The sequence below is a fragment of the Poeciliopsis prolifica genome, unplaced genomic scaffold, assembly GCF_027474105.1.
Source record: "Poeciliopsis prolifica strain line A6 unplaced genomic scaffold, Auburn_PproV2 SCAFFOLD011, whole genome shotgun sequence".
NCBI classification, from domain to species: Eukaryota; Metazoa; Chordata; class Actinopteri; order Cyprinodontiformes; family Poeciliidae; genus Poeciliopsis; species Poeciliopsis prolifica.
The window spans coordinates 4,559,634-4,678,343 of NW_026562386.1; the positions used below are offsets into that span (position 1 = coordinate 4,559,634).

The 118,710-nt window shown below is 39.5% G+C and overlaps 3 protein-coding genes across 16 annotated transcripts in view; 2 read left to right on the top strand and 1 right to left on the bottom strand.

Annotated features, from left to right (window-relative positions):
* Positions 1 to 11,586, top strand: part of pax6b (paired box 6b) — a 21,360-nt gene extending 9,774 nt beyond the window's left edge. For 4 of the 10 annotated variants that reach the window (XM_055037056.1, XM_055037057.1, XM_055037051.1 and 1 more), the window contains 11 exons: positions 46 to 69; positions 2,378 to 2,508; positions 2,880 to 2,915; positions 3,000 to 3,215; positions 3,584 to 3,749; positions 7,126 to 7,284; positions 7,470 to 7,552; positions 7,684 to 7,834; positions 8,730 to 8,842; positions 9,099 to 9,240; positions 9,964 to 11,586. In XM_055037056.1, coding sequence (XP_054893031.1) covers positions 46 to 69; positions 2,378 to 2,508; positions 2,880 to 2,915; positions 3,000 to 3,215; positions 3,584 to 3,749; positions 7,126 to 7,284; positions 7,470 to 7,552; positions 7,684 to 7,834; positions 8,730 to 8,842; positions 9,099 to 9,240; positions 9,964 to 10,049 — 1,307 coding nt within the window. In that variant the 3' untranslated portion in view covers positions 10,050 to 11,586. The remainder of the gene's footprint in view (positions 1 to 45; positions 70 to 2,377; positions 2,509 to 2,879; positions 2,916 to 2,999; positions 3,216 to 3,583; positions 3,750 to 7,125; positions 7,285 to 7,469; positions 7,553 to 7,683; positions 7,835 to 8,729; positions 8,843 to 9,098; positions 9,241 to 9,963) is intronic. The other 6 variants (XM_055037059.1, XM_055037060.1, XM_055037053.1 and 3 more) reach the window with 4 other exon arrangements.
* Positions 11,587 to 14,354: 2,768 nt separating this feature from the next.
* elp4 (elongator acetyltransferase complex subunit 4) lies at positions 14,355 to 68,179 on the bottom strand. Its single transcript, XM_055037065.1, has 10 exons — positions 68,002 to 68,179; positions 67,574 to 67,609; positions 61,788 to 61,909; positions 60,476 to 60,610; positions 58,985 to 59,121; positions 56,185 to 56,263; positions 53,303 to 53,491; positions 49,166 to 49,274; positions 46,846 to 46,952; positions 14,355 to 15,328 (listed from the first exon to the last, which is right to left on the bottom strand). The coding sequence occupies exons 1-10, from the start codon at positions 68,177 to 68,179 to the stop codon at positions 15,209 to 15,211; spliced, it is 1,212 nt and encodes a 403-aa protein (XP_054893040.1). The 3' UTR covers positions 14,355 to 15,208.
* A 96-nt stretch (positions 68,180 to 68,275) lies between these two features.
* Positions 68,276 to 83,483, top strand: immp1l (inner mitochondrial membrane peptidase subunit 1). 5 transcript variants are annotated; one of them, XM_055037069.1, is made up of 9 exons: positions 68,297 to 68,358; positions 69,378 to 69,475; positions 69,583 to 69,622; positions 69,720 to 69,841; positions 75,956 to 76,066; positions 76,165 to 76,253; positions 77,485 to 77,611; positions 82,680 to 82,790; positions 83,328 to 83,483. In XM_055037069.1, exons 5-9 carry the CDS (start codon positions 75,962 to 75,964, stop codon positions 83,412 to 83,414), a joined length of 519 nt encoding a protein of 172 aa, XP_054893044.1. In that variant the 5' UTR covers positions 68,297 to 68,358; positions 69,378 to 69,475; positions 69,583 to 69,622; positions 69,720 to 69,841; positions 75,956 to 75,961; the 3' UTR covers positions 83,415 to 83,483. The 5 variants fall into 5 exon arrangements, with proteins under 5 accessions (XP_054893043.1, XP_054893044.1, XP_054893042.1 ...); XM_055037067.1 differs by having other exon boundaries at positions 69,583 to 69,841; XM_055037070.1 differs by lacking the exons at positions 69,583 to 69,622; positions 69,720 to 69,841.
* The last annotated feature ends 35,227 nt before the right edge of the window (positions 83,484 to 118,710 follow it).

Genomic DNA, 118,710 nt, shown 5'->3' on the forward strand with positions numbered 1-118,710 from the left:
AAGAAGGATAAACATGAAACATTTTCTCTCTTGCTGCTGGACAAGAGGTGTATGACATCTGTGATGAAGGTGTGTGGAATAATTTTATTACATTATTCTCCATATACCTCGATGTCTGTGCTGTAATCTGTGCGCATTTTAATCCAAAGATATTGGATAGCCGAAGTGGTGGGATTTGTTTATTATTATTATGATTTATTATTTTTCTATTTTTATTGTATTTTTTTTCTTGCTTGTCACTTACAAGAGATGATTGGGGGAGGGGAGGGGGGGCATTATCAACGCTGTGTACAAACACCCCTGCGCTCCTGCTTTGCTGCGGATTGATGTTAATGGGATGCTCCCCTGGCTTGGCGTGTGATGTCTGCTGCGAATTGCCGAGGAGATATCACTCGGCCCGGCCCTTTGGGTTGTCTAAAGGTCGCGGCGGCCTCGCCGGCTTTTGTGCTAATAACTCCTGGGTGTATATGGTGGGGAGCGTCCAAATTGACACCATATGTTTTCCTATTAGTCGACTCGCAATAGAATACAAGGGCGCGTAATCAGCGCCAGCGGGCGAGATCGACTGCGGCCACTTGAGGGAATTGCCGCCATGATTAAGACTTAACCTCGGACGCACGGAGAGAGTTTGATTTTTATGCGACGTCCTTATCTGACGGTTTTATTGATCCGGAGGATTTATATGATAGGCATAAATCAGAGGTGATGGAGCGGCGGAGGAGACGCGGCGCAGCTTAATGTTGGAATGGGCCAATTTCATCGTAAGAAGTCTATTAATTCCACTTAATCCTGGAATTACCAAAAGAGCAAGAGGGATGATAATGGATTTACCATCAATCAGATCCACGCTGGGAGATTATTACACGTTGCGGCCAAAAGGGAGATGTTGCTCAGTTAAACAGGTTTGCATCCAGTCAAGTATGAAAGGGATATATGTATTTTTTTTCCTTCTCATAGCATAAATAAAGTCTGCACTCATAGTCGAGTGGATGTTGCACAGCGCAGAGTAAAGACACCCACCGACTGCACACAACAGGACTGCAGTGGCTATGAGCATTTGTTGTCAAATACAAACAAGGGGGAGGAAAAAAAAAACTGCATGTCACTTTTAATATGTTAAGAATCCAGGCGCGCCCTCGTTTGTGTGACCGCGCGTAGCCCCCGGCCACCTTAAAACGAAGTCTCCCTCGGAGGGTAAACGAGTAGCGTCCAATTTTGTCTGAGTGATATCCAAATGCAGACAGAAAGGGTCGTTTTATCATGCTACTATTTGTCGTGACGATGCGATTTTCAAAAGCGGAGCGGTGTCATAAAGTGACATGCCTGCCACAAGTGCTCCAACTGATCTTTTCAATTAGCCTCCCATGCATGATCCGAGGCGACTTCCGCCCATTTCCAGAAATTAAGCTCAAACTTGACGTGCAGCTAGCTTTATTTTAAAGACAAATGTCAGGCAGGCTCATCATATTTTCCCCCTCTTCTATATTTGGAGCTTATTTATTGCTAAGGAGCCTCTGCTCCCGGAGTCAATGCACCGGGCGGCAGCGCAGGGGAAGGGAGCGGAGAATCAGAGCGCAGCGCAGGCACTCCGGGGAGTCAGCTTTCCCATTTGGCTTCAGGTTTGCGGGTTTATTCTTTGCTTTACAGCAGTGCAATAAAATAAGTTTAAGGAAATGTATTTATTTATTTATTTATTTAAATAACCTATTGGTTTTTAAGACATTACAACAAACAACAACAACAACAAATATCATTTTGGAGTTTACATTTAAATGCTTGTCATATTTACGCGTCTTTTTGCAGCAAAGATTTCGGATTTATGGCCTCTCGTTTTAAAACCAAATGCTGCGTTTTAACTGAATTCAGCCATTCCGTCACTTTTATACAACATTGTGAGGGATGTCGATGGACATTTAGAAGCTTGCTGTTGGGTGAAGTGCTGGTCTTTGTGGCAGGATGGAGAAGTTTTGCCGGTTTGATGAAAGGTTGGCTGCATCTTCTGCAGGCAGCTGATCGTGCAAATATGATTCCTGTCACCCAATTAAGATGTTTCGGCTTGGTTTGTGTGACGCTGCTGTCCTGTTCTGCATGTGTCAGCCTCGGTTTGCTATCAGAGGAGAGCAGCTCTTGGAAGCACCTCTGGAGAGGAAAGGTTTTCTTTCGGTTTGACCGTGACGCTGCCTTTATGTTGCATCTTTACCTCGGTTCTCCTGAACGCTTTAAGTCACCCTGCTCACCATTACATGAAAATCACTGTGCTTTATCACACAGTCCTTTTTTTGTTGTTGTTTTGTTTTGCTTTTGTTTCTCCCCTCCTTGCTTCTGTTGCCACGCTGCGCTGTGATGTGATGACTCCGACGCTTTTGTCTCCATGTAGGTCACAGTGGCGTAAACCAGCTTGGTGGTGTGTTTGTTAATGGCAGACCGCTGCCGGATTCCACCAGGCAGAAAATAGTTGAACTTGCTCATAGTGGCGCTCGACCCTGCGACATCTCCAGGATACTGCAGGTGAGATTTTAGTTTTTCTTGTGTTGATGTATCTTTTTTATTTTTTATTTTGTTTTAAATTTTTTTTCATGATTATTTTAATTTTGTAAGTGAAAACAAATGTATCAAATCTTTATGGAGACTGCGTCCGCAGTCTGAAAATGATCTCTTGGAGCAGAATGGAAATGACGCAACTCCTAAAAGATCATTTCAAAACGCGGTTTTCTGTCCCTTTCAAGGCAATCAAATTCTATAATTTGCTCACTGCAAATGTAATTAGACCGCGAGCAGCGACGACAACAGCAACAACCACACAAAGAAAAGTACTCTGCCTGCTATTATATAGAAAAATGCCTAATGTACAATTGAAGGCATATTTTCTGTGTTTGTAGACCCATGATGAAGTCCAAGTGCTGGACAGTGAAAAGGTGAAAATTATTTGAGCCATCATAGACATTCCATTAATAGTCATAAATAATGTATGTGAATTGTGTCTTTTGTTCCCCGTCCAGGTGTCCAACGGCTGCGTGAGCAAGATCCTGGGCAGATATTATGAAACTGGCTCCATAAGACCGAGAGCGATAGGCGGCAGCAAGCCCCGTGTCGCCACTCCGGAGGTGGTTGCCAAAATCGCGCAGTACAAGCGGGAGTGTCCGTCGATCTTTGCCTGGGAGATCCGCGACCGGCTGCTGTCGGAGGGGATCTGCACCAACGACAACATACCCAGCGTAAGTGCATTGACTGGAAGTTGCGTGCATGATTTAATTTGCCACATGAAGTGACTTTTTTTCCCATGCAGTGGAGGAAAAAGAGATGGGGCATCCAACCATTCAGTCTTATTAAATACACCGCGTTTCAAAGTGGAGGGGCAGTACAGTATCACCCCCCCCCCCCCCAACCCCTCCTGTCACGCGCCAACCGAGCATGAACCATTTGTGCGCATTTGAAACACCCCAAATTTTAAGATTGTACATCTTTCACGCTCTAGTGTGGTGAAACACAGTGAACATCTTCATATTTTATTTATTTATTTATTTATTTTGCAGTTCCTCCTCTGACTCGGACTCAGTTTGATCATATGTAATTTGTCATTCAGGTGTCATCAATAAACAGAGTCCTCCGCAACCTGGCGAGTGAAAAGCAACAGATGGGCGCAGATGGCATGTATGACAAGCTGAGAATGCTCAACGGTCAGACAGGAACTTGGGGGACCCGGCCAGGCTGGTACCCCGGAACATCAGTGCCAGGGCAGCCCAACCAAGGTGAGCCTCATTATCGCGCAGCGGCGATAGAGACACCTTGACGCACGCGGCTTCCGCATCTCCATCTGATTATTGCAGTGATAAAGGCCGGGCTCTCCAGCTCTTATTGACGCGGTCAGTCGCTGATATATTTTATTTGCAGCTAAAATTTTGAAAGAGCTGCCGTGCCAGTCTGTCTGCAGGCAGGTGCTGTCGGCCTGCACCTTCCCCAACAAGTCCATCAATTAAGATTGTTTTATTAGAGGAAGCTGAAGGCCATACATGCAGCCTGAATGCCTCCACTGTCCCAGACATGGATGTGCGTGACAACGGCTTGTCCTTTCAGCCGAGGTGTCCATCCAACAGCCCTGAACTTCCTCCCCTTTTCCACTGATGAAGAGGCGGAGGCAGAGCCGCGGAGCGTTGTGCGCGGATATCAGTACAAAGGAATGTTTTCCTTCACACGCAATGATTGGTTATGGGAACGGCCCGCACTATGTGTAATTGCTCATTAGAGGGGGGCTTTGTGTCTCATTATGGCAACACGCGGGAGCGTGGAGATGGATGGTGGGGCTGCTGTGGAAACGTTCCACTTCAGAGGGCTTCGGTGCTGTTGGGCCTGCGCATTACAGGCCTAACTTTGTGCAGAAAAGATCAGACGTAACAAATTTTGTCTGTTAAAAAAAAAAAAAAAACGAATAAATTAAACAAGGAAGTATTATATTTTGTGTATGATTTACATCAACCACAAGGCGGAAATGCAAGTGTGCATTTGAGAATGTGCAGAGGAAATTAGAATTTATGGAATGACAGTTTCAATATGTGGAGTGGTCACCACGCAGTACAACAAATTATTAAACATTATTATTATTATTATTATTATTATTATTATTATTATTATTATTATTATTATTATTATTAAGTAGTATGAATAATAATTTTATTTATTATATTATTATATCATATTGAAAATGGCTGTATTTACCAAACGTATAAGTATGTATTATGTACTTATAAATTGCACATTATCATAGAATTACGAGCATTATATACCCAGCAATGTTACAATAATAATAATAATAATAATAATAATAATAATAATAATAATAATAATAATAATAATAATAATAATAATAATTAAAGTGCTATTGCTTTATTTTTATTGCTTTATTATTATAACATGACATATGGCAGTATCATAATTAACCTAAATAATAATAATAATAATAATAATAATAATAATAATAATAATAATAATAATAATAATAATTAAAGTGCTATTGCTTTATTTTTATTGCTTTATTATTATAACATGACATATGGCAGTATCATAATTAACCTAAATAATAATAATAATAATAATAATAATAATAATAATAATAATAATAATAATAATAATAATAATAATAATAATAATAATCTTTGTTGTTAATGTTAACGGTTTAAAGTGTTTGTCTCAGGGGATCTAAAATATGTTTTCCATCAGTCAAGCGGACTGAACACACAGAAAGGTTACATGGAGAGTGACAGGGGCCCCAAACAGAAGACAGCTCTATATCCCAAAGACTGACGAATAAAAACCTCGGTGCCGATCTCCCTCTTTCATCCCTTTCTCCTTCTCCTCCGCTGCCTATATGGCTCCAAATCCCGTCTATAGGATTTAGTCTCTCACTTTCTCTTTCAGTTTTAAGCGGTTTCTCAAGAGTGTTTTGATCCAGCCTCAGCAGCTGAAAGGTGCCGCAATTGGTTCGGTGTCTCCCTTCTTTTTTTTTATTCTTCTTCTGCTGCTGCTGCTTTTCCGCCTGACTGGTTGAGACACCGCGATGCTAAAGAATGAGTTTATTTCCCAGCGCTTTTTATAAAGAAAACAAAATCCCATCCGAGCGTCAGTGAGTCTGGCAGACGGATAATAGCCGCACATTCGCTCCTTTTTTTTGTGGATTATCCGGAGCGAAGAAACAAATAGCGCGGACACAAACTGTCGGTCTATAGATGAATACCTTGTCCATTATGCAGCAGGGGAAATTGTCAAGTAACATCAGATGTCCTCCTCTGACTCGCATATTGAAACATTTGCTATATATCTCGGCCCAAGTGAACACGTCGATAGTTGCTCGTAGATTATCTCAAATCTACCATCAAGTGGACACGTTTTATTTGACGTGGCTTGTGGCGCGTAGGGATGGACCCACACTTGTTCCAAAACGAAACCCAAAAAAAAAAAAAAAAAAAAAAGACGCTGGCCTTGACGCCAGGGATGCGCATCGCTGAGATATTACATAAACCTCCCTCCAATGGCTCACCCGCTGCTTAATTTCGCATTAACTTCTCGGTGTGATAATGATGTCCAACAACAAGACAGACATTAGTCGATAAGCCTCGCCCTGCATCTGAAGGGGGCCTTTTGGGCCCACCGCGGACAAGCAGGGGCAGTGAATAGATTGGCCCTATTTCGGGTTGTTCAGGGGGTTGCATGCTCTCTCCTCACTCATTTGTTTCCAATTGAAGACAGAAATCCTGACTGGCGTGTAGCTGGCCGGGGGACGTGATTAATGATGGTAGTGGATAAGGGTTAACACACTGGACTCAAAGCTCTGTTGACTAGGATCCTCGTACGCACAATGCCGGAGCACTATAGCCTGCGCGCCTCCACAGAGAGAGGATCCTTTTGTCACCCCCCTCCACCCCTGACACCACCATCCTCCTCCCATATATTACACCCACCGAGGGCTCGCTGGTCGTCCCTGGCTGTGTCCATAGTTTAATGGTTCCCCTTACTCCTGGAGGCATTGTATCATTCTGAAAAGCGTCTTCTCCTATTCAAAAGTTGGTGGTCACCTCAATGGCTCTACCAACGCCCATATGGGAGCGACCATTGAAGCGCTGCTCTGTCCTAGAAAACAGAGGGGACGGGTTGGGGAGGTGGGGGTGGGGTGGGGGGAAGAGAGGCGCAGAGTTTTGGGGTTTTAATACATTTCATAGGCTCTGAAAAGAGGCTCGCCACTTCTTGACACATTTCTCTTAACCTTTTGAGAACACACACCATTGTTGGGAGACGAGAAGTGCGCAGGGCCATCCTGTTTTTCCCACAATATTTTCTAAACACATTAAAAACAGTTTTTTTTTTGTTTTTGTTTTTTACACTAGCCTCTTTCACGCAGGCACTCGTCAGTAATCTGGCAACACTAGGAAGAAATTGCAATAATTCCTCCGATTTTGAATTAAATTAACCATGATGGAGAAAAAGGGGGAGGGGAGGGGCTTAATTAATGATGTAGCACAGCGCTCTGTACAATTAGCTGTAGGCTCATGCAACAAGATAATTAATTATTCAATTAGATTAAATGAATGTATATTTCCATTAACGATTTCCCCCCCTTCCCTGCTCTGCTCTCAGATGGCTGCCAACAGCAGGACGGCGCAGGAGAAAACACGAACTCCATCAGCTCGAACGGAGAAGACTCGGAGGAGACGCAGATGCGTCTGCAGCTCAAGAGGAAGCTGCAGAGGAACCGCACGTCTTTTACGCAGGAGCAAATCGAGGCGCTGGAAAAAGGTCCAGAAATCAGTCAATTATTTAGTCCATAGTCGTGTCAATGTTCCCGGTGACCATGTGAATTTATTCTGAGGTGAAAGAGAGAGAGAGAAAAATGACCCAAGCCGTTTTTATGAACCAACATCCACGCACCTTTGTAGTTATTGACTCGTGTTTCTTTGTTTGATTGATTTGTTCATTTGCAGAATTTGAGAGAACGCACTATCCAGATGTTTTCGCACGGGAAAGACTAGCGGCGAAAATCGACCTGCCCGAAGCAAGAATACAAGTACGGCTCACATCTTGTTTTTGTTTGCAGACCAGACTCTTTCTTTGGGGTTTCTGTTCTTTGGGAAGAAAAAAAAATTGTATATAGTAATTTATGTATTTACTTTTTTAAAAAAAATTTTATTATCAAAGGTATGGTTCTCAAACAGAAGAGCGAAGTGGAGGCGAGAGGAGAAGCTGCGGAACCAGCGTCGACAGGCCAATAACTCCTCCAGTCACATTCCCATCAGCAGCAGCTTCAGCACCAGCGTCTACCAAGCCATCCCTCAGCCCACCACACCGGGTAGGCCCACCACTCACAACCTCTTTCATTTTATAAATATTTTAATATTTGGAGTGTCCCTTTAAAAAAAAAAAAAAAAAAAAAAAAACTTATACCTGGTATTTTGGGCTGTGGTTAAAATTCGGGGATCACCTTACCACAATTTTTTTTTTTTCTGAAGATCCACTTTTTGAAACTGCTGCAAAAACAAGTCTGTCGGCCCTGAAGGAATCTATACAGGAAAGGCTAAATTTACATTTTTAAAGACATATGGTAGCTGTTTCACCATGCAAAATTGCACCATGAAGCTAGTTTTTGATTGAAAATAGACTATAAAAATAGGGGACAAGAAAAAATTTGCATACATGTCCAAACTGACTAACTATCTCTGTAAGCTAAAGTGAGATTGTAGTTTTCCAAAAAGTTCACGTAGAACTGACAAGATCACTCCAAAATGTTGGCTCTACTTCCAAAACACATACACACGTATCAAATAAATGTCAGAAACGTTTACAGTGACACATTCTATCATTTACTGGTACAAATCATGCAAGATCTGCCTGAAATATCACTAAACAGTAACCAAGTCATAGTCTGAGTGGGCTGATACAGTAAAGGGGGGTTGTACACTGGAAGAAAAGCTGTGCTTCTCTTTTAATGGATGACTGAGTAAAAGTTCACAGCTGACTGTCCGTGTAATTGCAGAATCAGGCAGGAGAGCACACCAGCAGAGCTTGAGCTCATGCTCAAAAGTCAGTCGCCTGAGAAGTATTGTACAGTATCTCTCTGGGCCCATCAGCATGTTGAATGAGACCATGAATGAGATGAGCTCTGTTGATCAAAGGACTCCTTGTGTGTATATGAGCACAGTTTCTGTTGTTTTTGACGTTTGTTTTCCCTCTCCATCTCCTTACAGTGTCTTTCACCTCAGGGTCAATGCTTGGCAGGCCTGACTCTGCACTAACAAACACCTACAGTGCGCTGCCCCCCATGCCCAGCTTCACCATGGCCAACAATCTACCTATGCAAGTAAGTGCATAGGGCCTTTCAGTTCCTGATGTAGGTTTACTGTCAGTCTGAAAACAAACACACCTGAAGTAAGTCCAAACAGACACCCTAAAAGTCTTCCTAAGAAAGAAAAAGAATAAAAAAAAAGACAAGAGCAAGAAATAATGGCTTTTATGACAGGGATATATAACAAACTGCAGCATAAAAGCTATTACAGACTGCTGAGCTGAAAATATGGTTGGCTAAGCTAATGAATAATTTTCTCCTCGTTTTATAGCCCAGCCAGACCTCCTCTTACTCCTGCATGCTGCCTACCAGTCCGCCTGTGAACGGGCGGAGCTACGACACATACACGCCCCCTCATATGCAGGCACATATGAACAGCCAATCAATGACCACTTCTGGTACCACCTCAACAGGTAGGCAGAAAGTTTACTGTTTACCAACAACATCTGTATGGGAGCTAATCGCAGCACTGTGAAATATCTGCCACCTCTCCTGTAATTAGGGGGTACTTCATAGTCATCTCTGATTCATGATCTGTCGCTGCAGCTTTACCTTCCCATCCCGTCTGTTTGAGAGACTTCCATCCTTTAAATGTCCCGGGGTCAATATCAAATCATTTTCTCTCCTGCAGCAGTGTGAGCCCTGTTCATTTCATTGCCACTCTAGGCCATCATGTCAGCCCCACGACTCCAGCACATAGTTTAGTTCCACCCCATTAGGGTGCTGTTTCAGAGGGCCATACATACCGGTTATAGTCATGAAGAGTTAATCATGCATAACCACATTTCCTCTGTGCTAAATTGCTAATTAATTTGATTCATTTGCTGTTGTACTCTCTCTGTTTAAATGCCATCGCTGTGGCCTCAATTTATCGAGCTTGCAAGCGTTTCAGAGAGCGGCCGTGTGCAGAGCATTGTGACTCACCGCAGCCCCCCCACCCCGCCCCAAAGCTTGTCCGCTCATTTTTACAAGCTTTTAAAGTACAACACTCTGTCCCGGTGTCACCTCTAACTGCACACAGTGCATCCACTCAGCTACATACGACCTTTAAAGATACTTCTCCTCTTTGCTGATGGATTTCTGAATGATGTTTTTTCATTTCTTTTTTTTTTTTCCCTTTGTGTTTGTCTTTGCAGGACTCATCTCTCCTGGAGTGTCTGTCCCTGTCCAAGTCCCAGGGAGCGAGCCTGACATGTCTCAGTACTGGTCAAGACTACAGTAGAGAGAAGAGCTACTTCACCCTGTAAGCACCCACTCCACCATCGCCCTCCGGCAGTGCTCCTCACAAATAAACGGCACAGGAAAGAAAGGGGGGAAAAATGGCACGAGAGGGTTGAGGAAGAGGCAACAGCCAGGAGAGGAAAGAACGAAAGGGACTCTGGGAGAGCCTTGGGACGTCTGGGTTTTGTTTCCCCCCGCTGGGACAGTGTGCTGTTGTGTAGCTCTAGGCACATTCAAACGAGGACTTGGAAGAGAGAGACCAACAGTGGAGAGAGACAGAAAAAAACATATGGACCTCTGTAAAGTGCCCGGTGTTACATTTTTATGGAACAAAAACTTATCCGTTCTTTTTCTATTTCCAACTTCAGTCATTGTTTCCCTTTTTTTCTCTGATGTGTTTGTAAATGGCCATTTGTATGTTAATATGAAAAAAAGAAAAAACAAGATCAAGTACTGATAGACGGACTGCTAGAAAACCATGTTGGTTTTTTCTTTCTTTCTTTTTTTTTTTTTTTTTGCTAAAGGAGAAGTTGAGAGAATCTGCCATGACTATCTTTTAATCTGCTTATATCGAGACTTTCTACCAGCCTTTTGCATGGTCTCTGGACGCATATCATTAAAGACGAAAAAAGCTGGAGGGAAGATTCTTACTGTGACAGGAAAAAAAAAAGAATAAGAAAAAACTATTTATTGGTCCTATTTGTTTGCGAATGGATATTCGGTGGAGGAAAACTCCAAGTCGATCCACCCACTGAGGCCGCGGCGGTCTCGGCCTCTGATGCAAGGCCCTGCATTTATTAGATTGGGAATCCTATCAACAGCTCCAAGCGTGCAAAAGACGGCACAGCTTGCAACACAAGTTGGACCTCCTGCTTCTGTGGTTGGATTGATTCTTTAGATTACCACCGAGAACATTACGCGTGGAAAACAGGTGCAGCAAGACCCCCCTTCCGCCCCCCTCCACGCCGCCCTTCCCCCCAAACACCTGTATTCTGTAAATGGTTGACTGCGTCTTCGATATAATCCAGTTTGTTAATGTCCAAATGTAAAGTACTTGTCTTCCCTTTTTTTCGGAAATCTTCCAGAAAGATTTCTCCAATAAAAGTCAATTTCAGTTTTACATTCCCAAGAATATTCTATAAATGTTCCATGCATCATGAAATACATTTCTTTAGGGTCAGGTACAATTTGTCTCTTAGGTATAGTTGTAATATAGTGTCCTATGGTCATAAAAAAAAAATGTGCAACTAGAAATATTTAATTCCTATAATTATGATTAAACATTGCTTGACAGAGTTTTAAACTTAAGTGTTTGGCAGTTGTTTACAAGTACATATCAGATCTAATCATTGTTGATTGTAAAACAGACCAAAGCCTTTGTATTTCATCTAGAACACAATGTTTCTTTCTTTTTTTTTTTTAAAGATATTAGTTTTGTGTTGCAAAATTTTGTAAGCACATTTTGTTCAACTACATTGGCTTCGAAGACTGCAGTCGAACAGTCCTTATTTATAATTAAAGACCATGGGATGGGTTTTATTTTTTTTTTGTTTTCTTTTCTAGCATCATCTGTCACCATGCTCTTTTTTGAGTTTTGCATTTTTGTTTCAGTGTGTACGTAGAACATGGACACATACCGGGGTTTAAGTCTGAGCTTTGCTTCTGAGATAAAACACGCTGTCTCTTAAATATTTCAATTTAATTTTATTTAAAATGGAGCTTTCTAAATGTATTTTGTGAAAACTATAAAACATTTTGTACAGTAAAAAAAAAAGTGTCTTAAAGAAAGCCTTTTTTTAAAAAGAAATTATTTTTGGCGTCCATTTTGAAGCATGAATCATTCCTGCATTTATAAATAATTCCTAGCGAGGCAGCTTGTTATACACACTGCAACATTTCAAACTCTCACCAAAGCAAAGGTGTCCAGAATAACAAACCTCTCCTGATGTATGGGGGCTGAGCAGAGTCGACACAGACCACACAACAAAACACCACCACACAATGAGAAAGGTCAAGCAATTCACCAACCCTGGCTCTTGTTTTAGTGGAGTTACGGTGGTATGGCAAAAATACAGAGAAGGAGGCAGAGGGGAGAGACAGACAGAGAGACAGAGAAAGAGAGAGAGGGGTGCGGGGGGAGGGGAAAAAAAAGTTGGGAAATAAAGCAGTCAGAGCCTAGAGCGAGGAATAGGAGCGATTGTGTGGCAGAGTGAGTTATTTTGCTTCACTTGCTGCCTCAGCAGGGGGGGTTATGTGTGTGTATGTGTGGAGAGTCCATCTCTATAAGGCAAAGATACTCAGGAGAGGAGCGAGGTCAGGTAACACACAGCAATCTGGAGCGCCAAATGTCCCACTAAAGCGATTCTTTGAATTTACACGTCTCGCCCAGTATTTAATAGTCCAATCAGAAGTTGGAGGATTGGAGGTTAATCAGATTTTCTAGATGATTCCCTCCTCTGCCCCACCCTCAGAATGCTATTTCTTTATTCATTAAATGCACTTTATCTCAAAAATGGAGGAGCGGTTTGTTCAAGGTGGAGAGAGTGAGAGAGAAGAAAAGGCAGAGCAGAATAGCAGGAACATTAATAATTACAGAGAAAGAAATGGAAAATGGATTCAAAATGCAAGGTCTGCAATTAGTGGAAATCTAAATAATACACATCTTTGGGATGAAATGGTTTAAATGTAATTCTCACTCATTGTGAAGTCAGTGAGTTTCTTTTTAAAAAAAAAAAAACTTCTTGGGCTCTTTGTGCTTTCAGATCCATTCTTTATTGAGGTGGGTTCATTTCGAGAGATCTTAATTTGAGTTCAAACCGCAGAGAACAGAAGGCGGCACTTAAATTCCCTGCGGTCTGTGGGAGCGAGCGCAACAGCCAGAGTATATGTAATAACGTGTTCTTGTTAAATATTACATAGGTTGAAGCAAAAACCTGGACCGATACATGTGGTGCATCAAAGCAAAGTTTTCAGAAAAACTTAGTTTGGTTTAGAAATGTTGGACTACACTTAGTCCTATTTTACCTGTTTGAAACTTTTGTTGCAGTTGCATTTCAAAAGGTATCTTCTTATAGAAGTGAACAATTCTACAACTCAAATGTAATTTGTGTAATTATTTTTCTTCACGAAGCTTAAATCCCAATCACAGCTGAGCCCAAGATGGATCACACTTCAAGAAGACTTAGTTTCTAAATTGTTTTCACTCACTCAACCAGGACGTTTGTTGTTGAATAGAAATCAGACAAGCGTCAAGTCAAAAGAAAAATGTCTGCAAAAGGAGAAGGTTATTTAGATGTATAACTGGACGTAAAATTCTTTGTGATTATTGATAACAGAAAATATGTGTTACAAACAAAAGGCTACATGTGGTGATCTTGTTTAAGCCACTGCTGAGCCCTGGAAGAACCAATCAGGAAAACCTTGAAGCTTTACCCGAAAAAAATTGAAATCAACTTTACCCTTTATCATGAATACTGTGGCCATAAATGCAACGCCGTATAATTGAAAGCATGACTTCGTTTAAAAACACATTTAGACAGTGAATGTGGAAACAAGCAAACTCAATCTGAGAGGAATGTACACAAACTGAATGCCACATTTATTCATCGAAGAGTGAATTGGACTTTGAATAGCTGGTTGAAAATTGAGGCAATGTCGCTGTGAAACTGGAGTGCAAACTGCCATAAACTAATTCATAAAAAGTTCAAATTAGCCAATGGCTCGCTTAAGGTTGGGGGAAAATGCAAAAGAAAAAAGGAATCAAGACAAATTAAACATTATGACGACTTTGTCAGTGAAGTTTAGTTGAAACCACTTAAACGTGATGCCAAATCTTCATCATACTAGATGGTTTATACTTTTTTTCTATTCATGGATAAAACCCAAATGATGTTTGTTGATAATCTGAAAATCAAAGAACAGCAAACCAGCACAGAATGTTTCCAGGTCAAACATAAAAACATTATAAAAATATTAATTAATCAATTATTCTCCTGAAATTAACTTTTAATGTGTATCCATTATATGTTCATCCATCCATTCATTATCTTACACGCTTATTCCTGGTGGGGGTCTCCAGGGTTCACCAGGCGTGAGGTGGGGTACGTTCTGGACAGGTCGCCAGTCCATCCCAGTTCTTCATGTGTAATTACCAAAATATTAAGAAGTTCCATAAAAGTGACCTGTGTGTCCCACAAGCTGCTCTGAACACATGTTGCAAACTGTCACCCATCCTACCAAGTTTCAACAGGTAAAAAGATTCAAAGTGGTATCAGCTTCCAACAAAAGAAAACAAACATAAAACATAGAATTTTTCATGTTTAATAGATTTTTTTTTAAATTGTATGTAACAGTTTGACCTAATTTGATCTTCAAAGCAGCTCATCCATCAAACACAGCACACTAGGTGTGAAGCCTGCGCCCCCTCTGCCCACATTCCTATTGTTTCAGCTCTGCTGAGTGGAGGTAGATGCCGCTCACCAGCAATGTCTCTGTGGATTAAACTGGAGCATTTCTATATAAAGCTGAAACCAGTCAGGCAGACCAGAGCGCTGCCATTCAGGACGCTCCTCAGAGTTGAACCAAGATTCAACAGAGAGACCGTGTTGGGTTTTGTACGCTTGTTCTCTTCTTTAATTAATTTCACAAGAGCACATTGCACTATCCCAGAACATAGGTTGTATCTGCAGACTGATTTAAATGGTGGAACAGCACAGCAGATGCCTCTTGTTTGTAAAGAAAGCCAAGAACAAAGATACATTATTCAATGTTTCCCAAGAAGGAGAATCTGTAAAGGCTGTAAAATATTTCATGATTACACTGGCGGCAGAGACAAGCTTTTGTGTGAAACAAAAGTAAAAAGAAACAAACTTTGTCTTGTACTGGAATTTTTTATGACATTCTAGATGATTACTATTTAACGTGCGGACAAAATCATGACAACTTAATACATTTGCGTAAAAAGATTAAATGCAAACAATAAATGTGTTCGCTATGAGCAGAGGTGTTGTGGACGTTCAGATCTTCACCTCTGACTGGCCTGGTTGGCATGTGGTAACGGCTGGCTGCTTCATCGCAGTTGACATCACCTGAATGAGGCAACACCCTGGTTGCTGCAGCAAAGAGGGCAACGGCAACAGTGATTCAGTCTCTGGTTTCCTGTCAGAAATCCAGGTTTTTGGTGCCGGAAGCGCCGGAGCCACAGGCAGAAGCCACTCCGACAGGCTCCCCCCTGCTGACACGACTCACCGTCTCGGACAAGTCCGGAGGCAAATGCAGTCGCTGGGAGAGAGATGCAGGGAGAAACGGAGCGTTAGAGCAAAAACAGTAGCAGTACAGTAGATCAGCATACAGTAGGTGGTACACTCCAGTGGTGCTTATTCACAGAGAGCCATGTTGGGTTGAAATTGCATTAGATGCTTCAGCACTTCCTTTAACACTGGCAGCATTGAGGAAATCTGCTACCTTGCTGCTAAATGCTTCAGAGAGCTTTAGGTCTGTTACACCTCACAGCCATAAAACTGGATGTGTACCAGTGTGTCAGATTTTATAGAACAAAAAAAGATAAACAGTAAAAAACAGGAGAGACAGGAGAAATGTGTAATCTGGCATTAAAGGACTCATCTGATAAAAACCCAGATGGCTTTTTTGTGCTGGTAATGTTTGCTTTGTATTTAAAACGGATAATTCTGTTGAGATCATGCCAAAGTTACAATCAGGCAACAGGTTTTCTTTAGTTAATAACATCAGGGGGTTGAGGAGGTACACTTATTTAAAGCATACAGTGGAAGGGCCACACGTCCAAGCTCTCACCAGAATGAAGTAGAAAGGCTGTCAACGGACCACAGCGAACAGAGTCCTGAAGGGCCCTTGAATGCCTGAAAGGAGGTGAAGTATCTTCCAAGTCAAGTGTGCCCCTCTCGTACCCGCCCCTCCCCCGACAATGGTGTTGAGTAGCACGTTGCTCGAGTGTCTGTCAAGGAAGTTAAATCAGAACGCTGCCATTCTTTGGGACAAGAGAGGTTAAACCCTGTAATTTGCCCTGAAAGAATCTGCTATGACATCTGAAACCCTCTGGTCAAAGCCTGCGCTCTCTCCCACCCAATCCCAATCAGCTAAAGCTTCCCTGCCCGCCACATCCGCATCCCCTCCAGACATCCAGCTTTACAGGAGAGCCCTTCCACTCCCAAAGACTCTTATCTTTATTCTAAACGACTAGGTGTTTGGGTACAGGGTGTAGAAGAGTTTTACTAAGAGATAAATCACAACCACGTAATGTTCTTCACCCCTTTAGGGTATGCAACTTCCACCCACTATTCAGTTTTGCTTTTGGAAACACCTGAGTTTGTTGTACTATCACTGATGCTGTTGTCTGATAAGAAGGCCTGAGTTCCTAGTGATGACATTAAACAATTTAGAGATGCTCAAATGTTGCTTTTCTTAAACTACAGCATGTTTTGGGGAAAAAAAAAAGACAAGCTGTCATCTTTGTGTGATTCGGTGTGAACTTAACTTCTGTAATGCCTCTGAGTTGTCCAGAAAGGTAGTTGAACTCCTAAAAGGTAATTTTATATAAAGGGTAACAATCCTTTCAGCTTGAGGATCTGATGAAGCTATGACAGATGGATGAAGAAAAAAATACACTGAGCAATAGGCAGCTTGGATTAAAGTATACAAAGACCAAACACTTGGAGTTCACCCATATATACTCTGACACATCGCTTCCATACTCAAATTTTTACACATTTTTCTTTAACTTTTATAAGTTTTCTGGAGATTTGAGTAAAATATAATTATTATGATTTTGTTTGCATCTTATTATTACCACAAATAATTATACAATGCTGAAATTAGCCTTAATTATTTTAAGAGTGGAGTTATTTATTTATTTGCTTTTGTGGCATCAGGGACAAATTTGGATCAGGTCTCCATGAAAAACCTCGAACTCGTGAAACTAAAATTGAGTTTCTTAGAATAAATGCAAATTCCTCAAGACATAATGTATGTTTACATTATATACAAATTTACCAAAAATATTATTTACTTTTCTGTTTAATAACGAAAGTTCATTTGGACTTGAAATTAAAACTCTCTAGAGACCAGCGCTCTGCATTGAGCCCACTAAAAACCTCCTGGTTATTCAACCAAATATTGATTTCTGAACTCTTCCTGAGTTGAAACATTAGTGTTGTTGTCTGTAAATTAATATAAATTTGTCTTCTTTTCATTATTTGAGGTCTGAAAGCACTGCATCTTTCTTTATTTTGACAATTTCTCATTTTCTGCACAAAAATAAAAAAAATTCTTTGAATTTTGGATATTTTTGTCAGTAGTTCATTGAATAAATTGTGAACTACTGAGTGAAATGTTCATTTAACTCAAACATATAGCTATAAAAAGTAAAATAAGATACACTGATTATTTTAAGTGATCTCTTATTTTGTTCCAGAGCTGTATAAGCAAAGAGAGGGGTTTAATTTGGGTTTTGTTTTTTTTGAGAAATGTTTTGTAGGGTTAGCAGATGGAATAAGATAATGTATATTTTTTGCCAAAGTAGCTCAGAGATTTGGAGACAACCTGTAATTTATCTCAAGGAAAAGGCAACAAGTGTAAGCCAAAAAATATGAAGATCTTACAAAGACAAAGTTTGACTATGATCTTCCCATCAACTTCATTCCAAATGCGCACAAACGTCTATGGAGTCATCTGGAAGCCCTGCTTTGCTTCTATCCCTGCCAACCCTCACCTGGGTAACCTTTCGTGTCTTCAGCTCACTCGAGTGTGATTGAAAAAGAAAAACAATGCATTGATCAAGCCTGGACTCAGTCCTGCTTAGTGCACTGCAGCAGAAACATGGCACAGAGAGGAATGGGGGGAAAAAAAAAAAATCAATCACATATACATCACCCTCACTGGGTGAGTTAAAAAATAAATAAAGAAAAAAAACACTGCTGTCTCTCTGCCACGGGCCTGCCTCTCTTTGGCTCTGGGCTTTGAGAACCCACTGAGCATGTGCAGAGGGAAGGTCAAACCAATCCAGAAGTGAAGCTCCGCTCCTCTAACCTTTGAGTTCAGGGGCAGAGGGGAACAATCAATGGCAACATCAAAGTTGGAGGGAGGAGCAGACAAAACCAATCGATCGGTTTGGCACACTGAGGGAACAGGGAGCCTTGCTACAGTCAAAAACCATCACATACATCACTGGCAGCCGATGTTATTATTATCAGAGATATGAGAACTTATTTTACACTCCCTTCCAATCCAGGTGCATGAATTTCAACACCAGGGAACATGAACAAATTAGCATCATCGTGTTAAGATGTTAATACCAAAACCTGGAAGCATTTCTAACAGAACTCCACATTCCAAAAGATATAGATCCAAAAGACATAGATGAATGGGGTTCAGCAAAAGGCTCAGAAAGACTTTGGTTAGAGACTCTAAGTCGGCTTTCCTGTGACTTGCACGCTCCATGATGTAAACAAGGACATCCGGAAAACCCTCAGAGGCATAGCGGGGTGGATGTTTGTGTGAGATCTTTTCTCTGCTGCCTGGCAACCTTAGTGAGGGTGGAGAAAGAAGGGAGAGAAAAAATGAGTTGGGGGTGGTGGCGGGGCGATGGTGGGTGTCAGATGGGAGTGGACGGCGGGAATAAGGACCACTGGTTGTGCTGCATTGATTGAAAGCATGGGTGGGGTGGGGGAAGAGAATGTGAAAATGGATGTGTGCCACAATCTTAGTGTGATTGTGTATGTGATGTCACTGCTGCCTCACCGGCGGTGGTCAGGGGTATTTCAGCTCTGCTCCCGGCCAGAGGGGTTCGAGCCATGCTGGCAACAGGGCGAGGGGCGACAAAGCTCCAAACGAGCGCTAAGCACTTCATATGAGCCTCGAGGGCCGGCCCACAGACTAGCTTAGCCTAAGAGGGTTACTGATATCTACAACATGCAATACTTTAAGAGCATCAAGCATAATCATTTGGTACATACAACAAATCATTATGCTGGTTTTTGATATAGCTTTGTTTTTAATTATGCACGACTTATGGGGCAACGAAGGTATAATATTCAGCTATTTTTCCAACATGGAGCTTCAAAGGAGAATAAAACTCAACACCATCAAAGGCATTCCTCTGATGCTAACTGGCTGCTAATGAATGGAGTATTAGGTGCTAATTTAACGAGTCATTTCTTCCATGGAGTTTTGGCCACACTTTCAAATGGCCTGTGTCACTGTACAGCTTAGAAGTATGGGAAACCCAACACCTTGTTGGAACACATGACCACCGCCGTGGCTGTTCCAATCAGATTAGCCGTGGGTGGAACATGCACATGGAAGTGACACATTTACCTTCAATGCCACTAACACAATCCCTGCTGAGATGCATACACTATTTCCATAAGCTCCACTGAGTGAGTGACAAAAGAGTTGGTAGATTTACACTAGAAATCGTGGGTAAGCAGTTTGGCTCTAAGGTGCGATAAATAAAAAGAGAAACGCCTGATGCTGCCCTGATGTAGAGCGACACAAAGTACAGAATCCTAAGCAGCTTGATTTTGCCATTTCTGCTTCCCTGAGTGGCACAGCTGCAGCGCAGCTACTGTAAACTAATATGTCTGACCCTGACATTGGGCCAGCGTCCTCTATTTCAAGCCCCATTTCTACAACCAGCTAAGGGTCAAAACAGCAGCAGAACGTTTCATGGCTAAAAACTGGGTAGATATTTCCCAGACTTGCCTCTCTGTTCATCCGCTAAACCAGCTAAATCACCTCCACAGAACCATAATCTCCTCACACCTCTAAAGTTACACTGCATTGTGTGGGAAATCATTTGCTGAATCTATAGAGACCCACATCGGCGTCTCATCCACTGTGACACACAACATAATGAGGTAATGTGATTGTTTATTTAAGACACAAACTATCATTGAATTTATGCTGGCAAATTCAGAAGATACTTCTGCTACCCTGGTTGAAAAAAAACCCCCAAAACTTTGGACAAATCCCATCACTTCTCTGTAGTAATTCTAACCCACCTGCACTGAACAAAGACTCAGAAAAACTCTTTGTGGCAACAAAGAGTGAAACACGACCCTCAGCTGCAGCCAGAGAAAAAACCTGTTTATTCGAAAGGTCTTTCTAATTCACACTTCAGTTTAAACGTTCTTTCTGCAATTCACCTCTCATCATTTATTTAAGCGTTTTTCGTTAAGTTATTTCTAACATTTTCCCAGGAGAGCTGTTTGTATTGTATGCTTCAAATACAGTGGAAGCACTTTAAATGTTTTGCTGTTTGAGTTGAAGGAAGAATTGCACGAAACTGCGCTGCAGCTCTTCTAATATTTGTCTTTGGTAATGTGGTGATAGTCACCTGCCCACCAGGTCACCTGCCGCCTGATCCAGGATAATCTGAGAGGCAGGGCACACAGACAGTCAGGCGGACTGACAGATAGACAGATACAGACACAGGCTCCTCATCTCTTCCGCTTCACGGCCTAATGAATCTGACAGAGTAGGCAGCAGGCAGGCAGAGGGATGAGTAAGCATTTTGGGTGTAATTATATTCCCAAACAGAGAATGAAGGGGAAGGGACTAATAAGTGGCTGAATTTCATTAGAAGGGAGCATGTCCAAACAGGAAATTGATTAGCTGACAATATTTCAAAGTTTTTTTTAATACCTAATGGAATGTCTGTTCGTGTTGCCTTTATTAGGTAGCTCCTCACTTACCCTTCACGCTCCACAGGCTGATAAAATGCAGCATTTGATATTATCTGTCACGTTACTAAACATGACACGCATGGGAATAGGCAAGATCTGGGTTGTTTCTGAATAACAAATGGACAAACGAGGGCCAAAGTGTAACTGCACTGTAATACAACAACTTGACTTGTTATCTCAGCCATCAGTGTCTTCAACAAAACCCTCCTCTGGGGTCCTCGGCTTGGTCCTGTCAAGCGCCTTGACAGGAAACTGCAGCGTGGGGCCATTTTGTCTCTTTTCAGTTCTGTTTTGTTTCTTTTTGCAGGGCGGTGTTGGTACAGACCGTGGGCGTTGAAGGGTGGGGGGCACGCTGACCCTCATAGGAGGGCGGTTAGTTGGCATTCTGGATGTGGGCACAGCCATGGAGTGCTGGTTTGCCCCCCTGGGGTGACATGGCGCCTAGGGAGAAAAGGGAGTGGGGTAGAGGGCGTAGAGTACAAACATATCTAAGTGCTGCCTTCACTAGAGATAGGCCCATAGCAAAGAGCACGGCCGCACGGGTTATGACAGCATGTCTGGGGGACCTTTTGTGCCCTCCACCCCTCAAACACATTTCGCCCCTCAGACCATGACTCTGTTACAAACGTCCTCAGGTTAAGGCACCGCTGACACTTTGTAAAAGGTTTTTTACAGTTTTGCAGATGCTGTGCTACAAAAATCACACTTATAGCTGATCTACAGCCTGAGGGTCATTTATGAAATAAATAAACTGATTTGCTGCTTTGCAGGGTTAATTGCAATTTTGCTCGGTTTCATATTTAAACCTAGAGTTGCTAGCTTAGGTTTTGGTGATATTTTACTTTGCCAATTTGTAATGCCCTTTTATTGCCATGCATTGGTTCATCCATTGCTCCATTCTGTAGCCTTAAACTGTCTGGCACCAATATACCTAGCAATTATATGTTTTCCTCTTTTCATATACAAGCATTTAATAAAAAATCTTAAATCTCATACACATATTAATCTATTTGTATTATTTTTTAAAGTTTTTAATATTTCCATTTCTTGTTATTCTTATTCTCATACAGATGAGAATATTCCAGCAAAATATGACAAATTATGATCTCTGATTATACCACAACTACAGAGTAGCCTGCAGACAGATTTATCTTCATTTAGTGGATTTCTCTATATAGATTGCAGAAAACATCTTCACATTATGGTTTGTTAATAATTGTCTCCGAAGTGACTATGAAACTGCTGCCTTCTCAGTGTGAAGAATTACTTGGAAGACAGCCATCTTTCAAACCTAAAAAGATGGGTACGACATGGCAAAATAATTACTTTTCTAATATGTAATGCACATTATACACCAAAAGCATAGCAATACATGCTGCGGTTTCAGAGTGCATTATTTTCTGAACTGTTACCCTAAAAGTTAAAATATTCCTTTGAGATACCTTCTGCTGACGTGTTCTGCCACTATTACGGTCACAAAAAAGCAAGAACATAACCAAGAATACCTTTTTCATGCATTATTCAACTTTTCTTCTGTATTCAGTCTACAGCGCACACACTCTTGTAAACCCCCCCACACCAAAAAAAAAAAAAAAAAAACAGACGCACACCCATTGCCACTCTCCTATGCGTGTGTCACACAGCGGTATTTACAACATGAGTGCACAATGCCGTCTTGTATGTTGAGGATTTCCTAAACCCAGCCTTAGCTCCAGTAGAAAGTCCCATTTTTCACCCATCATTTGTCCTGTGATAGAGTTCACACAGTTTACAGGCATAACATTTGGCAAAGCGAAAGGTCGTCTGGAGGTTATTGTGTCGGGCTGGGTAAGTGGCTGACCGCTTGGGAAGGGTGGGAGGATGGAGCGACTCTCACAGAGGAAGTCTGTTGTGCAAGTAGGAGACCAGCACAGAATGAGATGAGGCAGGAATAAGACGGCAGCACAACGTGCGCTGTGTAAAAGGCTCCCAGTGTCCTCAATGACAATTTTAAAACTGTCACCACAAATATGTTTCAAATAATACCTTTTTAACTTCCATCTTGCACAGGGTAGTACTGCACCGCAAGTAACAAGAAAAACACGACTGCATTCCAGATTGTCCCCATGCCGAAAATGAAAACCAACGTTCTTCTTCATATGTTTGACAACATGAAATGTACGTAGATTAAGATGAGAAAAGCAATTATTTACATGAGTTAGGAATGCATCGGTATTGGCTCAAATGTAGTAAAAGCTTTATACAAAAGAGATGGCAAAAATAAAAAAAATATATAAATAGAAGGAATCAGGTACATTTCTAAGCAGATATCCAAATTTACATAAAATGGCAATAAAACATTTCAAGGTAGGTGCGGTTATAAATTCATAAGACTTGCATCTTCCTCGCTAAAATTTAACTGATGTCGCAATAGTTTTGCTGTCACAGAAGGTGTGCGTCTACTTTTGTGCATCAGTGTCTCTAAGTCTGCAAGGATGAATAAAGGGGGTTGGGAATAATCCATCACTAGTTGATAGTCTTCACAAAAAAAGAAGCCCTTTTGCTAAAGGGAAGGCCCTTGTGCGGACAAAGACCACCATACTTGGGACTTCATAGGACCCAGCTGAAAAGGTGTTGCCCAGAGTAACCTCATTCACATTAACAGGCATGCTGGCCAAAGCCAGTCATTACTGCTGACTTGGACCAGCCGGGCCACACATAGGCCAGCCTACAGCCTCAAAGGCCATTCACTTCTCATCAGCCCACAGGCAAACGGCCTGAAGTCTGCCACTGAGGCGCATCAAGAATTGTTACTGACCTATACGGGTGTCTGTCCGCGAGACATGTATCTTAGAGATTTCAATATTTGCAGTCTTCATGGGAATATACATATTTATTATGTTTAAATAGTTAAATTGGGTATGTATGTATGTATGGAAGGACAGATGGGTAGACTTCTGTGCCGTCTTTTGTATTCTCCTTGGGTACCTGGTTTTGTTTTTCCATTGCAACTGAAGTCATTTTTGTTGCTTTAGCTAAAACTAAAATGCAATAATGCCTTATGTAGATTTTTCATAAACTAGATGAAAAATCTACATAATCTAGTTTAATTTTAAAAATACCTTAAATAAGCACATTTCAGCAAAAACATGATGGTGACCCTTAAATTAACCAATGACAGTTTATAAATTGATTTTTATTTGACCTTCAAAATAAATTCAATATGTCATTTCTTGAACAGAGGTTTAGATGGAATATTGTCAAGATACCAATATAATAACTTTGTGTCCTTTTCAGTTATTGCCAAAAAATATTTCAAAATTCATTTGGTTAAACAAAAAAATTTATAATAATAATAATAATAATAATAATAATAATAATAATAATAATAATAATAATAATATCACCAAATAACTAAAAGCATAGTGGAATTAAAAAAAGTATAAGTTTTCAGGTTTTGTGCTAAACTTAATGAGGTACTTTCCACTCAAATGTAGTATTAATGCAAGCATGTGTGCGTCTACGTTTGTGTATGGGAGCACAGAAAACACGAGAAACCTTCCAAAATGAGATTCAACATTTTAACGTTGCAAAGTGACATTTGAAAAGGTATTTAAAAAAATTAGCATTACAAGAAAAATAAATGGCACATTATGATGCCATTGTATGTGATTATGGAGGAAATGTGCAAACAGAAAAAAAAAACTGTATTGTAAAGCAAAAATAAACCGATATGCACTAAACTTTTCCTGTAAAAGTCGAGCACTAGTTTTGCATTCTGTACACAAATAGCAAAGAGCATTCAAAGTCACCCTGTAAATATATTTCTCTCTCTCCACCACATTTACCCTCCCTTCCCTCTCCACCACCTCCACCTCTGTGTTGCTCTCCAGTACAATCCCTGTGGGCAGGTGGTTGTGTAAATTTAGCCACAGCTAGGTGAGGTGCTTCCTGGGCAGACTGTTGGCAAAGCCACCTTTAGGGTGTTCGATGTCAGAGGGAATGAGACATCACCTCGGCTGCCCTGTCAAAAAATTCACCACCTTCCATTTCCTGCATAACCCCTAGGTCCTCGGAGCAATCGGGGGTGATGGGGAATTCTTTGTGTTTTCTAATTTAGCCTGAAACACACCAGCCATTACCTAACACAGAGCGCTGGCTGAGTGTTAATTGTGAAGCATTACGAAAGCTATTAAAACAGTGAGCCAGGGCCTGGGGAGAATGAACGCTAATGTCAAAAATCAGAGAGCCTGCACTAAATGCATAGTGTACCTTGATTGTGACCCTTTTAAGAGGTAAAACTGTGGAGAATGTTTAAATAAACTGGAATCACACAAACATAGCAATAATTCACCTTTAAACAGCACAAGCCTAATGTGAATAGCAAAGAGATTTCCCATAACAGGAAGTTTTCATTTGCGAATGTGGGAAAAAAAAAATTATAAAACAATTCTAAACATTTAATCGACTTACAAATTTATAAAAATCAAGATTGAGCCAGACTTTTTATGATTTTCACAGTCTGTGTGTTTCAAACTGGCTTCTGTCTCATCAATGTTGGGTGAGACATTGTAAACTGATTTGATGCACAGAAATGTTTCGTCATTTTAATATAAAGACTGAAGGTTCTGAATTAGAGAGATATTTTCTATTAAAAATCTTCTAGAGTTGGCAAAAGTTTTTAATGTGAAAACAATGTTAATTGAAGAAATTATAAAACGTAACCTCTAGTCATTGCTTTATTTTGTTGCAGGGATTTGGCAAATATTTGTATTTGTAATGCAATTTGCAACACATTTCCAATGTGTAGAACTAATTAAAAATGCAACATATTGAATGAACAGATGATTAAATGAATGAGAAAAACTATATTTTCTATATTTAGTGCTTAATTGTAAAGTGGAGGAGTAAAAGAAATTGTAAGGACAAAGATGGATACAGAACATTGATGACATGTACAGAATAACAAAACGAGAAAGCAGTTCAAATGTTACCATCAGCTTCTTCCTTCAAGTTGGGCATTTTGCTGGGAAATGGGCGGCCTGCCAGATTGGGGCCAAGTCAGAGTTGTCAGGGGATTACAGTTCTGCCTTGCTCACTGCAGGGGGTTCGGAGTGGGCCTCAATTACCCTGCAGCGGCGTGTTTGATTTGGCCCGGCACATTTGGGGACAGACCAAAAGCTGAATAATGCACCATTAGCAACTCCAAATCCTGGCCCAAAATGAGTCCACTTATGCATCACATACAGTAATTGTGTGTCTATCAAAGGCTGGCAGGTCCACACCAATTACCCCTGATAATAACAACAAGACAATGTACGCGTCATATTATCTACAGAACACCTGTAGTCAACCACACACATGCGAGTCTTCCTGTTTAAAACTTTTACGCTTCATTCAAAGACTGGCATAAAGAAGTGGCAACTGAGCGTTCAAAGAACCAAATGACACAGTCTGAAAATATGAGAAATGAAGAAGTGAGGGAGAAAGAGCCATGGAGTTCCCCCTTCTTTGGCTACAGCAGAGCTGTGCAATTGAATTTCACAGGGTATAAGGCAGCAAATGGCATGTGAAGGCTGAAGCATCAGACGGTTCCTGCCACACACACGCAGACGGATAAGGGAGGTGTAAGTGACATCATTAGGTAACACTGCAGGATATCGGCGGCAGTCTAGGGCTGGCAGGAGGCTATGGGAACCAAAGGTCCTCCTTGAGTTCCTTTGAACAGCCACTGGGTCTGATATACATGCACTCACAAACACGCAGGGAGAATCACTTCTGCAAACACTGGCTGCAAGACAAACAAGGACTCGAGGTAGAGACAAGAAAACGACTGAGCACTGTTTTCACTCCCCGCCCACAAACACAAGCACATCAGCACACGCAGACGTGCACGCATGTACACAGCACTTCAAACCGCAGACGCCTCATTGAGGTATCAGCCCCAGCGATTGTGTTTGTCCACCTGAGTATGAAAGAGCCATTCTGGCTGGCATTGAGGAGGCAGTAGTGTGGTACCTCTCAAGCCGGAGCCCAGCAAGGCTACTTCTGTCTCAGGCCTCTCAGGGAAGGGAGCAGCCAAGTGTGGATGCACCTCATTACCTCACTCATCCACACACCAATTACCCCTAAATAAATACACCCAGCCCACAGGCAGCAACAATGACATCTAGCCTGAAAGGGAAGAAAGGATGCTGTTCAGAAAGCATTTGTACGCACAGAAAAGTGCTGCTGGATAACGATGAAGAAAAGAAGTAGAGAGAAAGGAAGCAAAAGGAAGAACATGCAGGGGGGCTCTGAGTCTTTTGAAGAGCTCAAAGACGAAAAGGAGAAGGAGAAAGAATGAAACAAACACAGAGCAAGCAGAGTGAAGTGATTCAGAAAATGATAATTTCTTGCTAAATTTCACCCAACACATCCGCAAATTATTGTTGTGGCGGGGGAGGAGCAAAGTTGAATTGTTTTAATGCACACAGCCATGAGATAGCTCTGCTGCAGACGAAAATGGTGATCGCTCTTACAACATATTTACACATATTTACATGCAAGACGGACCGCTTGGGGTTATGGAAAGTGTGATTTGTCCGAATAACCCAGGTTAAAAAGAATGCAAATTCTTTTGGCCTCCTAAACGGAGGCTATTTAGAAGGCCATGGCAGGTGCTATGAAACAAAAATGCAAACAATTGCAAACTGAATAAGAAAACTTTATGTTGTAAATGGGGAGAGATTTTTAGCGACAGAGTGCGAAGGTGATGTTCCTGTAAAGGTTTGTGGCAGAGAAAGGAAGACAGATGTGTTTTCTAGGAAGGGAGGTACAAATGAGGAGAGGAAGCCAAGAGATCCTTCATAGCCCCTGCACTTCCCTCCATGTGGGTTCCTTCTGCATGAGTGACTCAGTCATACCTGGGGGACAAAATGGTCTCTCTCTCTTTCTCTGCTTGTCTCCATCTCTGCCCCAGTTCTACCCTTCCTCTCCCCCATCAGTGCTCTGACTTTTGTAAGCAAAGCCTGGTTTTTACATCTGCCGCCATGTGGAAAACAAGCCAGAGACAGTACTTTAAGATGTTCTTTGTACAAAATTTGTTAAAAATATACAAAAATAAAAAGCTTCCACAAAGTTGAGCTTTACTGGATTCCACCAAAGCTGCACTTCCTGGGTGCCTTCCTTTCCCAAGGGATATCTGGATTTCCCTGTGGGAGCTGTTACCAATAGATCTGACTGCTTAATAAGCATAAGAGGATAGAAGAATGGATGGATAGATGAACGGAGGATTGGTGGAGTCTGGTAAATATATGAAAAACTTCTTCATAAAACACCTGAAAAATCACGTGATGGGTGGGACTGTATGAATCTGGTCTGATGTGTTGGGTGCGTGCCTTGGTTTGTACTTGCAGATTATTTCCCCTCAGCAGAGTGCCAGAGCACATCCTCAACTTGAACATAACCCACATGACCAAAGTAAGACTGGTTTACCAGACCAGAGGCAGATTCCTGATTAACTGAAACAACGGCTGGGAACGTGTCAGTTTTCCACCCTGTTGATTCGATGTGATGATCAGAACTTGACGGATTGAATGGAAGTGAAGGGAGCAGGTTTATTAGGATTCCTTCCTGTTGGAAGGCTAATTGATAGAGAACTCTGCACAGGTCGGGTGCCACAGGTGGGTGGAGTAGCACTGACATGCCGTGGCAGCATAGTCAGGATTCCTCAGCCCTTCACTTGAAGCAAACTGCATGGGAAACTTAGGTTCTGTCACACACAACAAAACAGGTAAGGCCTGTGAAGACTTTGTACAAATTACTTTGTCTTTTGTATATATACTTTTTTCCTCTGTTCCTGGGATTAATACAACACAGGTCACTGTATTTTTCAGTTTGCTGAACCATACAACAACACACACTAAACCATGCAACAAATATTTTCTATGGGGATTTTGTATTCTACTATTTGTGTTTGTGTACTTTAATATGTGATACTTTTTTGTGGTGCAAATTTTCAGGTGATTCCCTTATTAAAACTCAAAGATAAAGCTTGCTAGATTTCACACACTTTGTCTGAGGAATGCAACAACACATCCACTAATACTTCCCAGTCTGTACCAATTAAAAACATAATGCTACATAAGGCATCATTTAGCTTTTGTTTGTAATTACTAAAACATGCTAAGTGTGCAGGATTTACAACTCCAGGTAGAATCTTCCTAAAACTTTATGGGAAGAAATCATGGAAACTCTCCAACTCCTGTGCTTTAAAAGTAATCAGAGAAATTTAGAGGAAGAGTGAAGGTTAATAATGGGAACATGATTTCCTGTTTGGCCACTGTACAATTGTAAAGGCAGATAGTAATAATGCCAATCATCATAAAAACCAGATTATAACCCAATAGAAAATGTTTTATTTATTTAACAACTTGATTGCAATGTTTTCCAAGTCTGGGACATCTTAAACAAAATAAGATTTTGATTTCTTGCCATTTTGTTTTGCAAAAAGCAATGCATAAAAAAGTTTAATTTACATCCTTGCATGTGACAGGTATAATAGTTTGCCTTTTTTTGAACATTTCGGAGAACGGGCTATTCAGATTATTGTTCTAAGAGGGTAGTTAGCATTCTAAAAAGCTAAATGTCAGCCCAGAAATACATCAAACAGCCTAGATATTTGTACACAAATAAAAATGTTTTATATTTATGTTTGAGTGGAAAAGCACAAGTTCATAGCTTTTATATAGAAGTCATGCAAACAGAAATGCAACTTACAAATGTTGCAACGGTTAATTTATTCACTGAATACATTGTTCTCTACAATTATTGGCAATCCCTTATAAAGATTTGCACAAACCCAAAAAATATACTATTGCTAGGAAGTTAGTGATGCCTCCCTTTCATGCAGGTTTTACAATGGTTAACTTGAGTTTTTTTTTTAGTTACTAACAATCAATGAGACAAAGATAAATGTGGGTCCTTGTCCAATCGTGTTTGTCATAATTTTAGATGTTTTAAATGTATAAATCTTTGCTAGGGCTGGAGCAGATGGATTCTTTCCTACATTTCTTGACTCATATTAATATTAGCATATGTTACCTGAATTGTATAATTAGAAAATTACAATGCTTACAACAACTTGCTTTGGTGAGAGGACAATATACAAAAGCGGAAAATGTTTTAAACCATCGGTTTTTCAATTTTTTGCTTCTAAGAAGCCACTCTGGTTAATTTCATTAACATTCTGCAAAGGTTTATCAAACATTTTTTGACTGCTCTATTTAAACACATTTTTGAATATTTTGAACAGTGTTACATATTAAAACGGCATCACATAATAGCACTATCTTCAATAAGCAACAGTAAGACTTTCGTATTCCATTTTTTATTGGCAGGGGATCCATTGGCGAACACACTTACTTCATTGGCCAAATCCCTAAATTAACACCTTTTTCAGTAAGAAGGCTCAATTTGGAACACATCACACCAACACCACAGCTGGCATTCAAGGGTAAAATTAATTACTTCAGATACATGTGCTTCCTCTCAAAGTGGCAGACTTATTTGCATTGAGGAACATTCAGCAGAAGTAATCGATGCACACACAAAATACGGCCACCCAAATGACCCCGGCCCCATCTCAAAGTCTCCTCCCCATCCCCAAAGCCCTGACGGCTCAGCCATGCGTGCAGGAACAAACACAGGTAGCGCGAGCAAGTCTGACTGCAACAAAACACAAAAACATGAATGGGAAGCACTACAATGACAGGCTGGATGCAGGACAATGGGCCCAGCATTAAACAAACGGCAAATCCCACGACAGGCTGCGGGAGTATGATACAGATTACAGGCACCTAGTCCCCGATGGGGAGCAAGGGAGAGCAAGAAAAAAGGAACAATATTGCAATCTGACAGCTGACGTCTTCATATAAATGTATGAATTTACATTCCAATTAGAGGAAATTTACATCTTAATCACAGCGAGCAGTGTGTTGGTCCCCCGGTTAGTGTGCTGCTACGGTAATGAGGTGGGATGCTGCTGTGCTCTCTCATCCAGACAGCGATCTGTCAGCAGACGACACCTCCCTGTTATGAGGAAGCTGTACTCTTAAATGCAAGCGCCACCACAGTATGGTAATATTCATTGAAATCTGTCTTAAATTCCAACAAGGTGTGGGACGCCACCCGAGGATAATGTGCCAAATATGGAGTTTGAAAAACATCAAACATATCTTAAATACAGCGCACTGAACCAGGAGTGTCTTTAACTGTCACTCAAGTGACAAGCTTTCAGTATTCTATGGTATTACATTTCTCATTTCCATACTAATAATGGGTATATTATCTTTAATGGCTTGACTTTGTTTTATGGCATTTGAAATGGATCATGAAGGAGTGTGCAGAATAACTTAAACATATCATGTAACAAGATCAGATGCTGCTAGCAAAGACAATCTGAATGTGTGATGTAGTGCAGTCAAACACGTTAGATTTGACTTGCCACCTAATTTGAATGTGTTTTTTTTTTTTTGGTACCTCTAAAGTGTCCGTACTAGACCTTTAGATGTAGCCAAAATAACCGGTGAACTAAGACGCTGATGGGTTGGAGCCAGGAGTGATTACGTGGCAAGATTTGATCACACTAAATATTTTAATTTGCATCATACACTTTGTGACTTTTATGTAAAGTTTCTACAAGATTTTATTCGGTTTTTCATTCACACTATACACTTGTGCTCAGGATCACTTTGTAATAACCTTTAACAGTGTCACCTTGTTTCACTTCCAGATAGAGGAGATTTCAAACATCCAAAAAGCCAGTGTCAAATGAAACCAGGATAACCTGCCTGTGTCAGAGTGACACAAGGAAGACAGAGCTCCTGTTGGAGCTTATGCAGAATATTTCTCCAGCCAAGAAAGAAAAATAAGTAACTTAGCTGCCTGAACAGAAATGCAATTTTTTTTTGTTGGCATTACTTCAGCCTGATTTCAGACTTAAGTAATGCACTCTTACGAGTTTGCCTCCCTGTTCAAAGATGACTGAAATACATAAAAACCTCTTTGCTTCTTATATTAGTAACAAAAAAACTGCTAAATAGCTATTTAAATTAATTTATCCTTCAGATTGATCCTGAAGCAATGTGACTGGTCAATATTGGATTGGTTGTTAAATCTATTGGTTTATGAACCAGCATTTAATGAAGCCTAATTCTACGGCGAGATGATTGGATTGAGCATGTGACAGTATCAACAATGTACAATTTTTAATAACACAAATGCTAAAGCCCAGCTCAAAAAGGAAGAACGCAGTGACTCAATATACAGCGTGTGTGAACTTGTGGGGAAACAAGGAAAGTAGGCCAGCAGGAATGGTTGAAAACAAAAAGTAAAACCTACTGAAAGAAGGTCTTAAAGTCTGTTTGTTGACACTTTGTGTTTTTTTTTTTTTTTCCTCAATTAGCAGACAAAAGAGGCTGGTTTGAGGTTTGGAAATCAAAACCATACAAAAAAGCCTAAGGTCAGGAAGGATAATCTTTTTTAAACACTCACAAGAGAAAGAAAAAAATAATAAAATACCCCACTGACTGTAATTGAAACAAGCCACAAAGAGAGCCCCTTAAATTTTAACGCTAGTTTTAAAACTTGCTTGAAATAACTTCAATCGAGTCAAATCAGTTACTCAAATGGAAGCACTGATTGCTGACAATGCAATCAGGAAGAGCAGATTAGCTGCAAACCAAACAGAAGAGCGCATAAATCATTTTAACACAGTCCTTCGCCATCTTCATGCTTCACTTTAATACAGAGATATGTGAACAAAAATATTGGAGGGAAATGAGGCATGGCTTCTTTATCAGCTACCTCAAAGCCAATCAGACCCCTCTTGCCAGAGACACCGCTCTAATGGCCGATATCTACGGGAACAGCCTATTACTGGATACTGCCTGTAATTAAGACAAGTCAGATTACACCAGGGCAAAGCATCTTCTTTGATATGTAGGCAGCCATTAAGTCCTGAAGAGGTAAAACACTTGAATGCTGCAGTGAGAAAAAAAAAAAAAAAAAATCATGTGCAGGGTAAGCAGTGAATGTGTCCCCAAACATTCCATGGGGTCATTTGCAGGGCGGGGCACAGATTCCACTTTCGGCCGCAGGGTTTTTCAGAAAGGATGTCAGAAAGCTAAACACAGTCCCTCTGGCCCTCGTCTTGCATATTCCGACATTTCAGATTAATTCCCAAACCATCTATCGAGCACTTCCATCTGAACAATCGAACAGGCTGCCCACCTTTTTGTTTGCTCACAGCACAGGATGTGTGTGCTGCTCTAATGTTCACCACGATTACAAATTCTTAAAACACGGAGCAGCCTATAAGGTGCCGGGGTGAATTTGCGTCCGCAGGCAAAGGAGGTAGAAGTGGAGGAGCACATTTTAGTTGAATTCCTGAATGTTGAAAGAGCAGTACTTCCAAAAAGATAAATGTAATTAAAAAGAGGAATGGAGGGAAGAAAGCAACAGTGAATGAAAGAAAGACAAAGGTAAGAGGTGAGATGGGACCATGCTCACAAAGTAATGTTTATGGGACTCACTGCTGCACAGTTTATTTTGAAATACTTGATATAAATACATATTTATTGCTTGTAAAGTACAATGCATCTAATGTAGTTATTTGCATTAAGCTGACTGTGTAGGTCTCTGCAGAACTTCAATTGATGCCACATAAAGGATAAGTAGTGACTGCTGGACCTTAGGAAAAAAAACATAATCGTAATAAACTCTTTCAGGAACAATGAGCGGAAGAACCAACATCTCTTAGACTTTTCTGTCAACAGACTAAAAAATAATGTACTATACAAAATTCTGCCACTTTGTATCACAGACAAATATTTTCATTCTATTTTAAAAATTAATAATACATCAAATATAGCTTGAAAACTGATTATGTAATATATACTTCATTTAAAGTACACAAGCAAAATTGATCTCCAACACCCAACAGATGTATAAAAAAACCTTTTAAAATTGATTAATCGTTTACTCCAAAAAATCCTTCTTTTAATTTAGTTTGATTTATTCAGTGGGAAAATATTCTTAGAAACAGAAAAAATTGTTTCCCATACATGTTTTTTACAACAATAGCTTGTCTAGTTTTGCTTATTAGTATCTAGAAATACTTGCTTATGGCAATTATTGATAAAATTAGTAACTGAGATTAAAAGTAGTCAGGACACCACTCAATTATCAAGAAAATAACTAAATAGTTCACTCTCAATTATTGTTTATGAATGCATATCTGATACATGCTTCAGTTTTGAAATAATAGATTATGACTTACATCCAGCATTGTTGTTATTTATGCTACAGATGTATAAGATGAACACAAAGAATCCAGTGTTTTGCTGTTTAAACAAAAAAATATTATTTGAAATCATCAGCGGTTCACTGCGACTGACAACACCAGCATGAACTAGCTGTGTTTGTAGTTCTTCAGCATTCGTGTAACTTAGAGGCATGAAAGAGAAAGAAAATACCAATTACAAAGATAAGCTCAACCTTACAAGACTTTTGGTGTTAAAACCTAATTTTCCCTGAAATGAGACTTCAACAGTCCTGAAGCTATAATTAGCTTTAGCTGCAGCATGCATGGCCTGCTTTGTTTGGATTACTTATAAGTTCTAAGCCATCAAGTAATATAATACTCTTTGTCTCAAAATGGCGACAAAGAAAAAGCAAAGTAATTCTTTCTAACACAAAGTAAGGGAAGTGAAAAAAAAATCTCCAAAGCGAAGGGTGGATTTTTGTGATTTGCAAGTCCTCATAACAATCAGAGGGTATTGAATAGTTGTCTGAAATTAGAAAAAAGTTTTTTCTACAAATATAGCGCTGTAGCTTGGTACACACTACCAAGATTTTAACTGGCACTGCAAGCTTTGGTCAAATGGGGCTGACTATTTCAGCACCAAATACACAAGTAGGCTCTGGATGTGGAAGAATATCTCACCTCTATCATTAAGTATGGTAGAGGTTTGGTTATGCTCTGGGTTTTTTCAACTTACCAAAGGCCATGGGTCCCTCATTAAAGTGTCTGACATCATAAGTCAATTGAAATACCAGCACATTTTAAATGAAATCTGAGGATTCTACTAAAAATACTGAGCCGGTCCCAGAGTTGGTTTTCATCGGGAAATAATCCAAAAACACTGCCAAACCAACACAGCAGTGCTTCACTAAAATCCTTCCTCTGTCGCCAGGCCTAAGCCTTTTAGAAAAGAAATCAGCTGAAGGGGAGAATCTAAATATTGCAGTATGAAATTATTCAACCTCATTAAAACATGAATATATTTTGATGGTGTTTGCAAGCCTTTTCCAGAAGAGCCAGTAACTGTGAAAGTGGTTGTAGAAACAAAACTGCCAGGTATAAAACCACCATGAATGCATGGGTTTAATTTGAGGATATTGAAATCCTAAATGCAAGTACAGGAGCATACAAAAGCAGACACCCTGATGCACATTCACAGAGGGCGATGAAGCAGGCATACATGACATCCCCATTCAAACAGTCTGTGTAAGTGAGCGTACAACATCAGGCTATCATATCACTTCCCTCTCCAAACACGAAGCCTTTAATAGATGTGAAACTGCAGGCCCTGAATCTTTTCACACCAGTGGGTCACAACCCACACAGATAAACAGGAAAAAAATGGTGACAGTGCAAAAAAAAAGACAGTAAAATGAATTCAACAGAAAGAGTAAATATATTCATAATGATCAAGAAGATATACATTATATTTTGATTTTGTTTCATTCAGACAATCCCTTCAGAGTTGACAGAGGCTACAGTCATCTGAATAAAAAAATATAAAATAAAATAAAACAGACTCATAAGAATCCTCAGACTAACATATGGAGTAACCTTTGTGGCCTTCCGGGACTTAGGGGTGGTTCGACAATTTTGCGGGGGGAGTCTAACGCTCCAAGGACAGTAGGCACGCTAGGGAGAGGTGAGCTGTCACCCCCCATTACGATCACCGCCAGATTTCAGAAAAGGGGGAAGGGGTAGAAGAGCTGGCAACAAAAAAATTCCAAATAAAAACAGAAAAATGCTGGTTCCTGACTAACTGCCATCTAGATCCATCTCCAGGCCACAAAACCCTCTACGACTGCCCCAGGGACCAGGCAACCCCTAGTAGGACATATGTGTGAAGGGGTAGAAGGAGGGTGTTGATGCCCTAACTTTGGGTGTGTGACCATAATGTATGGGTTTGGGTAACAAAGGGAGAACGGTACATACTCTGGTTGATTCAGTATTAGCTGGAAAGCTGATATTTAAGCAGCAATTCAAAAGCAATTCAGACAAATCAATATTTAAGGAAGCTTTCTTTGTTTAACCAGGGAAAACTCCACTGAGATCAAGATCTCATTAGCAAAAAAACACAGCTGCTGTTATTAAGGTTCTAAATTGGGAAGGTTCAGGAACAGGTGTTTTTAGACAATAAATTATGAATTAAAAAAAATACCCTCATGATACCCTGAACCCAAAGACAAACAAAATATTGTAGTATATTATGTGATAAGTTTCAGAGTGAAATAGCGTTTGCTGGAGGATAAGAAGCTGCCTCAGATTTGACCTTTTGCTGGCTTTTGTGTAAATCTGGGTGAGCACTGCTTAGGCACATTCTGTTCAACAGATCCCACCGCTAACACCCCTGTCACTCATCATCACTCGTCATTGTTAGGGACAAAAGCAAAGTTTGGTTAAGCTACACAGTGAAGAATTCTCCCACCCTGGTCACCCCCATGGCCACTACCCTCTACCTTCACACATTTCCGTACGGACAGTGCAGACATGCATTATAAAACCTGTTCCATCTTTGCTGCATAAACACAAACCGATGAGTCAGACATGCTCCTTAACTCAGAGACGGGGTCACAAACTTTCCATCACCTTGCCCTCTAACTTTCTTTTTGAAGTGCAAGCTTGGCCTTTGAATGGCCCTTAGGCTCATCAACTGTGTGTAATTAAAGCCTATTGAGAGCTCTGTATGTGTCCTCGCTATCCTCCATCATCATCTGGCCGGGTCTTTCAATAGCCACCTGTGAACTGTGAAGGGAAGGGACACATACTCCCCTACCCCCATAAAATTCATGACCACCACATCAAGCTAACTTCCTTCAATGGCCAACTCCGCTTTAAACAACTGCGTGTTAACAGTTCGGTGAATCCTTAAATGCAGCCATGTAGGCTGATGTCAGGTTTCAATAGCTCAACTAATTACATAAAACAAGTGTCTTTACATTGCGAGAGGAATGAAAAAAACAATCTGCATTCCTTGCTGGGAGAAAGGAGGAATGGAAAGTATTTGCAGAAGATGGACAGATGATACAACAAACACATCTAATAAGTATAAAAATGGGCAGGGAAGAAAGTATGGAAATAAAAAATAATGATGCTGCACCTTGGATTTTTATTCAATACTTATCCAAAACTGGAAAATACCTAAATCAATACTTGTCAAGGAGCCCTATTTGAAAACGTAAATGTTTAAATGTTAATATTTACAGACAGATTAATGAGGAGCCATCTTTCTGCTTTTACGATTCTCGCGTTTTAGAGAGTCCTGTCAATGACAGGCTGCAGTGACTTTATTCAGGAACACTGCTCTGTATGAAGAATACAGATGAAAGATGGGGCAATGTTGCTGAGTCTTTGAACAAGCAGCTGAGGTAACGCGGTCAAATCACCAAGTCTGCAAGAGAGGGCTGAATGTCACAATGAGAATCTGAGAAAAAAATTTATAATTTTTCCCCAATAAAAGCAGCAATTATCTAAAGATTAGTTTTGCAATGGGAACCTAAACCTCAGGTAAATTAACTAAATCTTTGTAGCTGGAATGAAAATGCATATTCACAACAATAATACAACATATTGGAACAATGGAAAACAAGACCAAAAACACAAACACATACTCCTCTTCCTGACCCCCCCTTAGGACACTGAGCAGAGAGAGTGTGGGAAAGTTATTTTTAGGAACCATGCAGAGAGCCTTCCCGAGTTGGATGCTCCTGTTCGGGATCAACATTCCACCTTTGAACCGCTCCAACCGCGGGGCTCTTTGTGCCTAGGATGGCAATTTTTACTTTTGTTGTGAATCAACAGCAATAACAAAATTGTTACACTGTTGACGTTTATTGTAGATAAGAGTGGAACATTTAAAATTTTTGCTAAAACGTCAAACATAACAAAACATATTTGCACAAATTGTTCTTTAAAATTTATAACTGTGGTGATATTTTTAAGACCCTATTTCACAGGGTTTTTCACAATAGCTTGCTGGAATTTTTGCCCATTCCTCCTGACATAACTTGCATGGAGTCAGGTGTGTGTGGGTGCACATCTTTTAGCTCTGCTAACAGTTTTTCAATGCACAAAAATCATGGCCTCCCTAAATGGAATCCAATAAAGTTTATACTCCAATAATATTGTTTAAAAATATGAATATAAAACATTCAGGAATCTGGAAATTATACATAAGGATGAAGCCAGGTTGTGGACATCCACAAATCTCTGATTTTCCCATGATGTCACACAATGACTACTGTGTTTGGTGTGTGCTGTAACATCCACATGAGTGAATCATCACCCAGGCTTTAGCAAATTGCTTAAAGCCACAGTTATCTTAGTGCATGTAAACTTTTGACTCTACAGAAAGTACAGTCAAAAGTCAAATGACTTTCTCTTACAAGTTGAATCTTCTGGTACTCCTGACTGCAGAAAAAAAACAGACATGCTTAAAGTGGTTCTGTCTGTGTATACTGTGAATATAAATATCTGTTTTCAATTGTATATTTCAACCTCCAAGCAAAAGAAGTTCTGCCCAAGGTTTACAGTGTCACTCACAGTTTGTAACACATGAACAGAGACTGCTTAAACCTAAGGCAAAATTATACACAACTTTTACAAAAATCCAGCAAATATCAAGAGAAATACATCTGTGGCACAATTTATAAGTACCAGGGGACCTATGGTTCTCCAGTCACTATCAATATGCTAATAGACGCCTTATCTGAGCCGAATTACACATACTCTTTAGTGCCACAAGACCCCACAGATGTAGGATGGCTTGCACGTTATAGCCTCTTTTCTTTTCCCTAATGGGAGCTGAAGACAACTGGGGCTACTTTAATCAGGTCTGAGTCCAATGTGGCCAGTCCAGTCTGATGGGAGCTGAGTGGTGCATGGACTGCGTTAAGGGTTCACTGCTCACTGATGAAACAGTTTCACTTTCAGGGTGAGTTCAGGCAAACCATGCTCTTACACAGTCTGGCAGGAGGAGCAAATATGCCCTGTTTTGTTTAGCTTTAGGACTATGTGCTTGAAACAAACGTTTGGGCGTTTTGTTCATATAGCGCGGACGGCAGTGCATTTGGTTGCCACAAATATTCTTTTGCCCAACATTGACTCAACTACCACAAACAAAACCACAACTGCTTTTCCATCCAGAATATTAGTATGGAAATGGACATTCTTAAAATTGTGGTCAATGTTTACGTCAATTTTTAAAAACTGACTTCATTATATAATGAACATTATCTTGAACCAGCCAACATTGAGCCTAAATTAGCAAGTTGTGCCTTCACAGAGGGTTACGGTTGCATTTTCTGTTGTGGATATCCTGTATCTGCTTTTGGGAGATTAAGAATAATTTAAAACTTGCATTTCTGCCTTTGACCTGAATCACTTAAGGATCTTGCAAGTACCCCAGCACATGCAAACATCCTCCAACATGTTCAGGAGTCAGCAGCAAAGCATGCACGCTCGTCTTAAAAATACACATGCGCATTTCCAGAGTAGATAAAATGCATGTTCAATAATGGATGCAAACCTGATATATGTAGAGAATTGTTTAGCTGAAGAGTTTGATAGCGTGCCACGGACTGGCCTGAACAGACCTCTCTCTCTTTTGCCATGCACACACAAACCATATGCACACCTGAACACCAAATGAAACCAAGGTTGATGCGCACCAAGGGAGGAAGCATAAATTATTTAATTAGAATATTATGCCAAAAGGTCCATTCCCAACTGATTGTGACTTTCTTGGCAAAGTATAAATCAAAATTAGGTGTCTGGATGAACGGCTAGATGACTTCCTAGATTCAGAACAGTCAAACAAAGGCATAATCTTAAATGTATTTCATTTCCCAGAAAATAGTTGCCATTATCTCTAAATGAATTCAAATAGTCAGCAACTTTCTTCAAATGAGTTCTTTTCAGCATTGGCCTCTCCCTCATCTTCTGTGCCAAACATCATTGGATGAAGAGAGAAAAAGAGAGAAACAGGCATGTAAAGCAAACAAACATTAAAACAAATGCAAAAAAACAAGCCCTTAGGAGTCGGTCCCTGTCTGACTCGTTCTGCATTTTGCAACTCCTCCTTCCTCCCCTTTTCATTTCTCTCTCAATAAGACGGTTTGGTGCCTCTGAGGAGAAGCCCTCATTTTAATTAGACCTGACCTGAGAATCACTTAACTGCTCCTTTCTGCTTATGCCTCCCCCTCCTGCCTCTCCAAGCCTCTCGCTCTGTTCCTCACATAGGTCCATTAACACCCTTCCCTTGGCACCCACAGGCTTCAACAGGGGGCAGACACAGGCGTTGTCTTAAAGACGTTTTGAGGACATGCCAAGAAACATTAAACTACTCTATACACCTCCTTTGGACTCTTTCAGTTAGTTTCCTCTTTCTCTTGAGTCCTTTTCTCCTCAGCATCTGTATTTGTGTTTCATATTTGTTTCACCTTTACTCACTTTACTACTCAACTAGTCACGTAGAAGTGAGGAACAACTTGAGATGTTGTAGGAGTGAAAATCTGGTTGTTGGATCTGAAACACCAACATGTAGGTGTATTTTCTTTAAAATCACACTTACACACATTAGAATGATACTGTTTAAGAACCATTTATAGGTGATCACCCAGACCAAAAATACTGCACTGAAACACTCAACCATTGTTCTGTTTCAAAAATTCAGCTCAATGCACCAAATCCTCATATTTAACTAAAACTTCAATGTTTACATTTGTTCACAATCGTTCCAGATAATCTTCAGAGTAAGCATTATGCCAATAGAATCCAGTTTAATATGAAGTTCAACTACTCGAGCAATACTCAAATGACACGTTTTGCTACATGCATGTTTTGCACATGACTGAAGATAATGTTTGTTGTAGTTTTCAAAAAACACTTTCGTAAAGCACGCATTAGTACACCATTAGGGTATGCACTTTTCATCAGTATCAGTATGGTTGCCCCACCCCCATTTGTTGCTGCACGCTGTTAGTCAGCTAAATGCTAAGGGAGAGGAAGACAACACTTCAGATGACACATCTGAATATCATTTATTTTAAAATAGCACTTTTCTATGAGACAGTACAGTTGCCAAGCTGAGAGAAGCATGTTAATGAAACATCCAACTGTAGACTGACTAATCAAGCCAATAACCACACGAGTTAACCAGCTAATATCATCTTGTTATAACTGTGTAGTTTATTTAAGGTAGAATGTCAAAATAGAGAGAATAATCTGTTCACGAAGAATTGAAAAAAACTATATGACTACACTGAATGTTTATTTAATGTTATTGCTTGAGCATGATATGTATCAAAATACAAATAAAGTATAATAAGTATGTTAATTTCTCAGCTGATATTACAACATAGTTATCAATTGATATTTCAAATTTCCTGTCAAAAGTAAACATTTTTAAACTCAAAAACATGATGGGCCGATGGATGAACAACTGTACTAGTACCCAACCACTGGGCTTAGCAAGATTACTGGGGGAAACCTTGCCCATGCCTGTTTTAGAACTGAATAGAAGAATAGAAATAACCTTTATTGTTTGTCAACGGGGAAATTCAGGTGTTCAGCAGCAAAGTGACAGGCAAGTCAAAGCAAGTAGGTTCATTCAAATATAAAGATATGAAAGGAGCAAGAATAACAGATTAAGTATGGGCAAATTTGCTTCAGAAGAAAAAAAAAGTGCTGTTCAGTAATAAAAAATAGCTTCAGGAGATTCCAGAAATATACATCTGAGAAAGGACCTTTTTAAAAATTTACAAATTGTGCATAAAAATAACAACAGACAATTTACCATAAGAGAAAGTAAAACTGTGCAAATAACAGGGATGTAATAATACCAGCAGGACGAATGATAATTCTCCTTTGTGCACTTGGTGCAGCTGCATGACACTGAAGGAGCTCCCCAATTCAGTAACACTGGGAATAAAACAAGTAAATATTGGCTTAATAATTACTCAGGTTTGCGGTTTGGTCTGCAGCTGGAAATTTTGTCTTTGTTGTAGGCAAAACGTCTTTCAGCCAGCTTAATACTGTGTGCAGGTCTCTAGCACTTTCATCAGCATCTCTTAATAAAAGGGAATGGATTAATTGCAAAGGTTTTGAAACCATAAAAAATTTAAAAGTTGGTATACCTCGACACTGGGACCAGCCTATAGCTACAGGGAGCTGAACAATTCCTGTGTGCAGCATACACAGCTTCAATGACACATCCTACATGTCCAACTAAAAACACCTCCAAATAGGTTCTCTATTAGAGGACTAATTTGACACAAATCCCTTTCTTACACTGTAGTTGACCTTTTGACCTGCTTCTATCACCCTGGTACCCCAAAGGCACATTGCCTGTCAGTTTAAAGGGTCAAGCAAAGGTAAGGAGAACGTAATTGCGTACCATCTGTACCATCTGCATTCTTCAGAGCTTCATCCTCAAGCATCTTGCTTTGTGAAACGTGTGGCAAGAGCTTGGGCGGCGCAAAATGAGTTACTAGAACGACTGTCACGCACAGAGTGTGTCACACAGAATTGTTTTCACGTAAGCAATTTGGATGTGTTATCGCATCAATGTCAATATATTGATGTGTGGAAGCAAGAAATGTTTGCATATATGAATGAGTGTGTGTTAATCCTGTCCAAACACCTAACACTCCCCTACCTGCTCAGACAGGGCCATGGGTTAATTCTGGCCTCAGGCACCATGCCTAATAACTGCTCATCAACCGTAGCTTGAACTCTCAGTAAGTCAAGTATTGCTGGGGCAACCTCAACACCAAGAAAGTAAAGAATTGATGAGCCAAGTGTGGGATTGTAGAAGTCCGAATAACTTTTTAAAAAATAGATAGGATTTGTTTGATTTAAATAAAACTATGTTCTGTCTCTTCATTCCTGAAGTGCCTGACAATCGAAGGATGAGTCAAGCAGCAGTTAAGATATTAGTTACTAGCACAAATCCTCACGTAGCTGGGATGGCATGCAGCTGCCTGAACCAGCTGGTGAGAAGCTGTTCCTGTCAATCAGCTGTCATTCAGCACCACCACCACCCACATGTTATTCCTCATAGAACAAATTTTGAGAGCTCTCTGGTTTGCTGATATTAAAAGAGGAAAAACATCTACTAAAAGTTGATGTGTGGAAGCAACTTTTAGTAGCTTCATGTCCATCACAGCAGGACATGAAGCACAGTGGAGGGAATGCTGTCTCTTGTGGCTTCAGGGCAAAAGAGTCTTATTGCCCGGGTAAATGAGATGATGACCACTGCAGTGGCTTGTCAAATAAATTCAACTGTCATCTCATATGTCAATCAGCTGTCCACAGAGTCAGATGACCAGCACTACGGCTGTTAACCCAACGGCAGTCCAGTCTGTGAGCTGGACTGCACATATGTCTCTGTAACCGTTTTAATGTTCACTTCCCAGTAGATGCACAAATCAATAACACCAACCAACACGGAAGCACATGATAGGGTATCACAATGATAAACCTATGTTATAGCGTGACTATGGATACAACACTCTGTGGGAAATTCCCAGACAGGTAAGAATGTGTCATAGCCAGCGATCATGATTGACAGGTTTGATTAAGTGTGGAGTGCAGAGTCAACAATGACAACTATTTTTGGGTTGTTATCTCATGTTGGTACAACAAATTTTCTCTGTCAAAGCAGAGCCAGGATTCTTACTTTGTCAATAAACATGTCCTTAGAGAATGATCAAATATTTTTGTTAGTAATGGTCCGAATGCTGAGATGTACGAGGTATGACCATTTGAACAGTCGTCAGGATTTAGACACTCTTGGTATAAAGTACTACATCTGTACAAACGGATGGAAACAATATGAATTGAAGTTTAAGTGCTGGTGGATATTGGAGCTCTACAGGCTCCAGGACTGACTTAAAAAATGTATACCACAGAAATATAATAAAAAAATCCAATACACGTGAAATATGTTGTAAATTATGAACATTGAGTGGCATGCTGCCATATAGCTCTAATGCTAAGGCCCTCAAACAACATTTTATTCATTTATTCTTATTTTTGTGATATTAATTTTAGCATATTTTCAGTACTTGTGCTTTGTAAGACTTTTGTGGCTACTGATAATCAGTAACATAATCACATTTCTTTAGTCTTAAACCAATATCACTTTTGTTAGCTGAAAAATTATTTTTATTTTCCATGTGCAGCCTGACTTTCCTCATAGGATTTTTATTTATTTTGCTCTCCTACTTTTTTAATCTTATATATATGACTTTGTGTTATCAAAAGGGCTTTATGTTTAAAGATTAATGAACCAACTGATTGATTCATTGGCAATAATATGAAAATTACATTAGACTTACCAAACTTGTTAAGATATAAATATCATATTTCAATGTAATTCTAGAAAAAGGAAAACTCAAAAACTTTATTATCATTACTGATCTTGATAATCCAACTCTGAGCCTCGGATAATTTTTCTTGAGAAATCTTGAGAAAAGGAATGTAAAGTGAAGTCCAATCTTTCAGTATTGGATAAAATATTTAACATATATATATGTAATTGGCTTCCTAAACACTGTTTGCATAATGTCCTTAATGCTAATAATATTTAAATGTATCCACCCATTTAAGATTTCACCATTCATGAACATTAAAACTTTATGCTGATTTTGTATTTTGTATTATTCATTGCACAGAGGACAGTCGATTAATTGTTCCTTAAAAATTCGGCTGTGTAATAATAGGAATTGACAAAGCATTCAGAAAAGGTTTTCTTGCAACATGCAGATTTCTGCCCACTCTGAAAATGTTGTCCCTTGATCTTTCAAGCATACCCCTCAGTAACTCTGTCTCATCCAAAGTACACACAAATATTAGCTCTGGTCTAAAACTAATGAAATAAGCAAAATTATTGACTTTTACAGACCTCATAATCTGTGTAATAGAAGCACATTAGGGGATTCAATGAAATGAAGAGAGAGGGTTAATTAAGACAGAAGAAAGGATTAGAAATATCATCAAAGGTTGGCACAAAATGAGAAGACGGTGACCGTGGAAATTTGGGGGTAGGGATGGCATTCCGCTCCTCCCCTTCAAATCCTGGCTGAGACAATAGGACTCACTAAATAGCCAAGGAGCACAGGGTGTGATAAGGTAATGATAATGTAATGAGGACCAATCATGAGCCTGAGCTAAGTGCAGGGCCTCCTAATTTGTCTCCAGAGAAGCAGTTCAGAGTCAGATTTGTATCGTTTGGAGAGAGAAATAGTGTGAATGAGGATGAGAAATCAAAATCTAGATGAATGTTGAAAAGGTGAGTCCAATATAGGCATCTGAAGTGCACATCTTACGTAAGTTTAAACTATATTTAAACTATAGTTTAAACTATATTGAATTTAAAAATAAATTTTCAATAAATATGTAAAATGCTAAGCTTATAAGAAGGATGATGTTTACTGACTTTTGTTTTCATATGTCATTCCTCTGTGTCTGGCAATGAAACTAGGTTTTGACTGGTAAATGCTAATAGTTCAGTTTAAGGTGAAACCACACTGACATTACATTACTTACTTCCCTCAAAGCTTGTTATTTGTTGTGCCACTTCACAGTCCAAGTGACTAAACATTTGAAAAGTAACAACACAGAAGAATATATAAGGGCACCCGGAGACTTAATAAAAATGACATGCATCAAAATGTGAGACATACCACTTACCTGAACTTCTATCTGTGTTTCAACTGTCATATTTATGGAAATAGATATTTTTCTCACTCTGTTGCCTCTTGACTTTACACTGAAGAAACTGTGCCAGCAAGTGTGCATAATCAATAGTTTCACCTTCCTTCAGTCACCCAATAGCAGAGCAAAGTAAACAGAGCTTGGTGGAGTTTTGCTCAGGGGTGAAACATCTTTTTACTTACAGTTTCAATACAGGAAAACAAATGCCACCATAAAAAATATTGATAAAAAAAACAATACATTTGCACATACAGTGCATTAAAAAAAATCTCATCTTCTGGAAATTTTCAGGTTTTGACACTTTACTACCAGACACTTAAGTCCATAGTGGTCAACGGGAGGAAAATTTATTTAATATATTTTTTAAAACAAAAATTTAAAAATTATCTGATGAAAAGCCACCTTTACTCTAATAACCATAAATATCATCGAGTGGCAATGGTCGTTCGGGAGGAGCAGCAGAGCTTCACATCTTAAAGTTTGCAGGGGCTGCTGGAATCGTTTGGGAGTTCTGGTGAGAGCAAATCAAAACTGAACTTTCTGGCTTTCATGCAAATGCATGCGTATCAAGAAACCAACACTGTGCATTTTTTTATGTGCCATAATAGTTAAGTCAAAATCCAGATCTAAATCAAATTTAAATTTTGTGGCAAGACATTTTATCTAGTCTGACTGAGCTTGACCTGGTTTGAAAAATCAGTGGGCCAAACATCAGCCCCTAACCCCAAGAGTTTCAGCTGCAATCTTAACAAAAGGTGCATCTACAAAAAAATATGCATGGTAAGATTTTCAGATTTTTGGTGATAAAATGACAAGGTACACATATATTTCTTCCTTCCATTTGAGGAACCCTTTTTGTTGAAATCCCAATATAATCCACTGACGTTTGTATGAAAGTATGAGTATGAAAAATCTCAAGAGGTATAGATTTTTTGCAATAAGTTAGGTTAAAGTCAAGTCATAAATTATGAACAAATATCAACTGAAAGATATTATTAATAAAATATAGAAAGAGCCAAAGATTAAAGCTGAAAACATACCTCAATAGAAAACTGTTTTCTCTTGAGCTTAAAGGCCAGATCCTTGTGGTCAGGGAGTTGCCTCGCCAGACAGTTCAGGTGAGGTACTTGGCGCACATACAGCAGGCCTATGAAGGACAGGAGAACCAGATTAAATGTGACAAAAAGTCAATACAAATTCATAAATTATTAAAAACACACTCCACAATAAAAATTACATTGATTTGTGCAATTAATGTAATTTTCTTAGAAAGTGTGAAGTAGGCTAACCTCTAAATTGTTTTTACTGTGTATTCCTAATAAAAACAAAATAAGAACAAATAAAAAAAAGTTTGCCATCATTTATCTAAATCACTGAAAATTAAGCAGCGACCACGCTGCAGCACAAGCCTTTTCCAGTGTATTAGGTAGGAACTTAACTTTGTGAAACAGACTAATACATATAAACACTAAACAAAGTTTAAATAAGTTGTTCCTGGTATTTGTGTAAAATAACACATCTGCAATAAACAATTTTGCTCCACTTTGATTATTAAAATCTGAACTTGTTTTACACTAATACATTCAATATACAAAATTCACTTTAAATTAACTTATGACAAAATTGGTCTTTTAGCAGAACATTAATGATGATTTTAAGTGAGCATTTAGTGAAACTAAAATAGTTTTATTTGTTTTATTTTAATGTTGTATAAAGTGGATTGGCAATCTGATAAACAAAATGAGGACTTTTACACAAATGCACAAAGCATTTGAGAAGGTGCCCACATGTGATTATGATGAACAAGAACATTTACTTTTGAAATAAGTCATTCACAACTAATTGTTCCCATTGCTTTTCTCCTCTTGATTCTTTAAAACTGAAAAGTTAGTATTTTCTCCAACAATTACTGTAATAATTTAAAGATAGGCTCATGTAATAACATAAGAAAGAGGTGTGAGATTTTTCATACTTTGAACTCCTCTTTTTATTTCATTCCAGCACAGTGACATTTCCATAAAACTGTACAGCACTGTAGAAGTGGGGTGGTACAAACAAGCGTGACACAGAAAAGCAAAGGATCGAGGGAGTAATGGAGAAAGGAAGGCAGACAGAGAAAGTGGGGGATGGTGGGTTCTCTCCTCTGTGCACTTGGGTGATTTCCCTCTGCCTGATTTGCAGTGACAAGCTTCCCAGCATGCTTTGAGCAGCCCTGAACTGCTGCCGCAAACACGCATACACACACATGCACGCAACAGCTACACGCACTCTCCTACTCGCACCAGATGCGTTGGCACTCATCAACGCACATCAAAACACTCATACACGTTATGAATTAGTTAAGTAGGAAAAGTATGGGATTTTAAAGGGTTTTCAAACAATATCAACTCCAACTGATACTTTCGCAACTCAAAGGGAGTTAAGAGAGTGATGCAGTGCAAAACTCACAAAAACAAGTTCTAGGTTTCTAGAACCTGTTTGCCACCGCACAATGCATTTAAAAAAGGCTGTAAAGGATCAAGGAAATGTTTTGGAGGAGGATGTAGAATATAAAACTGAATGTTTTTATGTGCCACAATCTAAAGGGTTGAGGGATGGTGGCCAAATGCGAGGAAAAGCATAAGAGTGAGTGGGAGTGTTTGGGAGGAACTGCTAAAAATACCGGCCTCACTTATACTGACCTTTATGTGTGGAGAGTGTTAGAAAAGAGAAAAGTGAGGAGGAGAAGGAGAGAAATAATAAAACTGTGCTGAAAAAAAAAAGTGATGGTGAGAACCGGGAGAGCAGAAACAAACTCTGCGCTACCCTCCCCTCCCCTGGTTTCTTTCTCTCCACACGTCTTCTTACCGGTGTCCTGTCTCTCCACTGAAAGCTTTGCCCTCCATTTATTAGCAGAGCATGCTGGCCACGGAGACATTGAGCGAGGGATGGAGAGATGCAGGCAGAGAGGAAGAGAGAATGATGGTGAGAATATCGATTCCCCAGTGTTGGTCTGCTCTGCTCCAGAGCCTCAGGGGTATGGGACCGGGGATGGAGAATGGGCAAGGCGAGAGGTAGAGAGCCTCTGCTGGAGGTGGAGGGGGGAAGAGGGAGGCGGTGAGGCAGGAATGGAGGGAGGTGAGGGTGCGAGAGAGAGGGGGTACGGCGTGGCAGCTGAATCCCCCCCGGCCTGTCTACTGAGGAGCACGTCTGATTGAGCAGCAGCACGCTAACGCACACTGACAGCCTGGCCTGCAAGGGGGCTGCCCTGCCTCCATCCACCGCCTAACTCCGGCTTTAATGCACTGCCTCTGTACATGTGTGTGTATCCGATAGAAAAGAGACTGAAAGATAAGCGAGTGTGTACGTGTGTGTTTGTACCGTGGTAGTCTTTGTAGAGAGGGTTGGTCTCTCTCTCAGAGCCTTTGAATGATTCCAGGGCGATGGCATTGTCACACAGCCGGGTTATGTTGCCCATTAGAGTTCTGTCCTGTAGGATGAAGACGGTTCCAGAGTGAAGAACAACACAAGTAGGTAATTAAAAGCCTCCTGATGGGATGTCACCGAGTTGCAATTAAATTAGGTCATCATTTCCTGCCTGTGACCAGGTCCGCTCTGACTATGACTTATCTCAGTGCAATGAGCTGGAGAGGGTATAAGTGTTTGATTGGAGTCACACAGTTGACCCGAGGGCAGGCACCTTACATCAGTCATCTAGCCACATGTACAAAATGGGATGTAATTCAAACAAGCAACAATTTGTCACTGTTTCAATTCATAAAATATGCTTGAGAAACAAGGTAATGGCTGCTGCATAAACCAAAACCTGTGAAAAGCAGGGCAGGATGGAAAAAATATAGTTAGGCAGGTTTGATGAGGAGAGCTCCCCCTACTGGTTAGGTCAGTGACAGATAAGAGGTGAAGACAGAAGATGGTGAAGAAAATGCAGGGGAAAAAATATCAGGTTAGATGGAGAAAGGGAAGGGAGGAGAGAAAGAGAGGGACATTGGGACACAGGGAGAGGGGGAGTCCTGCATTATTAATCCCTTTCCCTCCTGAATGATTCACATCCTTCTCTCTGTGTTGGCTGCCACCGCCTAATGCAGTTTTCATGCCTTCATGTCTTTTTCCCTGCTCTTTCTTCCTCCTTTTCATTTTTGTCCTACTTTTAAAGTATGCATATCCTACCAGTCGGTACCACTGCCGCACAAATAAAAGTACCTTAGTTGGCTTTATGTGCAGCAGTGGTTGGGATCTTAACAGTCTAGAAGAAACCAATTGTTCTGAAAATTAAAAGATACAGAGCAACCAACAATAACAGATAAAAAATACTCTCTATTCTTTCCCTGGAAAACCAATATAAGTAATTAAAAGGAAGCAACTTAACCTGATTTAAATATTTTAAAGTCAGAAAGTGTTCACTGGAAGCAGCTCAGTATAGTCGCAACAGGGCAGAATGAGGTCACTAAGAAAGGAGGGAAGTCAACAGCTCTTGGCTTTTATGAAGGCGGTCAAGTCATCTCAATTGCAGATCAATTGTTAAACCTTATTCAAACACAACAAATAGCTCCAACAAAGATTTATATGGCTCTTCATTACTGTTTATAACTGCTGAATAAAGTTAGATATACCCACAGTGGATACCTTTAACAAGGTCTCTGCTAAATAAAATTGAAAATATGAGTTATGCTATAAAAAATGTATTTCACATGATATATAACTACCATTAAGAAACATAATTAGAAAAAGCAAAAAAAAAAAAAAAAAAAGTTGTGGAAAGTGCAGAAAAGAGAAATATGTGAATTTATACTTACAGCATAAACAGAATTTCAATAATTATTATAACAATGGTAATGCTATACAATTAACAGAAATGTTTACAATATATGGTATGGGTTGGACTGAATATCTATTTCTAGGGAATCGTCAAGAAATATTTGTCTTCAGCCAAGAGTCTAATATATTTACCATTTTTATACGGTAAAATAAACATGTCAGCATAAAACCGAGCCAAATTTTTTGCGTATTTTGAAACACCACCAAGTTTTAGCTATTGTAGGTTTTAATTTGTATTGGGTTTTTTTCCAATGAGATGAAAAAAGAAATTATTACGGTAAATTTTGACGTTTTAAAAAAAGAAAAGAAAAAAGAAAGCAATTACTTTCATTACCATCTTGCCATTATTTCAATAGCAGAAATACCAAACTATTTACATGTCTTGCACCCGGTAAAAGAATATATAATATCGAAAGATTCAACATTATCAAATGGAGAAATGTGTTCATCAGGGAAACAGCGAAAGCGATTAGGACACAGAAAAGATGGGAACAGAGAAATCTAGAGAGCCACTGAGAAAAGTCGTCTTCCCAAATATTAATGCCCAAGAACAACAGAAAATGTTCATTGGGAAATCCTACAGTATAGATCTGATAATTAAATAGACCTCTGGATTGACATTCCCTGTTTAATCCTATTCAACTATTTATTGTTGTGCACAACATAAACTTAAAAGGATTTTAATTTTTGAATTATTTAAAAAAATTATATCTGTCTTCAACACAAATATTCTGTCCTTGGCAATTATTTTTAAGTACAGCTATATATATATATATATATATATATATATATATATATATATATATATATATATAATATATATATATATATATATATATATATATATATACATATATACACACATATATATTTTGGGGACCTATATTTTGTATGTGTGAGGACTGGGTGTGTTTTCACGATATTGTATGATGGAGGGGAGTCTAATTAATGTTTCAGATGGATTGTCGCACTGGGCTGCTGTGGAGAGGCTTTCAGTGAGTTGCTCAGCTTCCTAAGCTGCTCAATAATAGATTAAGTATTGTAGACTAGTAGCAGTAGGCTAACTGTCTAAGACCACAATGTTTCAGTCAGTAAAACCACTGATGTTAGTCTAGACAGTCTTCGAAAGGCCGAGCTCTCTCATCTAAACTATCCATCTACGCACCACAATGCCAGAAATAAGGTCTATTAACTGTTTCAATGAGAACGCTCTTCACACTTTGGTGACACTTTGCACTGTTGTTAAGACAACAGAGCAAAGTGAGATTTGAAATGGTAAGTTAATCACATGGTCATAACATAACAGCCGCTAATTACCTCCATGTTGGCTTCGTCACCAAACACCTGATTCAGTCCAAAATTTCCCCCTCTCTCCTCTTTTCCAATTCATTCACTTCTCTCCCCAGGGTGGAGAAGGGGGAGGGGACAGATTAAGGGTTGGGAAGCCTGGCCAGAGTGGGACAGGAGGACCGCTCCCACCACAGCTGACATCTGCTAGTTAGCCACTCTACCTTTTTTTGACTAGGCCAAGCCGCCTTGCACAGTGGGTTCAGGCCTGGAGCCAGAGCGTGTTGTGACAACACAGCTGTTCTCTGAGCTAGGCGCTGACCTATATCTTTAAATAAGGAGATCACAAACAACACAGAGTCAGTGCTCTTCAGGATGAGTCTCTTCAAGAGGGATTCAAGATTGGTCAGGCTAGTTTGGTATATAGACGGCATTGGAGGCAAGTGTCCCTCTGTGGTTGATAGTCTAGGGAAGGGTGGTGGTTTGCCATATGCCTCAGCAGATGACTCCACCTTCACACTGAGAGGCCAGACTGGACACAGACTCATAGCCCACCATGCAGCCCCCACCCCACCAATATACAACTTTAACGAGCATTTCATATCAGGCCATGAAGAGGTTTAAACTCTTTGTGCAACTTTAAGTTGCACAAAGAGTTTGTTTGTAAGATTGGATTGAGCAGAAAATACATTTCTCTACAAATATTTAATGTTATTGACTTTAAAGTAAGTTGAATTTCATAATATCAAATTGAAAAGTTTGAAGACTGAATTAATTCTTACAACTATTGAGTTAATGATTGGCCAAGCTAGATTTTTAAGATTTTGAACTACAGGAATATCATTTTTTCTTACTCCATCCCTATTAACAATCTAAGACAGTGATTAGAAACTCAAGTCTCAGAAGGCCAGTGTTATATAAATCCCTGTTTAAAATACCTGAATTATATAATTAGGTCACTAGCAGGACTCTGTAGAAACTTGACTGCAGGTTGAGAGAGGAATCCAGCTATTTGATTCAGGCGTGATGGACCTCTCTTACATCAGAAAGCTGCAGAACACAGGAATTTGAGGCTCCTTTTCTAAGAGAATAAATAAATTTTGAGCAAAACTGGCAAATAACTTTGGTTTTTCATTGCTCTTGCCACCCCTGATAGAATAACACCCTATCCCCTCCATATATTAGCAATATGGAGGGGAGCCATATTGCTTATATAGAAAAAAACCTTCACTGCACCCGAGTCAAGCATAAGCAATAAACTTCAATATTAACCCTATCATTTTAATCTGCATTCAGTGTTTTGGCTGAAATCCCAAATGGTTTAATACACCAACAGAGTCAAAGTTCAGAAGCACGTAACACAAACAAGACAGTATGTGTCAAACACCATATTACCTGGATGAGATGTGAAGGTAAGGTTACTACAGCAACCGAAAGCGATGACCTCAACAACGCACGGAGTCCATACAGAAAGGTAGTCAGGGCGTGGCTGTATCTAGGTTTGTCATGGCAACACAGGTCGTCCCCCCACAGAGCCGAACCCAGAGAGTGAAGCCCCACGCGCAGGATGTTACGTGACTTTGACTGTGAGAAATACAAAGAGGGTGAGGAGTGCAGTTATGTAAACATTAAAAAATCATGAAAATGTATCAAATATTGCAGAAGAAAATGTAAACTACAGAAAGTCAGTGGAGGGCACAAATCTCAGTTGAATCTGAAAACTTGGGTGCTGCTGTTGTGGGCCATGCTTCCAAACGTAGGGTGAGAGCAACTGGACAGACTGCTCAGCGGCACAGACGATTGGAACACGGAGCCCAAACGTGACTGGACACAACCGCCCAATCACAGAAGCCATCTGACACATGCACAATGGACCTGTCAGACAGGCTTCCAATATGGCCGCCACCCAGAAAACCCCAGCACATTCTTGGCACAGCGGTGATGCTCCGCAGCCAAGGGGGGCCTGGGTAAGGGTGGAGTGCCTTGCCTTAAACCCCCCACCCCCCCTCCCAACTCCATCCCATCCCAGCCCACCCCAAGGGATCAACTGAAACTAACTTTGTTAAAAAAAAAAAAAAAAAGTGGGCCAAACTGTGGTACGATATATATCACTGCACCACAGAAAATGGAGAACCCTGTCCAAACTGTGAGGGAGTTTTACTCTGACTTACAATCGCCTTTCATTCGGCCTTTCTTATAGCATGGTTCAGAATTATTGGGGTGAGAGCCAACATCAATAAACAAAGGCCTGTTTTAAAATCTTCTCACTTTTTATTCAATCTTTTTCATAATTTAAACCTCCTCCAACTCTTCTAAGATCTCCTCAGCCCAATTTCTCATAACTTCGTCACACAACTGCATGACCTAAACTTTTTTACGGATCAGGATCAGCATTGAGCAGATCTAAGAAAAATAAACGCCATTGTCTAACTTAGTTTTTCAAAGCCGCCTCATAGTTTCCAATAAGACTCTTTTCTCTCCAGAGCATACTCTCAGTCTGTATCTCAGCCTGCTGTAATATTAGCATTCTGCACGTGTGGTGTAGTCACAATAAGACATGCCCTTCCTTTGTTTAGTGATGTTTTCCTACACAGGTTTTGAGAGCAGCAGAATCAGAAATCTGTTTCTGTGTCTGACGCCCCACAGGAGGTCACTGCGGTAACACGACTGTTGCTGTGGCAACATCAGGATGCAACAACAAACTTAACTCCTATAGCTTAGCCTATAGAAAAATCAGGGAACATTGCCAGTAGGGTCCAGCCAAAGACCAGAGCCCAGCCATATAGACTACAACTAGTCTGGGATCACAACCCAATCAGAAAGGAGTCTAATGTGACTCAGAAAGACTCCAGTCTCATTCTTCTAAAAAATCTTTCCAATTATTAATTAGTTTGGCAGAGTTCACTTTAAATCTTAAAACACTTGACAAAGTCTGAGAAAACAACAAGAAGAAGCAAATCATTCAATCCACACTGTTGTCCATACTGGGCATATTTTGTGCCAGCGCCCATGTCGCTCTGTGCCGGTTTGCATTCCTGGACTGTGCCAACAGTGTGTCAGGTGGTCCTGCTGCTTTAATGATGTCAGCAGTTAATCTGGTGTTTGAATGACAGCTCTGGGGGGAGAAAATCCCATGTGTGAGTGACAGGAGGAGAGGTGGCTCCAGGTGACGGGCACAGGGTTCACAGAAAGTAGGTGAAAAAGGCATAGATACTGTTTATGTAGAGAATCACTGAAAAAAAACACGTATTTTACAGTCTTCTATGTGTCAAATCATTTAGCAAAAAACTGTATTTTGTAACTCCATTGTGATGGCTTGTCTCAAAAAGCTAGACACATGCCAGTTTTGAGATTTGAAAACATGTAAACACTCTCTTTGTAAATATATCAAAAGAGGATCAAATTCAGTTTGAAGAAACTGATGACTTTCCATTTTATTAGATATTTTCTTTCACATCTGACTAGCATTTCGGTGTTTTCAAAAAACTAAGATGATAAAAGAATCAAGTTGTTTATCCATTTGCAATGGCAAATTATTTAACTTGCTGGACAGAACAACCTCTTATTATCAGCTTAAATATTAGCAACTTGCTAGTAGGCCCTTTACTCCTCTATTCTCCTATTGCTATGAATCAATGCAAGGTCAGAGAAGAAGGGGAAGAAGAAGACCAAAATTAGTAAGGCACAGGATAATGAAGAGATAAGTGACAAGACTCCCAATTCCTCACTATATATGTATCACACCTTTAAATAAAAATCCATTGCATCTTTTTAATTTATTGAGCTTTTGAATAAAATAAAATTGGAAATTTTAATGCTGGACAACCCAACTGAGGATAATAATGTGTAAAAGAAAAGAAAATTCAGCATGTTTTTTAGTAGCAGAAGTAAGTTTAAATCCAAAGTAAAATAGAATGTACCCTTCACCCCTATTTGAACTCAAAATATTGCATTAAACACTGTTGATTGCTGTGTTCATAGACTGAAAATTTGCATTGATGTATTTGATGATAAAAAAAAATATTTTGCATGTTTTGATTCATCAATTGCCAGAAAATCACCTGATTCCAAACTCCACCTCACTAATTGTTGCTGTTTTTGTGACTAAGAAATACTTAGTCAGAAATGATTTTTGATTTTTGTGTTCCCAGCTTGAGAGTGACTTACAATGCTTTCTAACAAAATGTTAAATTGGTTTGTGGTGAATTAGATTTTTGAGAAAAAAAACTGTTATAATTTGAATAAAACAAAAACCAGCACAGTTGTTTAATTCTTACCATGGGGGTCGCCAAATCAAAGCCCTCTCTGTGTATGACCTCTTGCAGTGATTTCAGTAAGGCAGAGTAGGACTCAACCCTAGCATTGGAAAAAGAGTGAGACACATTTGACACAGTACAGCAGAGAACTTGCATCAGAACACAAAAGGGGATACCTAAAATGTGCAATCCATCGCCAATAGTATCTTGATAAATCTGAGCCAAGCTGATCACTGCAGTAGCCTAATCCTCAATGACTGCAGTCTCTACTCCTGACTGTGCTTTTCTGGAGCTACCGAAGCAGACAGATGATCCATATCAAGAGATCCAATTAATTTATTTGGTTGATTAAATTACAACATGACTGGTTCACTGTCAGCTCCCCGAGGATCTGATTGTGCCGAGACAGACAGACAGATGAGGTGCACATATGCACAAACGTGCGCACAACGGAGAAGAGATGAGGGATTAATGGGCTGATGGCTAAAACTAACAGAGAACAGCATTTTGGTGTTTAATCAAGGGTAAGATGTGCACCACTGACAGGGGCCATGCAGTACCATCGAGCAACATTTAGCAACAGTCAAGGGATGGATCACTGCTGAGCCCTTTATGAGTTTATGGGCTCACCAATAATAATGTTAACCCCATCTTTTAACACAGGACCCTCCACTTAGAAACACCTCACTATTGTAATGACCACTCTGTGGCAGCTCACAGTGAGCTGCTACGTCAGCTGTCAGTTCAACCTGAGAGCCACAAAAGCTGATACACATAGGTTGGTCACACGCCAAATCCCCACATAAAGAAGAGAAGCACACACTTGTGTTGATTACACTTGGCCAAGTATATCAATGAACTCTATTTCAGTTATTCAGCTCAACAATGGTGCCTCCTGACCCTGCTGTGGCTAATGATAGAGCTGCACTGGTGAAAGAGGAACACCTACCCTCCACGGACTCTCTGCCCATGCCCCAGCTCAGAGGTGGTGGGGGGCTGGGACGGTCTGACGTTCAGTTGCATGCAGGAGGTTGCCACTGGTTGGCAGCCATTGTGGAGACCAGCATTGTGCTTTAGCTACCCCTACTGAGCACGGCTCATTCAGGTACCCAAAGAGGTCTAGGTGCGTAGCTACAGGGGCTAGCACGTCAGCTAATTAGGATCATGCACCAGGAAGCGTCTTTATCTCAGCGTTCCTCTTTCAGCAAGGGAAGAAAGAGTGAGGGAAGGGGGATGCTTGGTCTTAAACAACAGGATCTGTATCACCTAGAGAGCAATTTGTGCCAATTATGCCTTCAAGTGAAACGGAGCAATTTAACAGCTAGGGTATCAACATGGGGCAGCGGACACGTGCAAGGGGGTGTAGTTTGCTTTCGAGTTTGTGTGTTACATGAGCGTGCAAGATATGTACCGAGTGTGTGTGCCTGTATTCTTGTCAGTACTTGGGCGGGCCTTGGGGCACAATGGTGCTGTGCAGGTGTAGCTTCCAGCTGTCAAAATGCCTGTAAGATCTATAACCCATTCACACTCTACAACAGCACCACTATGTCACCTTCACTCAAAACTGCACAAACAAGGGGGAATTTTCCTCCTACATTCTTCACATTAATCATCATTACTGTGTGAAATGATATCTAACCATATTCTTTCTACCTTGAGCAACATCCTTGTGAAAAATGTACATTTTAACCTGAAAACCTTCAACATTTAATGTGTTTGTACGGGCCGCATGTTTACCGTCTCTGTTTGCTGATAGAAAGAATGAGAGATTCTCTAAAGCATCCTCCAGCATCCACTGCACTCCAGATTGCTGTATTTACCCAGTTCAAATGAGTGTGCCTTCGTGTGCCCGTGTGTGTTCAGCAGCACTCTCTGGGTAAAGAGCCTGTGCGACCTCTGAACCCTAAGTACACTCAACGCAGGAGAAATCAAACAGACGCTGAGCAAACAAGACCCTTATTTGAATAGACATATGCAACCTTTTTCCAAGAGGCTGAATGACCCGGCCAATGGCAAACAACGCAAAACAGGAGGCGAAGCCGGCTGATATTTAGCTGATTTGTGTGAGTTGCAAAAATAGTGATTATAGTGTTGTTCTTGATTGTAATTATTATTTATTCATAAATGGAGCATTTTTGAGTAAGTGCTTTATTTGAACTCAATAAAAAACTAATTAATTAATTGTTTAAAGAAAATTAAAAGAAGAAAAAAAAATTAATGATGCGTGATCATGCAAATTATTTTGACTTTGCTTTCTGAAGTCAAAGAAAAACAATTTTATTGGAGCTGAAACAATTGTTTGATTAGTTTGATGATTTCTGGAATAATGATTAGTGGCATCTACATCATAAATTTAACTAATGCATTTCATTTCAGCCAAAACAAATTTCAACTTATTCAAGCATCTATAATTTTAGCATCTATTCAATACCCATGTCTCAGACACAATTCAAATGGATTTTAGCTTTTGTTCAATTCTGGAACATTTCCCCATCTTAAAATTAACAAGGAACTTGAACTAATTTAGCCAGAATAAAACAATCTCATCTAATGAAGCCAAGTCTTCTCAGCCTGGTCATGTTGTTTACTGGGATTATTTATACAAGATGTGCTTTTTAAATTCTGCAGCTCTGTCTCGCTGCATTATTGGTTCACCTGTTCCTCCAAGACATTGCCATGTTTACTCACATGCGTTCTGCGGAGGAAGTCATATTTGTACAGCCCTGTTATGTGGATGATGTCGTGTTTATGCGCCTGTGTTCTTTGGGTCGTGTCTCATTGGTTTTGCCTGCATTTTGAGGACGACGTCTTGCTGTTCTACCTGTGTGCTGCTGATGACGGGGTGATGTGATCCGGAAGGTAGAAGCGGTGGCACTTGGCTGCTTGGCGTATCTCTGCCTCCATCGTCTTTGAGACATCATAGTAGTGCCCGAATCGAGAGGAAGATGCCAAAGCACTCTGTAATATACAAGGATAAGAATTGCAATTTTTTTCTAACATTACTGCTTGCTCAAATTCTTTTAAACAGCATGTATGACTTTGATATTTAAAACTAACAATACATATAGCATAACAAACTTATTTGTTTTTCTAAAAATGCAATACCATGGCAATGCAATTGCATTGTTTCTGGGTCATTCCTCAACTTTTCTACAGCGAAGAAGTTAAATAAGCACTATGACCAGCCTCTTAATCATTTCTTCACATAAATGTCCACTTCTGGCTGTGAAAGCGAACATGTCAGGGAAGCAGGGGAAGGCGGATGTTTTCCTGCAGCTGAAAGAGAGAGTTTTAGCTCTTCTTTCTCGGTAAAACCATGGACTCCATTGTGAGAGGGGCCCTTAATCTACTCCTAATCTGGATTAGGGCCCCCGGTGTGTCCCTCTCCCGTCAGAACGAGGGGGTCAGAAGGGCCAGTGGGGGGGGTCAGGGGCTCATCTTCTCTTTGTGAACCAGGCAACCCGCTTAGCGTTCCATCCCCGCCCTGACGGCCTCACCTTTGATCTGATGTCTTCATCAAGAGAACGACACAGTGGGCCTTGCCAGGAGAGGTGTGTGTAAGGGGAAAGTAAGCGTTGACTCTCGGGGTGAATTTGGGATGCAAATCCTCTGGCGGGGCTTACTAGCGGTTTGTAAAGACGATTTTACAGGGGAAGGGGGGAGAGGTGAGGAAAGGACACAGATATAAAGAAGTTTCCAGGGAGAGAGAAAGAGGGAGAGGATCCCTAGGGACACACTGTGTTCTGCTAATCCACATAGCGATATGGATTATAGACCGACGGGGGTGGACTGCAGAGAAGAAGAAGAAGGGGAGGGTCTCCTCTCCTTAAAGCGGAAGAAAGAGTGTAGAGCTGCCGACCCTAGCAGGGGGAAAGGCAGGGATTTGGGGGAAGACGGAGGCGCAGGTCTGGGTCGTAGGGTTGAGCGAGCAGACATGTCAATGCACTGCCTGCATAGTACTCTTGTTTCCCAGGCTAAGCAGGGGTGCAAGCGTGTGTATGTGTGTGTATATGTTAGCTGGGGGAACAGTGAAAAGCCTACCTATTGCCAGCTAAGTGTGAGTAATCTGCTGCGGCTCTGAAAAGAGAGGCCGAGGCCTCATTCAGTCCACAAAGGAGTTTAGAGGTGGATGGATTTAGTGGTCGAGACCATTGTCAAACGACTAAAAGCAGCGATCCAGTACCGGGCATTCTCATCCTATCATTAAAAGAGACACATGTTGAACTTTCACTAAAAAAAGATTTAAAAATTGCCTCTGATCGACTGTACAGGGAAAAATAGTTGCATTAAAGAGGGGACGCTGATGGATCACCTGTACTTTCGGCAGGTTCTGATACCTCCAGGCAATCTTCATGGCATCCAAACTGTCCTGGGGTTCACCAGTCAGTCTGGGCTGCTCCACAGGTTTGGGAACAGCAACATCATCCAAGATAGGGGCTGGAAGCTCCTAAACAAATTATGTACATAAAAAAATATGTTTAATCAGAATACAACATTGACATACATAAAACAGCTTGAAAGTTTAATTTAAACTTTTTCTATGACAGACCCAAAAAACAAACTGTTTTGACAGTCGCATGATGAGGACAGCAACTCTCGGTCAAAAAAACTTTTTTCTAATTGTTTTAATATTATTTTTTTTTAGAATTTTGATGACACAGGTGGAAAACAGAGTTATTTTATATTAAAGAAGGGTAATAATGGGTTTGAAACAACGATGAAACATATATCAACTATAAAAATGTGTACTGGTGTACTGAAGGACATGAAAAATACACACAAAGTCGATCAAATATTTCTAATCCAAAACAAGTTGAATTTGTTAGGAATTATCAATACATTTAATTATCTAAAAGAAGTACACATTTACTTCTTCAAAGTAAATGGTGTGTATGTTTCATTTCTCCTAAAATTTTACGTAAACAAAAATCTGTGGAGATGATGAGTAAATAACGTTTTCCTTGTCTGCACAATAAACAAAATAAAGTTGAAAACATAAAAGCTTTAATAAATGTACAGGAAATCTGGTCTTTGAGCAAACATCACATCAAACTGCCACAGTGCTTTCCTTTCTGCAACTTTACATCCTTAAGAATTGTGGACATGCATCTTTGTTCATGCTGATGTAATACATAGTGCAAGTTTAACATCTGGAGATTACCATGCCGCAAATACAACTGTGGAAAATACTAAATAATTTGATATATCCCCAGTGGGACTACCCCTCTCTTAATAAGTCTTTGATATGCAAAGAGAGGGTGAGCCGATGAACCCTCCCACTATCAATCAGAGGGAGAGAAGCACCCCTCCTCTTTGCTGTTTGGCAGGCAGCTTCTGCAAACTATGGTCCTGTTCATGGATTGATATGCCGGGAAACATTTCAACAATGCCAGAACCATACCACTCTTGACCTCTCCGATACCCCTGTTGACCCTGACACATGTTGGAAAGAGCCGCAGCTCAGAAAGAAAATACTCAAGAAGCAGTTTCCAAGATCTTTACCTGAGTAAACATTAATGTAGATTTTGTACTATTATAAAAAACAGCTAGTGTTGTATCTTATAGAAAAACTTTGCAGGGTCAGAAACTTCCTCATTTAAAAAGCATGGCGTCTCATCTCCTACCTGTAGGATTTCATCAGGGTTATCTTGAGCTGTTGCCACAAAGAGTTCATGCCGACACACCACTCCTTCTGCCAGAAAGTACTTCAAGATCATGCGGGAGTAGCTGTCAAATCGGTCCTCCTCTTACAGAGAAACAAAGACGAGAACCATCAGATTATCACATGAGAATGACAAAGTATACAAAGTCAAAGGAAAACATAAATAGCTTCATCGGGTCACATAGTCTTCCTCTTTATTATTTTGAACACCTAAGCCTAAGTCCAGCAGTTCATGCCCACATCACCGCTCCTAACTGTAATCGATGTAAGGACACCTTCTACCTGCCTTTTGCAGGCAACACATGATGTAGCAATCAACATGGCACATGGGTGTAGTTTTTACACTGAGATTTGATTGTCGATGTAAAAATTCACATCTTCACCCCTTATGCCAACATATTACAGTATTCCTGTCCACTTTCACCAATCATGTCCCAAACTGGCAGCACAGGAGTAAAGGCAAGCGGAAGACACCTGCCTTAAGCATTTACCTGGCTCTTCCCACACAACAGAAAGATACCTTGGTGGTCAGGGCAACTGCCAAGAAGAAGTGTGAGGAAGATGGTAGTTGTCATCAAAACAGTTCCTGACACCTGGTTGCTTTGAATCTCTGCATTTTTGGTTGGATTCTAATGGCAGTGGCATCCTTTTCACCTCTATACTATGGGGGTGATTCGCATAAACTCTTTTTGAACTTCAGAGAAAGTTATATTTTTAGACGGGAAATTCCAGAAGAAATCACATAACAGCATGTAAGAAGTGTGTTTGAGCCATTAAAAGGAGAGGTAAAATCCTCTAAATGTAAAAATTGCCCACAAAAGGATAGTCTTTGTATATTGCAGGCTTTCAACATGACAACCCCCCTCATCAGCATCATCATTATTATAGTCAACAGAGGAGGGCACATAGCTCTACCCAGTATGCCACTGCTGTTTCCTGTCACTGTCACTAGTTTGTTAAGAATCCATAGGCCTTTCCTCACAATGGTAAACAGTGGGCACACGGACAAAGACAGCTGAGGTAATGGGCATACAGCTGACAGCTTGGGAATGACATCCTGATGTGTCATCCTCGGACATTTGGAGAATTTCCTCAACCTCCCTCCCACGTTCCCCGATCACCTACGGACTTCGGATGGCCCAGGAAATTCCACGGCTCTTCAATTTGTTGTCGGCGGGGCTCCCTGTTCTCTTATTGATGGGTTTTTAGGTCAGCAGGCCTTTGTGGCTTTCAGAAGGCCCCACAAAGACTCCCAGATGGGCCCTCTCAAGATGGGGCCTATTGTGGTTGTGTTTCTATGGGAGCCTTACAAATGAAACCTCCAGGAGTCATTAGGCTGCTAAGGCAGGGGGTATGAGGAGGGGGCTGCAGGAGGTGGGGTATAGGAGCAACAGGGGGTGGGGGGCGGTTGTGTCTTTGAGGTAGATCGGTCACTCTGGACAGTCATAGGATGATTCCCTTCACTTTTTTGCTTCTTTTTTTGCTTTTTTCTGACTAAGGTTGCATAAAAGCAGGATGTCTGTGCTTCATTTGCCTTCAGTCAAGGAAGTGGGAGTGCAAGTCTCATGAATCATATCTGCTAGAGCTGCAGGGCAAAGAGACAAAAAATCTAGGTCAGATGTTTTCCTCTCATATGTCTTAGGTTCATAAAATCTTATCTTTAAATTACAGTATAAAAAAGTGAAGTGAATAATAACAATTAGAAATAAATTTTACAAAATATTCCAATTATAAACTCTATTAATGCAGCTTCACTTCAGTGATGTTTATTTTGACAGACTTAACTCTCAACAAGTCACCCAAGTTTAACAACATACAAACCATCTCAATACTAATGAGGAATTTCATAAAGTGGATGTCAGTGATTCAAACTGGACTTTCCAATACTAAATAACAGAAGGTTGCTATGGACTACCCTTCTGTCAAGCAAAAGAAAAGATGTGCTGCAATTCTGAACAGTTCCTTCAGTTGCTACACACTCTACCTGCGCTCATTGTCATGTCCCTGTAAAATTATGTTGTCTTCATACTGAGTCATCAATCGTAGTTATAGCCTTAAACAAAGGTTCGATTATGATAATGAGCAGATGTGTTTGGAAATCAACAGGTAACTGAAAACTGAATTTCCATTTTTCTTTAACAAATAAATGCATCAAAACATAAAATCACAAAGGCATCAAAAATACAAAAGAGTCATTTTGATGCAAATTAAGACAAATATTTGGGAAATATGCGTTGGTGCTTTTTGCAACTAATACTATAATTCCTTCATTTATTGAGGGATTCAAAACTACAGGTTCTACCAAATATTCTGAATTTCTTCTTTTTTTAAATGCATTTTAACCCTTTGGCAAAAATAGCTAAAAATGTCTAAATCAGAAAATTAGACTAGAACACACCTGATGGTGAATTTCTAATTAAAACTAACATTTACTTTCTTTTTAATATAAATTGAAAATCCTTTTGTTTATGTTCGTACACTGCTAAACAATCTGTAAGCCATCTCTGTTTTGCTCACAGAACTGAAATAAAATAATGTAAAACAGCTTGAAGGCACTGAATAAGGTGGCATTTAAATCAAAGAAGCTTTAATCTAACAAAGGAACAAAACCATAAATGATCAATGTAATACAGACTAGGCAGCTTTGTTTCTTTACTTGCAGAAACACAAGATATTCTTAGACAGTGTCCATACTGAAGAGATCCCCCCTCTGGGTGACAAATCAGGACAGACAGCTCAAGACACTTCAAAGGCAGACAATGACCAGTCTGATAATTTTATGTCTGTGTCTCACAAACAGGCCATCACGGCTAAAGGGGCAGACTGTAGCAGACGACACAACACAAACAAACACACACTCCAAACTCCCCACACTCCGCCCCACTCCACCCGGGAAAAAAACACACACACACATCGTGCACATATGCCACTCTTTCAGAGACAAACACAAGAGAGTGCTTCACACACACACGCATTTCACCTTTACTGTGTCTCTCATTACCAGATGAAACCAACCGTACATTGATTCACAAAATGGAAGGGAAGAACGCATTAGTGTGTAATCACTGACTCCTGCATCGATTGGGGGGATGAATTAAAGGGCAAAGCAATATCATCAGTTGGTATAGGCCTTGGCTACACACAAATTACAGCTTCAAGGGGAAACATGACTACCTTAACCTCACTGTCCACCAGTGCATATAGCCTAGCCTACAATGAATGATAATAATAATAATAACACAGTGGAAGACATTTAAGCCCCTGGAAACCCACTTGCGATTTATGTTATTCTGAAAACTTCTATGAAACATCTGCAGAGGAGCATATTAATGAAGAAGCAACCGAAAAGTGTGAACACCTGGGATTCTAACAGGAGACCTTCAGCTTATTAGTCCATTTTCTCAGTCTGCTTGAGAGTAACACACTTACCGCAGAGCCTGTGGATGATTCCTAAATAGTTGCCAATTTAGGTTGTAGGAATTGAGTCAATGTGTTGCTGAGGTTTTAAAGACTTTTATTCATGAAAATTTATATTTATCAAAGTATTATCACAGAGAAAGCTATAAAGGAATTCAAGAACGAGAGTAGAAAGCAATTCAAACAATATGAAAAGGTAATTCCCCCCTAAACAAAGTGGTTGTGACAGTCTTGGACCAACATCTACCAACAAGCATTTGCAATAACTGTTGGAAATTGTTTGGCCCCTGTTTTTTTCTATTGTCGATGACAATGGAGGATTTTGGACTTGAATATTCAGGACCCCACAGCATCTTCATGATATTTTTGACTAAATCATTCCAAAGCCTATTTTTTATCCTATTATCTTTTTTTGAGAAACAAAGATGTGGACTTGCCGGTGTACTTCTGTTCACTGGCATGCCAAATAACTTAAGGGGCCACAGTTTAAGATCACTAACTTGTTGACAAACACTCTTCTTCACAATATTAAGAATTTATGGTTTTGTTGATTATGTAAAGCCATGGAGGTCCAGAAGTAGCAAACCATGCTTCAACCATGACACTACCGTTACCACAATGCTTTTCAGTAAGTCTGATGTTCTTTTTCTAAAAGCTGTGTTAGGTTTGTGCCAAATGTGATGGATCATCAAGATGGGATTGATGGCAAATGTTACAGGAGTCTTTTTTTATTTTTATTTTTCGGCTCAAATTAAATTTATTTGATAATGAAGTGACAGGAAGGCAGGTCGTGAGAGAAGGGGAACACAAGTGGCAAAGGTCATCAGGTCAGGACTTGAACCTGTGACGGTTGCATCAAGGACTCAGGACTCTGTACATGAGTCACATGTAACTTGAAGGAATCTTTAAGTTATTTGGTAAGCAATGGTTTTGCCTTGAAATTCTTTAATTAGATACCGTTTTTGGTCAGTCACAGCTTCACCACTGTTCCGTTTTTCTTTACTTTTTGTTTAATACCGCTCACTGTGGTTTAATGGAGTCTGAAAAATTGCTTTGTAACCCTGTTCAAACGAACAAATTTCAATGTTTTTCCTATCCATTCTTGGATTTCTTATCAAGAATGGACAAGAAATTCATTCTTATACATTTGCTGAATGATGAAATATTTTATTTTTTCTTATGATTTTGAATTTCTATTGAACATTTGTTTTCATCATCAAATGAGCAAATGGTTGGTGTACTAATGTGCATATCCTCTGTCTGTGATAGACTGCTTATTGTTTTTATTATAAGGATCTATCAAACCTTAGTTATAAAACTCTTCTCAAACAATCAAGGACTAGAATGAAACTTGAACCAACAACATAATGTCTACGTAATGTATGTCCAGCTCCTGTCTTTGGGGCTCAGTGTCATTACGGTTTTAAATGAGTCTCTGCATCAACACACCTGACTCAAATGGACTAAGCTCCTCCTCAACATTTCAAAATTCAGCAGAAGTTCTGTTACTGAACCATCATTTGATTAGAAACAGAAAAAGAACAAAAACATGCAGAATATCGTCATTTGAGAACTGGTTTACTTGAATAACGTGTAAGCAGTAAAATCACATTCTTTGCAATGATAATGCATTCATTCCAAAGTTTAGAATAGTCCAAGGTCCAGATCTAATTTCACTGGATATTAATATTAACATATGTGTTAATACCTTCAAACTGGAGCACTGAAATTAAAAATTTCAATCTGTAGATAAAAAAGTTTTATAACTTACACTATGGTGAGATTGAGTTCTACAAAACGTTTATTCAGTGGACTTCAAAACAAATGCAAGCAGTACTTTCTGTTTCCGTGTACAAAAAATTAAAACCATGTATATTTTCCCACTTCACGTTTAATTATATTCTTCATGGTGTTGGTCTACCATATAAAATCGATTAAGATACACATTAAAGCATATGCATGTCATTTTTGACCTTTCACGTAAGGAAAAAGATCAAATTTCCCCAATCTTGGACAATAAAGGATATTACTATTTCTACTTCGTTCCCTCTTTCAATTTTCCTTTTGTATAAAAAATCTGCATAAATTATTGCAAACACTTAACAGTCCAAAGATAAACACATTTATAGCTCATGTTTAAGTGAAGGTTTTGTCTTTTTAAACGCATTGAATAAAAATAGAAAGAAAAATGCTTTTGTTTTTTTTAAATCTACAACAGGTTAAAAATACATTATTTTCAGGTTTGATTCTACAAAAAAGGAACAAGAAACACAAAGTGCAGATTGTAGACAACAAACTGCCTACTTGAAAAAGGTAAAGACAAAAACTCACCAATGAGAAGCACTGTACCAACTGCTAATCCACCACCTGTAGGGAAGTAAATATAACATTATTAATATCTATATATATATGTATATATATATATTTAAACAAAAGTAAGGGACTGGACGGCGTCTTGATTATATTATTCAACAGTATGCAGACGTCCATATGCAAGTGTTTTAAAGGATATATCTTGACACAAGTATGGCGAGAGAAATACTTCAATGAAACATTTTTTTATTAAAAAAAAAGTTCTGCAATACATAACGATAATGCAATACGAGAACTTTTGGTTCTGACAAAGATCCAGCTTAATGCTTTCAACTCGTGATATGTTGAGAATGTGAAGGTGTGGGTTTGTTTGCAGCTGACTATATTCCCTCTGTCCAACGTTGCATTAAAATGGCTCTGAGCCTGTGCAGCAGCGGGACACTGACCGAGCAGGTAGTCCAGCGACGTGACACCGGTTGAAACTAAGAGCTGTCCGTTTTGGACCGAAGGTCTCGTCCCGGGTATGGAGATCAATTTACTCCTTGTTTTCTTCTGAAAGCTCGTACAATTAACCTGTAAACGGTCAGCTGAGGTTTTACCCACACTGTTCACGGGAGCTGCCATATTGCTACTGATGACGTCAATGTTGTGGAGCATGTTATCCAATCAGAGAAAAGGTCCGGGGCAAGTCGACCAATGACAGTCTCGTTTGTTACTTTGCCGATTCAGGAAGCTGTCAAGGGGAGGCTGGGATTGTCACATTGAGCGTTGAGCTGTAATCAGGAAAGATTCACAGATATATTGTAAGTTTATCAATGTTTGCTTTCAATAATGTTGAGTTGTTGCGTTCGTGGCAATTCCTGGAATCTCACTTTAAGTTTTACACAGAAAATAGTCATTTTCGGTTAATGCTTAAAAGATTTCGGCAATATCTGTTTATTTTATAAAGAGTTCATTAATAGGTAGAAAAAAAAACAGAAAAATGTTTTAGAGAATTTCAGACCGATTAAATTTAAGGAAATCCCCGTTTTGATTTGGGATATTCGCCCAGAAAATGGTTTATTATTGTTATTGTTTAACAATAAATTATTTTTTTAATGAAGTAGGTAAAGTAGGCAATAAAACAGAATAAATATTGATGCTAAATGTCTTACTTTTAAACTAAAATATGCGTATTTTGAAAGAGGAATGTTATATTTTTCTTAAAATGTAAAATATGGAGAGATTCCCAGGTAGACAAGTTTAAGGTGTACTTTGGATCATGAAGAGTAGCCCAAGTTTCTTTGAGTTTAAGGTCAGGTCATGTCTAGACATTGTTGTCCATACTATTCTCGTAAAGAACATAATGGATGAGTCATCAACTATGGCATGTCACTCAGGGCCTAAAGTAACCTCCAACACACTTAACACCTCCATGTTTTACAGTCAGAATGATGTTCTTCTTTCTGAAATGTTGTTAGTTGTACCCCAAATGTACCACGACACACTTCTTCCATAAAATCTGCACCCCTCTCTCACGTCAATGGACAAAAAATGTATTTGAGTCTCCTGTGGATCACAGCTGGTACTGTGGTTTGCTACCACGCAAGGGGCTTGTCAATTATCGTTCCTCATTTGCTTTTTCATTTGTCTTGAAAAGAGCAGTTTCAATATATTTTAGATTTATTAGTCTATTTAAATTTGTGGAACAGTTTTTTTTTAGAGATTTTTTGTTTCCATGGATAAACAGGCCTAACTTAAGAACTCAAAAACATATTTAATCACATTCAATTTATGTTTTACACAAGTGACAGTCAATTTTTGTATTTACACCGTTTGATAGGAAATTTTGTTTGAGGAGCTGAAACATTTAAGTATAACGAGCAAAAACAGAAGAAATCTCTTAGGAGACAACTACTGAGCAACTGAGCTGATAATGAGGTATGCAGCAATACATTTATGTTGAACATCAAAACTTCATTCATCAACCTCTGGGTAAAATATATTAGAACACTTCTAATAATCCACTTGTGTTTTGGTTTCCTTAGACAGATTCCAAGGACATAGTTTTGGAGAGGAGAGCCTCAGGTTTTGGAACTTCAGGGTCTCATCTTTGATTTTGGCAGATGATGTGGTTCTGTTGGCATGTTTAGATTGTGACTGTCTTTACTGTTCTCTGGAGTAGTTTGCAGCCAAGTGCAAAGTGCCTGAGATAAGAGTGTCTTGGTGTCTTATCCTTGGGTGATGGTAGAATGGAGAAGGAAATAAGAAAATGGGAAGACAGACTGAGACCTCGTCTGCGGTAAGGTGGGTGGTGTTCCAGTCTGCTGAGCCACATGCAAAGCTCCTAATTTACTGGTTCATCTCTGTCCTTGACCTCACAGATGGTAAAATGGATCTTGAGAAAGAGAACAAAGTCCCGGATACAAGCAGCTGAAATAAGCTTTCTCCGTCGGGTGGCTGGGCTCACCCTTAGAGATGGGGTGAGCATCTCCGTCTTTTGGGGGAGAGCTTGGAATAGAGCTGCTGTTCTATTGCATCAAAAGGAATCAGCAGAGGTTGTTCAGGCATCCAGTCAATATGTCTCTTGGGTGCTTCACTTCGGAGGTTTTTTCAGGCACCTGAGCTAAAAATTGGCAGATGCAGAACTCACTGGAGAGACTACGTATCTCTTCTGGCCTGGACATGCTCAGACTGAGATGGAGAGTATTTAACTGCGTGTTGGACCTTTTACTATCCTGATCCGATCACAAGTGAGCTAAAGATAATGGCTTAATGGACTGAAATCCAATGAAGGTATTACTTAGTGTAAGACGATGAACAGATCTTGGATCGAGTTCTACAATAGTATCCAAAAACAAAAAGTCACAAAGATTATTATGCATAAAATTACTTTTATTTATTCTTAGACCTTCAAAATATACTATTTAGGACAACCACAGTTTAATATCAACATTACATAGTCCACTAACATTTCTTTTGGAGTCAAGACTGATCAGTGACATCCTTAAGACAGCTGTAAAAAGCTTTGTGTAGCAGAGAGGCCAGAGGCCATGTAGGATCGCGGGATGCTGTGATTCTCCCGAGGAAGCAATCGCCCAACTGCTCACTTTACAAACGCTCTCAGCAGAGACAGTCCTGCTGTTTTGACAGCACTGTTGAGACTTATGCATGTTGACAGGAGGCCAAGGGAATATATCATGACTGACAACGCCGGGCATTGTGGGGAGACTATACAAGCCAAATAAGTTGCTCTAACCGACCTGCATTTTTGAAAAGGAGATTTGGCTTCAGTAGAAAAATAAGTGCAGGGATTTCTGCTAATCTGCATAGTATTGAAATTGATTAACAAATCTCTGCTGGACTTTTACTGTGCAGAAATATTTTTAGTGTCTCCACAACAGGCTCGAGAAATTGTGCAAAACTAACACACCTTTTCAAATCAGGGTCTAGCGGGGAGGTGTGTTTTGTATTCTTATTATGTCAGCTGCTGTATCTGATTGAGCTAAATAATAGCAGCAGTCATAACATGTCAGACCTTTTCCTGGTCTGACTGTTTTGCTTTCTGCAATGTTCCTCTACCATCTGTGTGGAATTGCTATAAGGAGTCCTAACTTTTTTGCGTCCAGAGGATGCCAGATTATTATCAGCATGCACCAAATTTGTTTTGTTAACACTGAAAAAAAAGCAACAGTCTAACATGGCTGGCACAATAAGCACAGGGCAGGTTTTGTTTGTAGTTAATTTTATCAAACTAGTTTTCCCTTTTTTTCATTTATTCTGTGCCCCATAGTCTGAATTGCTTCATTGTGGTTTTCTCAGATGTTTTTGTTTGAGTCATATGATGTTTTGACATATTCAAACACATTCAGAAACAATCAAAATACAAAACGTGTTCTCTTGTAGAATTGAAAATAATGCAGTCTAAAAATTGGAGGTGAGCTAAGAAGTCTTTCACTAGTCAGTATTAAAAAATAGAAGCTAGTGTTGAGCTTGGGGCCATGGATAACCCAAACTCCTTTGTAAATCTGATACAAGCACAGATAAGATCTCTGAATTCTTTCAACACAGAGCCAGCACCACACAATCTCTTGTGGTCAATACAATAAGGCTTAGTGACTGACTTTCCACTGAATGTAATTGGCTGGGGACTGTGTCAGCCTGCACTTCCTTCCACTTCGCAGCAGTTGTATTCATATCACTTGGCTATTATTTGCTCTGACTGACCCTTTGATTGTAGGTATAAACCCTGAGCTCCTCAAATAGCAGCCTCACTCAGCTGTTTCACGGCTGCGTTGCTGTTAGCAACAATACAAAGAGCAATATGGAGATCAGTCTTTTCAATTAAACCTTTGATAGAAGGCAGGAGCCGAAGGGACGGGGATTTTGTACAGACACCGTCCTGGGACTTTTACATCTGTTACTCCCCATCCAGCCAGGTGTCTGTGTTTAAATCTTCAGGATTAACTGTGATTGCACTGATAGCTGAAACAATTCCTCCTCACCCCCACACACCCCTTGTCGCCAAAGCTCCTCCTTTTTATATATCACATTAAGATGAAATCAAGCCATGCGCAACAGGGCTCACTCCCCACCCTTCCTTGCCTTCTGCTGTCCAGAGAAAGACATCAGAGGTGGGATTCGTCCCCACTCTGGTGTGGCTGCTTCTCCAGACTCCCTTCCATCTGTGATCCTCAGGGAGAAGAAGAATATCTGACAAGGGGCTCATAAGCCTCTTAGCCCCCCTGTTGCCCAGTTCTCTCTCAGCCCATGTTTTCCTAATTTAGTTGTGTAAGAAGTCCGCTGCAAGGCCCTTGTGTGCTGTTTGGATTGAAATTCGCTTTGTGGTCCTAATAGACTGGTCATGTATATCAATTAACACTACTCACTCATGGCAGGGTCAAACCTCTTGAGACCAGTAGAGGTAATTCCTTTCTGACTATTTCCTTATGGCATCAATAATGTGCGTTTAATTAGGTATCACTTTTACTGGGTTACTGACTATGTTTCATTTTAAGTTCCTGCAGTAGTTTTTCTTTTAGCTTTACAAAGAATTGCACTGGAAAATACAGTTGACTCCAATCAATTGGCCTGTAGATTTTCCATTCATCATCTTTGGTGTTTGATTGGCTTATCTATTTGTGAAAATTCAGGTTTTGTTGCCTGTTCATCAATTTAATCAAAGCTTATTATTGTTTTCATTTGTTTCAATGCTGTTTAAATGCCAAGTTTTTGTTATGTAAAACAATAGACCAAGAATATTTCAAAACATTTATCCTGTACAATTCAGCTGAAGAAATATATATCTCTTTGGGAGAAAAAAGTAGAACACCAAAAAAAGTACAGTAACATGATTGCACAGGTGTGTGCACAATCATAGATTAGTACTTTTTTGGAACAACTTCTGATTCAATTTCAGCATCCAGTCTTTTTGAGTTCCCATCTCCCATCAATTATATTAAATCTGATGAACCTCAAACAAAGTTCAGGAAACCTATCTCCAGCGTTCATTATGCAGGAAAACGAATAAACTTGAAACAGGTTACCAGTCTAGAATTATTTAATTTGACCGTCATTATTTTTCATCTGATTTTATTCCACTGGATGTGAAACTATTAACTCTATCAGGTGAACTCCAGTGCACGTTTTGCTTTGTAGTTAATGTTGGTTAGATAAAATCTCAACGATCTCAACAACAGGCATTTCAAGCCTCAAAGAAAACCAGCAATTGATAATTGAGTAAAGTTATTAAGACTTACTTGTGTGGATCTAATATTTACCAATCCAAGTCATAAAATGAAGCCATTTTCCTTAGAAATATCATAAAACTGGACTTTCATGTAATGGTATCAAACGTTTCCAGTTAACTCACAATTTAAGCTTAGCAGCAGCTATTCCCAAACTGCTCAATTGTTTCAGCTTCCTGTATTTTTTTGTGCAGATATTTCTTTGTTCACCTTAACCCAAATTACAGAAAAAAACACTATTACTTTCTATCATCAAATGTTTTTATCCCCTCTTAATGGAGCAAAGTATTTACCAGCATTTTCGCAAAATGGACATGTAACATTGGACATTGAAAACATTCTGATGATTCATCTAGTTTTGATTGCTTGAATGAATGAATTTGGGTTCCGTCAATAAGAGGATCACAAAGTTAAACGCACATTGATATAATTCCATCTGCAACTATTCATTTAAAATGGCCCCTTATCCTGACTGTAGCGCTGCGAGGTGACAGCAGGAGGCCAGCGGTAACAGATGGTTCTGCAGGGAAAGCGCCTTTTGACTTTTTCTCCTGTTGTTGTTTTCTCATGAACATGTTTGCCCTGTAATCCAGGATTAGCAGAGAGATTTTGTGTTAGTTTACAGCTGTAATACAACATGCGATTAACACCCTTTGCCCATCCAACACCACACACACACACATGCAGGGGCTATTCGAGCTGAAAGATAATATTGGTTGCTTGATTCTTTGCCTGAGGGAAATTAGATCTAATAGATATTTAATTAGAAGTCTCTGTGTATGTCCAGCTCATTCGGAGTCCCAAGAGTAACTTCAGCTCATATGTTGCTCTTTCTATGTACGGTAATACATGCTTTTGTCCGTGCTTGTCCGTGATGCTTTTGTCCGTGCTTATGAACACACACACACACAAACACACACTATCAGTGACAGAGGGGGACTCAGAAAACCAGGCGGCTGCATATGGACTCTTGATATCAGTCAGTGGCCGTGTGATCTGGTTATGCAAAGTCTCCTAATCCCTACCTATGATGAATGCATGCTGGAATGGAGGGGAGGGAGTGTGATGAAGTAGAGATATGAGGGCAGCTGTATGGGAGGCTGTCCACTGTGCTCTGTGAATGAGTGCTAACAAAGATTCCTGATCCCTGGTCCCAGCAGAAGGAGGTGAACACTGGAAAGCATGTCTAAGAGTGCATTACAGTACCACAGAGATGGAAATTCAGGTGAATCAAGCTGAGAGTAAGAGGAAGAGGCATGAACATGCTGCCTTATAGCGCAGAACAGATTCACATTAACCTTCAGTCCACTTTCTTGCCAACAGAGGAATTAGAGGGCCAGAGGTGTTATCATACCAGCTGGGGAAGTACTGAGTTTGCAGAAGAAATAGGAGTATGCTGGAATTGCAAAGGGGCCTTTCTTTTGGGTTCCATGCAGGGTATCTGTATATCCCTCTTCACCTGCTTGAGCCCTGCTATTCACAGTGTTTTCTGGAAAGTGCAGGGTTGTCAGGGGTGACTGTGGAACAGAGGGAAGAAGTTGTGGGGAAGTGAGAGGATACAGTCTATCTTTTTGGGATCAAAAAGGATGGCGAATAGGCCAAAGAGACACATGAAAGAAAAGATGGAGAGTTTAATAGTTGAAATGCAGTCGGAATGAATGAGAGGGACCTGCGCGTATAACAGAGGGAGAAGAGTGGCGGGGGTAATGGGATTAGGGGTAACACCTTTGGCAGGACTCACAGAGCCACCTGACACCCGGTCTGTTGGGAACCTGAGGAGAAACAGGGGGTGGAGGTGGTGGGGTAAGGGAGAAATTGGGGGTCCTAATCCTTGTCCATCTTTGGGAAGTCATTCCCAGAGCTCTGAGGATTTGGGACTTTGGTTTCCGCTCTGCTTGCTTTGGTTAATAATACCCTGGGAGGGAGAGGAGACATGGCGAGAGAAAGAAGGAAAGAGACAGAAGGAATAGAAGAGATGAAGAAAAAGATTTCTTTACCCTGTGTACCCTGTGGAGGGCTAGCAGGACAGCAGCTTGAGAAAAAAGAAAATGACTGAAGCAAGTACTAACATCTAAGCCTAGCCGTATACAGTTGCGGTTTGTGTATGTGCAGGTGTGCAAGAGCTTTTCTACATATAGAACCTGCTGGACAGTGTGTAAATAGTGGCTTGCTTTCTTCAGTTCATCTCGCAGGTTGAGTAAAAGTCAATAACCCAAAAGTGGTTGTGATGTTTGCTCAGAAGACCTTTTCCTTGTGTGTTTAAATGACAGTGTTTGCAGGGCTGTTGCAAGTGTGCCCGGACCGTGTTTTTGTGTTTCCATGGTGCCGACAGGAGCTGATAACAGCTCTAATGATCATGGCAGCACAGTCAGAGATGTAGCTGTAGACGGGGCAAGACTGCCTGGCTGGATGTGTCACAGTTTCTGTGTTTGTCCATCACCTGAGCTCAAGGTGTTGATAGGAACATCGTCCACAGGGTCAAAGTGCGGGACAGTTTTCTGGTGTGAACTGGCCACTCAGCCCCTGAGAATGAAACACTAAAGAACGTGCCATCTTAGCGGTAGGCCAACTGTGACAACCTTGTCCACACCTCTAGAAATGAAACTCCTCAAAGCTTTATTTATTTATTTATTTAAAAAAAAAATTTGTAACTTTTGGCTGTTCTCTTTCTTAGGTGGAGATGTTCCGTCATATGCTGGGGAAAACCCTGGGCCTTCTGGGTTACACCATCCAGTATGGTTGCATTGCACACTGTGCCTTTGAATATATAGGCGAATTTGTGGTGGTTCGTATTTACAAGATTACATCACTGATGCCCCATTTTCACACGTTTTTTTTTTTTTTCTTTACACAAAATAACCTTTTTTTGTTGTCTTCATTCAGTGTTCTGGTCCTTCTATGGAGCCCACAATTGTTAACCATGATGTTGTGTTTTCTGAACGTTTGAGTCGTCATCTTTTTAAAATAGAAAAGTAAGTACGATTCTTTTTGCTTCACTGAAAGGTTTGGCTATTGTTTTTAACTTACTCAAACTTTTTGACTCTGACCTCCTATCTCTAAAGACTCTTTGCTTTTGTGCCTGTTTCAGCTAACCAGTGGAATTTTGTGATCTAACTAAAATAACATCTTCATTAAAAAATACGCACGTTTTTCAAAAGAACGTGTTTTATTTTTCTTAATATTGTAATGTTACCATTGTCTATATGAAGGATATCGACCACTGTATTTGACTCTTAGATTTCTCTTACCAAGAAAGGGAAGGAAATGAGGTGGCTGAACCATAGGAAGTGGTGACAAAAAACTAAATAAACTCGAAAAAAGACATTACTTTTACTGTCTTTGGACAGCAAGGTTGATATTTCTCTTCAAACTAGTCCACTTCTACTATACGGTTTTTGTATCTGCATCTTGCTGTGTCAGATAAACGTTTTTTTATGTGATGCAGGAAGTAAATATGTACATTTGTACAGTTCTTCAGTAAAGATTGGCGTCCTCAAAGTGTCCCGCGTCGTCGTGTGAAAAATGCGTACAAAACCAAACAGTCCACAACCATGTGACTGTGCGTCGACTGGTTGGTTTCTGGTTAAGTATGTGGGAGCCTTGATATTCCAGATTAGACCTTCAGTAAGATCTTCCTCTTTACATTTGAGAATTAAACATAATTGATAAGTTTTAGAGTTTTAATTCACTTTATTTTATAAGAAACAAGCTCCTGGTCCATTAAACCTTTAGTCAACAAATAGTTTAACTTAAAGTTAATTATTTGTCTTGTTTATTTGCTTTGTTTATTAGTTAATTACACTTAATTAATCTTGTTGTGTTATCTTTCTTTAGCCTATTAATAAGTACAGACTGCTGGATTAATATTAAATGTGACTTCTGATCGGTTAGATATGCCATGCTCCATTGCTCTTTCATATTTATTATAAAATTGTAAGATCTTACCTCTTGTTTGTCTGTGAGTGCAGTTTCTAACACCATGGATGGCTCAATAATTAATTTTCAGATGAGTCAACATTATTGATAAGCTATTTTGCTAATTTGATTTTGATAACAAGTGAGATTGGTTTGTTTCTGGTTTGTTTCATTGAAACTGTCACACGTCTCCTACAGCTGGTTTTGAGAATATAACTGATAACATTCGAGTACCTGCATCATGCATTGTGTATCATTACATGAATATTTGTATTTATCTGTTTTCAGGGGTGACATAGTAATTGCCAAAAGTCCATTCGACCCGCAAATGAACATTTGTAAAAGGGTTATTGGATTGGAGGGTGATAAGATCTGCACCAGTTCTCCATCAGATTTGTTGAAGAGTCACACATATGTGAGTATCTTTATTTATGTTTTAGAGACTGTCTTCCTGCAAACAACCGCAGTTCAGAGTGTTTCCCAAAAATGAGGAAAAGGTAGTTATATAGAGAGTGAATGAAAAATTTGTTTAGTACAAAACACTTGATCGCTTCTCTCACCCTAAAATGAATGCTTATGCATAATGCAAAACTGTGTCTGAGTTTTTCTTTGTGTGAATATCGCAGTCTATAGGCTTTCAGAGTTGTTTACATTTTAGACCATGCACATCCATTTTATGTCAGTGGTCAAAATATCAGCTTTTGACAACACCTATATTTCCTAAGAATGGTGATAAAACCAGAGAATGAACAGGGTTTCTGCTGCCAAAACCACTGTCATTGCTTTTCTATTGCTGCTCCCCCCAACACCCACAACTCAGGCCTGCAATCTCTCTGAAGCCTGTTAGAGTTAGTGCCAGCCGAATGGACAGACTGATGGGTGGGAGGAGGGTTATCTGACTGTGTGTTTGTGTGTGTACGTGTGTGTTTGTGTGTGTGAATGAGTATATGACAGTCCACAAACCAAAGGTTGTGTTTATGTTGCATCTCTTTGAATTTACTTTGTATTTTATAGACTATGGGCAAACGCCTGAATAAGTTCAGAAAAATATAGTACAAGGGCAGCCCTGCAAGTGACATTCATCAAATGACAAAATAAATGCTTACTTCTACTATCTTTACCTCCACATAGAAACGATCATATTGCAGTGAAAATGTTTCCATTTTAGACCGGTGCCCTTGAACTACCACAATGAAACTGATCTGCACGTATACCACATAAATAGCTAATTATTCTTTTAAGGACTGTCTGTAGGTAGGAATAAAACAAACATCTGTAAGCTGTAGTTGTTGGTGAAGCAAATTTTGTCATTGTGGTTAATAATGGGCAAAATTAACCCAACATCCTCAACTACTATTGAACACACTCACTTTTATAACCCTAATTTTTTTTTTCACATCCCAAAAATATATAATTATCTTGTGATTTTTAAAACATTTTTGTGGTGGCTTAAAGCTGCTACTTTTCTAACTTCCTTCATAAGCTAGCTGTGCTGCAGGGGAAGATACCACAAAGTGTTAGTTTTAGTTGACATGTTTTATTCCTGTCATTTGATATAACACAATCAGCTAGGATTGCTAAGTGTACAATCTTATGATTGTGTGAAAGTATGGATGAGTTAAGCTACTGGGTCATTCAGCAAATGCAGGAGCCTCTGTCCATGCAATATATCCATGGCAGACTTATATGTGAAGTCTGCCATGAGCTTCTCTCTCATTAACTTTCAGTTCTATAACACTATAACTGAGCATTGTATTTTTTTAAAACATAAATTTGCTTAAAAAGTATTTAAAGAAATACATCCCCTGGCAAACGATAAGGAATCACTGCTTTGCAAGAATGCTCAGTGAATTGTTTCACTAAATGAATAAATTCAAATCAAATATGATAAATGAAAAATGTTCCTTTGCTGTATAGCCTGTACATAATTCCCTAACATGCAAAATATTGAGGAAAAGCAGAGGCATAGTATGACCTGTTCAGTCGTTATGTTTCCTGGTGAAATTTCCTACTGATCAGACCTTCTTCCCCCATTGTGAATAAATAGGCTAAAACCATACTCTGATCTTGAAAATACTTAAATTTATCAGAGATATGAGTGGTGTGTCTTTTGCCAGCTGTGTATGCGATTGTACAATTTACAAGACTATGTTTGTGTTTTGGGATTCAAATCTGTGTCAGTAGTCTCTGAATTCAAAAGGATGCAAACTCAGCTCACCATGGAGACAAAAAACAAGTTAAAGCATGTCGTAGCTCTCTGGTTTTTTTTATTTTTTTTACATGTATTATGCATCTTAGTAATAGCATAACAGATACTTAAAGCATTTTAATGTCATCTATCATCAAATATGTGGCGTCATGAATTATGTATTTTAACTCCTAAGAATATATTAATATTGATTTCCATTATCTAGTCTGAGAAAATACCTCTTCGTATAAATGCCCCCTAATATAGTTTTCTTCCTCTAGTGCAGAGAATCTATGTCCCTGTGTGTGGTTATTATGATGGTGTGAAACATTATATGTAAGCCTGTAAAGATGATTTTTGTAAGACGATGTTAGACCCTGTCATCACCTCTTTTCTTGTTCAGACAGATAGACAGACGTGTCTCCTCCACCCCCAGAGATCCAGCAATGTACTAATTGCTCTCTCACCTTTTCAGAATCATTTCTATTGTGTCAAAACAATACCGGTTGATCTCTAATGTAACACCAGGGGACAGAGAAAGACATGCGAGGCAAAATATCAGGCATACTTTCTGTTCTCTGCTGTAAAGTTAGACAGAGAGATATGGTTGGAGATGAGCTGAATATTCATACACACTGTATTAATGGAAAGTAATTCCTCACCCCAATCATGTTAAAATAATGAACAGTGTAATGGCAAGGTTGTTAAACAGCCGTCCTCCACAGTGATGAGAGCTCTGGCTTCAGCTCTACTCGACCCATCTCTGACAAGCACACAATGCCTGGCATGGACCCAACCTGCTACCGCAAGACTGCTGCTGTCTTTCCCATCCATCCTGCCCAGCAGGATGGATTGTCGCATTGAAGGAACTCTATGTATAAATACTTTAAGCCTGTGTTGAACTTGATATTTAAAAATGCTTGTCAAAATCTAAGTCGAAAACAGACATTGATGTTCATTAAAGATAGATGACAAAGTACTTACTAATCTCAACTGTCTTCAGATAAACTCCCTAATAATAGGGTTTCGTGTATTGATTTCTGAAAGAGAATGCCAAAATAACTATCTGGATCCAGCTGTGTTTTCAATGCTGAAGTTTTCCTCTGACATTTCTTTTCTCTATTTGTGACTTACATGAAGATAATTTCTAGCTTTAGTTTCAATTTGCCATGATCTGAAAGGCCAAGTTTCAAAGCTTTCTGTTAAATCACTTTTTAAATTACTGCCTTGTTCATCTTCCAAGTATGCTTTATACATTTTTGCTTAGATGGGAAAGTGTTTCCAATTATTAGTTTAACAGATGAGATCCTTGTTTAAATTATTCTAATTTGTTGAAAAATAAATCGAGATAAATTACAATGATTGATTTTAATTATCCAGATGAAAGAGAAAACCACCTGGAATACAGTTATTCACACCACTTCACCTTTTCCATATTTAGTTACACTACAGCCTAATTCAAAATTCAATTAAATTAATCTCTTTCCTCATACCAAATACTACAATATGAAGGTTGTGAATAGGCCCCTGATGGACTCTCAGATCATGAGGAATAAAAAAACCCCTGGCCTATACTATCCCTGCAGTGAGGCATGTTGGTGGCGGCATCATGTTATGGGGATGGTTTACAGCAGTAGGACTAGTGAGGTTAGAAAAAAGTTGAGTAGAGCAATGTACAGAGACATCCTGGATGAAAATCTGCTCCAGAGCACTTTTCAGAAAGAAGTGAAGGTTCATTTTACATCAGCACAAGGACTCAAAGAACACTGCCAGGACGTCAAAAAAAAGTGACTTGAGCACCAGTCTGGGAGAAAAAAACTACACAGTAAAAAGAACATTTAAAATGCGATAACACAATATCGCAATGTGCGATGATACAATGCGACAGACATTTTAAATAAAATCAAATACATCAAATACCTGTGCTGGGACACAAAATGTGTATTGCTCTTGATGTGAGGTTGAGGCTGAAAATGGTCACTATTGTTAAAGATGTTTTTGTATCTGATTTTGGAAACGAACTTTGAGAACTCACAAATTCACATTGTTGTGCACTAACTTTGTCGATACAAACAAGCCTTCATATTTAACATAAATGCACTGGATAATTTAATAAGGAAGTGCTCTCCTTGACATTTGTTGACCAAAAAACTGTGTTTTTATAGATGAACAGAATCAATAAAATAAATAAATAAATAAAAAAGCCAAGTTATGATTTGGCAGATGATGATTTGGCAGATGACAAACAGTAGTGTTTCTTTTTCCTGTGCTTGGGAGCCAGCATATGTTACCATGTTAATGAGGTGTAATGGTGAGAATCCAGCATGTTGACATATGGTTCTCAGATGACTCCTTTAATGATATTCATTTGTGTCGTTGTTAGTCAGCGAGTTGTTTACCTCATGTTAGGTCAACGTGTCACTGGCTTGTGATTATGTCACATCATCTGTCTCAATTATCAAATATGAAATGAAATGCAGCATCCCGCATTATGACTGGGGAGCAATCAGAGACCGGAGTGATAGGAGGAAGGAGCTTGAGAACAGGAAAAGGCATGACATCACTCCACTGCTAGTTTCCCGTTTCCTTATTCACGTTCTTTTCCCTTTCTTCCAGAGGACTTTTGCCGTTAAAAAAGTTGGGCAACACAAAAATAGACTCGTGGATTGTGATGCCCATTATGACAATATAATGTGTTGTTGATCCTGTCTGCACATATAGGGGGACAGCACACTTAATTAGGGCCTTGACAAGCCTACTCTCCTAAAGTGATGAGATTAATCATAATTGGTGTCACTGTGAATTAGAGCCTGCTTGGATGACTGCCCCACTGGCAGGTCGGACCGCGGTGGAGACCCTTGGACGCTGCTGCTAGCCGCAGCTTAGTTCGCTCCCTCTTTCTCCCTCTGTCCAGCTATCTCAGGCCCCTCTCTGGCTTTGCCCTCCCTGGGTACGAGGGGCGCAGATCTCAGCCAACAGCCTAATGACCCTGTTTGAAGTTCTCCTAAGTCTCCATCTCCCAACCCGTTTTGTTACCCATGACCCCTCTCCTACGACAGTGGGGTGATAAAAAGGGATCGGCAAGTTGACGTTAAGATACGTGAGGAGGGAGGGATAGCTGAGGGGACTGTGGTGAACGGGATGAGGTTTACACAGAGTTGTACTACATTGTGAGAATAATTTACTTTTAAGCAGTCTTGAGAGTGGGTAGGGGGGCATTTACATTATGTTTTACTTTGGACAAGTGTACACGTTAATCATTTTGTCAATATTGTGTGTGTAACAATGATTTTAGGTTCCGATGGGCCATGTATGGCTGGAAGGGGATAACCTTAGAAATTCCACTGACTCCAGGAACTATGGCCCAATTCCATATGCCCTGATCCGAGGTCGTGTTTGCTGCAAGGTAACACACAAATTCAACTTTAAAATGATCTTGGTTTGTCAAACATGCTTGATGTTCCATTTTCTTATCTCGGATTGAAAATTAGCAAAGTGTTTGGAGTTGAGTCACTTTGCACTTATTGTTCTCCAATAAATCCCTCCATTATGGCCAAGTACTAATCAGAGATTATAGCCAGTTGGAAGTTTGAAACAAGTGTGTCTGATTGGCCAAAGCCTGGACAGCATATTGTCTAGCTTTCCATTCTGCTATGTTGTCATGTCACCGGATGTCATCGCAACCATGACCCTGGAAATAGGTCAGGCAACCTTCTGTCCATCTGATTGGATGGCAGCACTCCACTGGAGGCCCTGTTACGACAGCTGATGAAATAACAGGATTTTTAATGAGGTCAAATGCATCATTAAAAGTTGTATTAGGGCGTGTGTCCAAGATGTGAAATAAAGTGTTTTTTTCCCCCTATATTGGCTTTATTGTTGTATTAATCAAATCTTATTTCTCCTTTAACTCCTTGTTATTCTGCTTTTTTCCCCTTCACAGCTCTGGCCGCTGCATAGTTTTGGCACTCTGAGTGAAAGCCCGACGAAACGCATCATTAAAGCTCAGAGGGACTCAGACTCGGATTGACACACTCAAATGTCTATTTTTTCTGTACTTAGTTTAAACCTCTTTTTAATAAAATGGTCACATAGCAAATTTTCTTATGATTTTTTTGTTTGATTATGGTCAGACACATTTTAAATTTAGGTTTTCTTTACTGTTTGGCAAAATCACTTCGTGTTCATGCAGACTTGATTAATGGTACTGCTTTAGAAGTGCCAAAGCCCTTTGTCATCTGGGGCTTACAGTGTACTTATGAGAGTGTGAGCAATGTGTATTACTGAGTTCCTGTGAAACAACACATGCAAGAATTTACACAGGTAAACCTGAGTCATGCAATCATCAATATACCTCACAAATAGAGAGTTACTAAAGGTTTCAGATCTCATTCCACTAAGTATTGTGCAGATTATTTTATATTTAATTTCAAAGTGAAATACACCCAGTATACCAAGGCTACATAATTATGCAGAAATTCGGTGCTCACTTTTCTACAAAACAATATCTGTCAAAAAATTAATGTCATCCTATCATGCTTACCCTGTCTTGGCATTATGATGAAACACACAAAGTCCCCCCGCTGCTTAATATTTAATTAAGGCGGAAAAAGCAGTTGGAAAATTTAACTATGCAATATTAATATGTACTTAGTAAATCCAGTCTTGCTACTGAATACATTTTTTGTTGAACTTAGTAAAATATCTCCAGGCCTTTTTTATATGTCTGGCGATATGTAGCTTCATAGATGTAATTCCTCATTGCCTATTTGTTGAAGGCATAGTAGCCAAGACAAAGTCATATTTATGGCATTTTTCACTGAATATGCAATAAGTTTTAAAAAGGCATAATTCTATCCTTATTAAGGGATAATTTCTGAAAATATTTATAGGAAGCATTTTTGTAAATAAATATGTTTAATTTATCCCTTAAAATCTTAAAGTGACCACCATTAAACTCTACACTTTTTAAAATCCTAAAACATTAAATATCTATTTTGAAAACTATGCTGGTTGGGAGAGAGTAAAAACATATATCACTTCACTACTGCACATTTGCAAGTCTTGCTTCGCCTGTTCAGACCTTCCTGGGCATGGGGACACGGAGCGTTCACATACTGAGCTCAGCTGGTCATCCTCCGAGGCAGAGAGGGGACTCTTCTCTTTGAGCTCCCCGAGGGAAGTGAGTTCTGGGCAGCCGTGGGTCCCTGTCCAGCTGCTTCATCTGTCTGGAGGGGACCAGAGGGTCACAGACAAGGCTCTCTGTGACACTGAATTATCTGCCTGAGTGTGATTGTGCCTGCTGGGAGAGGCACTCAAGATAATATGAGTGTGTGCTTATAAAAAAACATTTTTATCAGGGATTTGCTTCCAGCACGTCTTCGTTCTCAAGGTTTTACATTCATCTGTTGCGTGTCAACACTGTTCTGCTGTTGAGCTGAAATGCTGACACAAGCAATCTCAGCATGTGCCCCTTAAATATACTTCCCCAAAGAGGAAGCCATGGCTGTTTTCTGTGGCAACTCCTAGAGGAGTTCAAGGAAAGATAAGGTTGGAGATTCAGACCACAATTGGTCTAATAGGATATGTTTGTCGTTCTTTCCCCCTTACTCTGTGGAGAGTTTGACTGCATTAGAATAAAGAATAATAATGTAAACTGTAATTAAAGCCATATATATTTTGTGTTATAACTGTTCGCAATGCTATGAGTTGAACCAAAGGAAATGACAGAGGTGTAGATCACTCTGATGCTGAGTGGGCACAAAGCCGGGAGTGAAGCTGGAGGAGGTAGACATTGGAAGAACCAGACAACAGACAGCTGTGCTGAGCTATGCAGCACTGCACAGTCAGGCTATGGGCTGTCAGTGAGGCTGAGGTGTGTCTGCTCCCTACATAGGAGACAACAGGGACAGAAGAAAGGTGTACCAGTCCTGTGTCATTTCACATTATGGATATGCCCTGTAAATTCAAACAGAGGTACTTTATAATTTCTGCTACAGTAAAAACCAAAAGATTGAAAGGACATTCCTTTATGATGTTAGTATTCACTTTTAGTGTTTATTTTCTTTTTGCTTTCTTTCACGTCACAAGTATATCCACAGAAAATAAATACTACTTAATCAATCATTTAATCATTAAAATTGTAAGATCACAGCAGTTACCACTCATAAATTAAGATCTATTGCCTTTCAAACAATAGAGTGCGGATTTTTATTTTGCATGTGGTTATCTTTCTTGTTTTCTTTTTTGACAGTGGTGGTCGGGAATGTTTGATGAGGCCGGGGTTAATCGGCAGTGGTCCCAGTGTGTTTTAATGTCCCTGTGCATGTTTGGTTGTGGATTTTTGGCATTCACTGACTTGCTGTAGCCAACTTCAAACAGACCAGTAGCCCTGTTTTATTTTTGTTTGTTTGTTTGTTTATTGTGCCTCAAAAATGTTGACAGTTTCATCCTTTTTTAAAACTGTGCAAATTATGTTTTGTTTTGTTTTTATGTGTCCAAAGTTCCATAACTCATTTTTGGAGTCATCAGCAAAGGGAAAACATTGTGCTGATTTGTTGCTATAAAATAATACAGACTAGTAAATTAAATTCTGTTACAAATTCTTAGTTTTCTTATGACAGCACTCAATTAGAAGGTGAGATACGTAATTTAAAAGTTAAGTGGTGCATTTCTATGTCCTGTGGGTATATTATAGTGGTGGCAAAAAAAATACAAGATCTCTAAACAGTGACCGCAGTGTGTTTCATTCAAAACATACTGCTTGGTTTTGTTTGATCAAGTCCCAAGATAAAAACTTGTATATGATCAACTTCATCTGGGAGGGCATTAATCAGAGGATATTTAAAGAAGTAAACAAGAGCCTGAAATTTACTAATAAACGTTTGTTTTAGGTGTTTGTAATCCAAACAGTCTAATATTCAAAAACTGACTCTGCTTTCTCTTGTCCTCTTGTGTTTTAGAAGTTTTCACTGTTTAACACCTTTTCATACTACTGGTCCAATAAAACACATACTAGTAAAGTTAGTACAAAGTGGGCAAACAGGACAAGAAATAAGGACTGTGAAGAATAGTGTGGTAGACAGACAGCATGCGGTCATTTCAAGTTAACTGGATGCTTTAATAGAGCAAAGACACATGAAAAAAACAAGAGCTGTCACTAGTAATAAGCAGGTTTGTTTGTTTTTATATCCATGTTGGAGAATGTGACCAAAAAACAAACTTAGGTCAGATGCAGCAGCATTGTTCTGACATCTTAATCTCTCTTGTGCTACCTCCAAATCAAAAATATGTCAAATCCTAATATATGCCACCATATAGAGGGTACTAATAACAATCTGTTTCACTTTTATGGCAATAACTGCGACTTGTAAAATTATTTATTTAGGGAAAGTCATGTCACTTTTCTACATGGACTCTTCCCTTATTTCTGTTCTGTTGTTGCACTCAGCTTTCTTCCATCACTTCATCTTTGCAGGCTCTTCTCTCCCATCCACTTATGTTGCCTGTGGCCGATGGGGAATTGCTCCTTTCACTGATGGATCCTTTCATTCTCTCCTTTTAATCAAGCCTGTTAGTACTTCTTAATTAAGACATCACAGTCATGTTTGATCACTCGCGCTCCTCTCTGAGAGGAGGGAGGGAGAAAGACAGTGAAAGAGATCATGAAAAGGAGCCCATATACCCTACCGGTCGCAGTTTTCTGTCTGTGAAGATGACTGAACAGCTTCAATTGGAGCAGATACACCTCCTCCGACTCTTCTCTGCCAGCCCTTGAGGCTTGTGGTGTGTACTTTTCCCAAACCAACAGGCGTCAAGCTCCAGAGATCCATACCAGACAGATGGTATTGGAGGCTGGGTGGGATGGCTATCGAGCTCCCTACTGTCAGTTTGTTCTGATGATCACACACACCAGGCTGTCGATACTCACAGTCTACTAATCAAAGAGTTAAAAAACAGAACACAAAGACCCTTTAGAAACGTAAACTTTGCAGGATTTCATTCAGGAAGTGAGTCTCCAAACTTCAAAACAGTAAAAGTTACACTGTTGTTTTGGCCTGCCTTTTGCCAGGCCACTAAGTCTGAAGGTTCAACATCAGGCTGTCTTTGGCTTTGGTTTGTTACCTCTGTCCTCAATATTAATGCTGAGAGGGATCGGAGTTGTTATGGTAAAGATGGCTTACAGTACACTTATTGTGAGTATGTACTGAGGTTATCTTTGTCTAATATTGAAATGTGCTTGATAATCTGAAATATTTAGTGGTTATGAAAACGCAGAACTACATGTTTCTTATATTTTATGGAAAAGAGGATATCTGTACAAAGTGGTAAAGTAGAAAGTGTAGCTTTTTATCTTAATAAATCAAGACAAAAATAATAAAATGCAAAAATCACAAAACTGAGAAATTGCAGCTGGGTGGACTCTGAAAAGCTGTCATTATTTCCACCTTCAAGTCATCATTTCACATGAAGAAGTTGTTCAATGTTGTTTCTCTACAGAAAATAATCATATAACCTTCAGCTGTATCTGTTGTTTCTGCAATAGATATAAGTCTACGTCTTACATTCTGCTATGTCAGTTTAATATGAATAATCTAGTATTGTAAAGATTGAACACATAAAAAAAAAAAACAGATATTGGTATGTGTGCACTAACCTTAATTCTTAAAGCATCTCACTGCTTCCTTCACCGCAGTCTGCTGGTCAGTCAATTAGCCTGTGAGTCAGTGTGCTACTGAGTCAGTGAGATTAAGGTACAGTGTGCGTGTTATTCTCACTGTGAGCTCGCCTGTCTGCATATGTGGCCCCCCTGGCATGTCCTGGATCCCCGTAGCGGGATGCGCAGCCATTTCTGCCTGGTTAGCTGATGGGGGCTGTTCTGCTTCCAGACAATTTAGCAAAGGAAACTCCTGCAACAAACATAAACAGACAGAGACTGATCCAGGCAATAGCAGCCAGTACGTACACAAAGAAATCCCACAAACATAGACAGGAGTGGCAAATGTGTGGAGTGAAAAGCTTGTCTACTATTCCGGGGAGATTATTCCCCAGATTTTTGTTTTGTTAAGTCTTCCTGCATGAAAGTCACTTTTGTCTGTTTGGAAACCATCTACAAACAGAAGGTTCCTATGACTGGATTAGGGCTTGCAGTCTCTTTCTCTCTGTTTCTGTGACAAGAAGTCCATTTGCCCCAAAGGTAAAGGATGGAAGGGTCAAATAAAAGGAAGATAGAAGCGGAGAATAAAAGACAGCCAGAATGGATAACAACTTAGATCCTTGGAGCGAGGCATGGACTTGAGTGGAGATGGAGAACTGGCATGGGGAATCAGAGCATTGCGTGCGTGTGTGTTTGTGTTCCTCTTTGGTCAGTGTAGTTCAAAAGCTGAACTGTGTCCAAGCCGTGGTAATGATGCAGGCAGCCACATCAGACCACAATAACCAACAGTCTATCGCTGGCCAATTACTGTCTGCCACAATTATATTTCCAATTCAGAGGTAACAACGGAAAGTGGCCCAACTCAACTAATCATTTCAAGCAATTACTTTTAAAACTAATTAGAATGTCAGGTTTGGCTGTGCGTGCTGAAGCTTGGGAGGGAGCTTTTTGTTTGTGTTTTTGTTGCTGTTTTCACTTTGTCAAATGGATGGACTTGAAAGGAGAGACCAAAGGGACGGGGCAATATCGGCGAAAGTGCAAGCCAAACATCGTTCACAGCCACAGTTTGAGCCACTTGGTCATTATGGAAGTTTTAGTTGGTTTGGGGGAATCTATTGTACAAAAGGAAAATGCTGAGCTGGTTTTGTTGATGTGAGGCACTTTGTAAAATGAGTTCTTGGTAGTGTCAGCTGAAGTGCTGTGAGAAAGCAAACTGACCACATTTCTCTTGGGCCCCGGAGCTGATCAAAGAAGGGGAACAAGAGGCAATTCAGAAGGGTTGCAACAAAAGTAATTTACACTTCATATCCAAACAATGATGATTCAAAGTTGTTGCGTAAATATTTCAGTTTGTTTAAAATATGTTTGGGGCTGCGAATATTTGTACAAAATTAATGGAAAGTAGAAATTTTATGACATAAACTATGAAGCTGTGGTGTGTATTTGCATGCCTTGTAGCTTCCTACTGTAAGTGTAGAAGCTTATATGTTATACTTCAACAAGAATAAAATATAAAACCAAAAGAAAAATAAGAGGTTTTACAATCCATAAAGAAGACGTTAGGTAGAAGGACAAGCTGATGGTGTCCATCGGTGGTAGGACATTTGAACAGTCTGCACATCATAGGTTCAATATTTAAATGTTAGTCAGTTGAGAAACAACTTTAACCACTGTCTAGTGAAACTAATCCTTTTTAACACATAAAGAGTGAACACTGTTTTTACCTTGGTGAGAAGATTTATTCAATCATGTGCTGAAATTATGGAAAAATGATCTATCTTTAAATATCGAGGAGCTCAGATGCTCATCCTGTGGGATGTATACAGATTTCTTGGGCTTTGTGTAAGCCGTCACTTCATAATGCAGTAAACATTCTTCTCTACTTCTTACCATTAATATTTCCATGTCCATCACGTCAGTTGCACTTTAGGCGAAACAATTAAAACATATCTTACAAATTTGCATGTTTCAGAGTTGGCTTTGGGTCACAAGTACTCAGACACTCACTCACACATAAACACGCAGGCAGATAGCACAGGAATAAACAAAAACACACTAAAATGCCTCTAGTAGTTGTCATAACCGACCGCCCCTGATGGAGTGATGCCTCATTAATAGACAGCTTGCAGCAACAGCATGGCGTTACCTCTCCCACTTTTACAGAGCAATTGTGACAGCCCTGATTTTATCAACAAACTCAGTGGACGTAAAATAAGTCAGTAAGTTTATGTAAAGCATCAGGACATAAAATATACTTGTAATGTTTTTTTTTTTTTTTTTAAGTTTTTCTGAGTACTTGATTACTCTTTTGGTGAAAAGTTTTAGCGATCTGTAAAATGCAAAAATATAAATTCAAGTTTTTAATCCTTGTCTCTGAATCTGCTTAGTTAATATTTAGGCATGATGTTGACAATCAACATTTGTTAAACCACAAATGAGAGCAATATCTATCTATTGGCCTGAAATAAGCATGTTTCTGAACTACAATCTAAATAAAAATAAATATTGATCTCTTATTTAACACAGTTCAGTCCATTTATATTGATCTATTTACTTTCCAGCAAGAAGAGAATCTATTTGGAGCTGGTCCTTAAAAACAGTCTACAAGATCACAATAGAAATAAGGATATGAAAAGCCCTGAAACAACAGAATTCACCTTTTGTAATACATTGCTGTGTAGATGTATTAGTCCACTTTCAGATTTCTTATGTTTTGTTGTTGCAGATCATCAAGTAAATTTTAGGACCAAACTGAAATAACCTGACTAAATACATAATCTAGTTTTCAGTTGATGATTTTGTATATCAAAATACTTAAAAACACTTGAAAACAATGATTAGGTGCAAAGATAACAAAACAGTAATACATCATGCCTTCATCAAAAGCATGTTAGTAATTTCTAAGGTTTTAGGATTCCAAGCTACTCTGAATTGTTCTTGGAATGGCCAGCCTTCCAAAATTATTTGAGTTTGTCAAAAGTTCATCCAAAAGGTCACAGGAGATCCAAGCAGAACACCGAAAGCACTTCAGGCCTCACTTGTTTTATTAAATTCAGCAACAAAGAGAACAATCTTTCTGACAACCTGGTAAATTTTATTTGCATTGACAATACAAAAGTAGACATTTTTAAAGGTTTATAACCTATTGCACTTGGCATTAAGCTAGAACAAAATTTCAAATTAAGAAAATCCTCAAACACTGTGATAATAGAGGGATGGTCTGAGACTGCTTTGCTGCTTTCAGGACCTGGAAGGGTAACTGCAAAAAATGAACAATGCTCTCTGCCAGAAAATCTTTACACCCGGGCCTCAGTCTGTTACATTGGACTCAAGCAGACTTGGATTATGCAGCAGGACATTGACCCAACTCACAATTTTGTTTAACTCACATGAGCTAGCTCAACATTAAATGGCTCCAACAAACAACAAAAATAGAGAAAGTTTTTACGTGGCCCAGTCAATGCCCAGACCTAAATCCAATAGAGTCTGAAGCCTGACCTTCAAATCATGTTTGACAATGCTCCAGTGTGGGTGTGGTAGCACAATCAGTAATTTTATTTTCACACAGCGTGAAGTTCTTCTTGGTAACTTTCTTCAACTTGTCAAAAAACGCATTGTTTGAAAACGGCTTATATGTTTACTCAAGTTATCTCATCATGTTAGTGCTTACACTATAGTTTTATTTCCTCCACACAGTTTTGTTTGAACAATGGGTACAAATTAAACAAAATGAAACATTCCTATGAGCCAGAGATGCTCATAGGAATGTTTCATGCTATTCCACATTTGAGTAATTATGAGCATGCTAATTACTACTTAGGTAACTAAATGAGGACCAGCAATTGTTATATTTTCCTGTCAAGTGCACACTTTCACGAAAGAATTTATTTATTTATTTAGGTTTATTCTTTGTTGTCCATGCTGATGCACAATTAGATCACCCTGTAAACACCCTCCTATTGTTCACCTCTCCACATCTGGATGTGATCCTCGTCTTCGGTTTGTTTGATGAGCCCGTGCCAGAACATTGAGCCTATTATGTTCACTGTGAGGATCTCCAGGCTGCTGATTATTTTTCAGTGAGCACACTGTGACTGGGGGGAAAGAGTTGGAAGACAGGGGGAGAGAGGGCTACAGAGGAGGAGCAGTGGTGACTAAAAAGTGGAAAAAAAAGAAGAGAGGTACTGTGATTGACAGTTGTCTGGCCCCGTGCCTGCTGAGGTTGTTCCCCCCGTCGACTGCTATTATCAGCGAAAGGACTTCCCCATCGGCTTGGCAGCAACTGCGTCACCCCTCTCCCCTGGAGGATGCTATCCCATTTGGGAGGAGATGAATAGGGGTCCCCTCACCCTGTATGAGGTCTCCGTGGACAGAATCTTTACAGATGGGACACCAAGAAGTAAACAGACTTCATGTCAACACCTCTCTCTACCTTGGTCTTTCTCCCTCTCTCTGTACTTTCAGTCTAAATCATTTTGAGTGAAAGAGTGTTTGACTTTGCCTTAGCTGTACAGATTCACAGTCTAGCAGTGCGAACAATTTGAAACCGAGATCACTTCAACTGTTTGTCACTGTGTGTTTTAGCTCATGAAATATGACATCTCATTGTTCTTCTTGGAATTAATTTGTGGAAGGTAAGGCGCTCTGCATTCATGTGCGCTGAATGATGAATCATTGAGGTATAAATTTTAAATGATTTTTAAAAGGCCTCGCATTAGTCATTTGCTCATGTTAATTGAAAACTAAGTGATTCTGGCACGTAAATGATGGAACAGCTCGTCATGACGTTAGTCCCCACTTTAGCATCCGGAAGCTGCAAGTCTCAGAGTATTTTTGGTGCATGGCTAATTGCCAAAGGAATGCAGACGACACATAGACACCTGCGCTGCTAGGTGATTGGCATGTTCAATGTGCTATGTGTAATACACGCAAATCCTTCACTTTGGCAGGTGTGGGAGACAGAGATAGAGAGAAAGCAGTGTGAGATACTGAAGAAACGAAAGAAAGAACGGAAGCATGTGCAGGTGTCACGGCCACGTTTATTAAATTGTGTTCTTTTGACAACATCCCTGCAGCTGTGGGTGTGGGGAGCCTCTTGACTTACCCTGTAAAATTGGCATGAGCTTTTTTTTTTTTTAGATCAGCTGTTCAGCTGGCCATCAGGAGAGAAAATAGGAAGCAGGCAACATGACAGTGCAGACGGCTGCAGTTTGAAGTGTGTGCCTAATATTATCCCACATATGATTTTCATCTATTAAAGAACCACCTGGGTAAATGGTAATGCTTTTATCAGCAGGATTGTTGCCTAATGTGGGCAGTGAGTGTGATAAGTACAGAGGACGCTGTCCCCGGTGAGAATCTATAGAGATGTTTTGTTCGCCTTATATACGCCGTGACACCTGGACCTCTTCACCTACTGTGTCAAACAAACTGTCAGTCCATGCCAGCCCTTTATCTGCCCACAGCGTGACGATCCAGAAACATTTCTACTGAACACATATAACTGCGTCTCAATAAATTGAAAAGTTTGCTTATTTGTATCATTGTTTCAGTTCAAAAAGCAAAACTCATATAGATTCATTCTAAACACGTGGAGGAAGTTCAAGTGTTTCTGATTTTCTTTGAGAATTATGGCTCACATCTAAAGAAAATCCAAAGGAATGCTTCCAATAAAACTGAAAAATTATAGAAGACCGATAAAAAGGATAAGAAAAGGAAATAATTTCATATTATACTTCCATGTTGTGCCTACACAACACTGGTTAAGATTGCTAACTTGACAGTTCTCGAGCAGATTGACGCTGACACCCTCCACGATGAGGATACGCCTCCAAGGTGATACCCAAATCACCTGGATATTATATTCAATAATCTATTCCTGCATATTAATAAAAAGTTAAGTGAAAGGAAAAACTATGCTGAAAAATGTGCACAAGCAACATTTGTAACTGAGGCCCATCGGGCCTAAAGTCCATTTATCTGGCATAATGACTTTGGTAGAATGAGCATTTCAGTTTTACAGGAAATTTAACTTAAATCATACCAGTAAAATAGACTTATGGCTCACTCTGTGGACACTGGCACCTTCTACAAGGAGGAGAAATTACAAAGGCTAAATAATCTGTCTGTTAGCATATTGCTCTCTCTATTCAAGCATTTTCATAGCAGATTGAGTGGAAGGAAAACATGTGGTAGATAGAGGTCAGAGAATTTTAGAGCTTCTGAGACTTTGGCAAACTTTATGGAGATACTTATATCATTGTTCTGCAGCACCTTACACTTATCTACACCGCGAAAATTACAAATTTTACATCATTGTTTAACTCCATCGGTCCGCAAACACAAAACCTTCACTCCAAAGAAAATCTATGAAGTATTGTCAAGAATTAGATGAAAGAGAGCAAAACTGCAGACAACCTGTAAGTCACTATTGAAGCAATCTGGCCATCTTAAGCAGAGCCTTAGGGTGATTCCATGCTACGTTGTATTGATTAATTCATAAAGTACTGCCTTTATTGTACAGAACATGGAATACTTTGCAATAGGCTGAAAATGATGTGTTACATGTTTTTCATTGGGTTTATGGAATATTAAAATTTTGGAAATAACTGAATTTTAATCTATAAGGGTCAAAAGGAGAACAAATGAATGATTGATAAACGTTTCCTCTTGTGTTCTTTAATTAGAATTTCAATTTCATGCCTTTTTTGAAACTGAAATGCAGCGATGACTCTGTCATGTTCTACGTTTTTTTTTTAGATCCAACCTGTACGCTGATTCACCCTCTCACACACATACACAAACTTATACTTTCTTACTCTCAATTTAACCCTAGCATGTGACGGGGCCACGGTAAGCTTCCTTGTGAGTGTTAATAGGCAATGGAGCAGATTTTGTAATGAGCGCTCAATCTAGTTGCTTGCCATCACTGCAACACATTAGCCATTTATACAAATTCAGTCCACTCGCCCAAGCAGAAGATCTGGATGCATATTTAATGTTTGTCTTCTACAGATCTGGTTTTAGCCGATCTGTTCCTGAAGCAGCGTCTTTTAGAAAGGTGACAAAACCCCTGCCTCTGAGAACCAAACAAGTATGCAATGTGTCTTTCCTCGTCATGACTGTGACATGATTATCTTTTCATGATTATTGTGATTTGATTAAATAATTGCACAATTAGCACTAAGTCTTGGATAACATCAATTAAAGGACAATGATAAGGTCTCAGCAGATGAAAGAGTGCTGAAGCATATATTGTCAAAATGGAAAACGCAGCATCCCTGGGAGATCCAGAGAAGGAACGGTTGCTGAGAGTGTCTGCATTTAAGTACCTCAATCATGCACCTGTCACTCCGCTTCCTCACATAGACGTCAGTGTTTACCGAAATGAGGGCTGACAGAAGACATCAGTGCTGGTTTGTGTGCAAACAGCTTGTGTGGACAGCCTCGTGAAGCCAACCCCATCCTGCACACTCATGCATTTCTTCTAGTTCATGGGAGATAACGCTTCAGACAATCTGAGGCAGGAGAACTGTACACTTGTTAGGATGTAATTTTGTGTCACTTTGCTGACAGTACATGTGTAGGAGACACTGTGTGTGGAGCCCAATATTTATGGTCCTGCCCCTTACCATTCCATAGTGTCAGGCTAATTGTCATGATTATCTCAGGCCAGTGAAATGCAGTCAGAAAACACATTAAGCATCTCTGTGCGTTAAAATAACCTTGAATGCATTTGCAATGGATCCCCTATTTGGAAAAAGCTCAACAATTTCAGCATTGCATATTTCAAGTCACCCGGGCAAGATCTGAACGCAGGTTTCAGGCAAGGTTGGGTCCAAATCAACTGTGATAAATGGGTAGATAAGACAATCAGTGCATGCTGTGACATAGGGCAATGTTAGCTGTCAGAGCAGTGTTCTGCTGGGGAATTCAGTTTCACCCACAATTCTGCAGGAAAGTGTGAGAACTCCACAAGTAGGGGCATTGTAGCCTGTTTGCATGCATCCTCTTAACTTTTACCTTTCACCTGCTTATGTCTGCTACATTATGCTGCTGCATACCACAGAGGCCTGCAAACATAGGGATGACCTTTTCAGAGGTATAACAAGACAGTCTGTTAAGGACTTGTGTCAACTGATGCAGGAAATCACACAATCCCCGAGCAGAAAGAAGAAAATGCAGAGAGAACTGAGGGACTTGTTCTATCTACAGCTACTGTCAGTAGCTCATTATTGTACTTCCCGGCCCACAGGTTTCAAAGCTTACAGAAGGATAAACATACATTTGATTCTGTTTCCAAACAGTGGCGTGTTAAAGCACAGGGTGCCCCACACTCCACTTGACTCATTTCCAGGACAAAATAATAACCCTGATTGTTCGGTACTTGCCTGAGCTAAAAACACAATGGTCTACACAAGCATCTTCCACAAATCCCCAACATACAGCTTTACATAATGTTGTAAAACAATAAAAAGTGCTTCTTTACAATAATGGAAGTGTTTTATCTTTTTTTTTTAATGCTCCAGGACACCCGTCCCTTTTTCCGTCACCTTCATACCATACCTGCATCTGATCATCAGATTTAATATGCTCAGTTTTCCCACTTTGGGCCGTGTTTAATGGTATGGTCAGCCTTAAGTTTCATTCAAACAATAACTGCAGCTAAGGAAAAGCATTAATGTTCAATTCTATGTTAAGTATTTTTTTTGTTTTAAAAAACATAGCAAATATGGCATTTGTGCAGGATCAAATGCTCCCATAATAGGAATGAGCCAATTCCTGAGATGTGAAATATTTTTTGCAGATTTTAATAATAAGTCCAGAGTTGACAGTGAGTAAGGTGTATAATCACTTGTCTGCAGGATTGGTAGTATTTCTCTGAGTTTTTATTCAGAGATGTGAAGGCTGGGACAGAGTCCAGTATAAGAAATGTTGATATGACAATACTGCCACCTAGAGGTATTAAAAGGAGCAAGACAAAATTACTGCTATCACTGCTCGGTCACATTAAGACTAATAACGGTATTATATGAATTTCAATTAATCAATCAGTCAAGTTTATTTGTAAAGCACATTTCAGCAACAAAGCAGTTCAAAGTTATTTTCATAGAAAACCACAAACAATTAAGAAAATCAGTAAAAAAAATTTTACATTTTGACAAGTGCCATCTCCTAAATCAGTATTTAATAGTTCAAAAGCAACTCTAAACAAGTGAGGTTTTAGTCTTGATTTAAATGAACTCAGTGTTTTAGTTGTTTCACAATTTTCTAGAAGTTTGTCCCAGATTTGTGGCACATACAGAAGCTGGATGCTTCTGAATTTTTATGTCATAACAAAAAAAAAAAAGAGAGAAATTCTAGTTACATCAGGTGGATCAGTCTCTGAACCCCATCTGCCCTGCAGAAGTAGCCCCTGCAAACGGTGACCTGCTCTCATTTGCAATCAAACAGAGATGCGTGATGCAGCAATTTTTCTTAAATGAAGAGAAAGGGCTCACCTGTGAACCAGAAATGGCCTGTTCAGGTGGGACCTGTTTTGACCTGTTGCTTCAAGGACCTTAATGTACAAGGTTAGGGGGGAGGGTCCATCTGGTGTCTGTGACTGTTTGTGTGTGCCTTTGTTTATATGTCAAAAAGACAACAATGGGCCAAGGATTTTCTCAACAGCTGTCACTGTGAGATCATGGGATGGCAATTTAAAATGGTGCTTTGAAACATTTTAAGTTGCAGTGGATAGTTTTAAACTTTTTAGCTCATTTCACAATATGCATGTATTGGATCTTTATACATCAAAAAAAGCATTGAAAAATAATTTTGGTAATTCAGTTTAAACTGATTTCTAATCTAGGATCACTAATGAAAAGTATTTAAACTATATTAACTAAACTAGTGAAAAACCGTATTTCAGTTTCTTGTAAAAGCTAAATATTTCAAAACACCAATAACAAGAATTTAAAATTAAAAACGACAGGGTACTTGAAGGCATGTTCATGTATTGTGCAGCTTGTACAGTAACTCAATACATGGTGAGGACTTTGGATGATTTACATCCCTGTTGAGAAGTATTATGGTAATCAGACTGTGCGTCCTTGAGGGTGGAAAGGTAGACCAGATTGGTTTGAGGCTTCAGCTCCTCTGCATTGTTTGGTCTTGCGTTTTACAACTTGCCTATTTTTCTCCATTGCTAAAAGGTGTGCTTCTAGCAATGGACACATGGAAGGTGCCAGTGACTGTCTGCTGCACAACTTGAAATTATGGATGTGGAACCCAAAACATTTTCCATCCATGACACTAATGTTTCACTCTGTGTGCAATAAATACAAATAATAAATGAGTTTCACCTTTTGAACTGAATTACTCAAGTAAATTTTTTATGATGCTCCAATTTATTGAGCTCACAAAAGTTTGACGTAGGAAGTGTATTGTTTTAACACAAAACCTTTCTTTTGCTGCATGACATAAGATAAGATATTGCAGTTGTGAAGTGTTTCACTGGGTGTAGTGAAAGACAATTCAAGAGAATAAAATAAAACACATATTGTATTACTAGGAGGAACTTGCAAACATTATAATTTCTTGCATGTGCAACATCTGAAATGACTATTTATACCTCAATGTAAAAATAATCCTCTGACAATGACTGTGATGTGATCTTCTATTTCTTATAGTCAAAGGTCAGTCATTTCTACAGCTGTAATACTGATAGTCAAAACAAAATCACACACAGTAATCGGAACAATAACATACACTGACTCAGACAGGGAATGACCTTTGCTGTTTATGTGGAGGAACTGGTTGCCTGACGATCCACACTCTTGCACATGTGTGTCTCGTGGGAGCATTTGGTTTAAAACCAAACTGGATTTCTAAATTGGTTTGAGGCCTAAGGGCCTTGTTTAAATCTGTGCCGTATCTGTCTCTTGTTTCTGTCTTTCTGAGGTCATTTAGAAAGTGCTTGTTTAAGGATGAGTGATTAACAGGGATGTCCAGGGGCTTCAGACTCATCTGAGTCTTCCTGGAAAGACAGGACAGACCTGCTGCTGAACAGCTAAGGCTGGGGGGCTTTGCCGTCCAGGACAGTGGTAGATTCTTCTGCAACCACAAATCAATTTGTAGTCATTTGCATTATGCAAATTTACACCAGTGGTTTTTATTGGGGTAATTTTCTAAACTAATATATTTCTACAGTGTTGAGTTCTCTGACCTGGACCCTTTAATATCAGGAGACAACATGTTATCACATTCAAATGACAGCACATCCGTGCTCGCTAACAGACAAGCACTGGATGCAACAAAGTCCTCTCCTGAACCTGACATCCAATTTAACAAACACCAGTTTAAAGTCCTGTTGACAAGAAGCAGGAAGCGAAAAGCGAAAGAGGATATGACATGAGGAGAAATCGGCTCCTTCTGTTTCTTGTCACTCCAGATTATTGAGGACCTACCCAACATGCACCTGGGGGAATCAGTGTCTGTCCACGCAAGTCTCTCTGTCTTATGTTGCTTCGCCTCTCTTTTTGAGAAACATACACACACATATACACACATGCATGCACATTTTCTTTCTTTGTCTTTTTCCCTTTTTGGTCTTTATCCAAACAAACCATCTGATCCTTTACAACCTCATTTAGATTTTTGCCCTTGTTTTTGAGAATGTTCTTTTCAATAGAATTTACATCTTTTGTGTTGTAAAATGTCCAGAGTGCGCATGTACGTTTACATGTGTGTACATATGAGAGCAGATGTTTGCTTGAGGCGGCCTCGCATGTCGCTCCCTGATATCTCAATGGGAATGTGGGACAAACTTAGAGTCACAAAAGAACTTTGCATGGAAAAGTATTCAGCAAACACACAGTGAATAAATAATAGAAGCGCCCAGATAAGCTCATCTCCATCACATCGAAACCTCCGCTTTTTGGGCCCTCTGTTCATTACATGACAATTTATTATAATTTGCATTATTTCTACGTGTTCAAGGAGGGGAAAAAATACATCTGTTAATAGCGCGAATCCCTTGATAACGTCCCCGCAGAATAGGCTCCTGCTTCCCGTCCTGTATTAATAGGTCTCAGAAACACAGCTTTAGTTATTACAGTTATTTATACATTTTACCTCACAAAGCCAGCACACCTCAGTGAGCACTAAATATATTTTGTCAAACTCTTTAATGGTAATTTAATGAACCGTGACCTTAGGATGACAATTAATGCCAGATGTATTTCCACAATCTTCATTTATTACAGGGCTAATTTTACCTTGCCTGCATTCTCTCCTGTGTAGATATTCATGGAAATCTTGTTTAAATGAGATTTTCCTCATTAGTTTGCCTCACCAGGATAAAGACTTCCCCCGTCTACTTTTTGGAGCTGCATTTAGAAATGCAGCTATCGGTTCTTAATGAATATGTTTATGAAAGCCACGGTTTGATGTACCGGATGACCTTCTATTATCAGTTGTTTTGATAAGACTCAGGTAGTCCACAGGTTTTTAGCTGAACCAACAGTGCTGTGAAAAATTGTCTCTCCTTAAAGATTTTTTTCTTTTTTTTTCTTCATGTGTGTTGCAAATTAAATTTACAGATTACCACACAAACAATTATATCAAAGCTGAACTAATTAAAAACTGAAAAGTTGCAGATGATTCCTGCATTTAAAATGAGCAATAACCTGGGCTTATTTGAATGTAAAAGATTTTGATCTCTGAAACTTGTAACTGGATGTGCCACTCATATCTCCCATTGGATTATGTCAGTGATTCTTTTATTTTGGTCCAGAGGAATTTTTGTCCCCTCTCCTTTGTGGATTTGTTTTAGTTTAACCATAATTGGAAGGTTTCTGAGCATGAAGTCCTTGGTTAAGGACTTGTTCAATCAGACTGAACTCTGGGTTTTGAGTCAGGCACATCAAGACCTTTCATTTGTTTCTTTTCAAATGTGGATATGCCTCAGACCTTTGAAGTACTGCATGACCTTAGTCCTCCTTAGCATAAAGTTTATGAAAGAATGGTGATTAATTAAAGAAAATAATATTCCATGTTTCATCAATTATGAAAAGTTATGCAAGTAGTGAAATTGTCAAAAAGCTTCATGACATATAGTCTTGCGGTGTTTTAGATGTCTTGGTCAGTTCTTTGTGACCTACTGGTTGAATTGTCAATTAGCTTTCGGAGCGATTTTGGGAGGAAAAGGTTCATCCTGTTCTATGTTTTCTTTGGTGGACAATGGCTCTTGCTGTTTCTCGTTAGACTAATCATTTTCAGAATGTTAAACATTAGTGTTGTAAATTCTGATGTGCTGTTGAATGCCTTTTGTTCTAAGGCACGATGTGGTGTTTTTTCAGATTTTTCTATCTTACTTCATGTTGTCTGAACCCAATCACTCGAGGGATCTATTTAACCCATCAGACCATCGATTTTAGAAACCACACACAAAAAAATGTTAAGGTACATGCATACAGGGTCAATGCAACCCCACTGGACCATCTACAGAGTAAAAGAACTTGGTGAGTCTAATGGACTCCATCTCTTCAGACGGCGGGAGAGTTAAATAACTTGATTTTGAAAACATTCCTGGGTGTGACTAATCAAATTGAATCTAAAATTTGTCCATTCACTTTTAGCTAATAAATGGGACCAATAATTTTTCCTTATGGGGTTAAATTTTCACAAAAACATTGTTGCTTTTTTTATTTACTAGGGTGATCTGTATCAGACATTAAAATTAGTTTGATGATCCCAAACATTAAGATGAGTGAAAAAAGTAAAAACAGATTAAATTAGTAGGGGGAATAATTTTTGAAACATTATTTTTAAGCATATTTCCATTGGGCACCTCTTGAGTGTCTCAAATTTATAAGCTTTAAAAATAAAAATAAAAAGTCTGGAAATGATTTTCCCTTAATCAACTGAGACAACCATCACAAGATCTTAAAAATATCTAGCTTCCTCTTGTTTCTTTTATTTTTTTGCTCCCCGGCTCTCTTTGCCATGTTTCCAGTCTATCATACATCCCCCTCTTACTGGGATAAGTGGGGCCATCACGCGCACACCTTTGATGTCTACCAGAGTTAAGCCGGTTTTGAAGTCAGATTAGTGAATTGTAAACACCCTTTTAGACCTTTCAGTCTCTCCCTGTAGAACGAGGGAGAGAGAAAGTCAGAGTTGCAGGATTAATCCATGCACAGCTAAAGATTTCTTACGAAAACCACAAACCAAACTGTTAGACTTATTTACTCTCTGTCTCCTCGCTCACCTCTTTTCAAATGGCTCTATTTTAAATTGGCTATGATGGAAGCAGACAGCAGACGTGTATGAAACAAGTGCACACGTACACACATGTGTGCACATGCACACGTGTACGGAGAGAGGGCAGTGTTTTTCAGACGAGAAGCCCGTCTGTCTCTTTCACATTCCATTAGTTCCTGGAGCTACATCAGAGGGCAGAGAGAGCGCACAGACATTCCTGCAAGACGCAGATGTCAGGATCAAAAGTCAGGCTGACTCCTGTAAGCAGCAGGGGAGAAAGACAGAGATGAAGAAAAGAGAAACAGTGAGTGAGAGGGAAATTAGGCTGGGTCAAGGAAAGAAACAGCAGTTGTCTTTTCCTCCCAACATCTATTGGACAAACCCTCCAAAAAAATTTTCAATCCTTTAAAAGGCAACCAGTTTTAGAGCTGTCTGTTGCCTTGTGTTTTTCCTCATGCACCTGTGAGGCAATCTGTATTTACTGTTCTCAGGGCTGCTGTTACCTTTGTGACTTTCCACTCTCTTGCTGCCAGGCTGTTGGGAAACCATGCACCATGCTGCCTACATCTTGTGCCTTGTTTCAGTTATTAAAAGGCACGGGACCAGATGGTGTGTGGTGTGTGCACACGTACTTGTAAGTGTGTGTGTGTCTCCAGGTCTTTACTTTGGCTCCAGGCACTTCCAGAACTGGCACAAGCCCAACTGGGTCATCCATGCAGTATCTCTCTTTTCTGTCTCCCCTCCTCCTCACCAAGAGCGCATCTGTGTAGGCCTTTGCTTGGGGAATGTTTGTGATTGTATGTGTATGTGCTTCAAGTAGGGTTAGAGTGTGTATTATGGAAAGGAAACTAGGTAAAGCTCAGTTCCTCCTTGATAAAATCTATATTGTGTTTTGCATAAATTCATTCATCCAGAGATTAAAGAATAAATAACAGAGGTTTATTCTTTAATCTGTGTTTTGCTTTTCATCTCTTCCATTTTATCTTCTCCAGACACAAAAGAGGTCAGTTCAAATAGAGTCTAGAGATTTAGCAAAGCTATTTCTGAAGCCTTTGAAAGATTTGTTATATATGAAAAAGAAAATAAATCAACCAAAAAATAGGCAAAGTGCAGTTAGTCATACAGCAGGCTAATGTGTGAGACACACTCACTTTTATATTTAATGTATTTACTATTTCTAATAGGCACAGACGTTAAATGCTATCCAGCATGATTTCTTCTACCACATTCAAGTCTAAATGAAGGTTTATAAAAGATTTATTTTGTAATTTAATACACAGATAAAATAAAAATTAAAAATCAAGACCCATATGAAGAATGCATCTGCATCTTAAAAATCCCAGTCCCACATTTTGTAATGTTTAAATATTTACTGCCTAATGTGCCGGATTAAAATAGAAGAAGTAGAATAATTATCCCGATGAAGGCTGCAAACATCTTTTCACAATCAACGTTTTTCAAGTGTTGCTGAAGTTCTTATTCCTCCAGATCTTTGTTCCTCTCAATGACCTTTAGAAACAGGTGAAATCTGTTATATATCAGACAATTAGATCTCTAAATTGTTTTACTTTTTCAAAAAAGGATTGTGTTCTTCATTAGAAGTGTGCATTAGGATCATACACAGAAATCTTGGACTAAAAGGGGAACTTGTGATCTGTGGTAATTAGATTCTTCACCAGGGGGCATAAAATAATACATGAATTCAAAACAGCATGTTTTCAAGAAGGGCTGGTGACACAGTGGTAAGGCCTGTTGTCTTGACTTACAGCAAGAAGTTATTTCTATATAGGATTTGCGTGTTCTCCGTCTGCAAAGGTTGGTTCTCGCAGGGTACTCAGACTGTCTTTTCACTCATTTTCAGTTCAATCTGTGCAGCGAAAGACAGGAAATTGAGAAAAGGTGAAGTTCAGCAGAACTGTCAAACCAAAATAGCATCTGATAAACAATATCGTAGAGCTATACTAGATCTTTGTGATACAGGAACCAGAACAGCAAATACTTTATCGGAGATCATCCCTTAGTTAATCATTTAATTTCTTTCCTGTCTTAACAATTAAATAATTGAATTTGAAAATTGTAAAGCATGCTTTTATCTGAAGCATTTTGTGAATGACTGTGTTGCTCCTTGTCAAACTGTTCAGTTCTTAATATTTTTTATTGATTCAAATAAAGACATAGGAACTAATTGCCTGTTTTGTACTGGTTGCCTGTCTGTCCAGCTACTCATTGTTTGTCTCAAACTGTGGTTCTCACCCTGGGTTCAAACGAACCCCAGGGGTTTGATGAGTCGGTCTCAGTGGTTCGCCGGAGCCTCTGTCGCGGAGCTAAAGACACACTTGTGTAAAGTTGTGATGACACGCCCTGTTAAGAAGAGATACTAGCCAGTATGCTGTCAAAGCAGCTAAAAAGTAGGTGAAGCAACAGATTTGTCTGCAGCCACGCTTTTAGAAGAAAAAAAGCAAAAGAACTTGTCTGAGCTCACAGTGTTGCGTTTGGGATTTTACACGTGTCTTCTAACAGACATCCCCTGTTATTTTCAATATGAGCTCAGGGATCCTTCTTTAATGTTTACATGTCACCGTTACATTAAGCAGACTTGAGACAGGACATCGTACATGCAGCTCAGAGCTGTGCTACAAACCTTTCAGCCATCACACTGCGTGTACTTCACTTTGGAGACAAGGCTTGAAATTTGACGAGCGGGCGATTGTCCCTGCATGCTGTAAGCGGTGCTTTCACTCTGTTTAACCTCCAAGAACAAGCAAAAGTGATACTTTTTTGCATTTTAGTGTATGGAGCAGTGGAGACCTCCTCTGTGTTTACACCTTGCATGGTACAATATGTAAGTAAGTCCTCCCACCTGCCTTCCTGCTGATCTTTCTCCACCTGCCTCTGCAGCTTCTGCAGAGGGCACTGATTACATTAGCCCTCAGAGGGCTGCCTGGATCAATAAAGAATCAGTGTTCAGTCCGCTGGAATCACAGCCACTTGCTAATGAGAGGGAGGAGGGTCTAGAGTCTAGACACAGATAAGATAAAGCAATAGAAGAAAACTGACACCTTCTATAGATTTGTATATTTTGTCTCTAAAACAAAATATACAACCTGTCACCTGCTGAATATTGGATCACCTGTCATTGATCGATATTGGGTGAAGATTTAATCATTTACTCTAAGAGTGAGTCATTCATAGGCATAAGCTATTTCACAGGTGCATGTGCTTTATAGGTCCTCTGTGCCCCATTAAAATTCTTAAATAAAATTTAAACAATACATGACTATTAAACAACAAAGCATCTGAAGATTCATTTTAAACATTAAAAGAAAGTCCAACAGTTTAGAAAGAAAACATCATTTAGAGACCAAAGGATTATCCACAATAGTGCTGTGTTATGTTACCCTAAATTGTTTTCTATACGTTTAAGCCTATACAATTCATATCCTCAGCTGATTTGAATTAGTATTTCAATTGCATGTTTTTTTCTAACTGTACTCCAAACTGTGGCTCTGACATGATTAAAAGGCCAACATGAGGCTCTCCACCAACCGTAAAATGACAATTAAAAGTGAATCTACAAACACAAGAAGAACTGGGTTTCTTCTGAAAGCTTCTTTAAAAAAATGTAGAACTGTGATACTTTGTTTTGTTATCTTATATGAGATGCCAAATTTCTAGGTCGAATTAAAAATAACATTACAATTAAATCTATAGGGATGAATTTTGAGTTTATCTCTCTCTCTGTGTGTGTGTCTCTTTCTTCTCTCTCCCTCCACACAAACAAACAAATAGGCACACATATCCACATGGATGCTGTGCCCCGGTGTGGTTTTATGTCTAGGAACACCCCTGGATCCGTCCCCATCTTTCCTTTAAATCAGGGTCCATCAAAATGAAGAACCATTCCATTGTCCTTTTTGGGGGCACTCTTTCTTTTTCTCTCCTTCTTTTCTATGGCTCCATCTTTCTCTCTCTTGCACATCGATGTTTAATGATGGTAATTTTCCACCCAGGTCCAGAGTGAGCTGATGTGGTGAGGCTCTTGGCCCCCCCGCTGTTCCTGATGAGGCATGATGGGAAATTACCCAGAGCTCACTGTTGTCAGATAGTAACTCAGTGTTTGGTTGTAATAAGCAGGCAAACCCCGGCATGCGCACTCAGGCGCACACACACACTTGCACACGCCAGTCGCAGACACCTCTGATTGTGTGCATTAATTGCACTGTGTGAGATCACCACAGTGACCACAGCTGTTCAGGCTACGGCTTGCTTTCCGGGTCACCCGGGTCATCAGCTCCCTTATAACAGCTACGGCACCTTCACTGTCAGATCCGACAGAGCATAATGAGAGTCCTCCTTGCTGCGGTCGCTGTTCAAATATCACTGAAATGCTTTCCTCCACCTATCGAGCCAGCCTCGTCAACATTTCCATGTTGTCAGTGCACTTGGTGTGTGTGTGCGTGCATCTGTGTTTGTGTGACTTCCTGAATATTGACTGGCATGAGGGACGTACAGGCCTCCCTCATGCTGGTGAGGACGGGCTGGTGTGACAGTGTGTGTCTGTTAGTTTGAGAGGGTGGGGGGGGGCAGTGTTTGCCCCTGTCACTGCGGTGTGTCACCTCTGCAGTAGAGCTGTCACCAACAAATGGAGCTTTAGTGGAACCCTGTAAAGAGAGTCCTGCTGAGGTACTGTTAGAATCAGCTTGGGACCAGTTGGGGACGGCAGGGTGTGTTTGATCAACACCAGCGGATGTTGGGAGAATGTCCACTGCCAGTTTACCTCCAGATGACCATTCACAGTCAGCAGATAGCAGGGGTCTATCATAATAATATAATATTTAAGGAAGATTGAGAACATCACAGGTAAGGTTCATATTCAGAGGAAGTGTGTTGGTTGGGTTAAGTTTAGATGTATAGATTGAAACTCCACATGATTAACCCTCTGTCTTGGATCTAACATGTGTGAGCTTTTGGATTGAGCCTGATGCATTGTGAGCGTTGTACTTTAAATCACACCCAGTGATATTCAATAAATACAATCATGGGATTTCCTCAATCGTCCCTGGATTTAGGAAGAATCGTGGAGCTGGGGTAGAACTAGTATTTGTGCCCCACACAGTTGTCTTTCACACATTGGAAAAATACACTCATTGTCAACAACATGTTGTATCAAAAAATATTAGAAAACCAACTGCACTTTTGCTGAGGATGCCCCACATTTGTGGAATAATTTACCACTAACCACACTCCTCACTTATTTAAAAGTTAAAAACCAAAGTATTTGGTAGAGCATTTGACTGGACTTCATTGTGTTTTCTATTTTCTAAAAGCATGTGAGAGATTTTATACAATATTTATGTTGATATGGGTAATGCTAGACAATGTCTTTATGGCAGTCAATTCAACTTGTAAACTATTTTAACCCAAATAATCTGCCCCAATTAATTAGAGTTTGTCTCAAATTTTATTTAGCAAGGCTGAGTTTGATCTTTGACATAGAAGTGCTGCTTAGAGTAACCTACTGAATCTCAATAAAAAAAATCAGTAACTAGATAAAATTTAAATAAAATTAAGCCATTAAATAAAATAGATTTATCCAACTTAATTTTTTTAGTCTTTGTGTATAAAAAACAAAATCTGTTTTTTGTTCTCCAGTTTATCTGTTTTTTTAATTAATCTTTATATTTAGCATTTCTGAATAGTTCCTTTCAAATAATATGCAAAAAAAAAAAGTGGCTTGTGGCCCCTTTAGGGGTAAATTTTACTTCATATTACAAGGATGAAGACTGTCATTTTGTGTTTAAAGTTTAAGTACACCGTAAACCCTCCCCCATTCAGCTCCTCCAGACTAGCAGCAGCTAAAATTAGCAAACACTTTGTGGAGCTGCACATCTGCTGAGCTTATCATACAAACTGCCACTCAGTCCGAAGTTCCTAAAACTTGATTTTAATTAATTGTATTGTGTAGTTGACTTTGGAGAAGTCCCTCAAGCTAAGCACGCATGTGGTGACAGTGGAGAGGAAAACTCCCATTTAACATGAAGCAACTTTGTTCAGTGACAAAAAATAATTTGTCAGAAATAAGTCTGAATAAGGAATGTTTAAGTTTTATTGCTGTTTCAAATGTTTAAGTTTAGAAATTTAAACAACCTCGTAAATGTTTAACTGTAAATCTTTATAATGTGATAGTTATGTTAACATTCGACAATAAATGTGAAAAACATAGTAATTTTTTTCTTTTTGAGTCATATTTTATGCATGACGTTACAGTTTTCAAATCAATCTTGACAAATAAATACCTTGAGTGCTTTGAAAAACAACCATTCGAATGTGAGCCCCTTTTTTCATGACTTGATCAAAACTGATTCTTGTGTTAAAAGTCTGTTCAAAGACCATGTCTGCAAGACTGAATGATTATGTCTCAGGAATACTCATGTAGTAGTACAATTGATGTTTCCAGCACTTTCATGCATTACTACCCATAAAAGTTTTTTCAAATGTATATCTGTCAGGGCTCCTATTATCATTAGTGCTTCTGGTTTAATGTGGGCAAAATGACATGGCCCAGCAAAACCAGTGTTACTGAAAATGGTCTCAAATGAGGCAAAATCTACCCAACACGATCTTCCTGTCTTTCCCTCTCCAAGTCTTTCACACACAAGCCAACACACACAGAGAGGGCCAGGGGCCAGGAGCTTACAGTAAATAAAACCAGAGTCTCTCCTTAATTAGCTCTTTGCCTCGGGGCGAAAACACAGCGAAAGTGTGTCAGTCGCTGCCTATGTTGGACACTGAAGGGACACCCAATCTTTCTGACCAAAGAGCCAAGAAAATGTGCATTTTTGCACTCAGATTTTAGCAAAGTTGCAGATAAGCACCATTTCATTGAACTATAAGGGCATATTTTAAAACTCTCGTCTCACAATTTTCTACGCGTTTAAAGTTTCATCAATTCCACCACGCTATAAAAGAAAGACAACCTTATTTTCATACATGAGTTGCTATTAAAATTCCTAATAAAATTAAAAATTAGGCCACAGTCGTCAGAAGATATTCAAATTCGTTTAGGTGGAAATGATTAAAAGCTGAGTGAATTTAACAATTACAAATTAATGTCGGTATTTACCGTTGCGCCTGAGTGATGGCTCAGCCTCTTACCAGAACCTTCATTAGGATTTTGAAAATGAGCATTCATGAAGCAGCGTAGCTCTGAGTTAGTGACCCTCACACAATTCCTCAATTTTATGAGATGTACGCTTGAAAGTAATCTTTTTTAATAGTGTGTCCTATTTACTTATTTTTCAAGGAAATATGATATTTATAAAAATTACAAATGAAAATGAATTTCAATATTTTCAATAAGAAATGCTGTTTATGTGGAAGCCTGCCTTTCACAGAATTGATTTTAATAAGCTTGTCAGCTGAAGGTAAGAGCAGAACACTACTGACCCCTGCTGGTATGAAATTTTGTAAACGGAGTATCAACCACTCGAGTGAACTTTATCTGCTCATTTTGACAGCAAAGTCATTTTTTTGTGGGGATGTAAAAAACACAATTTCTAATTAACGTAAATGTTAGGGTTCTATTTCCTGAACGTTACGCGAAATATGATTTAAAAAAAAAAAAAAACTTACCACCCCCAACCATCAGCACCACACACACACACACACACACACACACACACACACACACATGCAAACACACATTCCAGGTTACAAATGATCTGCTTTTTTCCACATAAATTATTTCCCTCATAAATATTTAGAATAGTTCCTCCTTGTGATGTAAGTGAGAGCATACCGGTAGAAACAGTATGCTCTGTTGTGTACCTGTTCTGATATACAGAAGAGATATTCTTTTTTTTTTTTTTTTTTCAGAGTTGAGTTGAGTATTTGTCCCCCATCCAAAAGCCTCACGTGTCACACCTGACTTAACAGCGGCGGGGATGTTAAAGAGTAGAGGATTTACACCTCGTTGCTCATTTGATGTCACTAAGCTACGGGTCAGAGTGAGGAGGAGAGTGCTGGTGAGTAAGACCTCTGGGGGAGAGCAGCTTCAGGAGGTTAAGTAAATCTTGTAGTGGACAAAGGCTCAATCAGATGGAACACAGAGGGGGCTTGTTGTGACTCAAATCGTCATTGAGCATTAGGAATAGGGCCATGCAGTGAAATAATACACCTGCTTGAGACTCACAGAAACTTACATTTGTTTGATTGAAGTCTTTTTTTTTTCTCCCCATAGCGCTGGGAGACAAGCTCTTGTTATAGAAAACTGGTAAGTGCTTCAGATCAAACATGCATCAGTAGAGGCACATATCAGTGGCCTCTGGAGTCATAGCTCACTATGAGTGGACTATCAGTCACCACTGAAGGAAAAGCCCAATTAGGATCATTAATTATGCTTCCCTGGCACATCACTCTATCATTCTCTGTTTAGCCCAAAGACTATTTGAGTCTGTAGCTGCATGCTCCATCTTGTGGCATAATCTGATCTAGCTGAAGAAGTTTGTCACGTTTTGGCAGAACTGGACTCTGGGACGGGAAATCTAGATGAACAGAGTGTTGGCGTTTAGCACATTCACAGAGAGAAGGTTCGTAGTGTCACAGTAAATGAAGTAGTGTCACAGTAAATGAAGTATGATCTCGTAGACTAATTCTCAATTCTGCAAGATGTTCCCCAATGCACTGTAAAGAAAAAGCTGTTAGCAAAGCAGATTCAACATTTTTAAGAACTAAAAAATATATTGTAAGCAACAATTTCTTTTGCAGATTGTGACTTGCTAACAGCTGAATCTAACTGAATTCAGCTAGATTCAGCTGAAAGATAATGAAGTTGTTAGCACTGTTGTAGCCAGAAGGTCTTGGGTTCAAATCTGGGGCCTTTCTGCGTGGAATTTGACTTGGGTAAGAATTATCTGACTTCTTCTCATAGTGCAGAGATGGGCTTTTTTTTTGTCAGCAATTATTATGTAAGCTTGGCATGTTATTTGTCTCTGTGTTACCTTCTGATCTGTGGTTCATGACCTGCCTATTGATTACTGGACCCAGGCCCCAGCATCCATGACACAGAAAATAAATGAAACTTCATTAAATTTAACAAATCATTTAACTTAGATATTCAAAATGCTTCAAAATGTGGTAAATGGAACATTGTTTTGCTGCTGACTTCCAAGCTGTACAACAAAGTTTTAGCTCTCCATTTTTTTCACTCTTTCAGTCAGTTTTGGTCTCAGTAATGGCTTAGATTTTATAATATCTCAGAAGAAATGATAATGGTGATGCTCTCATCAAAGCAGATGGCACCTTGCAGTTTCTTTGTTGGAGCACTGCAAAATTTTGGACAAACAATAGTTATTTTTCTAAGGCTGGTCAAGTGAAAGAGCATCTTCAGTGAATTTTCCCAGATCAATCAGGAATCAGTTAAGCTCTAAAGTTAATAAACACGTAGCTATAGACCCAGGAAGTTTCTGTCTCACTTCAGCATTTTCACACATTATGTTATTTATGGTAACAGAGTTCAACATTGGAAAAGAAATGCTCATGTAAAACACAAGCGTCGTTTTATGTGCCTGCAAAAGTCGATCTCTTTATTAATTTTTATGTCCATGTCCCGACCTGCGTCTTCCAACCACACACACAACTTGATCTGCTCAGCCTGCCCAAAAATATCAAGAGATTACCAGACCTCTGTTTTCATGGCCAACAGAACATTAACATGCTTATTGCTCTCACCGATTATCCTCACTATGTACGGTACATTAGCGAACTGTACGATTGGCCAACCCCCTGCCTGTGCAATCAACAGAGAGCGTGAATGAATGATCAGACATTAGCAGGTCGGGTGTGAACTGTGAAAATGGGCTCTCACACCAGTGACTGCAGGAGGCCTTGATTTACTCTAGCCTAGCCTGGCGAGGCTGCTAGCAAGGCCCGGCGCTTGTTGCTCTGTGTGGCGAGGAAATCAGCTAGCTTTGGCCTGCCTGCCCAACGTAATGCAGTGGAACACAGAGAAGTGTAGCGTGCTGAAGCCCAGTCTAGTGAAGTGCTGTGTGCAAGATCATAGTAAGACTCCTTGCTAACATATGCTTGTGTTTAATGCAGCGACCTGCTTCTGCATGGTGGGTTTACGCATACCCTGCAGTGAAGGTACTGTGCATGTGTGTATGGGTGTATAATATCAGTAATCAGTGTACCTCACACAGCCAGACTATATCTAGGCCTGGTGTGGTGAGAGGGCTGGAGACCAGCTCTCTGCTGAAACCGGGTTCAGCTCGAGTGTTTGCATTTCTGCTTATGGAAGTTAAAACTGGAGACTCAAGCTTCAGACACCAACAAGCCAGCCAAGACCCCAAAGGTTCAGGTAATAGGAAGACTATGTCCTTATGGGCTGTTTGGTATTCATGGCCTGTCTTATTTTGTTCTTTAGTACATCCTTGTGACACCTATGTGTGCATGCCTGTGCATTAATTCGTTTATGACCTTTGAGCATTGCACACGCGGGGAGAGAAGAGAGAATCCAGTTATCAGAGTTTCAGGGATGCTGTAGAAAGGGTACATACAAATCTCAGTAGAGAGAAGTGCGTATGCGTGTGTGCGTGGGTAAACCAGTGTTAGTCTGGTCACTGTGGAGAGGAAGCTATTAGAGCTGCCAGCATGAAGGCAGCCACATGTTGAGGGTCAAAAGAGTGTTACAGACAGGGGGAAAAAAGTATCAAGAAGATAGACAAGTCTGTCTCAGCTATACTTTGTCAATGTGTAAAAATGACAAAATTAAAGTTACCCTCTGCTGTGAAGCTGCTGGAATTTGATCATAATTTGCACTTTTTTGCGTTTGTCGCCTTGACATAAAACAGAGCATGTTGCGAATGTAGAAGTTTAGCAAGATTTTAAGCATTGTTTGAATGCACGTGCATAGCTATTCAAGATATAGCAGGGTGTGTTTCGACAAGTGGGACAGACACACAGCACATTAGTCACAACAAAGCACTCCAGCCACTTTTGATCATGTACAATTTTTGCCTTTATGGAGTTTGACAGGGTTGAATCTTGTGAACATGAGAGGCGAGAAAGTGTGATTCTGTGTTCCAGCCTCATGCCTGCTTGGTTTTTCCCACCTTCACACCCCACTCTAATTTCACGGCACACGATCCAAGTCGGCCCAGCATGAAGGTTCATCGTTCTACCCTTGAATCAGTGGACCAGAGCCGTCCTCAGGCTGCGGACCGAGCCTCCAGCTAACCAGCGTCGGCTCAACTTCCAGACGCCCACATGTGCACAGATAATGTTATTTTCGCTTATGCATGTCCCGACGGAGCAAGGGGTCGTTGTTTTGAGGACCGGGTTTTAGTTCCACTCACTTGTCAGAATGCACAACACATGAAAGCTGATGTGAGCTTTCTCTGCGAGAGATTCATGTGTGAAAAGCAGAAAGTCTTTTGGTGACATTAGTGTGGCCATGTGAGTGAGGGGGAATTTTTTTAATTTGGGTCAAACTATTTGCGAAGATTTTACGTTTTAAGCTTTTCTCCTAAGTTATTGAAAAGTAATATGAATGGATAAAACTTGATGTTGTGATGCCTATTTGATAACTTTCTAGATTTTACCAGTGTCATGCAGTTCAATATGGGTGGATGCGAGATGGTGAACACACTCAAAATCATACACTGCTTAAATAATGACCTTTCTGTTCCTTGTCACTGAGCTGCTCAAGAACCATCAAATTCATATCCCATCGTCATATCCACTGTTCAGGACTTCAGAAAATTTCATAAACACTTTGTTATTTCTCTAAGTCACTGGCAAATCACTAATTCATCTTTCAAATTCTTGAATCTGGGCATGCATTTGAATAATATCTTCCCAAGTTTACCCACATGTGAAGATCTATGCAGCCTAAGGTCCTAAGGGGGCTATCACGTGGAGATGGTCAGTGGGTGTGTGATAAGGAGGTTTTGTAATGAGTGAGCTTCAAGCCAAATAATTGCTAAGCTTTATATTAAATTCACACACTGAGGACTTTTAGATTAGTGTAGCTTTGTTGATCTTATACCCTTATTTCTGCTGCACAGACTCGGATCTGTGATAACGAGCAACACGATGCCTCGAGTGACTGGGATAAACACTGGATGCATGTTATATTAGGTGTAAACAGTTTAAACCGAATTCACCTGATTTAGCCAATTACTGCAGCAATGTTTTCAGCCATGTTAGTTGTTCACTGATCATGCTCATCATAAACTCTAATTCAATTGACCTGGAGATAAGCATGTGTTTATCAGGGTATAAGATGGAGTGTTGCTGCACTGAGACGTTGTAATTTGTTGTAGCGTGAGGAGTTTCAGCACAATGCCTCAAAGTGATAGTGTTAAAGTACAGGAACAGCAATAATAGTAATTGTCTGGGCAATGCTTTAGTACAGGAGAAGGGGGGAGGGGAGAGGGCAGTGGAGACCCAGCTAGTGTCCCATGCTTACTTGGGTGTAATGACCCATCAATGGCGACATCTTGTTTCATCAATTTCTGCTTCTCTTCACTTGTCTGTCTGGACCAGGTCTCTTCCTTTCCTCTGCCCTTCTCCCCTTCTGCCTCCTGAAATCCATCTTCCAGTGTGTTTTTTTTTTCATCCTTTGCATCCTGTCGCTTGATCTCTGCTTCATAGATGTACAGAATAATTCTGTGCCATATGCTGAAAAAAAACATATAGTTCCAGCAGTAGTGCATGGTGTTTCAAGAACAATTCCAGTTTTATACATTGTAAACACAGATGAACATTAACATTTTAGTAATATATTTACTGACAGAGGTAGACATTAAAAAAGTACAAAAGGGAAAGTTTTTCTAAAACTGATAAAAAAAAACAAAAACAAGACAGAAACTCGTCAGGGAGTTCCCGGGAGTCAGAAACACTTAAGGAGCAAGTGCAAGTATTGGTTATGTTATACATGTGATGACAACCTCCTGCATTTCACATGTGTCTGAAACAAGAATGCATGATGCCATTTCTTTAAAAGAAAACATCCATAACGTTTTAAAATTTCCCAAATCTGCACACCAGGGAAGCATGGTGGTAGCAGCATTATGATCCAGGGTTACTTTTCCTCTGATGGAATTGTTTTGTTTTTCTTTTTTTTGTCAAGATGAAAAAATGTGAGTTGTTCCAAGTTTGTCAGTTTTGGCCAAAAACCTTGAACTGTCTGGAAGCTGAAAGGAGGAATTTCTTATTTTTCAGCATCACAGTGAGCCCAACTCAACATCAACATTAGATTAACTTTACCAGAAGAAAACTTGGCCAGTACTAAATTGCATGTGAAATTCCTACGGTCACTGCAAGTTGTAGACAATCCGATAGGATGCTGAGAACGGAAAAAGAAAACACAAAAGGGAAAAATGTCCCTAAGAAAATCCCCAAATAGTAACTGACAACACATTTCACCCATTATTTTACTTTACTTGTCTACCGTTTATTGTTATTTTTAAAAATAGCAATAAATGATCATTTATATTAAATGACAAATGATATATTGGTCTAGAGCTGAGACTTTGAAGTGATAGCTGTATGCTAAAAAGCAAAGGTGATAGCCAAGTGAACCGAACACAATATACCAGTATAAATTGCATTGTAATGGTCTTTGTCAGATGTGTGTGTGAGTTTGTGTTTCTGTGTGTGTGCATGAAGTCGCAGGGGGCCCAGCTGACGAAGCCTCTCGCTGGGACACTGGCAGGCCCACCTCGCCGCAGGCCCAGCTCTCAGCTCCACCTCTGACAGGCTTCATACTTATTGCTCAATGACATTCGATGTTTTCCTTCAGTTTGCTGTAAGATTGATTTCCCAGATATGTTTGAAATATCTCCAGAGCCCTAGAGCAGGGTGACTGGCACAGTGGCGTGGAGAAGGGAGAAAGACAGAGAGGCAGTGTAGCAGGGGAGAAAAGGGGAGACAAAAAAAAAAGAAGAAAATATAAAGAAAAAAAAAAACATTGCAGAATAAGTGGTATTTTTTGGTTGGAAGTGAAAGATACTGGAGCTGATAATTGATTTGTACTGTATTTGCCTTTATTGAACAGTTTGCATTATTAAACTTAAAAGGGATTTAAAAGTCAAACTCCAAAAGCAATGAGAAAAGTTACAGTGTAGTTTTTTTTCCTAATAAAGCAAAGAAAGCAAAGAAGAAAAAATAGGAAGTGTTGACACACTTCCTATTAAATATTCTTTTAATATCAATTTGGTCTCTTTATGTATTGAAGCAATGCAACCTTTATTTCTAAATACAGTCAAACAAAATGAGTCCCTACAATAAAAGACACATTTTAACTTTTAGTTGGTTTGACTTAAATGGTTAGATTGAATTGTTTTTGTCTTGAATATATTGATTTTAGTTTCATTATTATTCTGTGTTCCTTAGTCTCTTTCTTTGATTAGAACATCCTTGTTTCTGCTTTTACTTTAGTTAAGCTCTTTTTCAGTGATTTTAGGTAATTATGTTTATTTGTTGTGTCTAGTTATTCAAGACACAAGATGCATAATTCTAGTTTACATATCGTCCTTATGTCTACTTATCTTCAGATGATTTTAGGCAACATTATGCCAAAAAGGTTGATTTCAGGTTGAGTTTTTCCTTACTTCCTGCTGCATATCCCAAGTATACTGGAGCTTAATGTTGTGAAATGATGTCTGGTCATTTTGCTGCTGTATTTTCTGGTAGAGAGCAGAATTTATTCCTCCATTAATTACAAAAAGCCATCAAGGTCCTGAAGCAGCAAAGCAGCTCCAGACCATCCATCATGTTTGACTGTACACGTTATGTTTTTTTTAAACAAATGCAGAGTCAGATAAAAGTCAGATGTAATGAGATGCACACCTTTCAAAAAGCCTCACTTTTTGAAAGGTCCAATGTAAGGATTTGAGTTTTTTTGTGTGTTTATTTAGGATTCTGTCAGTTGAGTCTCTGTGTTGTCGTGTCTCACCATTGATTGATCCCACCGGTGTCTCGTTCCCTTGATTACCCCTTGTGTATTTATACCCACCTGTGTTTCTTGTTCTCGGTCAGGTCCTTGTCTAATCTGTCTAGACTCTAGACTCTTAGACCGTCTAGTTGCCTCTTGTGTGCCAACTACTTATCACTGTTTACCAGTTGCTTACCAGAGACTAGCTCCCAGCTTTGCTCCTCTGTGCTGCCTAGAATTTGGTCCTTTTTTCATCATTAAACCATCATCATCTTCAACTGTCTGGGTCCTACTGCGTTTATCCTCACGTTCTTCACCCCCACCTCATGACATCCACAGAACATTGTCCCCAAAATGGTAGGAATAATTACAAATTACTCATTAAGGGAAAACCAAGACAGGCCTGTCTGTAAATTTTTGTCAGCAGCGATTTTGGCTTTAGAAATCTCCATGGATGCCATTGCCATAAATATTGACCTCACCTGAGAGGAGTGACGACTGCCGTGCTTTAGATGTTTTAAGTTGTTTTGATTTCCCTTATGAGGCGTCAAAACAGTCTTGTTTCTATCCCCGATAGGAATGTTCAACACTGTCCAGTGTTTTAATAGTTTGTGGATGATGACAGACTGATAGGTGATTATCACTTTGTTTTTCTCATCTATCGCCATCTAAACTCATCTCGTGCCTGGACAGGTTCTCACACCGAACCTGCGTTCAAAGTGGCAACATGGTGATTGCATTTGTCCGCCAGAGACCATCGAAGCTCTTGCTGGATGCCTTTGACCATTGTGAGACCTTCAATACCCCAACTGAACCCCCAACACTGAAGTTCTCGTTGAACTGAAAAACTGTTGTTTTGAATATAATGCGTTAGGAATCTGAAGCAGAAACATTTGAAAAACATTTGCGTCAATGTCAAACTTTGGCCCTTTAAATCTCTTCTTGCATGATGAAGAAAAGCCAGACAGTCATTTGAATAGGATTTATTTCTCAGAATCAAGTTCCTGTTTCTCCTCAGAGGTGTTCATCATAATCAGATGGGTCCTCATGGTAAGATTTTCCGCCCTTTGTGAACGTGCATCCTCTGTGCACATTACACTATGTCACATCTTGTCACTGAGCATTTGATCACATTTGCTGCTTAGTGTTATTTTGAACAAGGAAGAAGTGTGTGCGTGCGTGAGTGTGTGCATGGAGAAGGCATATCCAGTGTTTTAAACTCTTTAATGCAATTTAACAATCCCACATATTCTTTTCACGTTTCATTGGGGTCCTTTAGGTGTGAAATTGCAGAGGCCGGCCTAGCCTTCGTGACACAGTACAGCAGAGACACGGTCGCAGTGAAGCGCCAGATGTGGGAGGGAAAGCGAAATTAATTGCCACACATTGTTCAGTGGGTGTGTGCTCACCTCCAGTAAATTAGCCGCTCTGAGGGCGTGACTGTTTGAATAACAGGAATTAGGTATGAAGCCTCTCACTCACAGCTGA

Bases quoted from the DNA above. Each gene is read 5' to 3' on its own strand.
- elp4 (XM_055037065.1), bottom strand. From the start codon at position 68,179: ATGGCAGCTCCCGTGAACAGTGTGGGTAAAACCTCAGCTGACCGTTTA. The intron at 53,492-56,184 runs GTAAGAATTAAA...TATTTCTCACAG, and splicing joins TTGATTTGGCGACCCCCATG to TCAAAGTCACGTAACATCCT. The intron at 46,953-49,165 runs GTACAAACACAC...TGTCCTTCATAG, and splicing joins TCTCTACAAAGACTACCACG to GCCTGCTGTATGTGCGCCAA.
- immp1l (XM_055037068.1), top strand. From the start codon at position 75,962: ATGTTCCGTCATATGCTGGGGAAAACCCTGGGCCTTCTGGGTTACACC. The intron at 76,254-77,484 runs GTAAGTACGATT...ATCTGTTTTCAG, and splicing joins CATCTTTTTAAAATAGAAAA to GGGTGACATAGTAATTGCCA. The intron at 82,791-83,327 runs GTAACACACAAA...TCCCCTTCACAG, and splicing joins GAGGTCGTGTTTGCTGCAAG to CTCTGGCCGCTGCATAGTTT.